The sequence below is a fragment of the Dipteris shenzhenensis genome, chromosome 9 (assembly GCF_047967505.1).
Source record: "Dipteris shenzhenensis isolate YYH24624 ecotype China chromosome 9, Dip_SZ_1.0, whole genome shotgun sequence".
In the NCBI taxonomy this organism is placed as follows: domain Eukaryota; kingdom Viridiplantae; phylum Streptophyta; class Polypodiopsida; order Gleicheniales; family Dipteridaceae; genus Dipteris; species Dipteris shenzhenensis.
In genome coordinates, this window is record NC_141604.1 from 4,304,373 (window position 1) to 4,448,551 (window position 144,179).

General features: G+C 43.5%; 2 protein-coding genes across 3 annotated transcripts; one reads left to right on the forward strand and one right to left on the reverse strand.

Annotated features, from left to right (window-relative positions):
- Positions 1–21,737: 21,737 nt before the first annotated feature.
- Positions 21,738–98,417, reverse strand: EIFISO4G1 (MIF4G domain-containing protein / MA3 domain-containing protein). 2 transcript variants are annotated; one of them, XM_087378948.1, is made up of 9 exons: positions 98,082–98,417; positions 89,947–90,024; positions 88,989–89,090; positions 88,264–88,542; positions 88,001–88,104; positions 79,814–79,901; positions 44,468–44,818; positions 23,308–23,550; positions 21,738–23,224 (listed from the first exon to the last, which is right to left on the reverse strand). In XM_087378948.1, exons 1-9 carry the CDS (start codon positions 98,250–98,252, stop codon positions 22,103–22,105), a joined length of 2,538 nt encoding a protein of 845 aa, XP_087235074.1. In that variant the 5' UTR covers positions 98,253–98,417; the 3' UTR covers positions 21,738–22,102. The 2 variants fall into 2 exon arrangements, with proteins under 2 accessions (XP_087235074.1, XP_087235073.1); XM_087378947.1 differs by having other exon boundaries at positions 88,264–88,548.
- A 30,746-nt stretch (positions 98,418–129,163) lies between these two features.
- Positions 129,164–130,605, forward strand: LOC147898105 (UDP-glycosyltransferase 86A1-like). The gene is made up of 2 exons (XM_087379811.1): positions 129,164–129,453; positions 129,661–130,605. Exons 1-2 carry the CDS (start codon positions 129,237–129,239, stop codon positions 130,581–130,583), a joined length of 1,140 nt encoding a protein of 379 aa, XP_087235937.1. The 5' UTR covers positions 129,164–129,236; the 3' UTR covers positions 130,584–130,605.
- The last annotated feature ends 13,574 nt before the right edge of the window (positions 130,606–144,179 follow it).

Consider the following 144,179-nt stretch of genomic DNA (forward strand, 5'->3'; position numbering starts at 1 on the left):
GACTCTCTGCTTGGCTTCATACTTATCTAGGTTATCTTGACAATCTTTAGACATAATGCGTTTTCCTAGGTTTGAGGCAAGTTTTAAGTGTTGTTTTGATCTAGGTCTTCAAGCGAAAATTAAGACAGCATGGCTTCAAAGTGTCTGGCTTAGTGAAAGAAAATAAGGAGTTGAATCAAGACAAGTATGAACTTTGGTCATATGTGCCACATCAACTCTTCGATTTGGGTTCCAGGAGTATCTCACTGCTGGATGACAAACCTTACAGAATAAATGCCAAGATACTCAAAAAATTTGAACAGTATGTATGTGAGGTTGATTATCACAAGCTTCAAAGTCCTAGCCTTGTGATGAGTTAATTCTATGGAATCATCTTTTCTTATGAGCTATTGTTTGTGAAGCTACCTACAAAAGGGGTGAGAAGGAGAGAGAATTTTTGACTTAAACTTATTGTGTATTAGTTGGAAACTCTTGATGATGTGCATGTATAAGATTTTACCCGTTCGCTATCTAACATTGAGAGATATAAGCATGAATATTTGATCAATTTGAAAGTTAGGTCCTTGCCGAATTCATGAAAAAGATGATGTGAGGAGTGTGGTTATGAAAAAAGCAAAAAGTAAATTTTTAGCCTGAATCCTATAATTGTTTTAAAATATCCATTGCTTTGGCATTGTTTGTAGCATGCATGATTTTAACACCTTGTTTGCTTAGATCCAATGATTGAATGGCCATAGTAACGCATATTATTTGGTATTGGCTCCTTCCAATGCTTCATAATATACAATGTTGATTGTCATGATTTGGTTTTGGCTCCTTCCAATGCTTCATAATCATAGAACTCAACCTCCTCATGGGCCACGATCACTTACATCTATAAAAGGATTGGTTCAAGCGATGAAGGATGAGGTGGCACAATTTTGGATAGTGGCAATAGTAGACACACATGATTTCGCAGTTCACATGGAGAGATTGATAGTGACATTGGTACAAAAATTATATTTTTGATTATATATCTTGCTTTGGACATTATTATTTAGTTAAGTGTGACTATGGCAGAGTAAATCCATAGGAGCGCATCGGACGTAGCAAGGGGTCCTAGTGGATGCTTTGTGTGGTTAGTTGGGGGACACCTAACTAGCTTGTGTTTTACTGATGTCGCTAGTGTTATTGGTGTTGTGCTTGATTATTGTACTTTGAGCATGGTTATGTTGGGATCGATCGATTTGTTGATTCATTTAATCAATTGTTAATAACTAATGTAATTGGCGGCTTGAGTACAGGTGATGGAACTCACTGTGAGGATTGGAGTTAGTGCGAGGGTACCGATCAAGGTGTCACACAGTGCATCTTTTATGGCCACGGGCCAATTTTTGTATTTCTTTAATATTGCAAGTTTGAGCAATATATTTTAGAGAGGACGTAAATCAATTTTGGGCCCAAAGAGGCTATGTAAAGCAAACCCCTTATTTTGGAAGAGAGGGATAATTTTGGCTCCTTGTGATTTTATGAAATATTATAAATACTCTAGATGAGGAAGAGTGAGCCACTCATTTAGGGGGGGGGGAGATTGTACCCAGTCTATTGTCACTACCGTGGTGTGATTTGTGTTCTTCTTCTCCAATTGATTAAGTGGTAATTATTGGAAAAAATACACTTTGGAGAGGAGTCTTGGGGAGGACTACTCAAGTCTCGACCCATGTGCTGTCCTTGTCTCTCTGCACATGTCACATGCCATCTTTCTCTATCCGCATGTCCAAAAGCTTTTCATCACCTCAGTAGGCCTCGTTGGCCGTGCTCCTAGTCCCATCAACATTTAGTCTTGGTGCCAGTCCTTGCAGAGCCATCGTCTACATCCACGTAGTTCACTGAGCATCAAGCTTGAGACATGAGGTATCGACCATCGTGCATGTTGTCATTTGTGCTACCACCGGCATTCTGAATGCTAGCACCTATGTATCTCTGCCTAGTTCCCATAATTCATTGTAGCTTGAAGCATCTGCGTGAACGTGAAAGTACTCCTAGGAGTCAACTCATCGAAACAGAGCAGTAGTCAACATCCCCACTACATCGCCAAAGGCCTAGAGCATCCTTGCATGCACTGCGCAGTGTACTCCGGAGCCCTTGCCCATTAAATCCCCTTGACCCATGTGCCTTTCTCCTCTGTTCGTGTGCTTTGGACAGCCTACAGTAGTCGTCGTGTGCGCAGATTCCAGAGGACTCTAGCCTCTAGGGACTTGCCCCATTGAAGCAGCCCCATCACATAGAGGCCACCTTTATTACTATGTAGACATCGATTCTCATGTGCAAAATATTGTGGCCTGCCATCATACTCCACGCTCTTTGCCTTGGGTGCCAAAATATTAAAAGTCATCTGCCTCTGAGTACGATCCGCGTGCCTCTGCACAGAGCCATGATTATCCATGCTGCCAACTCAAAGATCCCTTGGTCTACATACAAAGGAAGGGTAATGGAATCAAAGGTATATATTTAAAGAGAGAGCCCCAAGGTTCAAAAATGGCCCTTTAAAGGAAAAAATTTCTCCAAGGAAATTTAGCAAGCCATGAGGCCACTCCAAAGACAAAATTTTCCCAACAAGGCAAAGACCACAATCAAATATGAACACTCGAATCAAGGAGGGGATTTGGAACCACAAAGTGACCAAGCAATTAATTGGAGAGCATTTGAGCACAAAGATAACTTCAAGCGACCTCATTGGTTACATATCTCCCACTCTAGTCCTTTCTATGTCCAATCAAAGAGCAAGATAAGTGATTTCTTATGCTTTATATTTCATATACTTAGTATCATCTGCCATTCATTTCTTACCATATACTCAAATTACACTTTTTGTCCATTTAAATTTTCATACACTTAGTATTCTTATTTCTCTCCCCTCCACTTTATTTGTATTTATTGCATTATCATGGGGGATCAGCCACAACCACCCACACTCCAAGAGCAGTTAAAAGCACTTTAGGCACAATTGGTAGATGAGCGTGAACATAGGGAGAGATTGGAAAAGAAAGTCAATGGTAAGAAAAGGAAGAGGCATTTATCTGACGATGGATCATTCGACGATGATTCCGAAGATGATCCTATTATTAGGACAGTCAAAGCTACATTGAGAGCACAGAACTCAAAAAAGCAAAGTAAGATAAGTAGAAAAGCTTTTTCATTTCAAAATTTTGGTGGAAAGAAAGATGCATGAACTGTCTTGTCTTGGATAAGTCAGTTAGATGATTATTTTTCAAGGGAGAAATTCTTGAAAAAGATAAAATTAAATGCGCTGCAAACAATTTAGTTGAGAGTGCTGCACTTTGGTGGAACATCACTAAGCACAATAAAAGATGAGCAAAATCTTGGAAGTCTTTTCAAAGGCTTATCAAGACAGATTTCCTTGCCTCACACTTCAAAGAAAAAGCCAGACAACAGTGGGATACTTTCAGGCAATTTGACAAAGAAACGATCTCCACATACACTGATAGGTTTTGGCAAACGTTAATCCAATTACAATCCTTAGAGAAAGTGAATGAGTGAGATCAATGAAGAAAGTATGTGGCAAGTCTAAAATCTAAATTGAGAGCCGAGATTAACATGTTCCATCCTTGTTCATTGAACTCTATAGTGTGATACATGACCCTAAGTAACATGTGCATACTCTACTATGATTGCCTACCTTTAGTAGTCTTCATTTTGCATCACATTAATGGATTTCTACCTCCAACTAGTAGATATGCACTTTGCAACAAATAGCCTCTCTACGCATAACCATCATCATCCATAGATCACGACATTAGTAGTACACAATCACACACAATCACACACAACAAGAACCTATAACATTTATGCACCTGCCACATCATTTGATATCCACATTGCCACATTAACACACTCCACGCCACATCGTGCACATAGTGCCATGTCGTCACAATATGCCACATCCACTTATGTCATAGCAGTGCACATCCCAACCTGTATGCCACATCATCACTTGACACACCCTTGAATTTTATTTTATTTTTCTATGTGCTTTGAATTTTAGTGCTAGGTGTTTGATGAGTCTAGTGATCAAACCTGCAAAGTTCTATTTCACAAAAGTTCATTGAGTACCTAGTTACCAAGACCTTTTGGTTAAGGTCTCAAGGTGGTACCTATATCTATTCACTGCTAGAAAATGAAGTTCCCAATTTAGCCTCATAAGCCACAATTGATTTGAAAAGGAGTTTCCATTTTCAAACAAGCATAAGTTCTTGTCATTATACATGAAATTAGAGTTTTTAAAACTTAATTAAAGTAAAAATCGACCTACAAGGAACTCCTAAGGTACAGACACTTTGGCACTTTATGTCACATATCGGTATCTTGTAACTCTAGCATCATTAATATAGATTATCCCTCATTTGGTCATCATTAGTCCTCATAGAATGATATTTTAAGCTTCAATATCAAGCTATTGTTAAGACATGTATCATGTATGGTCTACTTCAAGAATGCTAATGACATTTCCTTTGCAATAGTGAAAGTAAAGTTCCCTTTTTAGTAATATGTTATCAATTGCAATTATGCAATTATTATCACTTGAACAATCTGTGAATGTGTAAGCCCCGTAATGAAAATCAATGTCTGGAAAAACACATGCTGATTTAAGGATTGGCATAGTTGAAGCAATACTCTTGTAGATAGCCATCATCGACAAGCTTTTGTCATATGCTTCCCATAGCCAAAATACTTACTCACAATTTATTGTAAAGTTGTCCATACTAAAGCATGGTAAAAGAATCCTCTTAGAGAATCATAATAGAAACAGTTTCTTAGCATAAGTCTTCAATTGTGAAGCACTTCTTGAATACAATGGACATATTCCTTCTAGCATAGAAGCATCCACATTTTGCATTCTTTTATGTAAGACTCCATCAACTGCATTGAACCATAATGGGAAAAGTGTCACAAAGAAGATTGGGTAAGGATTTAGCAAAGACCACCGTATGCGTTTTGAAGGTGTTCATGACTCTTGAGAAATTAGAGAATAAAAAGTGCAATAGAGGGAAAATATTGTTAAACTTCTGAGGCATATCTGAATAGGCTTTCCATTGTGTCACTATACCATATTTATCCTCCTACAATTTTTTGCCTTGATATGACATTACGAATTGATTGATATAGTCTATCATATTTGGTATAGGCAAGAGAGCTTGCAACCTCTTGAGAAAGTCTCCTAGTACCTTGGACTTCAAGAATAAGCATGCATCTTTTGAAATGTTATAAGTGGAGACACTCAGCCACACAAGATAGATTGTTTGTTATGTTATTGTGCTACTGCCTCTTGGATAAAAGGATTATCTTTATCTACATTCTAAATGGTGCATGACTCTACCTATTATTTTCCTGCCTCTAGGTTCTCTTGTGCATGAAGCATCCCTCCTTGGTCTACTTGATGCATCTCATCATCACTATCCAATATCACCATGATCTTTTTGGGGCTAATCATTTGCCTGGTGCTTCTTGACCTTGTTCTTCTTCAGATTGGTGACTCAGAGATGGATGTTGATGTTGAGGATATGGTACTTTGATGTGGAGTTGCTTTGATAGTAGAGATGTAAGCCTTTATCCCATCCTGTCAATGTATCTATAGCTTATTAAATGTATATTAATTAGTGACCTCTTTGACAATCTTCCATGCATCAATAGTGCATGTTTTTTGTGAGTGGATGATAGATTTTACTCTTTTATTTTGATGAGGATTCCATGAGTGTGGATTGAAATAATTTCTCTAGGGGCTTTTATTTGTTTGTTGTGCTCAAAATGTGGGATTGTTCTATGCACGATGAGTGAGGTGGAAATCCCTCTATGTTTATTTGTTAGGAAGTTACTAGGGGGCAAGCATAAAATCAGTTGACATACTGTCTATAATGTCTACTCATACATATGCTATACCTTCGTATCCACTTCTTCCAACCCCATGCCCACCCTTAGTGCACAGTCATCCTAATTGCATGTTTTGTAGCATGTTGAGTTGTTTCTCCCACAATTTGCATTCATCTCTTTCGATGGCCTTCCTTGCCACATAAGTATGCCATGTTAGTTTCTCCTCAACCTATACCCCTAGTATGGGTCTTCAAGTCTCCTTTTCCATGTGGTGGACATCCACCATTTGTTTTTGCTATGGTTCTTGTCTGATGGACATTGATTTGTTGTATAGCCATCCACCTTGCACTTGTGGCACCATGCTTCACCTTTTTATAGGGTGCCTATGATGCCCATCTCGTTTAGAATATTTTTCACACCTGGGTCCTTTTTTATCACCAATTCATCTTCATCATCTTCTTCGCTATACACCTCTTGAAACTACACTTTCTTCCTTTTTCAGGGTTCTACATTCCCTTTCTCAACCAGAATCTCCTTGTGGATCAATTCATTTGTGTCCTTGTTTGGTAGGTTATCTCCGTGTTATGCAACTTTGCATCACGAGGGTGAGGCCACTCATCAACCAAGATCACAATTGTGAACAAAATGAGAGCAAGAGTGAGTGAGAGAGTGAGTCGAACGTAAATTTGCAGAATAGTGGACTAAAATGAAGTGAGTACAAAAGTGAAGTGTGGGGTTTTGTCTAAGTGACAAACCCCTACTTATCCACTAACCATAGTTAAGGATTAGACTATGGTTAGGGGGAAAAACCTCATAGAGGGAAAAGTGCCCCTAACCTACTTATTACAATACATTGGCCACTGCCTAGAATATGATAAAAATTCTAACACCACTACCTTGTACACCACATTGGCACTACAAGGGGATCAATCACCAAAAGGAGATAAGTTTAGGGCAATGCGAAATGCCTCAAACTTCTCACGTGGAAGTGCTTTGGTGAAGATGTATGCAAACATTGTCATGTGTTGACACATAGATCATACTGATCTCCCCTGCATGCAACTTCTCTCTGGCATAATGATAATGTACCTCAATGTGCTTCGTGCGAGCATGAAACATAGGATTCTTTGCCACTGCTATAGCACTCTGACTATCAGTGAGAATTGGAGAAGGACCCTCCAATAAGAGATGAAGATCAGCGAACAAACATCACAGCTAAGCACACTCAATTGTCACTATGAAAGATGCTCTGTACTCAACTTCACATGAGGAAGTAGCCACTGTATTGCTTCTTGCTCAGTCAAGAAATGAAAGCTTTACCCAAAAAGAAACAATTACCACTAGTGGACTGCTTGGTATCATAGTCTCTAGCCCAATTTGAATCACTGTAAGCATGCATCTGCAAGTCACCCCCCTTGGGAAACATCAAGCCATAAGACTTTGTGCCTTGCAAATAACGGAAGATGTGTTTTATAGCCTGCCAATGTGTTGTCTTTGGACTCTGTGCATATATCTGCTCACCTGAGATATTGTATATTGAATATCGGGCCTAGTATTGCACACATAACTGAGGCATCCAATAGCCTAGTTGTAAAGTGTGACATCCACTGATTCACCTATATCATACATAGTAAACTTCAGCCCCAACTCCATGGGAGTGGCTATAGGCTTGCAATCATGCATGTTGAACGTATCCAAGAGCTTCTGCACATACTTGGATTGAGACATAACGATGCCATGCTTGTCTTGTATAAACTGAATCCCCAAATAAAAATTTAACATGCCCAAATCTGTCATGTCAAATTCAGCTTTCAACTCATCTTTGAAATCTGCACAATATTTCCTCATTTGACCCTGTGAGCAGCATGTCATCTACATAAAGAATGATGACCAAAATATCCCCCCCATCCTTCTTGATGTAGAGGGTGATTTCCATGGGACTATTATGTAACCCCTTACTTGCCAGGAATGCATCAATCTTGGCATACCATGCACCTGGGGCTTGTTTCAGCCCATATAAAGCTTTGTTAAGCTTGCAAACCTGAAGAATGCAGGAGGTTGTTTGACATAAACCTCTTCCTGCAAGTCTCCATTAAGGAAAGCTATTTTTATATCCAACTGATGGACATTCCAAACAAAATTTGCAGCCATGGCAATAACTGACCTTATGGTGGTCATCCGGGATTTAGGAGCAAAAGTCTCCTCATAATCTATGCCCTTCTTTTGTGCATAGCCTTTGGCAACCAACCTTGCCTTGTACCTGTCAATGGACCCATTTGGCTTCCTTTTCACTTTAAAAGCCCACTTGGTACCAATGGCATGCTTACCTGCAATTCATTGTGCATGGCATACATCCAATGTACATTATTCTTTGCTTCTTCAAAAGAGTCAAGTTCTTCTTCATCAAGAAAAGTACCTGCATAAGCTGTCTTAATTGAAAGAGCCCCCCCTGCATGCCTTACTACACTACGAGTCCTGCCAGGCAATGGGACCTCAAGCCTATTGTCCCTAAGAGTATGTAGCAACCAATTCGGGACTGTTTTGGATGTGTGTATCTCTTGAATCTCCTACTTGACAACTTCATCCACACCCTATGGAGGTACAAAATCAGCCAGTGGTTGAATTGAGGCATGTGGATGAGAAGGAGTTGTTGTAAATTCTAATTTTCAACATGAGCCTCAGGTGGGGAACCAAATGCTATAGGAAGCATCCCCTCAAAAACATCATCTGAAGAAGCTGGAATAGTAAATTCAGCATGTATATGTGCTAAATTCTCTAAAAATATAACATCTCTACTCACAAAAATCTTGCAAGAAGCAGGATTATAGAGACGATAGCCTTTGCTTTATGCACTATACCCAACAAAAATGCATTTAAGTGCCTTATCTGACAACTTATGTCGAAACTCCATAGGCACATGGGCATATGCAACACAACCAAAAACCTTGAAGTGATCCACTGAAGGCCTTCTCCCATGCCATGCCTCATAGGGAGTGATTGTCTTCAAAGTCTTTATGGGAGCTTGATTCAAAACATAGTTTGCACACATGAGGCCTTCAAGCCAAAACCTATGAGGCAACTTTTTACTAGTAAGCATGCATCTATCCATCTCCATAAGAGTGCGATTCTTGCACTCAGCTTTGCCATTTTGCTGAGGTGTAAGCCTCACTGTAAACTGATGTGTGATGCCTTTCTCCTTCAAAAATGCCTCAAACTCATGAGACATGCGAAGTGTCTACACCAAAGTGTTTGAAATGCATAAACACTTCCGATTTTGCCTTAAGACCATAGATCCAAGTATAATAGGTGAAGTCATCTATGACTGTAACATAATAGAGATAACCACCGAAAGCTGTTGTTCTCATGGGACCGCAAACATCATTGTGAATGAGCTGTAATTTATGTGTAGGTCTCACTGCACCATCCTTCTTAAAAGGAAATCTATGCATCTTGCCAAGGATGAAACCCTCACATGCATGAGAAGGAGGTGACTTCAAAGGAGGCAATGCATCAACCATAGCATGCTTCTGAAGTGTCATTAAGCTGCCATGGCTCATGTGCCCATACCTAGCATGCCATAACTCCGCATTTTGCATCACAATAGTGGGAGTGCTCACTGAAAGTGCAAGATCAGATATTTTTTCATATATGTCAAGCTGATAAAGAGCTCGATACAAAAAGCCAGACAACATCACAGCATAGTCATTCTCTTTGTCTCTGACTGCACACTTAGCATCATCGAATATAACCTGAAATCCTCCTCTATTGAGAGAGGACATTGAAAGAAAATTCTTCTTTATACCTTGCACATAGAGAACATCTGAAATTTGTGCCATCAGTGGATGTAAGGATGATGTCCCCCGCTCCAAACACTGAATAAGAAGAATTATTTGCACAAGTCAACTTCTTTTTAGTGGGTGGAGGATGCAAAGATGCAAAAAGGCTCTTCTTAGAAGTGATGTGCTTGGAAGCACCACTATCAAAATACCAAGTATTCAGTGTCTCATTGACATTGAGAGAGCATGCATCCTTTGAAGGATCACAACTGCAAGTCAAGAAAGCATAAGGATCATCCTCAATAGTGGCCATAGCATCTGAACTACCCACTAAAAAATCTGAAATGCAAGACAAAAAGGCATAGTGCTCTTCCACAGAGTTGGCTGTAACATCTCCCCCATCATGTGCATGAGGAGCTGATGCATCTAACACAGCCATATGTGAATCCCTTTTCTTTTCTTTAGCTATGCGCTTCTTGCAGTGGTGACAAATGTGCTTCTTTTTAGGCTTATCTGCATCACTTTGCTGCCCTTTTCCCTTAGGCTTAAACTTAAAAAGCATGGCATGCTCGCCAGCCCGTGTTGCCATATTTCTTCGTGTCTGCTCTTCCTGCAACAGAAGTCCTACCAACTCGTGAAAAGAGAGAGGATTGTTGCCCCCCCTCAATGACAAATTCAGCGAGGTGTGGAAACCAAGATAGGACTCAGGAAGAGAATTCAGAGTGGGTAATCATCTCCGAATCTCGAATAACTTCATCAATATTCAGCAACTGCTCCCTCAAATCCTGAAGCTTTGTGAGGTGAGTATTCATGGAATCTCCCTCATCCATATGCGTGTGAGAAAGCTCTCTCTTCAGAAAGGAAATTCTGGCATCATTTCTTACTGCAAACATACTCTCTAATATCTCCCAAGCTGCCTTGGAGGTCTTGCATGAACGAATGTGAGGAATAATGAACCTTTTGACAGAAAGAGAAATCACTGATAGAGCTTGTGCATTCCTAGAATCCCATCTTTTATACTCTTCTGTGGGAGCCACTGGAGCAGTAGCTCCAATTACTTATGCTGCATTTTGAACTCTATCCTTGCCTCCAACTATAGGAGTGACATGTGTAGCCACAAAATGTGGCCTTGCTTCATCTCCATTGACATAATCCCAAAGATGTCTACCAACCAAGATGTTGCGAACCATAAAACTCCACGAGGAGTAGTTGGTGCCATCCAACTTATCCTCCTGTGTGAGGACTCCAAACACCTCATTAGGGTTGTTCTGAGCCATTTTTGCCAAATAAACTCAAAAACACAGCAAATTGAACAAGTAAAATCCCTTCCTGGGATGTAAAATGCACAACCAAAATCTGCCAAAGAAAATCTGCCCACAGTGACAAATATTGTCACAGCCTATCAAAGACTCGAAATGCACCACAATGCTCTGCAAATGCCGAAAAATCTACAAAAAGTGGCAAAAGTCAGCAAATTGACTCACACTGAGTCCAAAACTACTTGCAAATCTCCAAAATGCTCATTCAACTGCCAAATTGCATCCACAATGCAAAAGCCCCAAATTTCTGCAAGAAATTGCACCTAAAAGGGGCAAATGAACTAAAAGCGCCAAATTTGTGCAATTCTCCGCAAAAAAAGCAAAAGCCCCAACTTTGCTCCCAAAATGCAGGCCAAACAATGGCTCTTTACATCAATTCTTGACAAAAAACTCCTTCCAATGTTCACCTGTAATGAAAGCTCTGCAAACAACACCTTTCTAGAGTACTCTATAAAGGCACCCTGACCTGAAGAACAGTAATAGTCCGTACAGTATGGATTGTACCACTATACGGACATTTAACGTCAGTTGTACAGTAGATGTACGGATTGAGTATGGAAAGGCGCTATGTAGAATGGTGTACGGAACCTAGTACGGACTGTACGGTGCTGATGTAACAAGAATAGAGTTTGTAAGTGCGACACCACTGTATGGATGTATGGCAATTGGTACAAACCTACAGCAGTACGTCGAGTTGACGTAGCTATACAGATGTACGAAATGTGGGTGTACGACTGCCAACGAAATCCGTACAACGGTGCAGATCTGCTGGTGATGGAGATTGTATGGACGAATGGCATGGGAGCTGTACGGACGTACAGACCTAATACACAAGTATGGAGTCCATACCGATGTACAGACACGCCAAGAGCGATACTTGAAGATGGAGCTTGCGGGCTGTAGGCAGGAGGTCGGGTAGGAAGGACCTGCTCTGATGCCAAATGTGAACAAAATGAGAGCAAGAGTGAAAGAGAGAGTGAGCTGAATGTAAATCTGCTGAATAGTGGACTAAAATGAGGTGAGTACAAAAGTGAAGTGTGGGGATTTGTCTAAGTGACAAAACCCTATCTTATCCACTAACCATAGTTAGGGATTAGACTCTGGTTAGGGGGCAAAACCTCATATAGGGAAAAGTGCCCCTAACCTACTTATTACAATACATTGGCCACTGCCTAGAATATGATAATAATTCTAACAACAATGCTATTTTATCTTGCACATTGTTTAGTTGATTGGTTAATAGCTTCATATTGCCACACAGTTATACACCAACGTGCTTGCCTAATGATTGGGTTAGTTGAGCTTCAGAAATACTCTTCCTTGCTAAATTCATTTTGGAACATCTTCAGGAATGTAGCTTTCAACTATCCAACTATGTGGTAGGAAAAGTAGATTGGGTACTCCTCCGTACTCCTCCTTTAAAGGTATTTACTTGCAAAATTGCAACCATTCACTGTAAACTCTTTAAGTGAGATTGTAGATTGTCTGTCTCTCTCATCTAATGTATTTTTTGAAATTCATTTGCATTTTTGGTCCTCTTGCTGCCTCGGCAAACCTTGGTAGACTAAGTGGTGGAGCGCCTCTAAACATGTGCATCAGAGCTTGTTCCGTTGGATTCACTCTTCGCCCTTATGATAATTGTGATGATCTACTTCCTTGTGCTACCCAAAGCTCACTCGATTCACTATAGGTTGGGATCCTTGACTCTCTTGTCATTCCCTTCTTCCTCTCTAAGACTTCGGCATTAAGAATTTCATAAGTAGAGTGTTGGAAATATCATTGATGGAATATGGATTAGTTTATTGATTATGGTCTTCATCATATCTTATCTTATGTCTTTTATCAATCACTTGAGAGTATTTGACTCTCTTGCCTATGATCATGTTCTAGATGAACTTAGGAACAAGAGATATGAAGTTAATATAATGTGTCTTTAAAAGGTGTGTAGAAGAATCCAAGGCATACAAGTTATATGACCTACTCAAGCAAAGACCAATCATATCCAAAGATGTTATCATTGATAAGTCTTTGTCATATTTTAATGACCCTACTTCAACTTTTGTATCAACATAGCCACATCGATTCCAATGATAGAAAGGATTTCTTGCCTACACCATCAAAGAATCCACAATCTATGGTGATAACTCCTGCAAAGGCAAAGAAAAGGTCCTCAATGTAGTGGACACAAACACCACCATGGTCATTACTAATATTTCAAAGAATTCCACTAAAAATATTTAAAATTTGACTCAACGTTGATGCTGAAGTGATAGAATTTCAAGAACCGGCCTCATTTCAAGAAGCAGCACAAGTTCCACAATGGCAATATGAAATGGAATGCTCTTATTGAGAACCAACTTTGATAAACCTCCCTATAGAGAAACATCCTATAGGTTGCAAATGAGTTTACAAAGTCAAGCTCAACTTAGATGTTGATGTACACATGTACACATGTACAAAGCCAGGTTTGTCATGCCCAACAATATGGAACAAATTATGAAGCAACCTTTGCAGTTGTAAAGATGACAAGTGTCAGGATGGCCATGGCTCTTGTTTTGCACTTTGATTGGCCCATACAGCAAATGGATGTAAAGAATGTCTTCCTTAATGGATTCTAGATAAGGTATTTACATGACATAGCATCCAGGGTACATTGTCGATGGTATGGAAAAGAAAGTTTACAAGCTGCAGAAATTTCTTTATGGTTTGAAACAGGCACATTGTAAGGATTCACTGTTACTTTCTTGCATCCCGTTTTCAACAACCGGATTCAAATTCAGCCCTCTACATCAAAGAAGACAATATAAGACATCCTTCTTATAGTTCGTTATGTTGATGATTTGATTATTGCTAGCTCCCAATGGACATCTCATCTCAAAAGACAAATGTCACAGCTCATCTTGGAGTTTAACATGAAGCCTTTGCGAGAAGTCCATGATTTTCTTGGGATAGAAATATGGAATGATAATATAGGCATTACACTATCTCAACGCAAGTACACAGAGAGTAATTAAGCAGCTTCATCTATAAGACTACAAGTCACTCCCAACTATGGAAAGCCGCATCAAATTGTCACCCCTTAGCAATTCTCCAAGGCAACAACTCATTGGCAGGTTGATCTATTTGACAATCACACAATCACTAGGCTACGGCTCTTACTCAATTGATATGCTCAGTCAATCCATGTAGAATCCCTAGAAGCCTCACCTCATTGCAATTAAGGGAATGCTAAGATACCTCTAGAGTACATCGGATTATGGATTGCATTATGTCAAGTCATTCGACTTACACTTCCATGGATACATCGATGCCAATTGGATAAGTAATGTGAATGATAAAACATCCAACATGGATACAACTTCATTCTAGGCTCCACAACTTTGTCATGGCAAAGCAAGAAGGAACTTCATTCTAGGCTCCACAACTTTGTCATGGCAAAGCAAGAAGGAACCAATAGTGGCCTTGTCTTCTACCAAAGTAGGATCCACCAATGTTGTAGTTTGGTTCAAAAGGCTTTCATTAGAGATTGAGATTCTTTCAGGAGAAGCTACAATGCTCTATCTTGATAATATGAGCAGTATCCAACTGACAAAGAACCCTATGTTTCATGCCAAAACAAAACACATTGAACATAGTGGGCTATTCAATGACAAAAATACCACCCCTAGAATTAAATCCAATGGCATTCAAAAAGCATATACAATGAGCCTCCCATATCAATCTATTGGAGGGAAATTATATAAAAAAGGAAGGAACAAGTTCTTTAAAGGTATATTATGCCCACCATACCACCTAGAAACTATTCAAATGTCATTGAGAATGCCATTGCATAGTTGGGAAAATACGCTTCATTAAAAATGACTCCTTGCTTAACAAAAATGACCCCACTCTATCCTCATTGGGATTCGACTGTCCTTCCCTTATCAATATCAGCACACTACACTCTAGTCTACAAAGACGATTGGGAAGTGTCCTCCCCATATCAATATCAGCACACACAATACTCTAGGCTACAAAGACAATATAACCCTTTAAAGAAATATGCTCATTCAGAAAAGCTGCATAAGGATCAATCCATTTTTCTGCTCAGGTTATACATAAGTGTATCTGGTCAACGACCTAAAAAGATACTGCTCTAGCCAAGCTGTACACATTAGCCAGTCTTATTGAAGTACAAGACATCCCATTTCATTATGTACTTGAAAGAGTTTTGTATAGCCACTTGTTGAACTAAAGTAGCCCCACTTATTAACATCAAAGGCTACACCGGATAAAAAAGAAGCTTGTTATGCACTTTTCTTGGTATAGGTCCAACAAAGACTTCCTGCATGGCTAACAGTTGTCCCATTCAGATTATAAGGACACATAGGACCAAAAAGGGGCTTGATATGCAATTGAATTTGGTTTTGATCCAAGAAAGACTTCTTGCATGACGTCAATTGCCCCATTCAGGTCTCCCCAAAAGAGCCTCAACACTCCTTAGTACTCGTTACCTACAGAACATGAATTGTTTGCATGGACAAAGGACCCATTACATAAACCAAGCCTGCTACTCTCATGTGTGCGAGTCCTAGGGATTTCATCAACTCTACTGTCAGTGAGTGTATTAGGAACCCTTTCTAAACTCTCAGCTTGTCGTTGATTCACTAGCTAATCCAAAATCACAGGCGCTGGCATCCCGAATATCCACCCAGCCTATCTCATGGATCACATGTACACAAAGATACGTAACTTTATTTCCTTCATGCCTATCCACGAGCCCTCAGTTCCCTAGATGGTTCCCTCTCCCACATGTCATCATTCTAGACCTTTAGCCTGGTACACCATTTACCCCTCTCTTGGGGCACAATTAAAACATTTGCCCCTTAGCATTATTACACATTTAGGTGCACCTAGGCCTGAGCACTCAGAACCACCTAGTCGATGCCAATACACCCTCACCTAGGACCTTGGCAATTACTTCCCTTGACCATTTTATTTATGCACATAAAATATTACAAAAGTTGGTCATCTAAGGGAAAATGCCCATCGATCTTTCCGAGGTCATGCTATCTCGGCTAGAGCATAACATTCCTTCCCTCTTCAAGCATCAACGTCCTCCATGATGAAATTTGGGAACACTTTCCATAACTGGTATACGGATTCCCAGGTAGCTTCCGATAGAGGTAGACCATGCCATGCAACCAACACCGAGGGTATCTTTCGATTGCACACTTGCATTGTCCCTCGGTCCAGGATTCTTATTGGTTTGCGTCTTGCATTATCCTCTATCTCCTGAAACAAAACCACACCGTCGATTAGTGAATCACTAGTATGCAAAAATTTCTTTAAACGAGAAACATGAAACACTGGGTGCACCTTACACCCTGGTGGTAATTCTAATTTATACGCTACCTTGCCTATTCTTTTTAGAATTAAGCATGGCCCACAATATCGAGGTGATAACTTAGCACACTCTCCTGCAGTTAAAGACTTAGAGTGTGAAGGAACTCTGAGAAAAACTCTTTCTCCTTCCTTAAATTCTCTATTGGATCGATTTTCATCTGCATATGCCTTAGCTCTATCCATAGCTTGGCAGATGTTTGCTCTCGCAAGTGCTAGCATCTCCTGCATCTGAACCACAAAGTTCGCGGCACTAGGCACTTTTTGAGGTACTCCAACTATAGTTGGATTCGCTGGTCTATAACCATAGTTCAGCTCAAACGGACTGAACCCTATAGAGGAATGTTTTCTATCATTGTAGGCAAACTCCAACAATGGCAACCACTTGTCCCATGTATGTTGCCTCAATGACACATATGCACTAAGCATATCCTCTAAAATCTGGTTGATTCTTTCTGTCTGACCATCCGTTTCTGGATGATCCCTACTACTCATTCCCAACTCAGTCCTTAGTGTCTCAAATACCGCAGTCCAAAAATGACCGGTAAATTTGACATCTCTGTCTGACACTATGGATCTGGGTAATCCATGCAGACGAAATATATGTCTAATAAACAAATCCGCCACTTGTGGGGCACTAACAGATTCTCTAGTTGGAATGAAGTGAGCCATCTTGGTAAGACAATCAACCACCACAAGAATAGAATCATATCCACCTTGTGTCGTAGGCAGACCTACAATAAAGTCCATGGAAATGCTCTCCCACTTACTTAGTGGTATCTCCAAGGGCTGTAAAAGTCCGGGTGGCTTCACCCGCTCCGCATTACTTGCTTGACACGAAAAACAACGTGTCACATATTCATGAATATGCTTTTTCATCTTTGGCCAAAAGAAATCTCGCTTCACGCGATCATATGTCTTCTCGACTCCTGGATGTCCCACACATGGGCTATCATGGCACTGTCGAATGACTCTCTACTTGAGATCATGTAGGTGGGCTATCATGGCATTACTCTCTACCTGAGATCATTCTGATTAGGTACTACTACCTTGCCATTTCTTTTCAGCATACCATCTCTTATGGCATATCTTGCATAAGTTTGGCCTTTTTTGGATGCCAGGTCATTCTTTTCGTTTTCTCTGGGTTTTAACACATGAGCCTTAGGCCATAGACTCTGGACAAACTCGTCCACCTTTTGAGTTTCTCTAATCTCGGCCATTAGAGCACTCTCTAACACCGTGAAACTCATGTTATGCATAATGCGTGACAACGCATCAGCAACTTTATTATCTTTTCCTCTTCGGTACCGAATCGTCAAATTAAACTCCTGCATGAGTTCTCCACCTAGCTTGGAGGCCTCTCAAGTGAGGTTGTTTACAAAAATGTTTCAGAGTATCATGATCAACATCCACATAAAACTCTGATCCATACAAATAATGTCGCCATGTTTTCAAAGCATGGACAACAACATACAACTCTAATTCATGAGTTGGCCAATTCCTTTGAGAGGGAGAAAGCTTCTTGCTTTCAAAGGCTACTCGCCTTTCCTCTTGGAGGAGAACTGCTCCTACCGCAATGCCACTTGCATCGGTTTCCAGGAACAACGGTTTCTGGGGATCAACTATTTTTAACACGGTCCTGTGACCACAGCTTGTTTTATGGTGTTAAAACTTTCTTTTGATTCTGTCCCCATATAAAAGGTACTTTATGTGAGGTCAGATCAGTCAATGGCGATACTATTTCGGAATATCCTTTGATATGCCTTCGATAAAATTGGACAAATCCCAAGAATGATCGCAAAAAGCGGTCAGACTCTGAGGTTTAAAGCTTAATCTATAGGGAGGTCTATTTACAGGTTCTACCCTCGGGATCAGCTCAATTTTATGTTGAACATTCCGCTCTGGAGGTAACCCATAAGGTAACTCATCCCTAAAACAATCAGAGAACTTCTCCGATATCTCTTTAGCCAACTCGGCCATTTCCCCATCTTGGGTAGCCTCAGTGCTAGTCGATGCATCATCAATCGACTCTACTGATGCTATACACAGACACAGAAACTCTTTCGGAGTCTTCCAAATTTCCATGGCTGAAATCAATGGTCCTCGAGGTAAATCCTTTTCACCTCGCAAAACATATTCTACCTCCTTCATCTTGAACTAGTAAATATGCTTTTTCCAATCAATGGCTGGATTTTTCCAAAAATGCTAAGCCATGCCTAGGGCTATATCTGCGTGAGCTAGCCTGGTCAATTCAAAGTCCAGCTTCTCAACATAGTCATGAATTCGAAGTTCCAACTGGGTAACCCTCTGGTCCCATACTTCAGTTGCACTTCCGTTCGCCATCTTGACCGTATAAGCATAGTCAGACGGACTAGTTTTCAACTTGAGCCTCTTAATAAGCTTCGAGTTAATTACATTGTGTGTTGACGCTGAGTCAAACAACACATCATGATTGGCTACTTGTCCTTTCATTTTAATTAACTCGGGCTCATCGAAAACCATATATTCCGTCGCTGCGGGCTTTGAAAGGATGTTATCAGGTGCACCGCTTACTAACTTAGTAACAGACACACTTAACAACACAGGTACTAACCTCTGAGAAGGTCCCGCCAATTGCATCTGCATATGTTCTGCATTGGGACTCTCCTGCATTTCTGCGTCGCATTCAGATATTATCATGTTGGCCGTGCGACGATCTTTGTTTAGTGGACAATCTTTCCCCTGATGTCGCTGAAGGCAACTGAAGCACAATCCTTCTTTTCTAGCTTTCTCTTTTTGCTCAGGGGTCAACGAGGACTTTGACCAAGCCCGGGCTGCCATTGGAGTTACTTTCCTTTTCACCCCAACGGTGGTACTTGTCTTTGCTGGTCCCTCAACCGGCTTCACCTGCTTGGTTTGGCCACTTGGCTGCGAGACTTGTCTTTGAAGTCCATTTTCTCTGAAATCCCCCTTTTCTCGAGTACTCATGCTGAGTCCCTGCCTGCACAAACCCACTAAGTCTGCCTCTGGCATCCTCATAGTTCAGGGCTACTGCAATAGATTCATCTAATGTAGTCACATATTTAGCCCGAACTTTCATTTTAATCTTGTCGTTCAGTCCATAGATATAGTCTTTCAACTGAATCGACATAGGGAGAGGGTCTGTTATTTTCATAACACATTCCCTGAATTTGTCAGTGTACTCTGCCACCGACAAATTCCTCTGGCGAAGGTTTCTATAAGCATCCCAAGCTCGGGACTCTTCGTCGGGTGGAAAAAAGTGTTTCTTAAATTCAGCTTTAAACCCTTTCCAAGTGGTAGGGGCAACTTGATCTTTCTGTTGCTTAATCCACCATCTATCCGCTGCCTCAATAAACAGGTGAGTGGTCTCCAGATCTTCTTAGATCAGATCTGATTTCACAAATGGCGAAGGCTTCTTCCCACTTGTGTAACCAAGCCTCGATCACATCAGAACTGCACTCGATCATCCGACCAGCGTACTTCTCCGGTCTATAGTTGGCAATATTAGACCTTCGCACATTCTGATGAGTGTATACTGGGTTCTAGCTCTGCTGGAGCTTTGCCCTTTTCATTTCTAGATGGTCTAGCCGACAAGGCTTGCACCATTTCCCTAATTTCATTTTGACCAGCATTCACTTGAAGCTACTGGTTCATGATCTGCTGTAAAGCATCTTCTAATACAGAAATCCTACCCACCAGAGTAGGTATTGTGTGATGGGACATTTCTTGCGTAGATTGCGCTCTAGATTCACCAAGATTTACCTTGGAATCTTGTCCCTTTGCCTCCATTCTTTCAAAAAGGAAAAATAGTTTATTTTTTTTTCACTTCGAATTTCCTTTTGCTGTATAGGAATAAATCGACTGCAAACTCTGTTGTACAAGAACAAATCGACTGCAAACTGGAAACTAAAATTTATGTCACAAGAAAAAATAATGCTCCCTGTAAGCTCCATGTAATTCGAGTTCCCGTCAATCTATTTCTCCCAAGCCCTGTCGCTTCAATAAAATTGTTGAATCGCTGCCCAACTGCGTACTCTGCGCGATGTACTAGTCTTGGCCAGTTCGACGACGAAATTCCCACATCGTTGAGCTATCAGAGCCTTTAAAAAAAAAAAAAAGTTAATCCCGTAAGCAACTTGCACAAGGGAACCCTGTGCTACCCTGATTTACTGTCTCGAGGAGTTGCTTTGTTCACAAACATGCCACCTGAGCTCTGATACCAAATATTAGGAACCCTTTCTAAACTCTCAGCTTGTCGTTGATTCACTAGCTAATCCAAAATCACAGGCGTTGGCATCCCGAATATCCACCCAACCTATCTCATGGATCACATGTACACAAAGATACGTAACTTTATTTCCTTCATGCCTATCCACGAGCCCTCAGTTCCCTAGATGGTTCCCTCTGCCACATGTCATCATTCTAGACCTTTAGCTTGGTACACCATTTACCCCTCTCTTGGGGCACAATTAAAACATTTGCCCCTTGGCATTATAACACATTTAGGTGCACCTAGGCCTGAGCACTCAGAACCACCTAGTCGATGCCAATACACCCTCACCTAGGACCTTGGCAGTTACTTCCCTTGACCATTTTATTTACGCACATAAAATATTACAAAAGTCGGTCATCTAAGGGAAAATGCCCACCGATCTTTCCGAGGTCACGCTATCTCGGCTAGAGCATAACAGAGTGGACCCTTAGACCTTCGATACAATTGCAGCATTCAAAAGAGCCCTCATTCATGTCAATAAACAAGCACCAAAATAATCACCTTCCTCCAGTGACAAACATAAGTTGACAACTCCATTGTAGGAGCGCAACATCAAAGACCAAGTAAGACACACCATTGGCAGAAGAGCCATGCTCTGCAAACTCTTTTGACACAGCAGATATATCAGTAGATCCTTTACCAACAGCACAGAAACGTAATGGGCAAACATGGACGTTATTGAATGCTGACAGACATTCTGCTGGAATCTACACTAGACAAGTTTGAAAGTGCTCATTACAATGCTTTTCACTTTTGTACATTAATCACAGTTGAAGCAAGGGAATATAACACTATTTTTCTAATGCTAGAAAATGTCATCGCCAAACTTTACGAGTGTGTTCATACATACAGAACACTTTCCAGACCTACATTGCGAGTGTGTTCATACATACAGAACACTTTCCAAATTCTAAAGGGCTCAAATATTTTACAAACAATTTGCATATACAACTTGTCTTCCATGTGCAAAAAATTATGCTTCAAAACTTTGTTACAATCGAGTAATTTAAACCCATGCTGACTAAAGAAGGAATTGAACACAGATAAGAATCATGCCACTCACTGAAGACTGTTTCAACCCAAACCGAAACTTCAAAGTATTACAAGAGACGACTGAGAGCTAATAAATCTTTTTCTTTAAAAATGTGCCAGTGAAATCTCACCAAACACCAAACTCCAACAGCAATCAAGTGCTGCACAGAAGGAAGTCACTTCTGAAGACTGATCAGCTAAAATTACTAAACAGATCTTCAATTTTCCCGTAAAATATACAAAAATAAACAACTCAACTTTTGTAAGCCTTTTGATTGTATACTTTTAAGGCACTGCATGCGCTCTTTACTTGCAAAAGAACTTTTAATAGTACTGTACTGTTTCTCAAAATAAATAATTCAGCACAACAAAGTAACTATGTTGTGAAATGGATGAAAATAACCACACAGGTACCAAAAGACATCACTGACTGTCTCCATAACCCAGAAGGCTCACCTTGCTGCAATTTCAACTAGCTTTTCACATTCCCATAATTCAGACTTCTGGCTTAATACTCTCTCTGAGTTTGGCCCTGCTTTGATGGCCTTAAGCGCTGCATCATATACAATTTTCTTGAGCACAGGGTCCTCTGCTTTCTGGATAATTTCAACCAGCAACCCCAATTCAACAACCCCAGAGAGTGAAAGCTTTCCAATAAGGTCCCCAATATGCATAGGTGCCATAGGTATATCAATTGCAAGGTCCTCCAGGTTCTCAGTCACTAGCAAAAAACCAGCCCTTACATCCCTTTCAGCTAAAAGCCGTTTAGAGTGTAGATGCTCCAAAAGCTTCCTAATAAGCTCTCTATCTCGCTCCTGTTTTTCTATAGCCATTGAAACTGCCAATTGAACCAGGTGGGGGTGGAAATCCGGACTCTGAAGTTCCTCGACGCAAAGCATTGCCTCATTCAGGTCAACAACAGACAGATACTCTTTCAACAAAGACTCAGACTTCTTAAGGAGAGCAGCAGGAGGTGAGGACGCAACTGTTGAGGATTGTTTTGGCGGCAATGCTGCTAATCTTTCCCGTTCAGGCATGCTCACTGGGATTCTTGGGGCTGTGCCATACTGTCCCTGACCACCTAATTCCAGGATCCCAGCATTCTGCCTTGGAATTGGTGTGGGAAGTTTTGCAGCAGAATCACTAAGAAGTGCACTTGGCCTACCCAAATATGACCCTCCACTCCCTTGAGGTAGAAGCTTTGAGCTTGCACTATTGGGTCTTGATCCTGGCGGGGGCATGCTGACCAGTCGCCCAGGCATTGTATTTGGAGGTGGTATCGACCCTTCTCTGCCTGTCTTGGTCCTACGACCACTCTCCCATACTTCGGATTCTATTCCAGGAAAGCCAGGCATGAGCGGTGCAACCCCTGGAAATTTACCACTGAGCGGCAGAAGACCAGGCATCCCTGGCATCATGCTACCTGGTCTGGCAAGCGGGAAATTGTTCCCTATTCCTGGCATACCCATAACACCAGGACCACCTCGCCCATTTCTCAGACCAGTTGTTCCAGGGCGAAGACCGAGAGTTTGCTCTGCTTCCGCATGTATTTCATTGATTGTCTTAGCCTTTACCTGCAAATGGAAAGCAAGGAATAAATTCCACATGCGACCAAGGAACAAACTTCACCTGATACAATATGTAATGGACCACGGACCTCTTCACGACGTGGTATCCACTTGTTGGCTCGCAGGTCAATTGTGTCACGAACCATAAACTTTATACGAGGGGCCAAGCGGGGATTGGTACGAAGCTCTTTAAGTTGCAAGAAATATGAATCAACTGCATTTCTCGATTTGGCACTCTCTTCAAGCTGCTTTCCAACCGTTGGGAGAAGCTGACAAAGTGCTTCAATGTTCTCTTCAGCAGGAGGATTCTTAGAATCAGATCCTAAAAGCCTCTGTTCGATAACAGTACCAAGATCAAATTTTCAAAACCACAAAACTCAGTAAATGCATGTACTCGAAAACCAAGGCATATTATAATTCAAAGTATCAGAGCATTCTGTCTATATACAAAACTCAGTAAATGCATGTACTCAAAAACCAAGGCATATTATAATTCAAAGTATCAGAGCATTCTGTCCATATAACATGAGCACCAAATAAAGACTAATAACTGGTAGTTCCTCATACTTGCGCACATATTATGTATCCATCATCACATTCACCTATGATGGAATTTTATTAGCGCTGCCTATACTAAAGAGTTGGATTCTTCATCTGTGAAGTTCCGCGTGTAAATCTTTTTTAAGAGGTTGCTTAGGAATTAGGTTTTGTCAAGCTAAATTTAACCATATACTCTAAATAGGACTATGAGGTGCTTTATATACTTATGTTATGCGTGCTTCCCAATATTCCAGGAGGCAGTGCCCTCGTGCACCTGTGCACTTGTTTTCTAGACCAGTGCAACGTTACAATGGTGTATCAGCAGGAACTTTAGGAATTTTAAATTTATCCTGTTTCTCATAATCCCTCATCTAGTCTCTCTCTCTCTCTCTCTCTCTCGTTGCCTCAACATTGCTAATGGCTGAGCGGAGCTCCATGGCTCAGCCAGGGGATGACTTCAAACAGGTTTGGAGCAGCCATTAGCCCTAGCGTCAGTCAGTTTTGCCGCCATAGCTCTCAACTCACCCTTGCCTGCCCACCCCTCAGCTCAAACTGTTCATTGCATCACACACTTCTAGTAGAAGTCGCAGGTCATTGCAGTTGCTCTTGCCCTGCCTCATTCTACCTCTTTCTGCAGCCATTAGTTTCCGTTTTCTGGATCTTCCATACCCAGCCACTGCTTCATCTCCTGCTGCCTCCTTTGTTGCCTTCATGCGAGTGTTTTAAGTGCCCATTTTCCTCTCCTTGCTTGCTGGTCGGCAGCTCCTGCAAGCTGCGCCTACACATGTGGAGGTTAAGGCAGCTTTGGCAGCCTGAAAGCTAGCTGGTCAGCACTTGCTTCAGCACGTGAGGGTTCCTAGGGTTATTTCGAGGCTATTTCAGAGTCTTTCGACGCCCAAGACAGCCTCATCTTGCTGCTGCTGTGTATTCAATCGATTACCTGTGAGCATTTTGTGCAACGCTTCGAGGCCTTTGGAGACATTTCCGATGTTTTGAGCTTGCTGCTGCATAACCGCCTTCAATAGAGGCATTTCCGAGCTGTTTTCAGGCCTTCAACACATCTCCATCAGCTGTCTTCTACTTTAGATAGCTGCTACAGCATTTCGGAGTGCTCTTGTTAGCCGTTTTGAGAGGTTTGGACCTGTTGCAGCATTCCATTCCACATTTCGAGGCATATGTTAGCTGTTCTCTGATTCGGGTTCACATTTGGAGCACCACTACACATTTATATTTGCTCTTTTGCACACGAGGAGATTGCTGTCCTGTTTTGGAGACCGAGACTAGCCCATTCCTTTTGAGGGGTCTTCATTTCTGCTTGCTGCCCGCCTTCACGAACGTCTTTGCCATCATGACTTCATTGTCTTCTACTTCCTTGCTCGTGGAGAAGTTCAAGGGGGAAGGTTTTCCCACATGGCAAACCAAAATGCAGCTGCTCCTTATGCGTGAAGGAGTTTGGAAAGTTGACCAGATTGAGTTACTTGATCAGTAACACCAAAGCATTCGGAAGCTAAGGCCATTACCCTCATTGGTCTTTGCTTAGCTGACTCTCTCATCCATCATGTGGATTTCAAGTCAACAACTAAGCGGATTTGGAGTCGCCTCGAGACCTTCTTTGGTAGTAAAAACACCAACTCTAAAGTCTTTTTGAAGCTCAAATTTTATAATCTGAAAATGGAAGAGAGCGATGAGTTGAGTGATCATCTAGCCTGGTTGCAATCTCTTGTTCAACAACTTTCAAGTTTGAAGAGTGTCCCTGATGATGAAAATAAGATGGCCGTCCTTATGAAGAGTATGCATGGCATTTCTCGCTTTGAGCACACTCTTGAGATCCTTCGTCTTGCCACTACCACATTTGATGATATGGTTGCCCTCCTCATTGAGAAGGATCGTCGCAATAACGAAGCCGCTCTTGCCTCTCCTATTGATCAAGCATTTTCTTCCACAAGCAAATGGAAGACCAAGAAGAACATTATTTGTAGGTTTTGCAAGAGGAAAGGACACATGGAAGCCCATTGCTTCAAGAAGAAAGCACAAGAACAAGAGAAGCATCATGCCAATCTTCTGGCTGAAGACGAAGCTGAATCTGAAGAGCCCCCAGAAGATATACATGCAGCTACAACAAAGGTTCATGGCCCCTCTCTTGACAACGAGGATCCATTTGACTAGGGTTGGGATTTCTAGGCTCCTATGCTATGTGTGTTTGTGTTGAGTTAGATAAAGGTTCTCAGCCTTGAGAACCTTTATCTAACTCAACAGAAGAGATACATGCAGCTACAACAAAGGTTCATGGCCCCTCTCTTGACAACGAGGATCCATTTGACTAGGGTTGGGATTTCTAGGCTCCTATGCTATGTGTGTTTGTGTTGAGTTAGATAAAGGTTCTCAGCCTTGAGTTGTCCCTATAAATTGAATGTATTTGGAGTCAATAAGAGGTACTTTGCCCTAGGTTGTCCCCCAAAAATGAATGTATTGTCTTTTACTTTGGTTGATGGTATTGACCATCCAGCTCAGAGTAAGGGGAAGTGACGAGTGATGGTTTGCCCTTCGCGGTCGTAAGCTAACTAAGAAGTCGCTATCACACGGAAGGTGTTGGATAGTTGGACTTGCTCTTTGCAGTATTGCGGTGGAGGGGGGATCGGTCTACTCTGCGTGTTGGGTCTCACACTCTTTGCTCTGAAGGGAGGTGTTCGAGATATCATAACCAAAGAGTGTATTGGTGTGAAGTGTTGGTGTGTAGTACTAGTCTGTGTGCGAGTCATGTGTGAGTGCCACGTGTCATCATGGGACTTATCCCATATGCACTAGGTGCTAGTATGTGAGTGAGTAGTCTGTACTTCACTTGTCTTGATATACTTGATGAATGAATGAAAGCCTTTCTTAATGTCTTCGTTTGAGCATTATTTCCTCACACCCTAACTCTCTCTCTCTCTCTCTCTCTCTCTCTCTCTCTCTCTCTCTCTCCACACACACACACACACAGAGAACACACAAACAGCCCCTCTTCATAAGACTAGAATGGATATATAAATTGTATTTATTTATTTATTTTAAACAAAAGTACAAAGAAGATTGTAACCGATGTTAACTAAAATTATTAGTAAATGTGAGAAATAGAGATAAAATAGCTTAGTAAGCAAAGCAACCCTTATGTTCTCATCAATACCCAGGCATAGGCTTCCATCTGGGTTTCAAAAGATTACAAAATCTCTTGGGTAAACCTCATGCTTACTAAACTTTGAAATCCCACTCAAACAACAAAAGTTCTGATGGCAAAAATGAAGATACAAAGAAAAAATGTATAAAAAAGAAAAGAGAGAGCGAGAGAGCGAGAGAGAGAGAGAGAATCGAATAAGGTTAAATATCAAAATAAAATAAAAGATAAACAATACTGGTGAGCACTGCCTTCAAATTGGTTCTGTCAAAGGAAAACAATTGTCAAGATGATTGAGTGATTAATTTGCAACACCTATGATGGAAGCCCGTGCATAAATCGCGGTGTGTGCGTGTGAGAGAGAGAGAGAGAGAGAGAGAGAGAGAGAGAGAGAGAGACAGAGAGAGAGAGAGATTAAACCAAAATGGAAGGAAGCCACTTGGCAAGAAACTGTGTGGGACACTTTTTAACAGAAGTGTAACTATAGCGTTGCCTAGACGGCAGTGCTAACAAATGAAGCATCAACACAACCACAAGAAAAACAATTATTATCATTATTTTTAATTAGCTAGTTATTTATTTATTTTACTTGAAAAAAGAGGGAGGGAAAAAACCAAAACTAAACAGGTACCTAAGAGCAACCTCCAACAATACAGCAAATCTGGGCTTCGAAGCGTCCCACTTTGGACTTTGATTCCACATTCCAACGATCCTAAACATACCCAAAGCCGTAATTCCAAAGATACAACTACAACATAGGATAGAACAAAATTTCTTCATTACTTTTCTTGTATATAGCCGTTTCTCAAAAGTAATATGATTAAATTACTAAATTGAGAGATAAAGGCACTCTAGATTATTCAATCACGGTTAGGTTTTGCTTAGTCTTATTTTGGACATAGCATCCCCCCCCTCCTCTCCCAAAAAAATTAAACATAAATCATGGTAGAAAGAACCAAACAAGACACGTAATCTTTCAACTAGATCCTTAGGTCATATCAGCAAAGTCGTAGTTGTGAAATGACCTTTGGCTTTTGAATTGAGATATCCATTTGGAGCCTATAATGATCAAATCATCAACACAATAGTCTCTCAAGCTCTCGTTTGCTCCTTCCCTACGCTTCTAATTAACTCGCCCACCCCACCCCCGGTCTTCATCCCACCCCAACTCGCCTCTCCCCAATAGTTGCTCCTTCTTCCACCCATCTCCATATCCGCATCCACCCCATCTCCTTTTCATGCCTCCCGTTCCACCTCCTCTCCAACTCACATGCTACTTCCTTCCGCACACACCCCCACCCCTATTACATGCATCAGGGTCAAGCCCAGATTGCAGTAACAATTGGCTGCCTTGTCAAAAAATCGCAGCATCCACACAGCATATTTGCAAGGGTTTGGAGCCCCCATAGGCATGCACCAAGCAAGGAAAAGGGGCTGGGGAAGGCGCATTTTACAAGCAGCCTTGGCCTCTCCCAAGTCAGCCAATAGGGCCACTATATCCAGCCCTACTAGCCAGCCAACCAGCCATTGGCTGGTCGGCCATTTTGGGTTGATAAAGTCGAGGCCCTCGTCCACACTACCTTCAGCTAGGGATAAGCAGCATGACAAAGCACTGGCGCTTATTAGTGTGAGGTTGGTCAACAAATCGCTTATCAACTTCACCTCACTACTCCAGCTAAGGAGAACCTAGACATGCTCAAGAATATTTATGCTACATCTACTGGACCTAAGCAGGAAGCTTCATCTGGTATTTTGCATGATCTATTCCTCTTCGAGGTGATAGATGATGCTTAGCTCTATGTGTTTTTGTGTTGAGTCAATAAGGTTCTCGGCCTTGAGTTGTCCCTCTAAATTGAATGTATTTGGAGTCAATAAGAGGTACTCTGCCTTGGGTTGTCCCCCGAAAAATGAATGTATCGTCTTTTACTTTGGTTTGATTGTATTGACCACCTAGTTCAAAGTAAGGGGGGGTGACGAGTAATGGTTTTCCCTTGCCAGTCGCAAGCTTACTATGAAGTCACTATCACACGGGAGGTGTTGGATAGTTGGACTTGCTCTTTGCAGTATTGCGGTGGAGGAGGGATCGGTCGACTCTTTGTGTGTTGGGTCTCACACTCTTTGCTTTGAAGGGGGGTGTTGGAGACATCATAGCTAAAGAGTGTGTTGATGTGATGTTAGTGTGTAGTACTAGGAGATCTAGTACTAGTGATTGTGTGAGTCATGTGTGAGTGCCACGTGTCCCTATGGGACTTATCCCATAGCACTTGGTGCAAGTCTATGAGTGTGTAGCCTATATAAAGGTTTGTACTTCACTTGTCATGATATACTTGATGAATGAATGAAAGCCTTCATTATGTTGTCATTTGAGTATCACTTCTTCACTCCCTAGCCTATCTCTCTCTCTTCCTCACACCATGTTTCTAACAAGGTGGGTGGGTGGGTGGGTGGGTGTGTGTGTTGGGGACGGGGGGGGGGGGGGGGGGGGGGGGGAAACCTTAGAAGGAAAACGTGTTGGGGTAAAGGCACATTGCCAACCCTTCATTTAAAGATAGGACACCTATGACTGTCTTAAGACAGTCATAGGGTAAACCTAATCCTAATAAAACACAAGTGAGTTTGTGGTGTGGCTCATCATTCTTTCACACCTGCACTTGAGTGTCTCTCTCTCACTCTCTTCCTCTTGCTCTCTTCCCCCTTTCAACTGGTATCAGAGCCATTCCCCTCCACTCCCTAGTCTACCCATTCCCTCCACTCCCAACCCCTTCCGTACGGACGTACGGACAGCGCCGTACGACCGTACGTCATCCGTACAGTCGTACGGACGGACGGATCGAGCGGCCAGATCTGTGCAGGGCGACGGCGCATAGCGAAAGCGGGCTGCAGACAGCGCGGGCGCGGGCTGTGGTGCGGGCACGGGAACAGCTCAGGCGTGGGCACGGGCGACGACGCGAGTCGCGGCTGTACATCAGCTGCTGTACGCAGCAGGGCGGAGCTGCATCTGGCAGCTGCACAGCAGTTGCTACAGTTGCATAGCAACTGCATAGCTGCTAAACGGCGTCGCGCAGCGGCGCAGCTACTCCAAGGCAGTCGTACGGACTGTCGTACAACTGTACGGACTACGCCTTCACCACACCTGCAGGGAGTTCCATCAGGGCATTCGATTTTTCGCTGAAAAGACTCGACAGTTTTTTTTGGGAAGCGTGCCTACTGCAGGTACAGAGAGTACACCAGGTACTCTGCAGGTACAGAAAAGTACAGCAGGCACACAAATTTTTTTTTGGAAGAGGAATAGTGCTGAAGCACTCTGTTTTGTGCATGTATGCGCAGTACATGAAGCATTCCTAATGCATTCCTGAAGCATTTCAGCTGTATACTGTGCATTTGTTGAGGTACAACAGGTACTCTCGTGTCCCTCACGCTTGAGGTGACTTGTGCCACAGTGGTGGTGTTTGCGCAGTTACTTGTCTTTCAGGAAGGTCAGATGCTTGTTTTGCAGAAGCTTCTATGCATTTACTGAGTGCAATTCTCAGTTTTGGGTGACCATTTCAAAGGGCTTTTACCTGGACGTGTTTGCAGTATATGCCTTGAGGCAGTGTGTAGCCAGGGAGCACACATTTGCTTTGTTTCCGCAGTGCATTTGGTGACATTTGTTGCAGGTCACATTCTTTGTACGCACTTTGAAAATCTTAGTTGAGCCACGCTTGGTCAGGGCGCATCGAGTTTACTCGGTCCCTAACTGCCCATCGTTGACAGTGCTCAAAAGATTTTCTTCTTGGTGTTTGTACGTTGTGATTTGTGTTGTTACTGAGTACACAGGGGCAGTCTATGCATTGCACATTGTCAGGTAAAAGTGTCAGAGAGATTTTCATATTGCATGCTACCTCAGTGTTGAGGTGTTCTCCACTTGATTCAGGTGTCAGATCAAGGGGCTTTTGCCCAGACTTTGTTGATAGCACTTGGGTTACCGACAGAGATCTTCAGATGCATTTTCTCCCCTTGGTATAAGGGTGATTGCTTGGGATTTATCCCATTTACTGTTGCAGGTTATGTGACAGGCTGAAGTGTCATTTTTTTTTGGGGTATTTGTCAAGTGGTTTCTGCAATTTAACTCAGTGCAATACCTCATCTGAGGTGGGAGAAGTGATCAGTACAGTCAGTACAGCAGTGTTTACAGCAGTGTTTGTGGTTTGTCAGATGATTATGCACTATTAAGCACTTGTTGAGCAGCTGCAGCAGTCTGAAATTACTGTTTTTATGCCTCTTTGAGCACAGTACAGTGTGTCAGAAGGTACAGTATTTGCAGGGTCATTTACTGTTTTGCTGCAGATTTTCCTGACAGTAAAAACAGCACCATTGAGAGTGCTTCTGGCTCTTGAATAGAGCAGGTTTTTCTGAGAAATCAGAATTTTTATTCAGTCTTTTTTTTTACTTCCAGGGAGTCAGGTACTTTCCTCATCTGATATGGCATCAGGGGGAAGTGATTCTTCGATTCTGAACATAAAGAAACTGGAAGGAGCACACAACTATGCATTATGGGCAGAACAGTGCTTGAATGTACTTCTGTTAAAGAAGATTGCTAAGCCCATAAGGTTAAGGGTGTAAAGCCATCTGACATGGCAGCTGATGACTGGGAAGAGCTTGATTTGTCCGCAAGGGCAGCTATCATGCTCACTATTTCAGACACTCTTGTGTTCAATGTACAGGCTGAAAAGACCTCTTATGGTCTATGGCACAGACTGGAAGAATTGTATGCTCAAAAGAGTTCAGCCAGTAAGGTTTATTGGCTGAAGAAGCTGGTTGATCTTCGCATGAAGGAAGGTACAGCTATGACCTCACACTTGAGTGAGTTCAATGCCATCTTTACACAGCTGATTGCACAGGGGTTGAACCTTGATGAGGAGTTCAAGGCTACTTTCTTACTGTGTACCCTCCCCAAGAGTTGGGACACTTTCAAGACCACCCTGTCAAACTCGAATGTCACTCTTATTTATACTGATGTAGAGAGCTCTCTCCTTATGGAGGAGATGAGCAGGAAGAATAATGCGGGCAGCAAGTCTTCAAATGCTTTACAGGTACAGGACAAAGGCAGGACTCAGCAGAAGGGGAGATCTGCTAGTAAGTCCAAATCCCGCAGTCAGTCCCGTGGCAAAAAGGACATTGAATGCTTTTATTGTGGCAAGAAGGGACATGTGAAGTCTAAGTGCTTCAAGTTCATACGGGATCAGAAAGCCAAGAAGGCTGAATCAAAGGATGCAGGAAATGCAAGCAAAGGCAAAGGCAAGGCCAAGGCACATGATTTGGATGCAGTGAATGTTGCAGCAGAGGACAGTGACAGTGACATACATGATGTTTTATGCTCTTCTGCTGTAATAGCACATGCTTTGGTTATTGATGGCCATGACATGCACACCTGGCTCTTGGATTCAGGTGCCTCTTTTCATGTTACTCCTCATAGGGAGTGGTTTACTTCCTACACAGGTACTCATGGAGTTGTTCATCTTGGGAACAACTATGCATGTCAGATTACAGGGATTGGCAGTATACAGATAGTACTTCCTGATGGACGCATATTCATGCTTGATGGTGTCCGCCATGTGCCGCAAATCAAGAAAAATCTGATTAGCATTGGCTTGTTGGATGACAGTGGTTACCACACCACATTTGGGGATTCCAAATGGGTGATTACTGATGGCCAGGCTGTAGTGGCTGAGGGTTTTAAGAGTGATACCTTGTACCCTCTTTATGTTTCCAGTATGGGTAATCATGTTGTTGCCATAACCGAGCTGCCAAAGGTATTGTTGTGGCATAGCCGGTTGGGACACATGTCTGTTAAAGGAATGCAAGAACTGTCACGTTTGGGTTATCTGCCGTCTCTTTCTTTTTCAGATTTGCCTACTTGTGATCATTGCATATTTGGCAAGCATTCTGTGACTCCTCATAAGAGGAGAACTCCCCAAAATAGAGCACCGCTTGATCTAGTGCACACTGATTTGTGTGAGATGCCACAGTTATCACTAGGGGGTGCAAAATATTTTATTACTTTCATTGATGATGCCACACGCAAAGTGTGGGTCTATTTCTTGAAGCATAAGGGCGATGCCTTAGATGCTTTCAAGAAGTTTGTCGCTCAGGTTGAGAATCCGACAGGTCGCAGGCTGAAATGCCTCAGATCCGATAATGGGGGTGAGTATGTGTCACATGCTTTTGTGCAGTTTTGCGAAGCTAAGGGCATCAAACAGGAACTCACAGCCCCTCATAATGCATCTCAAAATGGTGCAAGTGAGCGGATGAATCGAACTATTCAGGAGAAGGTTCGATGTATGTTGTCTTATGCTGCATTACCCCATGGCTTTTGGGCAGAAGCCGTGCAAACAGCAGTTCACATTATTAACAGGTCGCCAAACAAGGCTTTGGAGTTGAAAGTGCCAGAGGAGGTGTGGTCTAGCAAGCCACCTTCATATAAGCACTTACGTGTATTTGGCTGCGAGTGCTTTGCTCATGTACGCAAAGAACTGCGCACCAAACTGGATCCAAAGTCTATCAGATGCATCTTTATGGGTTATGGTGACGAAGGTGAAATGGGGTACAGGTTATGGGATCCCGTTAAACGGAAGATTATACGCAGCAATGATGTCATCTTTAAAGAAGATAGTGTACACAAGGAACCCGTGCAACCTGTGGAATACAGGAGGGTTATTTAAGATGATGTTGGACAGCAAAGAATGCCCATTTATATGCAGCAGCAGGCTGCTGCAGATAACCCTGTTCAAGAGGGTATACAGGCTGAAAATCAGCCAGATAATTTTGCCAATGATGTACCACTGGATATGCCAACAGATGGGGCTGTAGATCAGCCAGATATGGTGGTACAGCCACCCGTCATGCATGAAGAACAGGCTGGACAGCAGCCTAATCCGGAACATTTTGTTAGGCGGAGCACCCGTGCACAACAGCCTCCTGCCAGGTTTGTTCCAGGAGCCAATAATGTGGCTGATTTTATCATGCTGACAGATTGTGGTGAGCCTTCCAGCTTCAAGGAAGCTATGGGAAGAACAGAGAAAAAGAAGTGGGAGAAAGCCATGCAGTCAGAAATGGACTCCCTACTTCAGAATGATACATGGGACTTGGTGCAGTTACCTGCAGCCAGAAAGGTTTTGCCATGCAAGTGGGTTTACAAAGTCAAAGTGGATTCAAATGCTTTACCGAGGTATAAGGCCAGATTGGTTGCCAAGGGATTTAAGCAGGAGAAGGGCATTGACTTTGATGAGATCTTTTCCCCTGTAGTCAAGATGACTACTTTGAGAGCAGTGTTGGCTCTTGTTGCTCATGACGACATGGATTTATGTCAGATGGATGTGAAGACAGCCTTTCTTCATGGAGATCTCCATGATGAGATCTATATGAGTCAACCAGAGGGATATGCTGTTAAAGGGAAAGAGCAGCTTGTGTGTAAGCTCAAGAGGAGCTTGTATGGACTCAAGCAGGCGCCAAGAGAATGGTACAAGAAGTTTGATGCCTTCATGCAGTCCCAAGGGTATCATAGGTGTGAGACCGATCATTGCTTGTACACCAAACGGGCAAAGGATGGCAGTTTGATGCTACTCATTCTATATGTGGATGACATGCTTATTGCCAGTAAATCTCAGCATGAGATTAGTGCTTTGAAGAAACAACTGCATAAGTCTTTTGACATGAAAGACTTGGGTGATGCAAATCATATTCTTGGCATGCGTATTACTCGTGACAGGTCCAAGGGACTTTTGTTTCTGTCACAGAAAGAGTACATTGACAAAGTACTGCAGAGGTTTAAAATGGAGGGGGGGAAGTCCATTAGTACCCCGTTGCCTCCACATTTAAAACTCAGCAGTAAGGACAGCCCCAGATCAGATGATGATAAGGCTGAAATGGCCAAGGTTCCGTATGCATCTGCAGTTGGATCTTTGATGTATGCCATGGTTGCCACTCGTCCGGATATTGCTTTTGAGGTGGGAGTCATCAGCAGGTATATGGCAAATCCAGGCAACCGGCATTGGGAAGCAGTGAAAGGTGTCTTGAGGTATCTCAAGGGTACCAAAGACTTGTGCATATGCTATGGTAGGCAAGATGCATTGGTGCATGGTTTTACAGATTCAGACTATGCAGGGAATGCAGATAACCGGAAGTCTACTACCGGTTATATTTTCACATTTGCAGGAGGTGCTATATCATGGGTGTCTCGGTTGCAGAAATGCGTTGCACTGTCAACCACAGAAGCTGAATATGTTGCAGCCACTGAGGCCTGCAAGGAAGCAATATGGCTTACTCGGCTGGTGGGAGATTTGGGCATTACAGGAGATATGCCAGTTTTGCATTGTGATAGTCAGAGTGCTATCATGTTGGCAAAGAATCCGGTCTTTCATCAGAAGACCAAGCACATAGAAGTGAAATATCATTTCATCAGGGAGGTACTGGAAGACAAGCGACTTGAGCTTGTGAAAGTGCAAACTGATGATAATCCTGCAGATTTGCTCACTAAGAGCCTGCCTACAGAGCGGTTTGCACATTGCCGCCACATCATGGGATTAGGATGAGACCATTCTTACCTTATGGTCTTGTATACAGTAACTGTATATTGCTGTAATTTTTATTCTTTTTCTCCCCTTTAGGCACATTGGCCTTTAGGTGGGAGGTTGTTGGGGTAAAGGCACATTGCCAACCCTTCATTTAAAGATAGGACACCTATGACTGTCTTAAGACAGTCATAGGGTAAACCTAATCCTAATAAAACACAAGTGAGTTTGTGGTGTGGCTCATCATTCTTTCACACCCGCACTTGAGTGTCTCTCTCTCACTCTCTTCCTCTTGCTCTCTTCCCCCTTTCAAAACGTGCCCCTAACCCTCCAAACTAATTCATACATTGGCCATTGCCCTAAATATTACAATACTTCCAACAAGACCACTGTGGAAGCTAGTTTGCTTGAAGGCCAAGTCAAGCATCCGAAGCCCATTGGTCTTATGGAGGCCCTTGATACTAAGCTCTTGGCTTCTATTTAAATGCTAGTCTAGCTATCTTTAGCATCTAGCCCATTCATGCTAAAGTAGCTTTGCTTTTGACAAAGACCTATACTTTTTCCTAAAACCCAGGCTTTTTAAAAGAAAGGTTGATTTTCTTGAATTAATTTACCTTTCTTGGATCAGCTCTAAGGTTGATCTTCTTGAATTAATTTTGCCTTTCTTGGATCAGCTCTAAGGTTGATTTTCTTGAATTAATTTTACCTTTCTTGGACCAGCTCTATCCATCAGTATGATGGTAGCTTCAGTCTCAACCTTAAGTTATTTCAAACCCCCGTTAGACCTGTGTGCTGACCCTCGGCCTATATAATGGATAAGTCTACCTGGGGTAGACTACCATTAACCTTGGATCCAATCTATGTCAGGTTAGCCTGGCCTTAACCTTGGATTATTCAATCATGTTTAGTCTTGTTAAGGCTGTAACTTGTAGCAGAATATATTCTCTCAGGCATGGACAAACCAAAGGATTTCTTCCAGCTTTGTCAAGATTCGAAATGAATTCAATCTCCAAATGGACGAATCTGACATGTTTGATTACTCCTTATGTGGTTGAGCGTTACCTTTCAGCTTTCTGTGAGTAGCGTTATCCATGGGAGGAACTCCTCTCTCTCAGATAGTTGAATAATTATTTGTGTTGGGAAGAAAATAGGAAGCAAAAGAGTGCTCAGCTACAAAGAGCAAAGACGTGTTACTACAGGGAAAGAAGCCCATGCATTCCATAACAAAATAAAACAAAGAGAAGGGCCGTAGGAAGCCAATCTGAACTCTGGAAGAAAAAAGGATGAAATGGGTGCATACACATCTCCAAGCAAAGGCAGAGGCAGAGGCAGCAGCAAAGGAAGAAGGAGAGGAAGAAATTCACAGCATCATTCTTTCTCAGGTTATGAATTTTAAGATGCAAACTGTACGCCTCTGTAAACTCCCAATCACAGTGCTAAGCTGACACCATATGATGAATCAGCTAATGTGGATGCTACACTTTATATGCATCTTGAGGACAGCCTAATATATAAGTACAGGGCCTGATATTTCTGATGCAATCCATATGCTGAGTCAAGTTATGCAGTGGTGACAGCTAGTAGCCTGACATTTCTGATGCAGTGTGTATATATCTACATGAATCCAGGAACATGCCCAAACTCACCCTCTAAAAACACAACATAGTGCAATTTGAATCTCTTGATAGTCACTCATAAGGTTGAAAACAATAAACTCCATCACGCATAGCAGGGATGACACATCCCAGCACTCCTGAAACCTCTGATCTGCAAACAAACACACACAACGTAAGAAACTGAGCAGGCTGCTCACCACCCAACCATGACATCTACGGGATGTGATCCCGAATCAGGAGATGTCCCCTCCGAGCCACGAGCTGAGCTACTGGCATGAACTCCCAACCAAATCCAAACCAGCCTGGTGTCCCATACCACCAGGTGGCGCTATGAAGCCTGGGATCTGCTACTGGGCCTTGGGCTACGCTAAGATGCCGGCGCACGTCCGCGTCTCAATCCAGGATCAGACCTAGCACCTGGGAACGAAACTTGCTCCCATCGGCTCCCTGAGAACTGAACCCCTGGGCCCCTTTTTATAGACTCGGGCCCCAAGCGCCAAAAATAGCGAAGACCTCAAACTGGTTCGTACCCTTGCCACTCAACCCGAGAATCAAGCCTGCCTAGCTCTAAGCCTCCCCAGGCTACCTGAGCTAGTCTTGTGTACCCAGTACACGTCAGATACCAATCCGTGCACATGACATACTTCCCCTCCTCTAAGAACTCACTCCTGAGTTCGCTAAAAAACCCGGAAATGTTCTTTGGAGGTTTTGTAATGTCTCCCATGTTGCATCCTCCTCAACACGATCCTTCCACTTGATCTTGTATTCCGTGATAGATCGATTACGAATCTGTCTGTCACGAAATTCAAGAATACACTCAGGTTCGTGTGGAATAAAAGTCTCTATTATCTCGTGAGGAGAAACAAGTTGATCATCCGCACCCAAGACTTCTTTCACTCTACTGACATGAAAGACTAGATGTACTCTAACATCAAGAGGTAATTCTAGTCGATATGCAACTGGTTCAATTCTTTTAATGACGACCATAGTATCTGGGGGATAACTTCGGAACCAAACCAGTACTTAGGCTCTTGGATTCCTTAGGAATTCGTAAATATACCATCGTTCCTTCAGAGGACTCTCTAGGCATCTATTAGCATAAAATCTGTCCCGATCTTGGGCACTTCTAATAGACTCCTAGGCAAACTGCAACATTTCCTGCATGTCTTGCAAGAAGTTCTTAGCAGCATCATTTTGAATCCCCTTTAACCCAACCATAACTGGTGACTTAGGTTGAAACCCGTACATAAGCATAAAAGGACTGTAACCAGTACTAGAATGCTTTGCGCTAAAACCTTCTGAATACGATCCAGATCAATGCTAATACCTTCAGAAGAAATCTTGTGTCCTAAGTAAATGATCTCCTTCATAAAGAAGTCACATTTACTTATCTTGGCATAGAGCTTATGCTGTCTTAGAATAACTAAGACAATCCGGAGGTGTCCTATGTGATCCTCAAGCGTTCGGCTATATACCAAGATGTCATCTAAGAACACTACAACGAATTTGCCCAGAAAATCTCGGAACAAATCGTTCATCATCCGCTGAAAAGTAGCAGGAGCATTGGTCAAACCAAAAGGTAATACAAGAAACTCGTAATGACCATACCTAGTTCGGAATGCGGTTCTATCTATGTGTTTAGCATAGATACGGATTTGGTGATAACCCGTACGCAAATCAATCTTAGTGAAATACTTCGCTCCGGCCAAACGGTCTATCAAATCATCGGAACGAGGTAGAGGATATTGATTCTTAATTGTCACTTTATTTAATCGTTTATAATCTATACACATTCTCCATGTAGAATCTTTCTTCTTTCTTAAGAGGACAGGTGCACCCCAAGGTGATTTACTTGGGCGTATATAGCCCATATTCAGGTAATCCTGTAGCTGTGTAGCTAGCTCCTCCTCCTCTAGCTGGCTCATCCTATAAGGTGGTACACTAATAGGTTGAGCCCCTGGGACTAAGTCTATGCGATGATCTACTGCCCGTTCTAGAGGTAAACCTTCCGACAGTTGAGCAGGGAATACATCCTTAAAACTATCTAACAACATTCTCAATTCATGGTGTTCAAACACACTTAAATCATTCTTGTTAATTACAGAGACAACAAATGAAGAAAGCGGAATCAAAACACACTGATAGACATCATAATGAGAAGTGTTTAATATATTTTGAAGCTGCATCGCAAATACAATAGGTCCCTGAGAAGAGGGAATTTTATCACACTGAATACAAAATTGGGTGTCCTTATCTACAAAAGAAAGGGTATGCTCCGTCCATCCAATCTGAATATTGTGGGTTTTAAACCACTCTATTCCGATTAACAAGTCTACATGCTCCAGGTGCATAACATAACACGTAAGAGTCCCTGTGTAAGCTTGAATCCGGATAGGAAGCGTTTCAATCTTGCGATCCCAAAACTGCTTCCCAGCTGGAAGCTGCACCTCATAGGTGTGATCGCTAGGTATCGTGGACAGCCCCATCTTCTGCACAAATTTGTAATTAACAAAGTTGTGAGAGCTGCCCGGATCAAAGAGAATGTGAACCTATTGGTCCCTAACTTCTCCATAAACTCGGAAAAGATCATGGGAACCAAACAACGAAGTATTGAAAGTGCAATTACAAGAAAGTGGGCAGGTAATGACATTTACAGAAATACCTGTCATCAAAACTTGGTTTGCTCCCTTGGCTCTGGTTCCTGGACCCGCTTGGAGCTTCGGTCCGAGCGCTAACTTTTGATTCTTGCGCTTTGGACATTCATTCTTGGTGTGGCCCCGCTCCTCGCAGTAGAAGCAACGTCCTTCTTTCTTAAGCTTTAATGTGCGAAGGAAACGGACTCGACCATTCTTTGCCTGAGTCAAGTGTTTCTTGGAGGCGTTGTCTGTAGACTTCGTCTCCACGGTATCAGTCATAGGCTGAAAGAACTTTCGTTTGTTCTTTCCACTCGTGTCGGAAACTATAGTTGCCTTTGCACCGGCCATGGTATCATCATAAATACGCGCGTAATTCATGGCCTCTTGCAACGTTGTACATTTGTTGTTCTTAATTTGCAACTTGTGCGAATCTGGCAAACCATCCACAAAGAAACCTAACAAGGTCAATGGATCCATCTTTGTGGCCCTGGTCTGCAGATCTCGAAACCTTTGAAGATAAACTTCAAATGATAAGTTCTGCTTAGACATATCGAGGGCTTTAAGCTTGCCAACGATATCATAGTCGTCCTTCTTCTTCAGGACTCCTTCCTGAAGACCCCTTCGAAATCTATCCATGTAACCGGCTTAGGTTGGAGTTCCTTCCACCATAGCAAAGCCTTTCCTGACACGAAGCCGGCTCCAAGCTGTATTTTCTTTTCATCTGGGTACGGGTGGAACTGGAAGTGTACCTGCCACTTGTGTAACCAAGTGTCAACAACCTCCTTAGTTCGAGACTTTTGATCTCTGGGAAAAGGGTTTGGAGTTATGTTCGGACCTAGCACTGAAGCCATGGCATCCACATGCGTGAGTGCCTGCACAGTGCTAGTCAGAAGGGTGAGAGTCGTCTGAATCCCTTGGAGTTGTTGTGTCAACCCCGTTTGATTCGCATTAACCTGCTCGAATTTCCCATCCAGAGCAGTGGTGAATTCACTGAAGGCCTTTTTCGTAATCAGATCGTCATAAAGACCCTGGTCTTCCTCAGCAGGGTAATCCAAATCCTGATCTCCCATGGTAAACTCGGGATTTGCAGAATCATACATATCTGAAATCTGATTTGAAAAGAATATAAAACTGAGAGAAATAACTGGGGGAATCGAAGCTGGAAGGAGAGTGGAGCAGAGAAAAACCGTCCCAAGAGATGCTGACGAAAGAAGAGGAGCCGGTCGAAAGAAGATGCTGGAAACTGACGAACAGCGGGCGTAAATAATCCCGGAGTCTTCCCATGCTGGATTCGCTGCAGGCTGCAGTGTACGGAAATCTGCAGCAGACCGTACTGTACGGAATCCTCCCTGCTGGCCGTACGGTTTTTGACATAGTCAGTACGGATGCCTTATCGCGGGCTTGTACGGATGCTGATGCAGTCTGTATGGATGCTGACGCGAGCTGTACGGTAGCCTGTCGCAGGCTGTACCGAATTCTGACGGAGGCTGTATGGTAGCCTGTCGCAGGCTGTACCGAATCTTGATGGCGCAATCAAGTCGATGGGCAAGGACGGCTTCTTGCGCAAGGCTATGGCTGAGCTTGGGACCTTGCCAAGCTATATAGGGGATAGGGCAGCTAATCTAGGAAGCCATGCTTCCCAGAAAAGCTCACCCTCGCAAACTTGGAGGGTGGTGCTTTTTCGAAAAAAGCAACACCTCCCACAGAGTGGCCGTACCCTGCTCCAGCCCCTAGCGCACCTCCCTGCCCTGGCCGAAAACCCTTCCAGCCATGGCGCACCACTCAGCCTCTCGCGCGTGCGTCCTCTACCCCTACGCAGCCCTGACCAGCAACGCACTCCACGCCTGCCACTCAGCTCCTCTCTCGCCTCTCCTACCTGCATCACCACTCTCTCCTAGCTACGCCTCAATCGTCTCTCACCTAATCCCTTCAGCAATTCTGAATCACATACTCTCTTTCTCCTACCTTTTCCCTACATCCTGACCACCCCCGATAACCCATGAACTAACAAGAACTTGCAGCAGCAAATTTCGAAATTAGGGCATACCTGGAGGAAGAAATCGTCCAAAATTCCTACCTCAGGAGTTGGCTCTGATACCAACTGACACATCCCAGCACTCCTGAAACCTCTGATCTGCAAACAAACACACACAACGTAAGAAACTGAGCAGGCTGCTCACCACCCAACCATGACATCTACGGGATGTGATCCCGAATCAGGAGATGTCCCCTCCGAGCCACGAGCTGAGCTACTGGCATGAACTCCCAACCAAATCCAAACCAACCTGGTGTCCCATACCACCAGGTGGGCCTTGGGCTACGCTAAGATGCCGGCGCACGTCCGCGTCTCAATCCAGGATCAGACCTAGCACCTGGGAACGAAACTTGCTCCCATCGGCTCCCTGAGAACTGAACCCCTGGGCCCCTTTTTATAGACTCGGGCCCCAAGCGCCAAAAATAGCGAAGACCTCAAACTGGTTCGTACCCTTGCCACTCAACCCGAGAATCAAGCCTGCCTAGCTCTAAGCCTCCCCAGGCTACCTGAGCTAGTCTTGTGTACCCAGTACACGTCAGATACCAATCCGTGCACATGACAAGGGATTAGGTACTATGACATCCACACTAACGTCATCAGCGCCCAACAGTGGGTGTAGACCATAGTATAACATATGCTCTCACACATACAAATCCACACACCCACACATACTTGAGCATCCATTTATACCAAGTCTTCCTACTGAGTTTCTGTCAGCACTCTAGAGGTGAAGGGTAGACTCAGCCAAGACGAAGGCTAGCACTGAAGGAGAAGGCTAATAAAAAAGTTACAACTGCTTGTGAAGACTAAACGGCTTCACTTTAGTCTGTCACGGGGACATGGATTTCATGTGTAGTTAACCTCGTGGCTACTTCCGTGGTTACTTTGGCTGAGGGGATTGGCCTAGAGGAAGCACCCACTTCCTAGAAGTCCCTAGTCTAACTTTCCATGCACCTACTAGGCCCAAATGCTAGGGGTTGAGGGGTCTAAACGTTAGGCCCAAGAGAAACCAATGTTTCATTGGTTAAGAGGGTTAGGACTTTAATGTGGGGGGCAAACCAAATGTTCCATTGGTGAGGAGAATTAGAGCTTTAATGAGGGGGCCATGTGGCAGTCCCTCATGCACTTTCCTTTCTCCTCTTCCAACGTTACGGGATGATCTCTCTCACGGTTTTTTAAAGGTCTAAGGTTGTTTTGGCATGCCTCCCAAGGTCCAACTCCACGTGTTTTTGTCCGACATGAATCCCGAGGCAATCCGTACAGTTGTGCGGACTGCAGCAGCATTTAATGCCTCCTCTATCCGTGACTAGAAGCCACCCGTGTACTGATGGGAGCTTGGATAGGGGAAAGGTGCGAGATCAGAGCTCGTCCCTCTTCCACGGACAGCAGGTGGCCAAGACTGTTCTGCTTGCATTTTCAACAACCAGAGCCAAGACTTGGCCTCTGCCTGCATCCAATTCTAGTGCACCACTAGTACACAGTTCTCAACTAAGGCATTTCTCAACAACCGTGACACCTGACTGTGACAAGGCATCAATGCAAATCCCCAGAAGTGCTCAAATAGCCTCAAGGCATAAAACTGCAACCAATCTGTCTCTCTGACACCAACCAGGCATACCTTCTGATAGCCTGTAGGGCCTGGAAAGAGCTCCAAACAACAAAATGCAAATCAATAAGCTTCCAAAATAGCAAAAGCAAATTAAAAAGAGAGTAGTTGTGTCTTATATGTATCTTTCACAACTCACGTACACAGTACTTTATTCCATTGTGAGATCCAACCAATTAAAGACGGCTATTTTCTCTGCTCTTTTGCAATAAATATCTCCACAAACAATCCAACAGTTCATGAAAGCAAACAATGCTCCATTCTCCTCATGGAGACTAGGATCTTTCATGTAATCAAATATATTGATATGCCAATGGGCTTCCTTGCCAACCTTGAGAAGCTGGCTCCAAGAAGCATAAGTCAGTCTACCTGGCTCCACTTGTGATGCGCTGGTACCTGAAGGGACAAGTATGAATACATGGAAGAAACGTCTCTTTCTACTCTATAATCAAAAATCGGTAGAGCCTGAGCAACACAACTTCTGGCAACGGATTCTGCTCATCTTGGATGGCCATGACAACATGGTTAATTTGCTCTTACAACAGGATCGGACTAATGTGATAGGCACATAGCCCAATGCCTGACATTGCATGCATGCTGGGGTGGGTGTGGTATACGCATATGTGCATGTGTGCGCACGTGCAGGCATGTGTCAGCGCATGCGTGCATGCATGACAGATGGCATAAGTTTGTATCCCCCTGTCTCCTATGTATCTGAGAGCTTTTTTAAACGTGGGACTACATGTATTTGAAAGGAAAATCAAGATCTTGATCCTTTATTTTGTACATCTATGCATAGTGGGGGGCAAATATCACATGTCTTCCACTTTGAAAGCATGCTTCCATTACCTGCTCCCAACCCAAACATGACATTCTTCCTTTGAAGCTATCCTTTCAACACAAGTTCTGACAAAAGAATGAAATATACATAAAATGAACTTTTTAAATTGTTGCTTCTATGAAATCTATCAGTTCCAAGGTATATAGTAGAACTGTAAATCGAAAACCAAACAATCAACCGTTATTTCCTTCCTAGATTAAAGGCCCACACTAAGCTGTGAACAGTAATTAACGAAATGTATAGACCCAGACTGAATTTATAATTTAACTCCATACCTGGATGCAATAATGAACGATCTTCTCCGGTATCATCTTCTGCTTGAAGAGTTCACCAATCAATCTGATGTTGCCCAGTGTACGAAGTTTGACAAGTTTTTCCTTCTCAATGCGTTCGAGTTCCTGCTCTGGTTTTGTCAACTGCCAAATTTCTGCTCGCATATTATCAGCTCCTTCAAATGCCTCCTGGCAACTGTTCAGAAGAATTCTACGAAATACCACAGGTTTTCCATCATCCTCATCAGATGTAAACTCTGGCAGTGCTTTGCTGAGATGCACACACAACTCCGCATACATAGGACAAAACGTGGGTTCCAATACAGCCTTATCAAACACAATAGATATGACTCCCTGCAATTTAACACTTGAGAGTTAGCAGATTGCCCTAATCTCAGGAGCAGATTGGAGGTAAATCAAACTAACGAATCTGTACCAATAATTACGAATCCAAACACAGCGCAAAAGACACCACAAAAACTGAAGAAAAAAGACTTCATAACCAGAATCGTAAAAAAGGTGTATCATCTATCAAGTGTCCACTGAGAAAAAAACACATGCTAGCAGCCTTTATCGGAAGCTCCAAAGCATATTCAAACCTGTATTTTACTAATTTTCAGTCCTTAAAAAACACATCGGACCACAATGGTTTGTACTGCAATTACAAGATGAATCTTAAGGATCTGAGGAATCATGGCATCATATTTTAAGCTTTTCATTCACAATATATATGATGGTATCTTACGCAAATGGAACTCACAAAGGTTCCACATAATTCTTTGTCCAAATATGTCTCAGTTGATAAATATTTTGAACCAAAAATCAAACACTTGTTTATATAGAAATAATTGTTAAGGATGGTGTAAATTAGTCTGACCTATTTCTGACAGAATACGCTTTCTTGACATTGTGAAATATGTGCACGAAGCAAACAAGAAATCACTGAAAGGAAATACCCACAAACACAAGACTTATCATGATTCGGTTGTCGAGTGCTTCCACATTGCAGAGTACAAAGCAAAGCTCATGTCCAATAGCACTTGTAGTTTGCTTTTTCTCTCACGAAGTCATTCAAACGAATAGCAGATAGGGGGTTAGCAAAGCCACATATCTCCATACAGTTTAGAGTACAAAGCAAAGCTCATGTCCAATAGCACTTGTAGTTTGATTTTGCTCTCACGAAGTCATTCAAACGAATAGCGGATAGGGGGTTAGCAAAGCCACATATCTCCATACGGTTTCCCAATCAGGATTTTAGATGGATCCACCCCTGCCTTTTCAGCAAAACTTGGATGCCCTATCCTCTCTAGATCCCACGAGATAATATTGATTGTATAATATAGTCGATCTACTCCAACTCTATACGTTACAAACTTTGCAGGGGCAGGAGGGAGAGGAGGAAAAGGGGGGGAGCAAGCACCAAGAGTTCCCCACCAAGCTCCAATGCTATCACCATCACTTCCTGAGAGTATGAGAGTATCCGAGGATGGAGTGATTATCACACCCCAATACCAAGAGGACAGATGGTCATTTGGCAACTGCGGCTCTCATCCCAACAGTTGCAGATCGAGACAAGGAGAGCCATAAGCACAGCTAAAGAGTAGGAGCACTTCCTATATATATACCCAATCTAATGTGATTCGTGGACGATATCCTAAGCTTTCTCGATTGATCCGCTTTCATGATTAGGTTTGCATCGGTCTTCACTTCATCGAGATGCGGCAACACACTCACACAGCAAGAGGAGAGATAAGGCTAGACGACAAACAATGGCATGTCACAAAGTACTACACGTTCGAGTCAACACCAGGACATTAGTGGGGAGAGGAGTTCTATAGCTAGGGCCACAAAGACCATGCACAATGGAGGTCCAGTTTATCTCGACTCTACTCAACGGCGGGGACCAACAGAATTAAGGTATACTCTCATGAGATGGCCCGCCGGATACAGAGATCACAGAGGCCACACCCGTCACTACATTGAGAGATGACCCAAAGGTAGATGCAAGATATCTTTATATCCCATTAGAGCACTGCTGAGGTACCAAGATCACATCTCCTATTGATTGCTACCCCAAACTTGACCATGTGTACCCAACTTAAATAATACTCCAAACCAACAGGGCATAACCATCCAAGTACCCTCAAGCCTTCACGAAGAAAAAAGTCAAAAGTAGCGATGATCAAAAAAATCTAGCCTGAGAGGCAAGAGATTACACTAATTAGGGTGCAGAATACCTCATGCATGGACTCAACAAGTTATTATTGACCCTTAAAGCACCAAGTATCCAAGGATGGAGTGATTACCACACCCCAATACCTGGAGAATAGACGGCCATTTGGCAGCTGCGGCTCTCATCCCAGCAGTTGCAGATCCAGACAAGGAGAGTCATAAGCACATCTAAAGAGTAGGAGCACTTATATGCATGCCTAATAAATGCGATTCGTGGACAATATCCTAAGCTTTCTCAACTGATGTAACAGATGGTTACTTTTTACTTAGGCTAAACTTAGGCTAAAAGTTAGTAGAAAGGCCTTTATTGGCTTGTAAGTGTTCTTTTCTTTTTTTAGGAGATACCATAAGTTGCCACGTGGCATCCTAGGAGGTAATCCCATAAGCAATACTGCTTTGTGCTGCCCTGGGCCATACCTATATAAAGGCTCTAGTTGTACTTGGCAAGGAAATTCATGACTTGTACTTCATTACTCAAATAGAATACACAGCAAGAGTTCCAACACTCAGCTGAATTCTAAAAAGGAATGACTTCCTCCTGTCCTTGTGTAGCCCCTCACAAGTCTCTGTTGCAGGTCCAACCCATGACCTTCCACCCCTACCTTTTTCCTAAAACATAAGGTACTACTCTATTCTAACCTTCCTGCATATTCTACCAAATTTGGGTGTGTTTACTATCAGTTAGGAGCAGTCCTGTTGCATTGGTATCAAAGCACTTTTCGTGGGAATTGGTGGGAAATTCTTTGTCCAATCACTTTGAAATTTGGAGCATCTACTCTTGAGCCTAGAGCCTACCTCTCTGCAAAAATTTAGCGCAAGAAGTGCTCTCTGTTGTGAGCTGCCACATGGCAGGCTCATAGAAACCCTAAGTTTCGAAATGCTCAGAATTTGAGGCTTCTTACATCAGTGGAAAGCCCTTGCTTCCCTGATCATTTCTATGCGTGAGATTCCTAAAAGGAAGGAGGATTGAGTCAACATTGACGTTTTTTTGTCTCTGGCGTAAGAAAGTGAAGAAAGCAATGATCTGCTGTTTTCCTGCACCAAATTAGGACATTCTTGGCTTGTTCTGTTCGCCCTAACCTCATAAGGCTGCTCCCTAAGTCTGGTAGTGATCTGAGACTATTTGGAGGAGCTATGAGCAAATTCGACTGGCTGGAACAAAAGAAATGCTGCGAAATTTCAGATTTATAACTCCATTTTGGGTCAGCCTTAGTGCATACGGTCGCCCAACCCCATGGATGCAGCTGATAAAGTTTGATAGTGATCTGATTTTTTGTTACTGAGAAACTCGAAGTTCAATTGCAACAGCTAGCGCAAGACAGTTATTTGCCAAATGTTCTAGCAATTTCTTGCAATCCAAGGCGCAATGTTACGATTTTCTACTTCTGATTGGCTCTATGGTTCATTCTTAGCATAAGGATCGCCTCATCAAGTGGGAAATTTCAAGTTTTTTCTAAAAAATTTGACCTGCGAAATTAGGGCAAAACTAGCATTTGGGGCTTTTGGTACTGGTTTTTTATCAGGGCTTAAGACAGTGCATTTACTCTTGATTCGAGTCATTAAAGATGCCTGTAAAGAGGTCTACAGGTCAAGCTAGTAAGCAGACAATGGGTATCCTTGATTCCATCTCAGAGAAGGAAGCAATTGATGATCAGACTATAGTTTTTGAACCCAATGATCCTCATGTTGGCAATGTTCAAGGGGATTTGGCAACAACTCCTCAAGTACAAACATCCCTTAACCAAGACCAGATCATAAAGAATTGTATGGACCCAATGCTACAGATATTCAAGGAGCTAACTAATGAGATTAAGACCAATAATCAAAGGATTGACCAAAGGATGCAGAACATGTCTACCACTTTTAATAAAAGGTTGGACTAGTTCAAGAGAAGCCAAATTTATGATGGGAAGAGACCTGTGGATCCCCAAATTGATGGAGACTCAAGTTCAGATGATGATGATCATCCTATACATGTAACTGAACCGGTTGGTTTTATGGCTTCTGCTCGAAGGACCTATCACTCTAGTGGAGTTACAGCTCATATGGATAAGGATTCAGCACATGGTAAGACTCCTAATAATAACAGTTCAACAGCTGAAGAGTTGTGTCAAAAATTCCATGAATATAAGTTGCTACCAGTAGACCTTAGGGCAGCAATGACATTCCAGCAATATATACAAACTGTTAAATCTATTTAACCAAAAGGACCTGTTCATCAAGACAAAGATATGAAAGACAAGATTATACTTCCAAAGTTCAAAGGTGATTCTACCTATCCTGAGGAATTGGAGGAATGGCTGAGCAAGATGGATGACTACTTCCTTCTATATCCAAAGGGTGATCTAGGTAAAATCAGATTTGTTGTTCTTCATCTGGAAGATTATGCCCACTCTTGGTGGAGGCATCTACAGCAAGAAGGGTAAACTTTTAATGCTTGGGATGAATTCAAGGCTGAAATGCTTAAAACTTTTATATCTCCTTTTACTAGGGATCAATATATTTGTAAGTGGTATGATCTTACTCAGCAAGGATCAGTGAAAAATTATAGCAAACAATTTTGAAAATTAGCTCTGTTTGTTCATAATATTGATGAAAGAGTTAGAATGCTCAAGTTCATCCATGGTCTGCACCCTAGTATTGCTTCAGATGTTGTAGCTCAAAAGCCCAATTCTCTTAAAGAGGCCATGCAGTTGGCGGAGCTTTATGAATCCAAATACAATGGGAAGGAGAAGACTTTGGGTATTGGTCACTTTGGAACTAAGCCTATGTTCAAAGGGATTTCCAATGATGAAAGCAAACTTCATGCACATGCTACAACTTCTTCTATTTCTAGGTTCCCCACAGTGTATGGCAGTGGCATGGGACAACCTAAGGCTTACAAGGCTACAGATGTAAAGTCATCCTTTAAACCCACTCCAAAGGATGATCTGAGTGATAAAAGAAACAAGTTGGTTAAGCAATTATCTCAAGCAATTGTTGATGACAGGAAGAAGAAGAATTTGTGCTACCATTGTGGTGAGAAGTGGACCCCTGAACATAGGAACGTGTGCAAAGCAAAAACAAGAGCAAAACCATGTTAGATGGCTTGACACCCTCACCCTTATGGGCTTAGAAATCTTCTTTAACAGAAGTACATTCAAGGGATTTATCTCCTAATACATCTGCAGTAGAATCTGAATTTCATGAATTGATATCAAAACTGTGTGAATGAAGGCCTTGATGATGATGAGGATCATAGTTCCAAAAAGGGGACCACCTTTCCCTTTGATCCAAGTGGGTTATCCATGTTTGACACCATGCTTAGGGATGATAGTTTACCAAAGTGCTCAAATAGATCTAGACAATGGAACATTGAAGTTGTTGAAAATTATGGGGATGAGATCAGAAATTCTGATGGAAATGATGCTGTTGATGATGATGAAGTCTATTGGGATACACAATCAGTTGTGTACAGCATATCTCCTGATGTTTTTATGGGCGGAAGGCAAGGATGCTCTAATACCATGAACAAATATATAGAGAGGAGAGGAGAAGAGTGAAAAAAGGAACAATCAATAACAAACCAGTCCACATTTTGGTTGACAGTGGGAGCACTCATAACTTCATTAATGCAAAGACACTTCAAACAATGAGGTTATGCCCATCCACTTTGGATCATGGGATCAAAGTTGAGGTGGCTAATGGTGAGCATTCCCACAGTAAGCAATAATGTCAGGCTGCTCAAGTGCAACTTTCTCAAGACTATACTTTTCATGGAGATCTATTTGTCTTGGAAATGGGACCTATTGACATTGTCCTTGGTTGTGAATGGTTGAGAACCTTGGGAGAATTCTCTATGGACCTTGACAGGCTATATATGAAGCCACTTCCCACGCAAGTCAATACCACCTAGGTTGAGACACATGCAAAGTATTGTGCCCATCAGATATGCTTTGCATGGTCGATCACGCGTTATACCCCTTTTTTCCCTTAGTGTTATGCACCACTGTCAAAAAACGTGCATTCAGGTGTATGTGAACAAATAATTATAGGATGGATGCGCCACTTGCATGCAATTAAATGCCACCTAGCTTGATGTGTGTGCAAAGTATTGAGCTCATCGGATATGTAATACATTGTTGATTGTCCTTAATTTCTGCAAGAAGAATGGCCAGAGACCTCAAAAGTGTTTGTGGAGTCTATGCTATTCAGTTGACCAAGTCTCAAGAAGGTAATGGGTTGTTAGTGGAGGATAAAGACATGCAGTCCCTATTACAGCAATACTCTGATGTATTTGCTGATCTTCCTAACCATCTCCCACCCATGAGAGATGTGGATCATGCAATTGTGTGGGAGCCAGGATCTAAGCCAATCAACAAGGCTCCATATAGACTTTCTAGAGCTGAAAGGGAAGAGGTGGCAAGGCAAATAAAGAAACTCCTTGACAAGGAATTTATTACACATAGTCAGTCACCCTTTGCCTCTCCTGTGTTATTGGTCAAGAAGAAGGATGGCTCATTTAGTGTATTCATTATAGGGATTTGAACAAAATGACAGTTAAGAATAGGTTTCCTATCCCTAGAATTGATGATCTACTGGATGAGCTTAGAGGAACAAAGTACTTCACAAAGATTGACTTAAGGTCAGGCTATCATCAAATAAGGATGAAGGACGGAGATGAACATAAAACTGCCTTCAGGACAAAACGTGGGCTTTATCAATTCAAAGTGATGGCATTTGGTCTAACCAATGCACCTGCAACTTTCCAGGCCCTAATGAACAAGGTATTGCAGCCTTTCCTCTATAAATTTGTGTTGGTATTCTTTGATGATATATTGATCTACAGCAAAACGAAAGAAGAGCATTTATTGCATGTCCAGCAAGTATTGGAAGTATTGAGGACACACCAGTTGTATGCCAAATCAAGTAAATGCACTTTCATGGCTGAAGAAGTGGAATATTTGGGCCATATTGTCAGCAGCACTGGCACTAAGGTGGATCCCAGCAAGGTGAAGTGTGTAAAGGATTGGCCTATACCTCAGAATATCACCCAGCTGAGAGGGTTCCTTGGTCTAGCATCATTTTATAGAAGGTTTATAAGGCATTTTGCCAAATTGGCAGCTCCTCTCACTGATCTCCTGAAAAAGAATGCTTTCCCATGGTCTGACAGTGCCAATAAGAGCTTTGAAGCATTAAAGGAGGCATTAACTTCAGCGCCTATCTTGGTATGTCCTGATTTCTCTCAACCTTTTATAATTGAGGCTGATGCTAGTGGAAGGGGCATTGGAGCTGTCCTAAAGCAGAGTCATGGAGTTATTGCCTTTGAAAGTCGGAAATTGGATGACAAGGAGTCAAGTTTCCACATTTATGACCAAGAGATGTTGGCAATACTTCATGCAATCAAAAAGTGGCACCACTACATTTATGGCAGCCATTTCAAGGTCAAGACTGATCATAAGACTCTCAGATATTTTCTATCTCAGTCTTCTCTATCACCCAAGCAAAGGAGATGGCTATCCATTGTGCAAAACTATGACTTTGACATAGATTACAAGATGGGCAAAGAAAATATTGTGGCAGATTCTCTTTCCATGATATGGGCTTGTACTTTATCATCTATTACTGAGGTTTATAAAGATTGGATCCATGGCATTCAAGAAGAGTATCTCAACGATCCTCAAGCAGCTGCTATGTTCCAAGACTTGCAAGATCCTGACTGTCAGCAATATCCCAATTTCAAGTTGCACAATGGGCTCTTGTGGTATAATGATAGAATATTTCTTACTGAAAATTCCTCCTATAAGCTGCTAATCTTACAGGAATTTCACTCATCTCCTATGGCTGGGCATATAGGCCTCAACAAGACGTATGATAAGGTAAAACAGAGTTTTTACTGGAAGGGACTTTGAAAGGATGTTCTTGCTTATGTTCAAAGCTGTAAGCCTTGTCAACAAAACAGGGAGTTGAATTTGAGGCCAGCTGATCTACTACATGGACTTTAATACAGGTCTACCAGTGACCTAAGGGTTGGAACAGTATCTTTGTGGTTGTTGATAGACTTACCAAAGCTGCCCACTTCATTCCTACTAAGACCCAATTTACAGCTTCCAAGGTGGCTAAGCAATTCATGGAGAATGTGTTTAAATTACATGGGCTCCCTCAGGAAATTGTGAGTGATCGTGATGCTAAGTTCATGGGGCATTTTTGGCAAGAGCTTTTCAGTTCTATGGGAACACTTCTTACCCCAAGTACAGCAGATCACCCTCAAACTGATGGGCAAACAGAGAGGGTTAACCGCTGGTTGGAAGAGTATCTAAGGCATTTTTGCTTTGATACCCAAGCATCGTGGGATCAATGGTTGCATCTAGCTGAATTTTGTTATAATACCACCAAGCATACTTCAATTGGTATGAGCCCTTTTGAAGCCATGTTTGGCTGTAAAGCTCATGTCCCATCAACCATTATTGATCAAGAATTGACAAGCCAGCAAGCCAAGGATGATGTGGCTCACTTGACTGCTCTATTACAGCAATGTAAAGATAATATGGTAAGGGCCCAAGCAAGGATGAAGGATTATGCTGATGAGCATAGGAGAGAGCTTCATTTTGAAGAAGGGGATTATGTATTTCTCAGATTACATAAGTCTAGGCATGCTTTCTTGAAAGGTAATACCAATGTTAAACTTGCTCATAGGTATTATGGACCTTACAAGGTTTTGAGGAAAGTTGGGGAAGTGGCTTATGAGTTGGAGCTTCCACCATCCTCTAGAATACACAAAGTATTCCATGTATCACTGCTTAAGAAATATTTGGGACCCAAAATTGAGTATATTCCTGAAAAGATCCTTGGATTTAGAGATCATGTGCTGAGGAACAAGTCCTACATGGAATATCTTATCAAATGGAGAGGTCTACCTGATGAGGAGTCTTCTTGGCAGCCATCTACAATTGTGGAGCAGTACCTGATAGAGTGTGAGGGAGATAGAGTAGGGAGTAGAGAGACACACTCACAGTAGTCACACACCAGTGGGTGGGGATAAAGGAATGAGTGGTACCTCCCCAAGTACACACACTAGTATATATGGATAAGACTAAGGCCACTAAGTACCTAAGTACAATGTGTACTTAGTGTACTTAGTAGTACTAGATTAATACTGTTACAAGGGTGGCCAGTGCCTTTACCCCAACAACCTCCCACTTAAAGGCAGTGTGCCCATAAGAGAGAGTAAAAGAAAAACAGCAATATACATCATCATGTACAGGACCAGTTGGTCTGCTTATCCAATACCCATAAGCCGTCTGCAGTGTGCAAACCGCTCAGCAGCCAATCCTTTTGTCAACAGATCTGCTGGATTGTCATCAGTGTGAACTTTCACAAGCTGAAGTTGCTTGTTCTCAAGCACCTCCCTGATAAAATGATACTTCACGTCGATGTGCTTTGTCTTTGCATGAAAAACAGGATTTCGTGCCAACTGTATGGCACTCTGACTGTCACAATGCAACAATGGAGTATCACTAGAGTAGCCCAAATCTGCCACTAGCCGAGATAGCCATATAGCTTCCTTGCACGCCTCAGTGGCTGCAATATATTCAGCTTCTGTAGTAGACAAAGCAACGCATTGCTGCATTCTAGATACCCACGACACTGCACCTCCAGTGAAAGTGAAAACGTATCCGGTAGTAGACTTACGGGTATCAGGGTGACCAGCATAATCAGAGTCTGTATAACCCTGCACTTTTGCATCTTGACTGCCGAAACATATACACAAGTCCTGTGTACCCTTTAGGTATCTCATGACACCTTTCACTGCATTCCAATGCTTCTTGCCAGGTTTAGCCATGTATCTGCTAACCACTCCCACTGCAAACGCAATATCGGGCCTGGTTGCAACCATAGCATACATGAGACTGCCACAAGCTGATGCATACGGAATCTTTGACATCTCAGCTCTCTCAGCATCTGTCTGAGGGCTGTCCAGAGCGCTGATTTTCACATAAGGAGGTAATGGAGTACCAATACTCTTCCCCCCCTCCATGTGAAATCTCTGCAAGACCTTGCCAATGTATTCCTTCTGAGACAAGTATAGCAACCGCTTTTCCCTATCCCGAAGTATGCGCATACCCAATATATGGTTGGCATCACCAAGATCCTTCATATCAAAGGTCTGGTGCAATCTCTTTTTCAAGGCATTCATTTCCTTATGAGATTTTCCAGCAATTAACATGTCATCCACATACAAAATGAGGATAAGTAAACTGCCATCTGAAGCTTTCTTAGTATATAAGCAGTGATCAATGTCACTTCTCCTGTAACCCTAGGTTCGCATGAATGTATCAAACTTATGATACCATTCCCTGGGTGCCTGCTTTAGACCATAAAGACTTTTCTTCAGTCTGCATACAAGCTTCTCTTTGCCCTTCACTGTAAAACCCTCTGGCTGCTGCATAAAAATTTCCTCATGTAAATCACCATGAAGAAATGCTGTTTTGACATCCATTTGGACCAAATCCATATCTGCATGTGCAACCAATGCTAATACAGTTCTGAGTGTTGTCATTTTGACAACGGGAGAGAATATCTCCTCAAAGTCAACACCATATTCCTGCTTGAACCCTTTGGCAACCAGTCTGGCTTTATGCCTTGGCTTTTCACCAGGTGTGACTTTAAGTCTATAAACCCATTTGCATGGCAGTACCTTTTTACCAGTAGGCAAGGGTACCAATTCCCAAGTGCCATTCTTGTGAAGACTGTCCATTTCAGACTTCATAGCAAGATCCCATTGAACCTTGTCTGCCCTCTGCCTAGCCTCTTTGTAGCATGAAGGCTCTCCACAATCAGTGAGCATCAAATAATCAATGCCTGGAACAAATCTTTCGGGCTGCCGAGTCTGTCTGGTTGACCTTCTAACCCAGAGACCATCATCTTGAGCTGGCTGTCCAGCCTGTTCATCACCCAGATAAGGTGGCTGTTCCATGATTCCTGGCTGCATTTGCATGTCAGGAAGATCACCTAACTGTGCCTCATCCATTGGGATGTTTTCTGCCATAACTGGCTGTCCATTAGGATCTGCTGCAGCATCATTTAATGGCTGATTATGCTGCTGTTGTGGCTGATTTACAGCCTGTCTGTGTTGCCCATGATGCCTGTCATCATCAATAGTTACTTTTAAAGGTTCCTGCTGTACAACAGGTTCCTTGAACATGATGGTTTCATCAAACACGACATCATTGCTGCGTATAAGTTTTCTGTTCTTGGGATCCCAAATCCTGTAGCCCATCTCACCTTTGTCACCGTAACCTAGGAATATGCATTTAAGAGACTTTGGATCCAGTTTAGTTCTGTCCTCCCTGCGTACATGCACATACGCGACACAACCAAAGACCCGTAGGTGTTTGTAAGACGGAGGCTTGCCCGTCCATGCTTGTTCAGGCACACCACCACATAGTCTCTTGTTTGGTGACCTGTTAATAAGGTGCACAGCTGTCTTTACAGCTTCAGCCCAAAATGTGTGGGGCAATGCAGCATGTGACAACATGGATCTGACTTTCTCTTGAATGGTCCTGAACATTTTTTCAGCTGTACCATTCTGTGGAGGATCATATGGTGTAGACAAAACCCTTTGGATACCCTTTGCCTCACAGAATTCTTGAAATTCTTTGGACAAGTACTCTCCACCATTGTCAGATCGTAAGGCTTTCAGTTTTTTGCCTGTCTCATTTTCAACTAGTGCAACAAACTTAGTGAAAGCCTTGAACGTATCACTCTTCTTTCTGAGAGTGTAAACCCACACTTTGCGGGTGGCGTCATCTATGAATGACAGTATGTACTTTGAACCTCCTAAAGAGAGTGTAGGCATCTCACACACATCTGTATGTACTAGCTCCAAGAGCTGTAATTTCTGATTTGACCTTCTCTTATGAGGTATTTGTACTTGACGACCGTAGAGACAAAATTCACATTTCTGCAAATCTGAATATTTTAGACTCGGCAAGTAACCAAAATGAGCCAATTGCTCCATTCCCTTAATACTCATATGGCCAAGCCGGCTATGCCACAATGAAATCTTTGGCAGCTCGGTGGCATTTACATCAGAATGCGGATAATGTCCAGCATGAAGTGAGTACAAAGTATCAACCTTAGGACCCCTGGCAATAGCCATTGCCCCTTTGCTGATTTTCCATTTCTGATTACCAAAGGTGGTAAGATAACCATCATCATCCAACAACCCTGTGGAAATCAAGTTCTTCTTCACCTCAGGAACATGCCTGACCCCTTTAAGCATTAACTGCTGGCCATTTTCAAGAACAAGCCTGACATCACCTATACCAATGATAGAACATGCATGGTTATCACCAAGAAAGACAACTCCCTTCTGCCCTCCTGCATATCTGACAAACAGATCTCTGTAGGATGTCACATGAAAGGAAGCACCTGAATCTATAATCCAGGAAAACATATCTGATCCATCACCAGCATGAAGTGTATGAGCCTCCAGTGAAGAGGTGAAACATATCTCATGTCCACTGTCACTGTCACTAACATAAGTAACATTCAGCTCCTCTTTTTCTTTGCCCTTAGACTTGCCTTGAGCCTTGCCTTCTTTGGCTCTCTAGTCATTCTTCTTTTGAAAACACTTTTTCTCCATATGTCCCTTCTTGCCACAATAGTTGCATACAAGATCACTCTTAGAGCGGGACTTGCTCCTCTCTCTTTCTTTGTCTTTACCACGTGTTTTGGACCTGCTGCGTGCATTCAAAGCATTTGACTTCCCAATAGCATTGTTCTTTCTGTTCATCTCTTCCTGTAGAAGAGCACTCTCCACATCTGCAAATACCAGAATGGTTTTTGAGTTGCTGGTAGAAGTCCTGAATGTGTCCCATGACTCAGGTAGAGAACATAGGATGAGTGTAGCTTTCAGCTCATCATCGAGCTTCAACCCCTGGTTGATCACCTGGCTGAATATGCTGTTAAACTCAATAATATGAGTGGACATAGCTGTCCCCTCCTTCATTTGAAGACCAACAAGCTTTTTTAGCCAGTAAGCTTTTCCCGTGGCACTTTTCTTGGCATAAGTATCCTCAAGACGTTGCCACATCTCCCACGCAGTAGGTTCATCCCTGATGCCTACAACCAGTGAATCAACAACTAGCATAATGGTCGACCTGGCCAAGCCATCCATCTTCTCCCACTGCTCATCAGTAATGTTGGAGGGCTTAACACCCTTCTCCTTTATAGGTTTGTACTGGTCCTTCTGCATCAACACATTGTAGCATTGTGTCCTCCATATGTCGTAATTTTTAGCTCCTTCGAGCTTCTTTATCTGAAACAAGGACGACACATCGCTGCCGGAACTCATGGTAAAGAAAATAGAGTTTGACTCCCTGTAGTCGTGCAATTAAGCACTAGTTACTCCAAGAAAATTCCCCCGCAGCGGAAGTACGATCAGAAAATGAACTTGGTACTGTTTCAGTGGCATAAAACCGACTGAAAGTCTTTCTCCCACTTGCTGCAGAAACAGTACAGCAATCTGTTCCTGTCTTTTTTGCTGGCGAAAGTGCGGTACAGCTCCTTCAAAGTGCTCCAGAAAAATCCCAGAACTGTTTTCTGAAAAAGTAACAGTACTTTTTGACCTTTTTGACAGTGAAATCTGGTCAAACTTGCTGGTTGACAGTCCCGGACTGTCAAAAAACAGTGAATCTCTGATTGTGGATGAAGATCTCTGATTTTAGACCTCCATATGCTCCAGAAACTTCCCCCCCAACTGAATTCACAGTTTGGAAGTGAGATTGCTCAAAAGCCCTTTGAATGCATGAAGAAAATCAGAGATTTGACCTCCAATTAAAAAGATTGACCTTTGACCCAAAAAAAAAAAAACTGTAAGTCAAATTTGCACTTTCAAAGCATAGTAGTGCTTTACGAGATAGCCTGATGCATGTAGAGTGCTCCCACTTGACAGATTTCCGGTCAGGCTACAAAAGCCCCAAATTTGACTAAAGTCAAACTTGGTAAAATCGACCAAATCTGTACCAAAAGTGATTGTACTTTCAGCAACAAGCTAAAGCATTTGTCCTGTGAAATGTGGATCACAATCTTCCAAAGAAATCATGCAACTGCCTGCAATCACTGCATGTGCGGGTACACACTGACAAAAGCATAAACCTCTGCCCAAGTGTCAAGCATACACACTGCAAATCTGACAATGCATACACTGTGTCAACCCTCACTGGCCAAGTGAATAACCTGTCTCAACTCTGTTGAGTGATGCCCTGCCACAGTAGCACCTGCATACCTTTGCTGCGGTACCCCGCCTTTTGGCTGTACTTGGACGGAGATGAGTGCAGCCGTTGCTGCTGTTCGTCTGTAACAAAAGGAGTAGGAAGAAGGGGGGGGGGGGCTGGTACGGACGTGCACGCTGCCCGGAGACCTTGTCGAAACACACGTATGTGCAGCAGTCTCAGCCACGGGGAGACCCGCGCGGAATGCAGCCTATGCTGCTATTCGAAGAGCAGCGTAGAAGATGCAGCCGTTGGCTGCGACGTGCAGCCGCGCCCTGCAACCTGCAGCCTTTGGCTCGCAGCCACGCTTTGCGAGCTTGCAGCAGCGCCTTTGCGCTTGCCTTGCAGCCGCGTCCGCAGCAGTGGCCTGCGCCTTGCAGCCTTTGGCTGCGACGTGCAGCCGCGTCCTGGCTACGCCGCCCGCGCTCCCGCCTTGCAGCCGCGTCCTGGGTACGCCGCCCGCGCTCCCGCCTTGCAGCCCTTGGCTGTCGCGATCCGTCCGTACGGCTGTACGGACGATGTACGGCCGTACGGACTTGTCCGTACGGTAGGGGTAGGCTAGGGAGAGAGGGAGTGGAAGCGGAGGGAGAGAGCCCGTTGGCTCTGATACCAGTTGATAGAGTGTGAGGGAGATAGAGTAGGGAGTAGAGAGACACACTCACAGTAGTCACACACCAGTGGGTGGGGATAAAGGAATGAGTGGTACCTCCCCAAGTACACACACTAGTATATATGGATAAGACTAGGGCCACTAAGTACCTAAGTACAATGTGTACTTAGTGTACTTAGTAGTACTAGATTAATACTGTTACAAGGGTGGCCAGTGCCTTTACCCCAACAGTACCCTCAATTGCTTAGCTGAATTCTATGGCCAAAATTGAGTCTTTATGAGCAGATTTGATTTTCTCTTGCTATATGGCGTATATGGACATGCTGCAGCCAGCATTCACTATCCTTTCTCAGATCAGCATGTCTCTCACTGGATCATATGATCAGATCTGTTATGTTGGACAGCATAACTCTTCCGCCCAATTGCTTGATTTCTTGGGAATATTATATGATCCATTTACAGATCAGCATGCCTACAGGGAGGTATTTGACTAAGAAACTTCATTGTTCAGCTGATATGACCAGAATTGAGCTGTTCAGGTTTACAAGGAGCATTGTATGTCCAGGTTGCATCCTTTTCAAATTTGAGGACAAATTTCTATTTGAGGAGGGAGGATTGTAACAGATGGTTACTTTTTACTTAGGCTAAACTTAGGCTAAAAGTTAGTAGAAAGGCCTTTATTGGCTTGTAAGTGTTCTTTTCTTTTTTTAGGAGATACCATAAGTTGCCACGTGGCATCCTAGGAGGTAATCCCATAAGCAATACTGCTTTGTGCTGCCCTGGGCCATACCTATATAAAGGCTCTAGTTGTACTTGGCAAGGAAATTCATGACTTGTACTTCATTACTCAAATAGAATACAAAGCAAGAGTTCCAACACTCAGCTGAATTCTAAAAAGGAATGACTTCCTCCTGTCCTTGTGCAGCCCCTCACAAGTCTCTGTTGCAGGTCCAGCCCATGACCTTCCACCCCTACCTTTTTCCTAAAACATAAGGTACTACTCTATTCTAACCTTCCTGCATATTCTACCAAATTTGGGTGTGTTTACTATCAGTTAGGAGCAGTCCTGTTGCAACTGATCCACTTTCACGATCAGGTTTGCATCGGTCTTCACTTGATTGAGATGCAGCAACACACTCACACAGCAAGGGGAGAGACAAGGCTACACCACACACAATGGCATGTCACAAACTACTACACGTTTGAGCCAACACCAGGATACGATGGAGTGTAGGAGGAGATTATGAGGTGGAGTAGATTAGTGGGGAGAGGAGTTCTGGAGCTAGGGCCACAAAGACCATGCACAAGGCAGAGACAAACCATAGCATGCACGATGGAGGTCCACTCTATTCTCGACTCTACTCAAAGGGGGACCAACAGAATTAAGGTATACTCTCATGAGATGGCCCGCCGGATACAAAGATCACAGAGGCCACAACCCGAGAGATGACCCCACAAAGGCAAATGCAAGATATCTTCACATCCCTGTTAGAAATTACCCAACAGAGGGTACCCACAGCCACAGCGGAAGACTGATAGTAATGCCCAGGAGCTCACACAGTGTGTGTGGGATGTGGAATCACAAACTTCTTAACTTATGTGCATAAAATAGATGTGCAGACTCATCAATAGACAATGAACCAGACAGATAGAGAAGCCACAAAAATAATATATTTCCGTCCAAAGCTATGGACACAATACAAGAGAGATAGATCCAAAGTCCCACCAATGGTGTGCTTCTCTGATCTTACCACAAGGTACTTCTCCTATCTACTGGCTATCTCTAGACTCGAGCCCGCGTGCTCCACCTTGAGCGTCTGTAGACTTTCTGTCTAGTGTGTTCTTCTCCACCTTACTGCCTGTGAATCAGCCTAGGTGGGCAGCCCCTGCCAAGCCTTGTCTGCAGCACACAGGTCCCCTTAGTCCTCCTGAATGTAGGCCCCAAGAAAGCTGTTCCACTACTCCAACCTGCTTGTGAATGGCTGCTCCAGAAGGTATGATGATCACAACACCTTGCTGCCCTGGTAGACAGCCAAGGTCCAGCCCTTCCTGGCTAAGTCTGCAGCCCTTCAAGCACCCTCTCACCTCCTGGATATAGGCCTAGAGGGTGGCTTCCTGCTGCTCCTTTCTGCCTCCTGGATTGCTGGGTAGTTGTATGATGAAATGAGGCAAGTGCCTCTCCTTTTATAGGCCCTAAGGGGCCGGCAAAAACCCGACCAGTCAGGCTGCCTATGGCCGACCCAAACAGGCCGACCAGGCCCTGACCTGGTCTGCCTATAAATGCCCCTTTGGGGCCCTCTTTTCTAGGGCCTTTGGCCCACACTTCCAGCCCTAGATAGGGCCTGGTTGGCTTTGCCCAGCCCAACCAGCCCTCCATATGGGCTGCCATGTGCTGCTCCATCCCCCGCCATGTCAGCGCCTGTTCACCCTGCTTCTGCTGCGCCAACCTATGCGCCATCATCAGGGTCTGTTGCAGGCCCTTCGCCTGCCCACTACCTGCTGATGCTATCTGCTGGTGTCTGTTGCAGGTCGCAATCCTGCCCACAGTCCAGCCATGACTCCACGCCTTGTGTCATCCTGAAGCTGTCCTTTGAGTGCCTCATGCCAGGCCTGATCCAAGACAATGTGTCCCCGCCATCTTCCTGCACATGAGCTGCTCCTGATGCAGCCTTTCATCCTTGGGACACCCCACCAACCATGAATGCTCCCAGATCCACACATCCAGGTAATCTCTCTTTGGGCACATCCTGCCCTAGGTCTCCCTCCCCCACGCTCTCCTCATTTGGGGGCTTACAGATGGGGAGGTGACCTTTCCAACAATCCCATCAGAGCACTACCAACCTGCCCACAGTCCAGCCATGACTCCACGCCTTGTGTCATCCTGAAGCTGTCCTCTAAGTGCCTCATGCCAGGCCTGATCCAAGACAATGTGTCCCCGCCATCTTCCTGCACATGAGCTGCTCCTGATGCAGCCTTTCATCCTTGGGATACCCCACCAACCATGAATGCTCCCAGATCCACACATCCTAGTAATCTCTCTTTGGGCACATCCTGCCCTAGGTCTCCCTCCCCCACGCTCTCCTCATTTGGGGGCTTACAGATGGGGAGGTGACCTTTCCAACAATCCCATCAGAGCACTACCAACCACCAGGATCACATCTCATATTGATTGCTGCCCCAAACTTGACCATGTGCACCCAATTTAAATAATGCTCCAAACCAACAAGGCATAACCTTTCAAGTAGCCTCAAGCCTTCATGAAAAGTGGCGATGATAAAAATACTCTAGCCTGAGAGGTGACAGATTACATTAATGCTCCAAAACAATTAGGCATAACCTTTAAAGTAGCCTCAAGCCTTCACTAAGAATATAGTCAAAGTAGCGATCAAAGACTCTAGCCTAAGAGGGCAAGAGATTACACTAATTAGGATGTGGAATAGCTGATGCAAGAACATAATGCACTCGGCAAGTTATTGATAGCCTCTTTGTTAGAAATGACCCAACAAAGGGTACGCACAGCGGCAAACTTATAGTAATGCCCAAGAGCTCACACAGTGTGCGTGTGGGGTGTGGAATCACAAACTTCTTTACTTAATGTGCGTCACATAGATTAGATGTGCAGACTCATCAATAGACAATGAACCAACCAGATAGAGAAACCACCAAAATATATTTCCGTCCAAAACTATGGACACAATACAAAAGATATAGATCCAGAGTCCCACCAATGGTGTGGTCCTTTGATCTTACCACAAGGTCCTTCTCCTATCAGCCAGTTATCTCTAGACTCGAGTCCACGTGCTCCACCTCGAGCGTAAGTAGACTTTCGGTCCAAAGATCTCAGCACCTTGCTGCCCTAGTAGGCAGCCTAGGCTTCAGCCCCAAGTGAGCTCAGTCTGCAGCAACTCTGGCCCTGCTTTGCCTCATGGATGTAGGCCCAAAGATCAGACTTCTGCTGCTCCTATGTTTGCTGACTTGCTGGATGAATTGTGAGGCATCAAGCCTCTCCTTTTATAGGCCTAGGGGCCTGTCAAAAAACCGACCAGCCTGCCCTAATCTGGCCAACCAGACTGTGGCTGGTCCAGCCCTTTAAGGGCTCACAGCCCGCGGCTTTTGGCCCCCCACTTCTAGGGCCTTTGGCCCTCCAATCTAGGCAAGGGCCCAGCCCTATATAAGCCTGCCTGGCCAACCTGTGTGGGCTATAAATATGCCCCCCCCAAGGGTCAGTCCCTTGCAGCCCTCCTTGCTGCTGCCTCTGGACACCTGGGTGCCCACTCTCCAGCCCTAAACCAGGGCCTCCAAACAGTCCCAAAACCACATCTGCGCTTATCCATCCTGCACATCCTGCCATCATTGCGCCTCTGCCAAGCTCTTCTCCAGTAGTGTACAGAGCCGTACACCCTGCAGATGTCAGTGCCATGTGATCGCCTCCTTTTCTGGGTCCCTTGTGCTGGCTACTGCTTCGCCTTTTGCTGCTGCAGATCCATCCTAGCTCTGGGTACTTTCCATGGTCTTTGATGTGAGGTGCTGCCCATGTGGCAGCCCCCTCTCTTTCTTCTCTCTTGGGCACATTCTGCCCCAGGTCTCCCTCCCCCCGCTCTCCTCATTTGGGGGCTTACAGATGGGGAGGTGACCTTCCTTTCCAACACCCCCTCTCACCGACACATCTCGGCCCAATGCCAACACGTCGATGACGATGCTCCAGTAACTCCCTGGTCGTAGTCCTCTGGAATACTTCGATGTCGAAATCTTTTCCTAACTTTTCATCCAATGGCTCTTGCTCCCGTCCAAAACTATGGACACAATACAAAAGATATAGATCCAGAGTCCCACCAATGGCGTGGTCCTCTAATCTTACCACAAGGTCCTTCTGCTATCAGCCAATTATCTCTAGACTCGAGTCCGCGTGCTCCACCTCGAGCGTAAGTAGACTTCCCTTCCAAAGATCTCAGCACCTTGCTGCCCTAGTAGGCAGCCTAGGCTTCAGCCCCAAGTGAGCTCAGTCTGCAGCAACTCTGGCCCTGCTTTGCCTCCTGGATGTAGGCCCAAAGATCAGACTTCTGCTGCTCCTGCTGCTCCTATGTTTGCTGACTTGCTGGATGAATTGTGAGGCATCAAGCCTCTCCTTTTATAGGCCTAGGGGCCTGTCAAAAAACCGACCAGCCTGCCCTAATCTGGCCGACCAGACTGTGGCTGGTCCAGCCCTTTAAGGGCTCACAACCCGCGGCTTTTGGCCCCACACTTCTAGAGCCTTTGGCCCTCCAATCTAGGCAAGGGCCCAGCCGTATATAAGCCTGCCTGGCCAACCTGTGTGGGCTATAAATATACCCCCCCCAGGGTCAGTCCCTTGCAGCCCTCCTTGCTGCTGCCTCTGGACACCTGGGTGCCTACTCTCCAGCCCTAAACCAGGGCCTCCAAACAGTCCCAAAACCTGCTCCACATCTGCGCTTATCCATCCTACACATCCTGCCATCATTGCTCCTCTGCCAGGCTCTTCTCCAGTAGTGTACAGAGCCGTACACCCTGCAAATGTCAGCACCATGCGATCGCCTCCTTTTCTGGGTCCCTTGTGCTGGCTACTGCTTCGCCTTTTGCTGCTGCAGATCCATCCTAGCTCGGGGTACTTTCCATGGTCTTTGAAAGTTTGATGTGAGGTGCTGCCCATGTGGCAGCCCCCTCTCTTTCTTCTCTCTTGGGCACATCCTGCCCCAGGTCTCCCTCCCCCACGCTCTCCTCATTTGGGGGCTTACAGATAGGGAGGTGACCTTTCCAACACTCTTAAAGGAGGCGATTTGGGTTTTCCACTACACAAATTTGTCTCTTCTCTTCACAAAAGACCTATCCACTTGCTTGGTAATTCATTTATTGCATATCTTTACTTGCTTAAAAATTCAAGTTCTTTAAATTATGGTGCTTGCCAAACGAACACATACGCTTTCCTACTGATCAATTAGGTACTAGTTGGCTAGGGTCCGGCATTTGAGAGTGGACCTCCATTGAGGGAGTTACAAGCATTAGTGTTCCAGAAGTTCAGGCGTATCTCTTTAAGAGAACTGTAAAGACCACACCCCACTAGAGTACCCAAATATGGAACCAATCAAATGCATAGAATGCAAGCCATATTAAATAGAATGTTCGCAATAGCCTTGGGTGTGTGTTATGCTCTAGCCGAGATAGCATGACCTCGGAAAGATCGGTGGGCATTTTCTCTTAGATGACCGACTTCTGTAATATTTCATGTGCGTAAATTAAATGGTCAAGGGAAGTAACTGCCAAGGTCCTAGGTGAGTTACGTATGAAGGAGACGCAGGGCGTATTGGGTGTTGGTGAAGCTGTCGTTTTGAGGTCTGGTTGCAGGGATGTGAGCGCAGAGAGCTACAGACAAGCAAAAGATCTCCGCCTACTATTCCAAAGTTTGACGACCCGATAGCTTCAACGCCTATTGTGAATGAGAAAGCGTAGAAACTGGCCAAGAACGAAGAAATGCACCGTGACTTCGATAGGAACTCTCGTGTCAACGCGGTGCTGGTAGTACAGATCGATATAATCTACATCGAGGCTTTTCAAGCTTTGACGATCGAGCAGACAGAGCGTTGAGGAGTACTCTGGGGACAACTCTGCCACGTGTGACGCCAAAACGGAGAAAAAGAGTCAAGATGTATGCTTGGTGCAGGAACGTTGAGGTTGTGTGGCAGTTTGTCTCCTACGCATCAAAGGACTCATAAGTAGGACGTGATGGCGACTCCAGGGGCTCGTGGCCTCCATGCGACGGGCGACGCACGGGCATGGTCATCAATGCGTGGCTGATTAGCTCAACGAAGGGTCACCTTTGGAACTCCAAACTTCAGAATCATAGCTCTGCCCGCATGGAAGCGAGCAGAGCGTTCTAGGCCAGCGTTGATCAGACCTTTGAAGCAGAGTCTTCTGAAGAGGATCGCTACATAGCTGTTCCGAAGGTCACCCGGTTCTTCATCAAAGGAAGTCGGACTATATCTACGTTACATGGAGCTTCCAAGGAGCATTTTTTTCCCCCTTCTATACAAATTTCCAGTTTGCAGTCTATTTATTCCTGTACAGCAGAAGGAAATTTGAAGTGAAAAAAATAAATCTATTTTCCCTTTTGAAAGAATTGAGGTAAAGGGACAAGATTCCAAGGTAAATCCTGGTAAATCTAGAGCACGATCTACGCAAGAAGTGTCCCATCACACAACACCTACTCTGGTGGGTAGGATTTCTGTACTAGAAGATGCCTTACAACAGATCATGAATCAGCAGCTTCAAGTGAACGCCGGTCAACATGAAATCAGAGAGATGGTGCAAGCCTTGTCGGCTAGACCATCTTGGAATGAAAGGGGCAAAGCTCTAGTAGAGCCAGAGCCCAGTATACACTCATCAGAACGTGCGAAGGTCAAGGTACCTAATATTGCAAACTATAGACCGGAAAAGTACGCTGGTCGGGTGACCGAGCGCAGTTCTGATGTGATCGAGGTTTGGTTACACAAGTGGAAAAAAGCCTTCGCCATTTGTGAAATCAGATCTGATCTAAAGAAAATCCGCGAGACCACTCGCCTGTTTATTGAGGCAGCGGATAGGTGGTGGATAAAACAACAGAAAGATCAGGTTGCCCCTACCACCTGGGAAGGGTTTAAGGTTGAATTTAAGAAACACTTTCTTCCACCTGACGAAGAGTCTGGAGCTTGGGATGCTTACAGAAGCCTTCGCCAGAGGAATTTGTCGGTGGCAGAGTACACTGACAAGTTAAGGGATTGTGTTATGAAAATAACAGACCCTCTCCCTATGTCGGTTCAGTTGAAAGACTATATCTATGGACTGAGCGACAAGATTAAAATGGAAGTTCGGGCTAAATATATGACTACATTAGATGAATCTATTGCAGTAGCCCTGAACTATGAGGATGCCAGAGGCAGATCTAGTGGATTTGTGCAGGCAGGGACTCAGCATTAATACCCGAGAAAAGGGGGATTTCATAGGAAATGGACTTCAAAGACAAGTGTCTCGCAGCCAAGTGGCCGAACCAAGCAAGTGAAGCCGGTTGAGGGACAAGCAAAGACAAGTACCACCGTCGAAGTGAAAAAAAAAGTAACTCCAATGGCAGCCCGAGCTTGGTCAAAGTCCTCGTTGACCCCTGAGCAAAAAGAAAAAGCTAGATAAGAAGGATTGTGCTTCGGCTGCCTTCAGCAACATCAGTGGAAAGATTGTGCACTAAACAAAGACCGTCGCACGGCCAATATGATAACATCTAAATGCGACGCAGAAATGCAGGAGAGTCCCAATGAGGAACAAATGCAGATGCAATTGGCGGGACCTTCTCAGAGGTTAGTACCTGTGTTGTTAAGTGTGTCTGTTACTAAGTTAGTAAGCGGTGCACCCGATAACATCCTTTCAAAGCCCGCAGCAACGGCGTATACGATTTTCGATGAGCCCGAGTTGATTAAAATGAAAGTGCAAGTAGCCAATCATGATGTGATTGTATTGTTTGACTCAGCGTCAACGCACAATGTAATTAACTCGAAGCTTATTAAGAGTCTCAAGTTGAAAACTAGTCCGTCTGACTATGCTTATACGGTCAGGATGGCGGACGGAAGTTCAAATGAAGTATGGGACCAGAGGGTTACCCAATTGGAACTTCGAATACAAGACTGTTGAGAAGCTGGACTTTGAGTTGACTAGGCTTGCTCACGCAGATATAGCCCTAGACATGGCTTGGCATTTTTGAAAAAATCCAGCCATTGATTGGGAAAAGCATATTTACCAGTTCAAGATGAACGGGGTAGAATATGTTTTGCGAGGTGAAAAGGATTTACCTCGAGGACCATTGATTTCAGCCATGGAAATTCGGAAGACTAAGAAAGAGTTTCTGTGTCTGTGTATAGCATCACTAGAGTCGATTGATAATGCATCGGCTAGCACTGAGGCTACCCAAGATGGAAAAATGGCCGAGTTAGCTAAAGAGATATCGGCGGAGTTCTCTGATTGTTTTAGGGATGAGTTGAAGGGCCAGAAGAGGGAAGAAGAGCAAGAGGGAGAGAGTGTGAGAGAGAGAGAAGACTCAAGTGTGCGGGTGTGAAGTGATGAGCCACACCACAAACTCATTAGTTTTATTAGGATTAGGTTTTACCCTATGACTATCTTAAGACAGTCATAGGTGTCCTATCTTTAATAAAGGGGTGGCAATGTGCCTTTACCCCAACAACCTCCCACCTAAAGGCCAATGTGCCTAAAGGGGAGAAAAGAATAAAAATTACAGCAATATACAGTTACTGTATACAAGACCATAAAATAAGAGTGGTCTCATCCTAATCCCATGATGTGGCGGCAATGTGCAAACCGCTCTGTAGGCAAGCTCTTAGTGAGCAAATCTGCAGGATTATCATCAGTGTGCACTTTCACAAGCTCGAGTCGCTTGTCTTCCAGTACCTCCCTGATGAAATGATATTTCACTTCTATGTGCTTGGTCTTCTGATGAAAAACCGGATTCTTTGCCAACATGATAGCACTCTGACTATCACAATGCAAAACTGGCATATCTCCTGTAATGCCCAAATCTCCCACCAGCCGAGTAAGCCATATTGCTTCCTTGCAAGCCTCAGTGGCTGCAACATATTCAGCTTCAGTAGTTGACAGTGCAACGCATTTCTGCAACCGAGACACCCATGATATAGCACCTCCTGCAAATGTGAAAATATAACCGGTAGTAGACTTCCGGTTATCTGCATTCCCTGCATAGTCTGAATCTGTAAAACCATGCACCAATGCATCTTGCCTACCATAGCATATGCACAAGTCTTTGGTACCCTTGAGATACCTCAAGACACCTTTCACTGCTTCCCAGTGCCGCTTGCCTGGATTTGCCATATACCTGCTGATGACTCCCACCGCAAAAGCAATATCCGGACGAGTGGCAACCATGGCATACATCAAAGAACCAACTGCAGATGCATACGGAACTTTGGCCATTTCAGCCTTATCATCATCTGATCTGGGGCTGTCCTTACTGCTGAGTTTTAAATGTGGAGGCATCGGGGTACTAATAGACTTCCCCCCCTCCATTTTAAACCTCTGCAGTACTTTGTCAATGTACTCCTTCTGTGACAGAAACAAAAGTCCCTTGGACCTGTCACGAGTAATCCGCATGCCAAGAATATGATTTGCATCACCCAAGTCTTTCATGTCAAAAGACTTATGCAGTTGTTTCTTCAAAGCACTAATCTCCTCCTGAGATTTACTGGCAATCAGCATGTCATCCACATATAGAATGAGTAGCATCAAACTGCCATCCTTTGCCCGTTTGGTGTACAAGCAATGATCGGTCTCACACCTATGATACCCTTGGGACTGCATGAAGGCATCAAACTTCTTGTACCATTCTCTTGGTGCCTGTTTGAGTCCATACAAGCTCCTCTTGAGCTTACACACCAGCTGCTCTTTCCCTTTAACAGCATATCCCTCTGGCTGACTCATATAGATCTCATCATGGAGATCTCCGTGAAGAAAGGCTGTCTTCACATCCATCTGACATAAATCCATGTCCTCATGAGCAACAAGAGCTAACACTGCTCTCAAAGTAGTCATCTTGACTACAGGGGAAAAGATCTCATCAAAGTCAATGCCCTTCTCCTGCTTAAATCCCTTGGCAACCAATCTGGCCTTATACCTCGGTAAAGCATTTGAATCCACTTTGACTTTGTAAACCCACTTGCATGGCAAAACCTTTCTGCCTGCAGGTAGCTGCACCAAGTCCCATGTATCATTTTGAAGTAGGGAGTCCATTTCTGACTGCATGGCTTTCTCCCACTTCTTTTTCTCTGTTATTCCCATAGCTTCCTTGAAGCTGGAAGGCTCACCACAATCTGTCAACATGATAAAATCAGCCACATTATTGGCTCCTGGAACAAACCTGGCAGGAGGCCGTTGTACACGGGTGCTCCTCCTAACAAAATGTTCCGGATTAGGCTGCTGTCCAGCCTGTTCGTCATGCATGACGGGTGGCTGTACCACCATATCTGGCTGTTCTACAGCCCCATCTGCTGGCATATCCAGTGGTGCATCATTGGCAAAATTATCTGGCTGATTTTCAGCCTGTATACCCTCTTGAACAGGGTGATCTGCAGCAGCCTGCTGCTGCATATAAGTGGGCATTCTTTGCTGTCCAACATCATCATAAATAACCCTCCTGTATTCCACAGGTTGCACGGGTTCCTTGTGTACACTATCCTCTTTAAAGATGACATCATTGCTGCGTATAATCTTCCGTTTAGCGGGATCCCATAACCTGTACCCCATTTCACCTTCGTCACCATAACCCATAAAGATGCATCTGATAGACTTTGGATCCAGTTTGGTGCGCAGTTCTTTGCGTACATGAGCAAAGCACTCGCAGCCAAATACACGTAAGTGCTTATATGAAGGTGGCTTGCCAGACCACACCTCCTCTGGCACTTTCAACTCCAAAGCCTTGTTTGGCGACCTGTTAATAATGTGAACTGCTGTTTGCACGGCTTCTGCCCAAAAGCCATGGGGTAATGCAGCATAAGACAACATACATCGAACCTTCTCCTGAATAGTTCGATTCATCTGCTCACTTGCACCATTTTGAGATGCATTATGAGGGGCTGTGAGTTCCCGTTTGATGCCCTTAGCTTCGCAAAACTGCACAAAAGCATGTGACACATACTCACCCCCATTATCAGATCTGAGGCATTTCAGCCTGCGACCTGTCGGATTCTCAACCTGAGCGACAAACTTCTTGAAAGCATCTAAGGCATCGCCCTTATGCTTCAAGAAATAGACCCACACTTTGCGTGTGGCATCATCAATGAAAGTAATAAAATATTTTGCACCCCCTAGTGATAACTGTGGCATCTCACACAAATCAGTGTGCACTAGATCAAGCGGTGCTCTATTTTGGGGAGTTCTCCTCTTATGAGGAGTCACAGAATGCTTGCCAAATATGCAATGATCACAAGTAGGCAAATCTGAAAAAGAAAGAGACGGCAGATAACCCAAACGTGACAGTTCTTGCATTCCTTTAACAGACATGTGTCCCAACCGGCTATGCCACAACAATACCTTTGGCAGCTCGGTTATGGCAACAACATGATTACCCATACTGGAAACATAAAGAGGGTACAAGGTATCACTCTTAAAACCCTCAGCCACTACAGCCTGGCCATCAGTAATCACCCATTTGGAATCCCCAAATGTGGTGTGGTAACCACTGTCATCCAACAAGCCAGTGCTAATCAGATTTTTCTTGATTTGCGGCACATGGCGGACACCATCAAGCATGAATATGCGCCCATCAGGAAATACTATCTGTATACTGCCAATCCCTGCAATCTGACATGCATAGTTGTTCCCAAGATGAACAACTCCATAAGTACCTGTGTAGGAAGTAAACCACTCCCTATGAGGAGTAACATGAAAAGAAGCACCTGAGTCCAAGAGCCAAGTGTGCATGTCATGGCCATCAATAACCAAAGCATGTGCTATTACAGCAGAAGAGCATAAAACATCATGTATGTCACTGTCACTGTCCTCTGCTGCAACATTCACTGCATCCAAGTCATCTGCCTTGGCCTTGCCTTTGCCTTTGCTTCCATTGCCTGCATCCTTTGTTTCAGCCTTCTTGGCTTTCTGATCCCGTATGAACTTGAAGCACTTAGACTTCACATGTCCCTTCTTGCCACAATAAAAGCATTCAATATCCTTTTTGCCACGGGATCGACTGCGAGATTTGGACTTACTAGCAGATCTCCCCTTCTGCTAAGTCCTGCCTCTATCCTGTATCTGCAAGGCATTTGAAGACTTGCTGCTCGCATTATTCTTCCTGCTCATCTCCTCCATAAGGAGAGAGCTCTCTACATCAGCATACATAAGAGTGACATTCGAATTTGACAGGGTGGTCTTGAAAGTGTCCCAACTCTCAGGGAGGGTACACAACAAGAAAGTAGCCTTGAACTCCTCATCAAGGTTCAATCCCTGTGCAATAAGCTGTGTAAAGATAGCATTGAACTCACTCAAGTGTGAGGTCATAAGTGTACCTTCCTTCATGCGAAGATCAACCAACTTCTTCAACCAATAAACCTTACTGGCTGAACTCTTTTGAGCATACAATTCTTCCAGTCTGTGCCATAGACCATAAGAGGTCTTTTCAGCCTGAACATTGAACACAAGGGTATCAGAAATAGTAAGCATGATAGCTGCCCTTGCGGACAAATCAAGCTCTTCCCAGTCATCAGCTGCCATGTCAGATGGCTTGACACCCTTCAGCCTTATGGGCTTAGAAATCTTCTTTAACAGAAGTACATTCAAGCACTGTTCTGCCCATAATGCATAATTGTGTGCTCCTTCCAGTTTCTTTATGTTCAGAATTGAAGATTCACTTCCCCCTGATGCCATATCAGATAAGGAAAGTATCTGACTCCCTGGAAGTAAAAAAGACTGAATAAAAAATTCTGATTTCTCAGAAAAAACCTGCTCTATCAAGAGCCAGGAGCACTCACAATAGTGCTGTTTTTTACTGTCAGGAAAATCTGCAGCAAAACAGTAAATGTCCCTGCAATCACTGTACCTTCTGACACACTGCACCGTGCTCAAATAGGCATAAACAGTAAATCCAGAATGCTGCAGCTGTTCCACAAGTGCTTTAACAGTGCATCATCAGCTGACAAAACACAAAACACTGCTGTAAACACTGCTGTACTGGCTGTACTGATCACTTCTCCCACCTCAGATGAGGTATTGCACTGAGTTAATATGCATAAACCACTTGGCATACACCAAAAAAAAATGACACTTCAGCCTGTCACAAAACCTGCAACAGAAAATGGGATAAATCCCAAGCAATCACCCTTCTGCCAAGGGGATAAACTGCATCTGAAGATCTCTGTCGGTAACCCAAGTGCTATCAAACAAAATCTGGGCAAAAGCCCCTTGATCTGACACCTGAACCAAGTGAAGAACACCTCAACACTGAGGTAGCATGCAATGTGAAAATCTCTCTGACAAAATCAACCAACAGTGTAATGCTTATACTGCCCTGTGTAGAAATGACATACACAGATCCCAACGTACAAACACTCAATGAGGAACCTTTTGAGCACTGTCAACGATGGACAGTTAGGGACCGAGTAAACTCGATGCGCCCTGGCCAAGCGTGGCTCAACTGAGGTTCTCTGAGTGTTGCACAAGAAATGTGACCTGCAAGAAAATGTCACCTCGACACTGCGGAAATCGAGACAAATGTGTGCTCTCTGGCACCACACTGTCTCAAGGCATACAAAACATCAACTGCCGGGCAAAAGCCCTATGATCTGCTCACCCAGAAACTGAGATTCAAGCCCAGTAAAAGCATAAAAATCCTCTGCAAAATCAAGGCATTTCCTTCATGAAAACAGATACCTGTGCAATCAACCACACACTGTGGTTCTCTTCACCTCAAGCACGAGGTAAATGAAGGTACTTGCTGTACTTTCAAGAAAACACAGTTTTGTGAACTGAAAGATGATCCTGAATCAAGAGCAGAGAGCTCTTTCTCCTTCTTTTTCTTCCCAAAGAAAAAAATCTGCGCCTGCTGTACTTCCTGTACCTGCGCACGTGTGCAGAATCCCAGAAGAAGAAAAAAAATCGACGGTCTCCCTGATGCAGCTCCCTATAGGTACGACGACGTCCGTACTATACGGACGCCCGTACGGAGTCCGTACGACGGTACGGACGGCCGTACGGTCGTTAACTGCTCGAACCTGTGCGACGCCCGGATAAAGCTCGAGGGCTCTAACAGCTAGCAGCTGCTATGCAGCTGCTGGCGTGACGCGGCGCCGCCCTGTTGCAGCTAGCAGCTGCGCTACTGCCCACGCCCTACTCTAGGCCCGCGCCCGCGCCCGCGCCCGTGCCCTACTCGATGCCCGCGCCCGCGCCCACTGTGATGCCGTTGCTGCTTGCAGACCTGCGACGCCTGTCCGTACAGATGTACGGACGACGTACGTCCGTACCTGCGCTACCGCCTGCTGGCCTGTTGGCCCGTGAAGAGGCTAGGTAGAGGTCGAGGGGTGTGGGTAGGCAAGGGTAGAGGGAGAAGAGGCTCTGATACCAGTTGAAGGGCCAGAAGGGGGAAGAAGAGCAAGAGGGAGAGAGTGTGAGAGAGAGAGAAGACTCAAGTGTGCGGGTGTGAAGTGATGAGCCACACCACAAACTCATTAGTTTTATTAGGATTAGGTTTTACCCCATGACTGTCTTAAGACAGTCATAGGTGTCCTATCTTTAATAAAGGGGTGGCAATGTGCCTTTACCCCAACATGAGTTACCTCATGGGTTACCTCCAGAGCGCAATGTTCAGCATAAAATTGAGCTTATCCCGGGGGCAGAACCTGTAAATAGACCTCCCTATAGATTAAGCTTTACAGAAGAAGCTGATATGCGAAGACAACTTGAAGAATACCTCAAGCTGGGGCAGATTCAACCAGTTTTTCACCTTTTGCTTCCCCAGTGATATTAAAGAGGAAGAAAGATGATACTTTCGCCTCTGTATAGATTACAGAGCATTGAATAATATCACTATTAAGCACATGTATCCGATGGCTCGGATCGATGATTTGCTAGATGCATTGCATGGGGCCGTAATTTTCAGTTAGATAGATCTTAAGTGTGACTACCATCAGATCCGTATTAGAGCCGAGGATGTGCATAAAACCGCTTTTAGAAGCAAGTTTGGTCATTATGAGTTTTTGGTAATGCCCTTTGGACTTACCAATGCTCCAGCCACATTCGTCATGCTTATGAACGATTTACTACGTCCGTATATCGGAAAGTTTGTAGTACATTTTATTGACGATATTCTGGTATTCAGTAAAAGTATTGCTGAGCATTATGAACACTTAAGAATAGTGTTCAGTACTTTGAGGAAAGCCAGTCTTTATGTAAATAAGAAGAAAACTATACTGTGTATGGTTAGACTTGAATATTTAGGATTCATAATTACTCCAGAGGGAGTAGAAATGGATCCAAAGAAAGTGGCTGCGATACTGACTTCAATCCCTCAAAGTTTGACCGCTTTGCGATCATTCTTGGGATTTGCCCAATTTTATCGAAGGCATATCAAAGGATATTCCGAAATAGTATCGCCATTGACTGATCTGACCTCGGATAAAGTACCTTTTATATGGAGACAGAATCAACACGAAAGTTTTAACACCATAAAACAAGCTGTGGTCACAGTAACCGGTGTTAAAAATAGTTCATCCACAGAAACCGTTGTTCCTGGAAACTGATGCAAATGCATTACAGTAGGACCAGTTCTCCTCCAAGAGGGAAGGCCAGTAGCCTTTGAAAGCAAGAAGCTTTCTCCCTCTCAACGAAATTGGCCAACTCATGAATTAGAGTTGTATGCTGTTGTCCATGCTTTGAAAACATGGAGACATTATTTGTATGGATCAGAGTTTTATGTGGATGTTGATCATGATACTCTGAAACATTTTTTGTAAACAGCCTGACTTGAGAGGCCGCCAAGCTAGGTGGGCAGAATTCATGCAGGAGTTTAATTTGACAATTCGGTACCGAAGAGGAAAAGACAATAAAGTTGCTGATGTGTTGTCACACATTATGCATAACATGAGTTTCACGGTGTTAGAAAGTGCTCTAATGGCCGAGATTAGAGAAACTCAAAAGGTGGACGAGTTCGTCCAGAGCCTTTGGCCTAAGGCTCATGTGTTCAAACCCGGGGAAAAGGATGACCTGGCATCCAGAAAAGACCAAACTTATGCAAGATATGCCATAAGGGATGGTATGCTAAAAAGAAATGGCAAGGTAGTAGTACCTAGTCAGAATGATCTCAAGCAGAGAGTCATTCGACAATGCCATGATAGCCCATGTGCGGGACATCCAGGAGTCGAGAAGACATAAAATCTCGTGAAGCGAGATTTCTTTAATCTTCTCGACTCCTGGATGTCCCGCACATGGGCTATCATGGCATTGTCGAATGACTCTCTGCTTGAGATCATTCTGACTAGGTGCTACTACCTTGCCATTTCTTTTTAGCATACCATCCCTTATGGCATATCTTGCATAAGTTTGGTCTTTTCTGGATGCCAGGTCATCCTTTTCCCCGGGTTTGAACACATGAGCCATAGACCAAAGGCTCTGGACGAACTCGTCCACCTTTTGAGTTTCTCTAATCTCGGCCATTAGAGCACTCTCTAATGGCATCCAGAAAAAGCCAAACTTATGCAAGATAAGGATGACCTGGCATCCAGAAAAGGCTAAACTTATGCAAGATATGCCATAAGGGATGGTATGCTAAAAAGAAATGGCAAGGTGGTAGTACCTAATCAAAATGATCTCAGACAGAGAGTCATTCGACAATGCCATGATAGCCCATGTGCGGGACATCCAGGAGTCGAGAAGACATAAAATCTCGTGAAGCGAGATTTCTTTTGGCCAAAGATGAAAAAACATATTCATGAATATATGACACGCTGTTTTTCGTGTCAGGTAAGTAAGGCAGAGCGGGTGAAGCCACCCGGACTTTTACAACCCTTGGAGATACCACTAAGTAAGTGGGAGAGCATTTCCATGGACTTTATTGTAGGGCTGCCTACGACACAAGGTGGATAAGATTCTATCCTTGTGGTGGTTGATCGTCTTACCAAGATGGCTCACTTCACTCTAACTAGAGAATCTGTTAGTGTCCCGCAACTGGCGGATTTGTTTATTAGACATATATTTCGTCTGCATGGATTACCCAAATCCATAGTGTCAGACAGAGATGTCAAATTTACCGGTCATTTTTGGACTGCGGTATTTGAGACACTAAGAACTGAGTTGGGAATGAGTAGTGGGGATCATCCAAAAACGGATGGTCAGACGAAAAGAATCAACCAAAGTTTAGAGGACATGCTTAGAGGATATGTGTCATTGAGGCAACATACATGGGACAAGTGGTTGCCATTGTTAGAGTTTGCCTACAATGATAGGAAACATTCCTCTACAGGGTTCAGTCCGTTTGAACTGAACTACGGTTATAGGCCAACGAATCCAACTATAGTTGGAGTACCTCAGAAAGTGCCTAGTGCCGCGAACTTTGTGGTTCAGATGCGGGAGATGCTAGCACTTGCAAGAGCAAACATCCGCCAAGCTATGGATAGAGCTAAGGCGTATGTGGATGTAAACCAATCCACTAGAGAATTTAAGTAAGGAGAAAAAGTTTTTCTCAGAGTTCCTTCGCACTCTAAGTCTTTGATTGCAGGAGAGTGTGCTAAGTTATCACCTCGATATTGTGGGCCATGGTTAATTCTAAAAAGAATAGGCAAGGTAGCCTATAAATTAGAATTGCCACCGGGGTGTAAGATGCACCCAGTGTTTCATGTTTCTCGTTTAAAGAAATTTTTGCATACTGGTGACTCACTAATCGAAGGTGTTGTTTTGTTTCAGGAGATAGAGAATAATGCAAGACGCAAACCAACAAGAATCCTGGACCAAGGAACAATGCAAGTACGCAATTGGAAGATACCCACGGTGTTGGTTGCATGGCATGGTCTACCTCTATCAGAAGCTACCTGAGAATCCGTATACCAGTTACGGAGAGTATTTTCAGATTTCATCATTGAGGACGCTGATGCTTGAAGAGGGAAGGAATGTTATGCTCTAGCCGAGATAGCATGACCTCGGAAAGATCAGTGGGCATTTTCTCTTAGATGACCGACTTCTGCAATATTTCATGTGCGTAAATTAAATGGTCAAGGGAAGTAACTGCCAAGGTCCTAGGTGAGGGTGTATTGGCATCGACTAGGTGGTTCTGAGTGCTCAAGCCTAGGTGCACCTAAATGTGTAAAAATGCCAAGGGGCAAATGTTTTAATTATGCCCCAAGAGAGGGGTAAATGGTGTACCAAGCTAAAGGTCTAAAATGTTGACATGTGGCAGGAGGGAACCATCTAGGGAATTGTGGGCTTGTGGATAAGCATGAAGCAATGAAATTACGTATCTTTTGTATCGACCCATGATAGAGGCTGGGAGGAAAAAGACGATGCCAGCGCTTGTGATTTGTCTTACTTGTGATTGACGAAACGAAAGAGAGATTTGTGAATTTGCCTTGCCTGTGATTCGACGCTAAGTAATTAGAGAATAGAATCTAGAGCCTATCAGTGTGGGCCTGTTAACATGAAAGAGTCCAAGAGACAACAAACTAATAGGCCTAATAGGTTATGTGAGAAGGCCAACCAAACTCAAACTAACCCTAGACTAGCCCTTTGAATAGAACTACCCGCCAGAAACCTAAGGGTTCAAACAGAAGTCAATAGTAGTATTGGTCACCTAAACTGAATTTTTAGTCAGAGAAATAAAGAGTGGTTAAAATAAATATAGTCCAAATTTCAACATGACACATGGCTTGCTGACATGTGGCATGGACACATGGCAGCCCCTGTGGGCACATGTCAAGGACCATGCATGAAGCATGGCACCACTTGGAACTCCAGCCCCAATGCAGCCCACCGCTTGTCAGCCCCCATGCAATCCACCAAATTTCAAGGGAGCCAGCCTCCAAAGCCTAATCGGGCACACTCTCCCACGTGTTTGAAGCTGTCCCCTCCTTAATCTATAAAAGAAACACTCCCCCATCCACAGTTTTCTTCCCCTCTTGCTCCCTTGCAGCCTCTCTTCTAGATAAACGAATCGTCTTGTGTGGAGTACAACTTTCCCATCTCTGCAGTTCGACTCTTTCTCTTTCTATCTTTCTCTATGTGATGGCTATCTATAATCTGCCATAGCTTGTTCATGCATCTTGGTTTCTTACAGAAGCAAAGTCTTCCACAGTCTGATTAATGCTTTGCTTTCAATGACAATTACCCACCAAGGATAGCCTTCAGCATCCCTTAAGGGATCATAGTCCGTAAAAACGACTGCACAGACTCCCGCCGCAGAACACGAGACAGACAATGTCTCAAATAAATAGACTAAATGCTTGCTTAGAATTTCAGAAGGCTTATAGAATATAATCTGGCATCAGAGTTGTAGACTAGCAAACTTAGATCCACAAAAAAGGAAAAGAAGGGAAGAAAACAGACAGTCCAATACGTCAAACCTGAATAAAAGAAGGGGAAGAGAATAGACAGTCCAATATGTCAAACCTCAATAAAAGAAGGGGAGTAGAATAGACAGTCCAATACGTCAAACCTGAATATGTTTTCTAAATTACCATTTGCATATCAGATCAATTCTAAAGAAAGAAAATTTGCCTTCAATATGTCAGCTGAATCTATGCCTGCATTGATGAGTTGCTCCAAAAGAACATCGAATTTTTCTGGTGTCAGCTTGTTCAGAATTCTGTTCACAATAATAACAATCATCCAATTAGCAAGTACAGAGTACACACTCATTATACAGCAGATGCCCCCTTCAAAGGCAAGACTATTTCAACATCTAACAAGATGAATTTCATTCATGTGGCCTGCTGAGAGAGAGAGAGAGAAGAAGAAGAAAGAGAGAGAGAGAGAAAGAAAGAAAGAAATTTTATTGAGAAATTATTTTAGAGTCTTCGGAAGACCGATGGGTCTATGAAACTGAAATAAGGGTAGAGCTACTGAAACGAGCATCATCACCCATGCTGAATCTTAAGTCTGATCATACATAGTCAAATACATCTGGATGTAACAATGAAAAGAAAAAGACTGGAGCGGCGCAGAATCCTCCATATGTCATGTCGCCCTAGCTGGTGCATAGCCCGTGATGGGATGCTGGCGCCCGTCAAGGGGTGCCGTGCGTCTCGGTCTCCTAGACGAGGCTCGACGCAAGACCAGAGCCACCGTGACTCCCGTGGGGCGTATCCCGGGTCTAAACAATGACGGGAGGTCCCCCAGAGTGATCTGTGTGTCCCCTCGATGTCTCGTGTGTCGTGCTACGGTCGTTGAGTTGAGGTCTCTGTCACGTCTGCGGCTAGAGACTAAACGATCAATGTCACTCGATGGAAAGAACTCCGTGATCCTGCTCTGAGAGGTGCCTGATGATGTGGCCAAGCCCTGTCACCTGAGTAAGTACTCTCTGTGTCGGACCTCCTTGTGAATGAAGGCCGTGAGGCATCTCTGATCTGGGTAGACGAGGAATCTGGAAAGGAGCCCGGAGCCGTCTCTAAAGAGGCAGTGGTAGCGACCTCAGATCTCGTAGTACACTGGGCACCTGAAAATAAAATGCTCCTCCTACTCAACCTCCTGACAGTCGCACAATATGCATAAGTGATGCTCCCTTACAATCCCCTATGCTCTGCCGCTCTCTATGCGGAGGCGGTGTGATGATACCCGAAACTGTCCAATGGAGATCCATAGTGAGTGAGGCATATGAGGCTCAATGTACCCCAGTGGTGTGATGAATCCCTCCTCCGAAATACGAAGACAGTAATCTTTGTAGAAACTCAGCTTCATTGGAAGCTCCCTCGGCTCCAACCAGGTCCTAAAGGTGTGTAGCTGCAGGAGATCCTCTCGAATGACCTGGTTGGTGTGTGGCCCGATCAGGATGGTGGGTGGGAGTACCGGAGGGGCATCTAAACTGTACTGAAAAGGAGGTATCCTATCGATGTGAAACCCTAGTCTCACAAACCATCTGTGAGTCCGTGCATACCAGCATCGCTCGTCTCCCTCTGTTGCCAACCTCATGGAGAAATCGAGAGCCAACCATGACAACCTTTGTCTCCCTGATGTGCAGTCCCCATATGATCTAACCCGGTGTAGATATGTGATGGTCTGAAAGGCTGCATCTAGCTGGAGTGGAGAAGCACCAAACTCGACCTGAATGATGTGATGTGGTACATACGGTTTCCCCCGAATCATCCGTGAGAGCATGAGGATCTGCAGGCACTCCACCCGTGTCCACTCTATCTCTGAGCATGAGGAGTGGAGAAGCACCAAACTCGACCTGAATAATGTGATGTGGTACAAACCTCCCGGATCATCCGTGAGAGCATGAGGATCTGCAGGCGCTCCACCCATGTCCACTCTATCTCTGACATGTCAGGCCCCCAACAAGGGCTGCCATACATACTGACTGGTCGAACCAAGGAGTCGAAGAGATGAGCCTTGATCCGAGGGTCCTGGAAGCATTGTCTCTCTAGCCAAGCCAGTGAGGCGTATCCCCTACTCACTCTCGCCTGCATCACTGGTCTCATCGTGAAGATCGGGTCGGAGAAGATGACCCCCAAGTAAGTGTATGAGGATACGATCTCAACTAGTGACCCACCGAAAGTGAACTGCTTCCGTTGCATGTTTGCTCGAGAGGTGTTAAAGTTCATGACCTTGGTCTTGCCAAGGTTGACCTCCAAATCATGGGATAAACAAAAAGCCTGCAGTGCATCCAAGTGTCGCTGGAGCCCCTCGGGTGTGGACAACAAGAGTGCCACATCATCTGCATAAAGAAGAATCCTGATGATGATCCCAGCAAGTGAGCAACCGGTCCCTCCGAACGCCCCCATGAAAGTCTCAAGCTCATCGGGTTGGTAATAAGGGACAACCCTGTTTGACCCCTATGGTACTCAAGAGCTCATCTGTCCAACCTGCGCCTGTCCGAACTCGGACTAAGACTCTCTCATAAAGTGCCATGACTGCCCACATGATCTCATGATCAAATCCCACTGTCTGTAGACTCTCTCATAAAGTGCCATGACTGCCCACATGATCTCATGATCAAATCCCAGTGTCTGTAGGCGTGTGATGAGAAGAGCTCGAGGTATTGTGTCAAAGGCTTTGCGAAAATCCACAAAGCAACAATATACCCTCTCCTTCCGTGATCTGGCCTCCTCAATGACACTGCTGAGTGTGAGTATGTGATCCATAGTCCCATGGTCTCGCTTGAAACCAGTCTGACCCTCTGCTCTAAGCCCTCTCATCTCTGCAAACAAGCTGACCGACGCATCCAATACAGTTGCATAGATCTTGGACATCACATGTTCAATCATGATAGTCATGTAGTTACTCGGGTCCATGGGATCCCTTGCCTTGTGGATGGGGGTGATGGTGTTGAGTGTCCAAGTGCGGGGGAAGCCAAGGCAAACAGCGTCATTGAATAGCTTTGCTAGGATCGAGGCTAACGTGTCAATCCCATATGCGATAAACTCAGTGCATAGCCCTTCGTGATCCTTAGCTCCACCATTGTGCAGTTTCAATGTCGCGTCCTTGACTCCCCCTCTCGTGAATAACATGCAAGTGGTGGGATGAGGTGTTTGTATGAGATCTAGAGTGGGCTGGTGTGGGACATCATAAAGATGGTGTGCATACGTGTGCCAGACTCTCATGCCGGTGAGGGATGATGGAGAATCTCTGTCAAAAATCCTTAGAGTTATTATTGTACAAGATGTTCAACAGCTGCTCCTCATTTCAAAGAAGAAATGCCTGCTTCTTTCGACGTATGAGACATCGGTACTCGCGTACCGTGTCTGGTGTATTCGAGAGGTGACATCTGATTTCAAGTCAAAGCTGTCGACAATAAGCCTTACACTCCGCATCGTACCAGTTATTATAGACTCTCGTGTCGGTGAGGGATGATGGAGACCTACGCTCAAGGAATCTCTGCCAAAAATCCTTAGAGTTTTTGTTGTACAAGATGTTCAACAGCTCCTCATATCGACGAAGAAATGCCTGCTTCTTTCGACGTACGAGACTTCAGTACTTGCGTACCGTGTCTGGTGTGTTAGAGAGGTGACATCTAATTTCAAGTCAAAGCTGTCAGCAATAAGCCTTACACTCACATCGTACCAGTTATTGTAGGGTACAGAACCAAGAGGTGGTGGTCTAGTGGACCGTGTGGTGTGGGAAAAGATTTGGAGGACAGCCTCGTAAAGTGTGCGACTAATCAAGGCAGCACGGTCCTCTATGAGTGGTATGTGATCGATGTAGGTTAGAAGTCTATTTAGGCGTCCAGAGTAGGCCGGTGAGAGACTGTGATCAAAGTGTATGTCATGGTAGGTGTAATGCTTCCTATGTGGTGTGTGTGGTGTGGCTAAGCGTGGGGTGGCGATAGTAAAGAATAGGCATGTGTGATCAGCTCTTGGAGGGAGTGGTGCTACGGTAAAGTCGGTGATACATGAAGTGAAGGTAGGGAATCCCATAATGTAATCTACTACACTAGTGCCTGCCCCGTGTGGGAAGCAAGTAAAACCACCTGAGGAGGACCATAGGTCACGCGGTTGTAGATGATGAGGTCATGTATCCTGCCTAGATTAAGGAGCGCGTGTCCATATGGTGTAACAGACCCGTGTCGGTCCGATGAGGTCCTGGTCATACCTACTCCGATTAGGTCCATGTCTGGTAGCATGATAGAGTCGTCTCGGAAGTCCAGGAGTGGTGCCTGGCGCGTGCTCGTCTTGGCGTTGAATCCCCAACAAGGAGAACTTCCTCGCGGGTTGAAAGGACTGGGATATCCTTATGTAAGGGTGCATATGGCAATGTCTCACCCTCCTTTCGTGCCACTCTGGAAAAGTGGGATGTGTTTGGCGAGAAGTAGCATATTGCTATGAAAAGGTCACGGGTGTCTGTGCGTCGAATCCAGATCCACATGAATCGGGAGTGTGCGTCCTTCCTCAATGGAGATGGCTCCAGCGAGGGAAGACCTGTACAATACTGCGACCCCGCCTAATCCTCGGACTCCTCCTGTATCCCTCGTCTCATCCTTGAAGGCTGACTCCCATGTGTAGCCACTGACTATCAGTAGTGGACGCTCTGGGCTCTGGTGTGTCTCCGTGTAAAAGACTATGTCTCGTCCTATACAAGACTCCAAGAAGTTCCCTGGGTCTGATCATAAGATACCATTACAGTTCCAAATGGTGCAGGCTAGGGTCTCGGAAACCTGAGTCTCATAGGCCCAGTTCCCCTAGGGGGTACAGGTGGGAGCCCGACGGGTGCGAGTCAACAACCTACCATCTCGGACCACGGTCCATTTTTCCACCTTACGAGCAACATCCCACTGTTGCAAAAGAACTCGTCACTCCTCAATCTGTAGTGGTGTCAAATCCTCGTTCATGGACAGGGTGGGATGCTCTCATAAAGCGGCTCGACGTCGGAGTGTCGCTAGTCGAGCATGTGAATCTCTTAAGCGAATGACCAGGGGCTGCTCTCGGTTGGGGTCTCTCCTAACACGCAATGCTCCCTCTATGCCATGGTCAAGGAACCCCATGGTGGTGGTCACAAAGGTGATCGCCTCCTCCATGGGCGTCGTAGTGGTGCTGGTGCTGTCTCCCGTGACCCCTCGTATCTGGATGTTGAGGGCCTTTGAAGCCCTTTGCTACTACTTCTGTATGGCGACTGAAACGGTTGCCTTTGCGGGCTCCCGTTTCACCACGTCCACCCATCTAGTCGTCTCTGCTATAGCCGACTATATCGTGGCTATCCGTGCCTCCATCTCTGTGACTGGGGTCCCTCCAGGTGCTGCTCTGAGGATCCCGAGCTCCTCTCGAAGCTGTGTCTGAGCCCCTGGATAAGAGTGCCCTGCTCGTGTATAAGGCGGGCTTGCTCCTGCATGTATCGAGCCTGCTCTTGAGTATAATGTATCAGCTTTGCCTGACGGGCCCGGATGCTATGTATCTCAGCCAATAGGGAGTTCCAAGCATCTGGTGGGAGCCTAAGATGTCTTGGTCCAAGTGGGAACTGGATCTCGAGAGGGGTTGGAAAGAAGGTGGGCTGCTGGGGTTGCACTGAGGGTGGGGACATCATGATATGGGCCGGGGGGTGGGTATGTAAGAGTAGCGAGGCCGGACGAGGTGATGAAGGGTAGCTGACTGAGAGATAGAGGTGATATGAGGGAAAAGTACTGTGGAGCCGTGGCCGGTGGGACCAATGGTGAGGCTACCGGAGAGAAGACCTGTGATGATGCAACAGGAGAGGGGGAGGAGAGAGGTGGCGTAAATGATGAGGCGGATGATGGTGGTGAAATAGTGGTGGTAACCATAGAGGTCGAGGATGTAGTGAGCGACATGGACTTTGGATGGGCCCCTTTCTTCTGGGCCGCGATGATGTCCACTGTCAAACCGCTCTAATTGCTGCGTTTGTTGAAGTCCTCCAGACTGAGTTGCTTTTGTGTTTTCCCCTTGTCACCGTTCTCCTTCCCCATCTCCACACATATGTAAATTTGAACCGAAGGGTCTCCCACCTAGTCTCATGTCCTCATCCCCCTGTTCCCTTCATTATGGGGGAGGCAGCAGCGAGCAAAGAAGGGACTGCAGGAGAAAGGGTCGGAGCTGCAAGCGGGGGGCAAATTTTAAAAAAAAAAGAGCGAGGGGGAGGGGAGCTGAGCGAGGAACCTGGGCTGGGCTGGGCTGAGCTGAGCGGGAGCTGAACGAGGGGGATTGAGCGAGCGGGAGAGCTGAGCGAGGGCTGAGCGAGCGGGGGTTGAGCGAGGGGGGGGCTGAGCGAGCGGGGGCTAAGCGAGAGAGGAGTTGGTTGGGGCAAAGGAAGAGAGGGAGAGGTAGCAAAGGGGTGGCAGAGGAGTAACAAAGGGGTGGCGAGGTAGCAGCGAGGGTAGCAGAAGGTGGCGAGGGAGCAGCGAGGGTGGCGGAGGGATAGCGGGGGCATTGGCGGAGGGGTAGCAAAGGGGTCGCAAGGGAGCAGCGAGGGTGGAGGAGGGGTAGCGGGGGTAGCGAGGGGGGCTGAGCGAGGGTGGCGGAGGGTAGCAGAGGGTAGCAGAGAGAGCGGAGGGTAGCAAAGGGTAGCAGAGCAAGGGGGGCTGAGCGAGGGTGGCGGAGGGTAGCAAAGGCTTGGGGTTCTATTTGGCAGCAAAATACCATGGAAGATCAACGGGTTCTATTTGGCAGCAAAATACCATCTAGTACATATGCTGAGAGAGAGAGAGAGAGAGAGAGAGAGAAAGGAGGGGAAGGGGCTTGCTGAGAGAGAGAGAGAGAGAGAGAGAGAGAAGAAGAAGAAGAAGAAGAATATATTATCATCCTCTGAAGACCAAAAATCGGCCTATGGGACCTGAGCAATACAAAATCCTCGTACACAAAGACTCCTCCCTTGGAGGGGAGGGTATTAAGAGAAACTACCTTTATGTCTTAGGTGAGTTCCTATGCTTGAAAAGCTTATAGACAAATGTTCCTAAAGCTGGGGGTGACCCGCTATGTAGCATATCAGCCAGTCTGTTATGTCCCTCGAGAAGAGAGCTAAATGCTTTCCGGATGTGAGTATAGTAAGGGCATATCATTACCATGTGTTCTTCAGTTTCTGCCATTCCCTGGTCACATAATTGGCATATTCTGCTCTCTTTTGGCATATCTTTCCATCCTCCTATTTCAATCTGCAGCTGGTGTGATCGGGTGCGAAGTGAGGCCAAAGCTCTTCGCTTATGTATTGCCATAGGTGTGCAAATGTACTTCTGCGTGGCTGTTTCTCTTCCTGTATAAGTAGCCCAATATTCGGGGTTGATAAATGTACGGTAGTTCTCAAACTTATCTCTGTTTGAAGAAGAAGTAGAAGAGAAAGGGGAGAGGGAGGAGGAGGAGAAGAGAAAGGGGAGAGGGAAGTTGAAGAGAGAGAGAGAGAGAGAGAGAGAGAGAGAGAGAGAGAGAGAAGAGGGGGGGGGGGGGGGGTGTAAGATGAAATCACTAAATGCATGCATTGAAAGCCCCTTACAAGGAGGATACTTGGACCAATCACCTTCAGCCATGCAAATGAAACCTTGGCATCTCACTGATTGTCAAGGGGGGGGGGGGGGTAAAGACGAAATCACTAAATGCATGCATTGAAAGCCCCTTACAACGAGGATACTTGGACCAATCACCTTCAGCCATGCAAATGAAACCTTGGCATCTCACTGATTGTCAAGCACAAACAATGAAATGCTCTCCAGTCATGCTCCATAATGTGTCAGATTAAGAACAATGGATATCCCGTACACAATTAATCTATGTACAAAATTTTCAGATATCTTATACCAACCAGGTCCTTACATATACCTAGATGAATCCAGGAACATTCCCAAACTCATTCTCTAAAAAAACAACATAGTGCAGTTTCAATCTCACGATAGTCACTCATAAGATTGAAAACCATAAACTCCATCACGCATAGTAGGGACTAGCTACTATGACATCCCCACTGACATCATCAGCGCCCAACCTTACACACTGACAACAGCCTCTTGAACTCTTCTTTCTAACAGTGTGCCAAAAAAGTCCAAAAGCCTGAAAGCCAAAGCTGCCGTCTTCCTGGGCTTTTTTAGTGTCTAGTTCGTAAGTTCAACCAAATGTTGCATTCAATAGCTAAGACTAATCAAAACAGACGATAGGGATACAACATTTCTGGGCATATCATGGGCCGGCATGTCCTCTCGAGCCATGCCCCCATTTTCAGTAATGATGTCTTTCTCACATCAAACCCATCTTCACTTACACATCGGCGAACGTGAAAAAAAAAAGTCTCACTTTTTGGATTTATGGAGTAGGGAACTACCCTTTAACAGTCCTCAGAACCTTGTCCTTTTCAGACACAGCACCCTTCTTTGCTGTCCAAGGATTAGATGCCCGTACAATAGCAGGCACAGGTCGTGTGTCAACCTGCAAGCATAAGCAGATCACTCAACTCGACATAACAAGTATTTCAACTGCATTTATCAAAGCCACATAGAAGCTAATGCATGCAACTGATTGGAAAGAGCTAAGATGGGCCATCAGGAACCTTCGAGAACATATGGTATGACATTCACATAGGCATACCCCTGAAGCAGCAGGTTGTGGTTCTTGTTGCCTGGAATACTGAGTAGCCTGGAAATCTTGCTGCCTAGAAGAATACAAATCTTGATGACGAGAGGATGTTTGCATATTTGGTGTATCATGATCCTGTTCTCTGTCACGCCAATCGCTGTCAGACCTCTTCCCTACTTCTTTGGATATGTGTTCCTTACCTTTCTCCTCAAGGACAGGAGAAGGTAAAGGCGTCCTGCTTTTCCAATCGCGATTATCTGGCTCTGCATAGCGTACACCTGAAGGCAGAACCTGTACCTAGACACAAGTTCACCCACCAAAAACTAAGAGGATGGGGAATAGTAACAGCTTCTAATATTACTACACATAGGAACCTTATCCATCTGAAAAATGAATAAAAGAGTATATATGGAACAGTACACATAGCCAGGAGTATTGAGATCACTGCCAACATTGACCAGATGCTTTCAACTTCTATGAAAGTATCTTATAGCACCTCCTCTGCTTTGACAATTCAATGGCAAGCACACCGAATTTACACCTTCCGACAATGGCAAAGCAAACCAATCTTCGCACTAACAAGTTCAGATGCACTCTAATATAATGTAGGAACTACACATTCACTCCTTATTTAAATGTGCAGCACCGTAATAACTGTACCAGCTCAGCAACATTCACACTAATTCACACATACTCGCTCAATCAGGCAAAAGAGCATTCACAAATAAACGCATTACATTGGTCACTGGTCGTGCCCACTCCTGTTCTTCAACTGCCAAGAGCTCAGATTCCATCTCAGATCTGGCATTTTTAATCTCTTCCGGAGTGTCAATGATGATCTGCATCCAAAGAACATGGAAAACAATTAGGTTTACAGCCTTCAACATTGAAGAAGCCACCAAAACAACATTTCAAGGGGCCAAAGAAACAAAACCAACAAAGGGCAACAACAGCAAAAATAGGAGAGTTATATTGTCCTTTAAGTAGAATTCTCTTAATTGATTACAGCCCTAATCTTCGGAAGGGAGTCAGGTCATGTACTGCCTATAATTACCCAGCCTTTAGCCTGCCTCAAGAACTAGTTTAGTTTTCTACAGTTCCTCTAATCCGAAAAAGTCTATGGCAGTAAGATAAGTAACAACAAGTATATACCTAGATGATAACAAGTATAACTCAGTGGCTTCTCAGAAAGTATTTCACACTTGTTGTTGAAACTTGGCTGTCTATATTTCCAAATTGATGCATGAATCCAGTTTTGCTTGTGTGCACATGTGTGATCTAAATCAAGTCTCATCTGTGGAGTTTGTTGAAGTCATCAGCTACTGATATGGCTTGGCAAAGGAGCAACTCTCATATCAGTTATATAACTAAATTTCCTTGAATTATGGCCCCTATGAAGAAGTAATAGGACTACATTGATTTCACTTGCACAAAGGCAAGAAAATCTCTAATCATTGAGAAATAAAAAAACTTGTACTTGCACAGAGGCAAGAGACTCTGTAATGAATGGAACTACAGGAAAGAAAAGAAGTAATGGGAGTACATTAATTTATGAAGTAATACAAGTATCATTCCTTGTAGACAGGCAAGAAAATATATGAATAAGGATACTAAAACTCCACATCCGAAATGTTTCACACAAATATTTTACTGATTCCGAATTATCTTACAATGTTTAGAGGGGGGGAAACGAACCTCTTTGAGTTTGTAAAGCTCATCTCTGGTGTATTGTAGCCGTTCAGAATGCTGCTTCTGTGCCTTGACATCAATGCCCTAAAGCCATAGAATCAATCAGAGACATCATCAGTGAGATCACTAATCCGGAATCCCGCTTGTGGCATACAGCCATGATTACATAACTAACTTTTTTTGACAGATGTGAGGCTGGAAATCAATTAGAATGTGTAGTTGTTTCTAATACACAACCAGTAAGGGGGGGGAACATAATCTTCCAAAAGAATCCTTAGCCTTCTCAGCTTTAAATGACAAATCCACAACACTCAGAGAAGGGCTGAAGACTACATGCAGATCATAAAAAATACTTTTAGTACAAAAGACACTGACTATCCTGCTGCTGTAAACAACTCTGTACCTTCAAAAGAAAGCTATTGTATTATTAAATCTTAGAATAGAAAACAGGCACACACAACCACAATGACTCAATTCTCAATTCTTCTCTAAAGCACAACACAAAGACCTATCAACAAGAAAAACACTTGACACTATTAAACAAATGTGCCTGTGCGCCTATAAAGACAGCATCATATATGGAAAAAAATGAGATATCATAATATCACCAAGGCCATGATATTTAACACCTCCTGGCCAGCCCTGCATAGACACAGTTTCAAATACCGAGGGGGGTAATTGGAAATTGTTCAAGAATACACTTACTTAGGGACAATGTTTACCAGGCCAATATTCACAAGGCTTCATGCAGTCACAGCACGGCTCACGACATCAAGGAGCTCTTGTCCAATTTTCTCTTGTGCCGTGTATTGTTTCATATCCTTCTTCCTTTCTTTGTCCATTCTTTTCAATGCACTATGATTATTGGCCCCTCTGCCACGAACAGCGGGTATTTGGCTTTTGTCTTCCCTTTGATTGTTATTTCTCGTTTTGAAGTTAGCGGCAGTGTATTTCTTGTGTTTGGAATCCTTTCTGGTCCCCACAGGCTTAAGCAAGCACTCAGAAGCAAAGGGTGTGCCTAGGGAAATATATACCTAGATGAATCCAGCCCTCTGCCACGGACAGCGGGTATTTGGCTTTTGTCTTCCCTTTGATTGTTATTTCTCATTTTGAAGTTAGCGGCAGTGTATTTCTTGTGTTTGGAGTCCTTTCTGGTCCCCACAGGCTTAAGCAAGCACTCAGAAGCAAAGGGTGTGCCTAGGGAAAATATATACCTAGATGAATCCAGGAACATTCCCAAACTCATCCTCTAAAAACACAACATAGTGCAGTTTCAATCTCATGAGAGTCACTCACAAGGTTGAAAACCATAAACTCCATCATGCATAGCAGGGACTAGTTACTATGACATCCCCACTGACGTCATCAGCGCCCAACAGTGGGTGTAGACCATAGTATAAAAATATGCTCTCACACATACAAATCCACACACCCACACATACTTGAGCATCCATTTATACAAAGTCTTCGTACTGAGTTTCTGTCGGCACTCCGGAGGTGAAGGGCAGACTCAGCCATGATGAAGGCTAGCACTAAAGGAGAAGGCTAATCAAAAGGTAGTCCAAAATCTCTTCATTCAAGCTACAACTGCTTGTGAAGTCTAAACATTTTCATTTTAGTCTCTCCCCAACGAGCATCTAAATCTAAATCTAGCTGATAGGGCAACGCACCATTTAAGATAGAAAGAATTATCACAATACCAGCAGGCCGCAACTTGGACGAAAACTTGCTTAAACCCACAGGCTTAAGCAAGCACTCAGAAGCAAAGGGTGTGCCTAGGGGAAGGCCAGAGTCTGTTGCATGTGAAAGCCTTGAGGCTGCTCGAGTACAGTTTGCTAGTGGTTCGGATGCTTGGATTCTTTTCAGTTGGGTCAGGTCAAAAGTGGGTGCCTAAGATTGCCTTGCCAGTTGGATTCTAGTGGTGCACTTGGTTTAGATACCCAGAAGACAGACAAAGAATTTGCAGAGAGGAACAGTACAGGGGTGAGCCCCTAGTGTAAAGCATTTCCATTCAGAAGCATTAAATAAATACCGAAAGGGGTGCCAAGGCATTTGAGGCCAGTGGGTGTACTGTGTACTCTTTTCTCTGAGCAGGGGCATTCTAGCCCGGTTTCATGAAGTATCAAACAATCACCCTTCATTAGAGAGTCCCGAAAATGTGTCAAAGTGTTGTCTTTCCAGTTGCGCCCGAGCTCAGTCCTCGCACTATCCCCTGACCAGGCTCCCAGCAGGATGTACGTGTCTTCCGGAAGAGAAAAAGAACAGAAAGAAGGCGGAAGGGAGGCAAGCAAAGAGCTCAAAAGGAACACAGGCTTGCAGATCTGCCCCAAAGCCTCGACCTTGGGATCCGGGCTGTGAACCTCGCTTCTAACCAGCCTCAAATCACTTTGGGATCCGTGCTACCTCGAAATGCATGCCAAGAGTTCCGTACAACAGCCTCGAAAGCTGCACCTCGGGTCCGTACGGCTGTACGAATTGCACTAAATGCGGCGTACAATGCCTCGGTTTGTGTGCCAACAGCTGGGGTTCCTCAATTTGCGTGCAAGAGTTGGAGGAAGAGCTAGAGCAGCAACAAAAACCAGGAAGGGAGAGTTGAAATCAGCCAAGAGAGCTTCTACCAAGCCTAGAATGCTCCAGGAGGGAGAGGGGAGAGAGATGGTAGGTTGGGGGAAGCACATGCATTTGCATGCATGCCACTTGGCCCTTCATTAAAGTCCTAACCACCATACCCAAGGATAATGTTGGTTGTTCTTGGGCCCAAACTTTTAGACCCCTCTCTAGTGCCTTTGCCTTGCCCCTAGGACCTAGTGGTACACCTAGAAATTGCCCCCAAGGACATCTAGAAAGCCTGCACTTCCTCTAGCCAGTCCCTCACAGCCAAACCATTACTAAACTTAACCACGATTAACCCCGAGTTAAGCGTGGGTTGAGTTACAAAATACTTTGCATCACTTTTCACGTCCTCGTGACAGAGTTGTGTATACAGCACCTTTCTAGGTGAGTCGATCACTAGGCAAGAGGAGATTCGAGAGGCTAGAGGTGATTATGGGATTTGGGATGATTCGGAGTAAGCCCTCAGACCCTCATCAAATAGTACAAGTGAAGTTTGCTATGATGCCACTTCGGACAAAGGTCATCTTTCAAGCCATACGTATGTGCACCGGGTATGGGCTATGCCTAGCTAGAGAGTACCAAGACTAGATTTGGAGTCATCTATGAGGCTAGCGGACAAAGGAGTCGATATGACTTGGTATGCACGTGTAGTTTTCTAGCTAAGGTATCAGGATAGACCAACTCCCACCTTTTCTATACAGTCGAGAGGCTCCCTCTCCTTGAAAACCACAAGGTGAGATTAATCGTGTCATACAGTTAAATATACTCCAGCTCCATACAACATACTTTTTTTCCTTTGTCTTTTTTCTTTTTTTTTAAAGGGGGGCTCCCAATTGAGTGCTTCGTACCTCTATTCTCTGACATAAGGCAATGGCCAATGTAATGATTACTTAGAAGAGTTAGGGACACTTTGTCCTTTGAAGTTTTTTCCTCTAACCACAATTAGTGGTTGAGTTTAGGATTGTGTGGGGTTTAACCCTTATCTGAACTCGGGTTACACGGTTTTGTCATATTGACAACCCTTTGTACTTTCATTCTTGCAACTTGTTTTCCGCCTAAACCTTACCCCCCTCACACACACACCCCCGCAAAAAAAGGGGGCATTTCTCTATCCATTTAGCAAGCGTTTATAGCCATCTTTAAACCTGTCATAGGCCATTTTGACCTCTATTGCAAAGCCTCTCCATCAGGGGCTGAATTAAAGAAGACATGCAATGCCAATGCATTTCCCCATGGATCAAGGGGAGTATGGGTATGGAAAACTCTCCTTATTTTCACTTATGTAGTCCAAGTTTACATGGGCAACTTAGGAAGCAAGTTGAACATCATGCAAAGCTCAATCAAGTTCTTTTTATGACTGTCCACAATCTGATATATACCATTACTTTGGATGTGCTGTACCACGTATTTTGCCCTCATGATGCTGTTAGCATTTATGCTATGCCACGAAGCTTAGATGACTTCAAGCTGTGATTATTTCTCCTCCCATTCTTATGCATCGCATGCATCTGCGCAGGAGAAATATCTATGATCCTTCTTGCACCCTAGATGTTCAGTTTGCAGATGTTCATTTTATGAAGAAACAAATGGCTAAGACGCTATCTCAGGTAGGTTGTCATCATGCATATGAGCCCCATGAGATGGGGCATGTATTACAGCCAAATCACTTGCATTTCCAGCCTATGCATGAGAGTTGCCTTAAAGCTTTGATGAAATCCACTAGAAAGCACAAAGTGCCTAACATAAAGACATGCTCATTGAAAGGCAAACACAGGGACAGATAAAAGGGCACATGCCGACTTTTCATGTAGTCAACAAGACAATAATCATAATGACACTTTGCACATTCTAAGCCATAACCCCAATGATGCTTTGATACGTCCCATGCTAATACACGTGATGCAGTATTGCTAGAGCAGTAACATGTGGATTACAAGCATAGCAATGATGCATAACAGCTTGGTGCTGCAGACCAACATGGTGGTTTGGTAGCACAAGATAACACCATAGCATGCAGTATGGATGCAAACTTTTGAGGACACAGTTTTTAGGAATGGGGGTGAATTGAGAATGGCTAGACATACTCAGGCTTATAAGGAGGATGAACAGTCTTCAAAGGTTGTAAAGCAAATGTACTCCAGTAATAAGATCTCAAATTGGGAAATGTATGGTCAATGCATTGGGCAATGTATGGTCCCACATAGGGTCTCACATAAGGAAGAAAATCAATACGACCAGATAGGTGGAAGCGAGGGATCCATGCAAACATCCATACCAATGGATAGATTTTATGCATGCAATACGTTTAGACACGTCGAGCTAATGAAAAACACAGTATGCAGTTCTACTCACCCAAGTGGAAAGCATCACCAAATCGATTATTGCACGAAATGCAGAGAGACCAGAGAATAGCTGAAACTGTGAAGACCAAAAAGCCGACCTCGTATTATCATGTACTGACAGCCGTACCCCTACCCAATTTGTAGGCTTTCAAGAAACACGACCCAACAACTCAGCTATGGACCCTATAGACTGGCAAGTACAGCTCTCATTACAATAGAAGATGAGCAAGAGAGGCGACTCTCATTGAAACCAACACCAAGCACAAGCCAGTCCCCCCTGCTTTTGAGGACATGGAGTGGTATATCGGTGAAGAGCAACATGATAGCTTTGCTTTTGAAACAGGATCACAAGATCATGATGTTCTTGGGAATAATCTAGATAATGCCATGATATAGAGATCACCAAGCCTCCAAATCCAAGATATATACCTAGATGAATCCAGGAACATTCCCAAACTCATCCTCTAAAAACTCAGCCTCCAAATCCAAGATAGCCCGGCAGCATGATGCCTACACGAAGCATGCACTTTCAGTCCAGCATGTGAAGTGGGGTTTCTACATTTCACAATCTTACATACGGAGGACATCATGCTCCTAATGCAACTCACACACTTAACATGCAAACCAACCTGCTGCTGCTGTCCCCAGTCTGTTGCAGACCTGCTCTGCACCTGCAGTCTTCCACTGGCTGAGCTCGGCAGCCCATCCATGCTATTTGCACAATGTCCTTTTCCAGACACAGCATCTGTCCAGTCCATGGCCTGCACCAGCCTCTACACCTTATGGCTGCCCCAAATCAACATCAAGGAGGATCCCCTTCTGCTGCCCATGTGGGGGCCATCTTGCTGCCCACGTAGCAGCCTTAGTCCATCCTCTTCCTAATGCATCTACACTCATAAATGCTGAGGTATCTCCTCATTTTGGGGCTTACTGCTCGGTCTCTGAGTCTGGCACAATAAGAGATTCATGAATCATTAGAGTCAACCTATGGCAGGGGTACATTCAACTTGAGTATTTCCAAATCTTGCCAATGGCCACATGCCACAAAATGCCATTCTATAGAGCCCATTTTCTTTTCCTAACTGAGGATGGCTTTATGCAGAACCGGACTACCTAAGATCCCCATATCACAATCTATACGAACAGCTATGAATCAACTCCAAACATCATCCCATCTAAGACAAGGCAAGAGGTTGAAGCCACATGATGCCACATGAGATATTGCACCTTGTGTGACACGCAATACGTGGAGACTACTCAAGTGGAGATAGAGGAGCACATATTGCTAAGATGCCCTAGATACTACGAGATCCATGGCAAATACCACTATCTTTTTAGGCATGGGTTTCATGATATGAATCGAGTCATTGATTAACTGCATCATTGATTTGCTTCACTTTTAGTCCACCAAATCTCACCACAATCCAGTGGATCATGTCCACTTCCACTGACAACAGGGCTGCAAAAATTGCAAAGGGCACACATTGCACAAAGAATGTAAGCTTCATGGCACCCTAGACATTATTGGCAACAACCTCAGATTACACATTACATTTTGCTAATCTTTGTATGTTGTTTCAAGCCCCTAGGCTGTACAAGGCCTTCAATAGAAATTAACAGTCCTTGGGAGCTGCCTTGTGCCCTTCTTGAACAGATGTATTAGCTGGTTTTTTGCTGTCACATAGACCCCCCCCCCCCCCCTCTCTCTCTCTCTCTCTCTCTCTCTCTCTCTCTCATCTGGATTTTGCATCAATAAGAGCCAAGGAGTTGGATGTCCTAAGACAAGAGAATTGGCAACAATTCAAATAAACATATGTATAAATGTCAAATGTCCATGACACAAGGGACAAAAATACATGCTATAGTGCTACCGCAAGCTAGTCATATATATTGACGTAAATCAAGAGGAATTTGGAATATGTCCAAACTCAACGTTCCTTGGATTAGTGCCTAGCAGCTATACATGATCAACTTGATTATACGTGACACAAAAGAGCACTTCCAATATCCCCTATGTCTTCAATAGTGCCCAAGTGAAGAATATACATCGGCAGTGAAGTATGTAGATCATCGTAATAGCATGTGCAATTAGACATGCACGCAAACAAGCTCTCTATGCACATAGCATGATTCATAAAAAACATATTACAACCACTTTCCAGCCACCAGCACATGGATCCATACAATTCCTAGGCAAATACCAAACATTCATGCCCTTTCTTATAGCCCTGACTTCCCTTCCCTCCAGCTCCCCATTCATGCAAAAAGCAAATTTGTGCTTTCAGCTCTGCTCCATACAGTAAAAAAAGCTTTTGCGTACAAACGGAGGTTGGAAGAGCCTGCTTAATGCCTTCATAGGATTTACGCTTCTTCGGTGGTAAAAACCTATATCCCAAGTCCTCGAGGCACATACCTCCTAACAGGCGTGTAACAAGAGCATCTGGTAAGAATAACGGTGCTTAAATCAAGAATGTAAAATCAGTCGTCGGATATGATGATCATTACAGAACGACCATTTCATGAAGACTGTAAGTAGCTCCCCTTTGATCTACAATCAAAGGAGAGCTAGAGCAATACCTACCCCCTTCGATATGCTTTGTAATATGCATCCAACAATCAAACGAGGAGGCAGCTAGAAGGTCTAGTGAGATGTTTTCTTAATACCCGTTTAGAATTGAGAAGGCAGAGAACAGCTAGACTTTAAAGTCTTGCCTAAACTTCACAGCCATAGTCTGAAGAATCCATTTTGCAGGTTAATATTTACAAGAGGAGGAAAAGGGAGACAGCCACGTCCGAATAGCCAATTCTCTTAACTTTCAAACATCTGGCAGTTGGCTGAGTGAGCAAAGGGCACTCGATCCCGTAGTAAATGGATCGTTTTAAAGGGATTGACGTCCAAACTAGTTAACCATGAGTCCAGCGCTCTTCCCATTCGTTGATTGCAGATAGGATGAACCAGCAGATCGACAGCGATAAGATAAGAGCCAACCCATACCGTCTGGCATATACATCAAGGACCCCATTTCAAGGATCCAAAAGGGGGATGTAAATAATCGTGAGAGCAAAGGCACAATCCGGCTATCATTCCGCCCGCCGCGCGAGAAAATCGGCGGAAAGAGGCGTTCAGGCAGCAAATGCGAGTGGAGAAAAGCCGCGAAGCGCGACATTGGGACTCGGGAGGCATACCTTGCCATCCTGGTTGAAGCGAGAGCCGAACGATCCCGGGGCAGTGGAAGGGAACAGGGGATCGGGGAAGCCGATGGCGGAGCTGGCGGTGCTACTGCTGGTACTGCGGGGACCGAAGAGGCGCCCCTTACCACCACCGGGCCGCAAGCTGACAGCCTGATCTGAATGCATCAGGGGGGGGGGGGGGGGGGGGGAGGATGATCGGGAGAGCTGGGAAAAGCTGGGAGGCAGGAAGGAGGTAGAGCAAGCTATGGAGCTTGTGGCGATGGAGATGGAGGGGAGGGTTTCAAAGCAGGGGCTGAGAAGCCATAGCCTGCAGGCTTCAAAAGCTTTTGCTGCTTCAATTTATACTTATATATATATCCATTCCCATGAGCTAGCCTAGGTTGAAGACGACGCCCTTGTAATCGGTCCGTCGGTTTATTCAATAGATTTTAGTTTTACCCATTGGTTTCATTCCCGACCACCAGTTCTGCTGGTTGTCTGCCGGTCCCCGACCGGCTCCATTCAGGGCTTAAAGCATACCTTACTTTTGACGCATTACTAATCACAACTTACGACTCTTAGAGCCCCTGCCAAGGCTGGCAAATATGCCACGAGCCCTCAGCCGTCGCCTTCGAAGGCATAGACAAGCAGTCGTCCCCACTAGTCCACAGCCAATTGCCATCGCTAATGATGTTTGGTTAGACGGAGCCTAGGTGGAGAGGCAAAAATTCTGTCTCCACCATCGAAGCAGCAAAAAAAAATTAGGCTCTTCATGGGAATACAACAAACCTTCCGATATTTTTGCCGTCATGGGAACAACCTCTTAATACTAGAGACTCTTAATACAACCGACTCTATTCAAGGCTAGGCTTTTTCAAGCATAATCACAACGTACAACTCGTAATGTGCGATTAAGAGTAGTAATCACAACTTGTGACTCTTAATACGATCACTAAGCTTTTCAAAGCATAATCACAGTGTTGGACTCTTAATATTGCTAGACATGTTCTGCAAGGCCCTGAAACACACTACTCTTGAAAAACACAATGGCAAAACCATCATCTATCAAGGAGCCTAAAATGGTGGCATATAAGGTCCCATCGACAAGTTTGCAAAAAAGAAATTGTATCAATTCAAAGTATTTGCTTCATTCAACACTTTCAAAAAGCATGTTTTGCAATGAATTTTCAAAGCAAGCTTTTGTGTCCAAAATAGCATTCATGTACAATACTAAGTTGTTGCCAGCTCTACGAGAAGTTTACACAAATCCAAGCATTCTTGCTCCTATAAACATAGATTTTCAATTAGACCTACTCATGTATAAGTGTTATGCTTGATATCATGCTCACTTCTAAATACTACGATACATCTTATTAAGCATTGTGGCACCTATCTTGCGGAAATATCTATAGACTATCCAATGCCTATTATAACATCAACGTCCACTCAAATTCCATGTCTATTGTGTGCACATTAAGGGAACGATAGGTAAGGTAAAATGTCATTCTTCTCTCCAACATTGATGGAAAAATCAATTAGGCCACTCACCTCATCTTGGTCAATTGGTTGGCTAAACATTGAGTTGGTGATGCATAAATATTGGGCTAATGCTCAATGATATTTGGAACAATAACAATGTCTCTTCTTTTTAAGCAAAAATAAATTTTTATATTATGTCTCAAAAGATAAGATAAAAACTTGAAGCTCTTTATCAACTAGTTCAACTAGTAAAGCTAAAAACAAAAGAAAACAAATGGGGGTCATACATCTGTTATAGAGTGAGAGTCTGTTGATTTAGCTTTGAAGTTTGATCAATGCAATGCCATCTCGATAGGACAGCGTCACAGCCCATTTGCCTTCTTTTCTGGCCACCTTTACCTTTGTAAGTTCTAAGGCTTTGTTCCTTAACTGAGCTTTTGTGAGTTCCTCTGAAATCCACACTTGCAAACCTTTCAAGTTATTGGAATGTCTAATAATCTGTGTTCTTTCAGTTGTTGTCTTGAAAATAAGAATCGCATGCACTCCTTCTTGACCAATCCCATAGTTTGAATCTACCCATTCAATGTCTGGTAAAGCTTTACTAATTTTTAAGTGAGTCTCTTCCTAAGAGTCTTATGCTAAATTCTAGTTGTCAAGTAGCCCTCCAATCCTGAGCTTCTTTGAGTTGAGTTGCCTTTCAACTTCTTGCAAGCTCTTTACTTCTCTTTTGAGATTCTCTTGAATCTCTCTCTTACTCTTCTTATGTAGCTCTTCTAGCTGGTTAGAGATTAACTCATCATTAAAAACTAGCTGGGGAGTTGGCTTCCTCGTTTCAAGCTCATAAGCGTTTACCCTTTCTTCTAATTCCTTAAATCTATGTTTCAGCTCATTGTTCTCCTTTGTAAGAAAAATAATTTGCTCTTGGAGAATAAGGAGGGCTTCATTTTTCCTAGTGCTAGGCAAAGGTGATGCTAATCTAGTAGCATAGGAGGGTTGCTTCTCTTTTTTATTGACATTCATTGCAAAGCCAAAATATGACAGTCTATAGGGACCCCCCCCTCTTCTTGGGATGCAGATGGCACTCAACCATAGATAATCTAACTTTAACTTAGAAGAACAAAAGGCATATTATCATCTAAGGAACAACTTTGCTTTTTACTTTGAAGTGATTCGAGGAAACCTTGAACAGTTATGCTTCTTTCTTTGCCTGTGAAAAAACCAATCTAAAGCAATAGCTTGGTAAGACTTTGGATGGAGGTGAACGGTGGCCAGATAGGGACTTATAGGGTTTGCCTTGAATGGATTCGGCTTGTTGAAGACTCCAAACTTATATCTAACCCCCTAATCTGGGCCATGGATTTCAACCCAGCTAGGAGTGGGAGCACGGGAGAAGAGGAGGAGGAGGAGGAGGAGGAGGGAGGGAGGAGCACGGGAGGAGAAAAACATCTTCTAATCCAACTCACATAATGGAGGGATTCTTATTTTGATTGATAAACTTTACCATGGCTAAGGCCTTCTCCTATGGGCTTGGCCTCATCGATCGTGAACATCTATGGAGACCATTTATAGTGCCTCATCCAATACCTATTCAATGGTTGGGCCTTTCTTATGGTTAAGGGGCGATGGTAGTATTTTGGGCATATCGTCATTAAGCGAGCCAATCGAATCCACCCTTAATGGATTCAATTTTATTAATTAGAGGTCCCCAAAGGAGGCCTTTGAGTTTTTATAGCATGCATGAAGAACAAAATTTTGGACCAAGTGATGCACTTGACTAACTATCTTAAAGGCTACATGGGAATATTTAAATTCTAATGGATTATGAAGATTTTTTTATCAAATCTAGTCACTGATACCCACTCTTGAGATGATTGAGCACATTACTAAGTTCATCAAGCCTTATCACACTAACCATCTTAAAGGCTACACAGAAAGATTTAAATTCTAAGCGACTACAAAGACTTCTAGATCAAATGTAGTCAACTAATACCCACTCTTGAGATGATTAAGCACATTAGTGAGTATGTAAAGCCTTATCACAGTAGCAAGGGTCAAGAAAAGTATTGATCATTCATGTACAAAGACCCTTCACATATTTCTCAACTATATAGCAGTGCAAGATACATTCACATTTCCCATTTCAAAAGAAATGTATCCCTCAAGGCTTCTAGATACAGGACTCTAAACAATGAACATGATCCAAAATCCCAACATAAAGACGTAGCTCAATTCTTGGCAAAAGACTCCACATAAGGGAACTAAGAGACACTTCATATTGGTCAAGGATCTTGCTCTTATGAATCACCAAGTCATGCAAGACTAGACAAGGCACATGGTAGTGTTGTTGACTACGTATGCATCAACCACCTATAATGACAAAAGCTATTTTCCCCATCCGTTTTGGAAGCAATCATTAACATAGAGCTATGCCAAGAATAAGCCTCTATAGCAACCTCACCATGAGAAATATAAGGTTTGGATCTTATACTTGTATGCGAACTAGAAATCCCATCCACTCTCAATGGGATCTAGCAAGATAGGTGCAACCTATTTTAGATGACAATGCGGAACTCAAAAGGAAAAATTTCACAACTTAGTTTAGAAGTGCTACCACACAAGCCTGGTCCACTTACATAGAGAGAAAATCCTTACCACATGTTCAACATAAAGAGACAAATTCAAGAACATGTATAAATGTCATGAATCCCAAATTATTTGGGGCCCAATGTTTAGAAATGCTACCACAAAAGCCACCACGTGCATAGAGAGAAAATTCGTATCACATGTTTAGCGTAATGAATTCAAGAACATGTATAAATATCATGAATCCGAAATTATTTGGGCCTCAATGTTGCAGGCCATGTGAATTCTTGAGGAATAATGCTTACTATTGCGGAGATTCATGTGAGGCATCTTGCGGAACCATCGAGTGTTGTGCCTTGCTTTCGCATTACGACAATTACAAACTAGGCAAGAATGTATGGAGCATCATGCGGAGAGGTGTAGGAGCGATGTCTTGCATAGTCAGGAATCAGACGCGGGTAGCCGGATTAGAAGAGTTTTCTAGATCTTTGATCCAAAGGAAATCTACTTCTTTCTTTGTGGCGGATCTAAAAGGGCATGTACTTCACTTCTCACGTGCGTCGCTATTATCATGAGGGCCGTATTCAATGCCCATTTACGGAGCAGGATGAGGTGATTCAAGACAAGCTTGCATTGGGTGTAGCGCTTGCCACCATGAAGATTCTTTGTACTGGAAGGAAGTGTGCATGCCTCTTTGTGGGTAACTTGGGTCTACTCAGTTCATTTCGCAGTCATCTCTTTCTCGCACCATCTTGCTATCTTGTGCATCTACTCTACAACTCACCCACATGGTGATGGCAATGGTCTAGTTTGTTGCTCTCACTTTGCTACTTGACTTGACGGATGGTGAAGTGGACCTATGGCTTCATCGCCTGAGTATTCGAAGCTACAACAACATCGATTGGGGGAACAATGTGATCCATCCAAATGCTCTTTCGCTATGTGCGCAGCTTGCCGAGGGCGACTTAGTAAACTTTGGTGATTTACGGCCGCCTATTTCTTTCAATCGATGGACCTATCCAAGCACCATTTGCCTTCACCCACGTAACGATGGAGGAGGAGTTCGAGCAGGGGCTTCAGGGTGAGTATCGATTGAGAAACTATGCACATGTAAACATTTGAGAGTGTCTCCACTAAGCAGCAATGGAGGCTATTGTTCTTGCAAGCAAAGACTTACACCATGGCTATTTGAACATGCACTCTCCTACAACTGGTAGAGACCCAATCCGTGGGTTACAAAGGAGCAGATTCATGCAAAGGCTGCTAGAGTGACCGAGACGAGCTCAAGGGGGTGGCAAATCCACATGAAGATAGATCAAATCCTATCTATCCTATTCCCTTTGTCGATAGACATAGAGACTCACTGAGCAATGCCTAGATTCAAGTGCTAGTTGTCAGATGGTTGTCGCCCAAGCGGTGGTGGAGGTGAAGGGTTGATAACTATGTGGCAACGTACACCTGTTGAGCTTTGGGTCAGTCGAAAGAGGAGAGCATGGAGGAAGCCCAGAGTCTAGCACCTTCAATTTATGTTGCTTCTACCCCGTCGGCATCCTCATATCTTGACTTGGTGATTATCGACTCACTAGGACGACTCCTGTATCCGTGACAGTACCAATGATCAAGGAATTATCGACGCCAGTGTCAACGATGGTTACTGCAGAGGCCATTCTGTCGGTGGCAACCAGTGCAGTGGAGCAGGTTTTGATGGTGGAAAGAGAGGTTGAGTTTGACAGCTTTGTGTAGAGGTGGAGGAGAGTGCCACAAGCTGCTACTTTTTTTATGCAATGTCAGTAGCTACGGAGAGCATGGTAGCCACTAGTGTTGCAATCTTGGCACTAATTGTCTCATGGGCCCCAGAGAAGATGGATTCACTGTCTACTTAGTTGGTGGCTTGTGCCAGTCATTTATCACCGCAAATGGCCACTCAGTGGGCAGAAGAACAACGGCAGCTCATGAACCTACAAAGAGAGATGGCAGTGTTGCATATGGAAAATGTCGCATTAGGCTAGCCGGGTGTGGCAGTTAGAACCTCGAGGTGTGAGAGGCTAAGGCTGAGGCAAAATATGTCTAACAACTCCATGAGGGGTATGCAAGATCTATAGGGGCAGAGTTGGTGCGACGTTGGACGACGGATGGATTGTCACATGACCTTGCCACAGTGCCCAATGATATGTCGATCAATGTGACATAGCTAAATGACCTTTTGGGCAGCATGTAACTAGATGTGCCGGAAGAATGGAACACTTAGGTCATGTGCTAGTGCACTACTGTGGTTCCAGAGATGTGTGAAAGCATTCTTTCATATGTCAAGAACCAGATGCGGTTGTAGGTGGCAAGACTGGAGGAGTTTTCAAAGTGGTTGTGGAGAGCGCTCTCACTATCCGCACTCCAGGCGCATAGGGTGTGGCAGGGATGTGGCCAAAGGGAAAGCCGCAGACTGGCGGAACCCACACGTCTAGACTGGGAGGCCAAGTATAAGGATATGGCCAATGACTTGATGGAGATGGTCAAGCATCAATTGCAGATGAGGCAGCATTGTTGAGACCTGTGTGCTTGGCCCAAACTCACTTCACACTCCTGGGCATTGCATTTGCCACCTCGGCCACCTTGATGGCATGAGGCAGACTGATTTCGGGCCGTGGTAAGTACCATACTCCCTTTGCACCTCTGCCAGACCCGCCAACTTTATTTCCTCAAACCTTTGAATGGAGGGCTACAACGCTGGAGCGTATCGACCTCAATTTGCCTTTTGGGGCAATGGTGGTGGAGAAGATGGAGAGGGAAAGGTGACCAAAGCCAATTGCTACCGACTATTTGCAGCCACATCTATTGCAGTGCTTGATAGACATTGAGCAAGCACGTCATCAAAGCCAGATCACTTGATGACAACAACGAATTGTTGCTATGCTATAGCGATGCAGGTTACGAATCGGTAGCAAGGAAGATCCCGTGGCACTGTAGGTAGTGCAAGTGCAAAAGGTGGATCTCCTAATCCAGAGGAGGGAATTCCTCAGATGTAACAGTGTCTCAGGAGGTAGAAGCTTCATTGAGGATGGTGTTTAAGGATTGGAGGGTGGATTATCTACAAGTTGTAAGCTCTAAAGTTGAGGAAAATATGTCTCCCTTGTAACTATCTCTATTGAGATTTAGTTTCTTTGATAAATAATATAGAATATAGATAGTGCATTTTTGGCCCAAAAAAAAACATCAGATTACTAAAGTCTTTATGCATAGCAGTAATAAACTCCTAGTTTATAACATGAATTTATGCCATTCCAATTGTATAAACACTTTTTTTTTTTTTTTTTTTGTGGTAATTAACATAGTTTAACATGAAAAAGTGTAAGTGAGCAGTCCTCCATGTTGGATGGGTTAGAATGTTGCATTTCTCTAGCCACTTGCTAAGTTTGGCCCCCAGCCCACCACGAACTAGGGCACATTCCCAGAAACAATAATTATGCTTGCCTTCCACACCAAAATAGCCACACTAAATCATAACAATTAAAACCTTAACAATTTAAGTAATTTAAACTCAAAAAACATTGCTTCTCATAATCCATGTAGTCAACCAATATCCAAATCCGTAGTTTCAAAGTTGTTTCTTGTTTTGGGAAAAAAGAAAGACAATTTTGTATTAACCAAAAAAGAATACAGAAGGTAGAATAGCCTCCTTGATAAAGGTAGGCTCAAGTTAGGAAGGTTCTAGTACTAATCTCAACTAATTACTAAGCATCTAAAAAATCTCCAAAGATAGGATGCAAGCCAATGCCATCATCTTTGCCTAGATAATGGCATGACATGCATTTAGTTTGCCGTCCAAGTCCGCATGTGCCAACAAATACATCAATAATTTCATCTCTAGGCTTTGTGAACGTATGTAATAGCCACTTGAGTAGATTAAGAACATTCAGATAGTATCTCGAGGAAATGAAAACCATGTATTGCACCAATAATAGTAGGTATTCAACTTACTTGTAAAGATGACGACCGTTTTGCACCCCTGGGAACATATGAGTTGTCCAACATGTGCTCATAAGGCAATCTGGCATTTACCTCCAACATCCAATTCCTGTCTACTTCAAACAATTGAGAATTCACCACCAGTCTCGATCCTTGTCCATGTTGTGTGTCTCTCCTACCGCTACCTTCTACCAAAACACACTCACTAATAATGCCCTTTCCTATAAATATCTGCATCGAAACATTTAAGGCCAATGTCATTGCAATGTACTTATGCAACATATGTAGAGGAAGATCATTTTAAATTGCGTACCTTCTCAGTAACATCATAGAGGTAGCCAACATTTATAAGTAGAGGGTATGTCCTATGTAGAACAAAACTCATCTTCTTTGCATGTCCTTGAATAATGTGGGAGTGATTTGCATCCCGAGAGTGATGTACCATCCCTCATGTCAGTAAACTTCGTAGCAAGGTTTGTCACTTCCACAACTAACAAATCTCTCAAGAACACGTTCCAAGGGGGAATGTCACTCTACTCAATTAATTCAACTGCTAGGCTAGTGGGAAAGTCTGCCCATACAAGTCGTGTGATGTCCACACTAGCCAAATTTTCATGTGTGAGGTCTTGGGCATCTACTTTCCTCAAAAAATCTATTATCCTATAAACAAGCAAGCACAAATTTCGACCTAAGAATATTCACATAGAAAACTAGTTCTGAGTGTTACCCACAATAGAGAGAATGTTCAAGTGCTACCCACCTACCTTATATGTTTACGTGTCAGGTTGGTCAACAAGTACTCCCACATCTGCTATGACAACTTCTATGTATGTACAAATACTTGAGCCTATGATAAACCAATATAGTATGAGATCTTGCACACTTGTGTCATAATCACACCATTCACACATAGTAGTGACATCCAAAAGAGAAGGAAAAATGCCAAAAATTTAGGTCCTACCTGATATGATCAGTGGAGTGGAGTGTGGGATATCGAGCACTTTTACATTTGTACCTGCAATAATAATTTGTTCTACATAATGAAGACTTTAACTTAGTATCACATCCTTTAGATGTAAAAAGAGAACCAATAATTCAGGGTGTATTTGGTACAGTCGATAGAGTGGGGTGTTGGAAATCCTGCCCCCTTGCTCCTAATTTCACGAGAATCCATGGAGGATTCTTGCTTATGCTTCATAGTTGAGCGTGCTTCTCTTGTTAACACCACCTCCTCTACATCGCGAGTGATAGAGTGAGATCTCACTTGAAGCCTCTTTCGCTTGGAATTTCTTAGCCTCTTAAATCATACGTCATAATCATTAGTGAGCATGCATGCTCATGTAGTCAAGCAACATTCAACATTCAATATTAGTACCAGATGCAAGAGAGAGGCACCAACAACAAATATTTCAAAATTTTGAATGGAGGAACTTCAAAGCATACCCAATTGTAACACACGATCACTCTCTAGTACGCATCCCAAAGGATAGTCCAACCACCAATGGCACTCCACGATTTCCCATTGAGAGATTTATTTTTCCATCCAAGAAGGTGGATGCATATTGTCCTCATGCTCCATGGATGTCCATGTCATAAAGATGGATGGAGTGGATAGCAACAAATTTGTTTGGCACAAGGATCGTATCCATCTAATATATCCAATGTTATTGTTAGCTCATATATCTATGAGACAAATGGAGCCTAAATATATACAAAGAAGTGAAATAAATACTACATATATACTAGTCTCCTAGAGGATTGCTCCATCTCTGGGTTCTTCTATGGGTCCACTGTGTTCTTCATGTCATTCCATAGCTCATTGAATGCCTTACCGAATGATGATGTACCCTTTGCTCCTTCCACAAGTCCTCAAACCCATTTGGTAGTGGTTATCCACGAGTTTGTAACTCCTCATTGCTTGCCCTCAAAGGAAGACTTATTCTCATTATGTCTCCTTCTTCACAAATAAATGGACGTTCATATTGTCACCGAAGTTTTCAGTAGAGGACATGTCTTTTAATCTTGCATTTAACATCCTGTGCAAAACTTCCTTTTTCCTTCAAAAGACAAGAGATACATACATTACATAAGTGCACAATGACAAGATGCCATTCCTTAAATTGAAGTCCTCTACTAACTTGATGATGCAACATACCGCTCTAGGCAAATTCGGGATTGACACAAAGTATATAAATTCTTCCTTGACATGGGAATCATGCCCTTTTGAGACCAATCATGACCAAATAGTAATTGAAAGAACCCATCTCCATTAGATGGGTTCGCAATACACAATCTTTTGTAGGCCTTGTCTTGAAAGTTGCTTTCCACACTCTTCAGAACTTTATTCTATTTCACAGAGCCTTGTTGGATAGATTCTCTGTGGCCTTGTTTACAGCATTTCCAAAGTCTTCCTATAAGTTTCTACATTTGCATATTAATGAATTGAATTTATATTTTCACATAAAAACATGCAAATAGTTAGTTTCACATGGAAAAGATATACCTTCCATACAAGTTGTGAAAGCACTCTGGTTGGTGTAGTATACCAAGGCAATGAACCTCCTTTTCTTCTCCCCAGAGCCATCTCAACTCCACCCATATTTTATCCTCCTTAGAAAAGAGATACACAAGGGAGGACTTATCCGTTGTCGTGAATTTTTGAAACAAAAATATTTCATGTGACAAAGTATGTGTCACATGAGCCCTAGCAACCCATCACAATGATGTCAATAAGTATAGTTCTCTAAATTCATAATAGCAATGGAAATTTTGCAAGACAAAAAATGCACTCATACGTGGACTTCAATGGAAGGAGCAGTTCTCCCTCTTTGCTCTTGTCCACTTTCAGAAATTGACATCTCACATGAACATGTCAAAATGGGTAATGCTCATATGCTGCAAGAAATGCACAAAGTGTAGGAGTAAATAATTTGCATTCCAATGCAATATATGACTAGTGCACAACAAATCCATGAATGCAACTAACCTTCTTAAATCCAAGCTAACCAGGCCTTCAGCCTATGATTGCCATCCCACACTAAAAAGTTCCTCCCATTCTCTTGCAAGCTCATTCTCAAATTGTTCATTGATAGACGCCCATGTGGGCCCCCAATCTTGCAAATAATGGTAGGTAACGTCCAAGGGTGCCTCACTTCCTGGCTTGTGAAGGGGCATAAGAAAAAATGCACTAGACGCAACATCAATCTTTGTAGTAAAACTATCCCTGATGGAAGAAATCACAGATGAGGCTATATGGATAGCCTCATTTGGCAACTATCTAAACAAAGGTATTAGTGGGGGAGCTGAATGTGATGAGATTTATCAACCTTTTCTTCACTGCCCCTTGCTTTGAAAGTTTCATCTTGGGCTTCTACTTCCTCCTCTCCATCCCCATCATCGCCAACCCTTGCAGTAGTTTTGATTGTCACTTTGCCTTGTTGCTATGAACCATTCACTTCCTGCTCTCACAGATTAGAAGCCCATCCATGATTCTTACACAGCCTAACATTTAGCAGTTACATTGGTAATAAGTGCAAGAATCCTTGCATTCATAAGAATCTCATTATTGCTTCGACTCATGTACCTGCAAAGGTAGATCCAGCTTCAAGAGCTCCGAATCGGTCAAACTAATTGATAAATCTCCAAGGGTCTAATAGGCATTGGCGTCAAAAAGAATTGTCAATTCTCTCGCTTGTCAAAGGCTTTGAAATAGAAGCTGATCCATCTTTTCTCAAACATGCTGGGTCATTAAAAAACCGATGACAGTTACATGAAACCAATTCATAGATCTTTTGAACAAAACTATTAGACTCACCTCTAGAAGATTCTAATTTCTTTCCACTTCTTCCCATCTCTTTTGGTTATAAACGAAACACCTACATATTGCACATGAAGCGGGAGATTGTTGGCTCTTTCCCACAGCTTCCATAGGAAGAGTAGGGTATTCTTAATATGCAGGGTTTTGAGGCTTTTTGTCACCTACAGATATATCATTGTTGTTGTTTGTAGTATAAGTGTAGCTTAGGACCTCGAGTCGTATTTCGGTGAGAGACATAGGCTTAAGTGTGGTAAGCAAACATAGTGCATGCATGTGTGAAAGGAACGTGCATCATCATGGTTGGGGTAATGAAGGCTTTCGTCTTCATTGGGGGTTGAAGGGTTTAGGAGGAGTTTAAGGGTTAGGGGGAGGTTCAGGGTTTAGAAGGAGGTTCCAAGGTTTTAGAGAGAGGTTCCAGAGTTTAGAAGAGGTTTAAGGGTTAGAAGGAGGATCCAAGGTTCACGGTAGAGTACATGGTAGAGAACTCATCTCCGTTGCAGATCATGGAGGTCAAGGGTTGAGGAACTAAGGGTTTAGGGGGAAGCATAGGAGTGGGTGAGGAAGAATGTGTAAGAGCATAGGAGGAGGAGAAGAGAGAGGATAAGTTAGGAGGAAGGAGGAGGAGGAGGAGGAGGGACGAGGAGGAGGAGGAGGGAGGAGGAGGAGGAGAAGGGAGGAGGAAGGAGAGGAGAAGAGAGAGGAGAAGGGAGGAGGAAGGAGGAGGAGGAGAAGGGAGGAGGACGAGGAGGACGAGGAGGAGAGGGAAAAGATGGGTTGCAAGGTTAGGACATGCTTTTGGATGTGGAATGCAAGGAAGCATGGACACTTGGAGACAATTGCTTGGAATACCAAAGTTGCCCCAAAGAGTGCGGGCTTCATTCCATTATGGGGTATTTATACAAGTTGGAGAGCTTCTCTCTCTGCATGTAGGAATTGTAAGACATTCTCTCTCTACATGTAGAACTTGCATATAGAAGTTGCATGTAGGAGGAATTGCATGTTGCATGTAGGAGGAATTGCATGTTGCATGTAGAACTCACATGTAGGACTTGCATGTAGAACATATATATAGGAGTTGCAAGTAGAACTTGCATGTTGAGGATTCCTAAGAGAGATTATTCCTACTTGAGGCACGATGGTCAAAAGATGGTTTGAGGTGCAAGGGTCCAAACGGCATAGAGGATGGCAGCTGCACTCAGTTAAGAGTGGACTATCACACCTAGAGAAAAGAAGCTTCAATGGGGAGGAGGAAAAAAGTTTTTGTGGGCAGACACATATCTTCTTTAGTGGTTTCTATGGGAAGAAGGAAAAAGGGGGACATCTAAAGCACTATTTAAATGGGCTCGATAAGTTAGTATGCTTTACTTTTGAAGCTAGTGTGATTTAATTCTGAAGTGAGACAAATTGTGGCTGTTGCCTACCCTCATGATGTTCACTAAGCTCCTCCATAGTGTAATTGATGGAGCCTCACTATCACATCGTCTCACTACCATGTTGTCTTTGATGTTAGATCTTTGAAATTTTTGCGAGATTCATATTTCATCAGTTCTAAGTGTCGTTTAATGCCACATGAGCGGGACTACTTTCCTTGTAGATTTGCTACTACTACCTCTCTTTTTTGTAGCATGGGCATGGAAGAAGCATCGATATGGTTGATGAAATAAGAATTTCTTGTTCAATTCCCCTTAGAGATGGAAGGGTCATTGTGAGCTTGTTTTTTCTTCAAAGCCTTGTTCACCTATCTTCACAATGTGACTTGGATGGCAATGAGTATTATCTACAAGAGTCATATTTGTCTAAGAGGTATTTCATTATTCATAAAGCATCTACGACGGCAGCTGATAGTGCAGATGGTTCTAAGGAGTTGTTCGCAACGTCACTGCCTGAGAATAAACTGTAAGGAAACAATACAACATCTGTGCTTAACAGATAACATGATCTCATATGCAAGAGAGAAAAGCAGATAGTATGGAGAATAAAAACTTTGATTACTGTAAAACTGATACAATAGATGGCGCTACCTCCCAGTTGTGTGCTCTTGTGTGTGAAGCTTCGATGGTGTGCTAAAACAGTAGAGGACAGAGGCTGAATGCTAAGGAATCAGGGTTGCTGTAGCCAGTGATGATTATGGGCTTCACGGGCTCGCTCTTATATAGCCACCAGTCATAGTTGGTTAGACTCAATTGGGCAACCGACCCAGTTTGCCCAAACCGGAGGTCGGTCCCAAAATAGGCCATCGACCACATAATAGAACCATGGCACAGAATAGAGCAACTGATCTACGGTTCTCCGTTCGGCCCACAGCCATCCGGGATCAATCTGGGGCTCCAAACGGGCCCCGCAACCCAAGAGCGGACTGCCTCAGGAAATGCTCTGTCTACCCTCAGTGCGGTTAGTCATGGGATGCCTTCCCGCACTTGCATGTAGCCTAGTTGGCAGTGTACCAACTCTATCTGAAGCTGTCCAGCCATCAGGCCACACATGGCCCCCATTTGGTGTCCAAACCAAGACCTACCAGATAATCAAGCTACTCAAATGCCTTCTCCTCGTATGGGGGGCTTACAAGTAGAGTTAGCTGGTTCCCGCGTAGTTACACGAGAGTGAAGCATTGATATCTAACACCCCCCCTCAATGTCCACCCGCAAGTGAACTTACTTTTTCGGCCCAATGCCAAGGCGATGAAGATGCCTCTCCAGCAAATCTCTTCCAAGAGCCTTCTGAAGATGTTCGCAGCATTCTCTATAGTCAGACAGTACACTAAGTCGACCTCTCCATCCATGATGAGCTCGCGTACAAAGTGATATTGAATCTCAATGTGTTTTGTGTGAGCGTGGAACACAGGGTTCTTTGCAATCGCCATGCAACTCTGATTGTCACATGATAATTGCGTAGGCTTGTTCTACACTACACCCATGTCCCCTAAAATCCTCCTCAACCACACTGCCTCACAAGAAGCAAAACATGCTAATATGTACTCAGCCTTGGTAGAACAAAGAGCAACTGTGGGTTGCTTCTTGCTGACCCATGACACAGCTCCAGATCCAAGTGAGAAATAGTAACCTCACTGATCTCCTACTATCCACGTCTCTTGCCCAATCCGAGTCACAGAATCCGGTCAAGATGTTGCCCTTGGTATAGATGATGCCATAATCAAGTGTGCCTTTGATGTATTTCAGCACCTGCATCCCTACCCTCCAATAGTTCTCCCGAGGCTTATTGGAAAACCTGCTTAGTACACCAGTTGCAAAGCTGATGTCGGGCTGCGTGTTGCACAAGTAAATCAAGCTGCCCACAAGCCTTCTGTACTTTGCTTCATCCACCAGTGGTGATGAATCCTCGTTTGAGAGCTTCACATCAACTTCCATAGGGGTGCCAACTATCTTGCACTCAGCCATGCCAAATGCCTTCAATATCTCTCCAACATACTTCAATTGTGAGATGAAGATCTGTTTTGGCTCTTGCCAAACTTCAATCCCTAAACAAAAATGCATCAGTCCGAGGTCTGTCATTTCAAACTCTCTTCCTAGCAAATGCTTTGTCTGCAAGATCTTCACTTCATGGTTCCTTGTTATGACAAGGTCGTCCACATAAAGGACCATGATCATACACTTGCCTCCTTCTCTGTAGTTATACAAATTTGCATCAGATGGGCTCCTCCTAAATACATTTGCAGAAAGTAGGCATCAATCCGCTGGTACCATGCTCGTGGGACCTGTTTTAGCCCGTAAAGTGCCTTCTTCAGTTTACAGACTTTACCTTTTGCACCGGGGATCACAAAACCTGGTGGTTGTTCCACATATACCTCCTCCTTGAGATCTCCATTCAAAAAGGCAGATTTTACATCCATCTCAAACACAGGCCAACTTTCTTGTGTTGCTAAAGTCAAAACACTACGAATTGTGGTTAGTCGAGCTATGGGAGCAAAAGTATCATGATAATCAAAACCATGTACCTGTGTGAATCCTTTTGCCATGAGCCGAGCCTTGTACTTATCCAATGTGTCATCGAACTTGTATTTGGTCTTGTACGCCCACTTGGTGCCGATGACCTTGCGTTTTCGTGGTTGATTCACAAGGTCCCAAGTGTTGTTCTTCATTATGGAGCCATACTCCGACTACATAGCCTCCATCCACCTATCATCACCCTGTGCCTCTTCAAAGACACTTGGGTTCTTCAGCACGGATCACCCCTGTCATCAAAGCATAGTTGACCAAGTATTTTTGTGCCCTTCTTTGCTCCTCTAATCTCTTGGACCGGTGGTGTTTGGATGGTTCCTCCTCAATGGCTGGAGGTTCTCTGCCATCCAAAAGCTGCTTTACCCACTTCGAGAATGGCTGTTGCGGTTGTGGTTCTGCAAGCTCTTCTTCCTCTTCTTTATCTTGAATCCTCCCAAGCACCATTGGGGGAGTTCGGTCTGCTATTGGTGGTTGTACTGGATGGATATCTTGGTCCCGGTTGTCTGGGAAGGAAGCATCCTCCTCCAATTGATGCGGCTGTTCTGAGAAGACCACATTGTGACTTACTATTACCTTCTTGGTAACATGATTATAGAGACAGTAACCCTTCGCCTCTTCACTATAGCCCAAGAAAATACACTTTCGGCTCTTTGGTTCCCATTTGGTCCTGTTAGCATTAGGGACATGCACAAAACAGTCACATCCAAAAACTTTGAAATGTGCAACTGAAGGTTTCTTACCAAAAAAGGCATGCAGTGGAGTCATTCCGTTCACAGCCTTTCTGTAGCTACGATTCAGAATGTAAACTGCCGTGTTACATGCTTCAGCCCAGAAAGTCTTTGGCAAATCTTTCCCTTTCATCATACTCCTGCCCATTTCGCAGATGACGTGCATCTTGCGCTCTACTACTCCATTTTGCTGTGGTGTATGTGGTGGGGGTTTTTGTCCTCTTGATCCCATGACTTTTGTAGTAACTTTTGTATTCACTTGATGTGAACTCTCCACCTCTGTCTGATCTCAACTTCTTCACCTTCCTCCCCGTTTCTTTCTTGACCATTACATGCCATTCTTTGAACTTACTAAAAGACCATTACATGCCATTCTTTGAACTTACTAAAAGCCTCATCTTTAGTCTTTAAAAAGTATATCCATATCCTTCTATAGTAGTCGTCGATCAACGTCATGAAGTAGTAGGAACCACCCAAAGCTTCCGTCTCCATCTTTCTGTAGAGGTCCGTGTGAATGAGCTCTAGAGGAGCCTTTGCCCTGCTGGCCTCTTTAGGAAAGGGCTGCCGATGCTACTTGCCCATCATGCAAGCTTCACATACATCGGGTAGATCTATAATTTCTGGTAGGTCTGCAATCATTCCACTTTTATGCATCTCCTTTAAAGAACTAAGGTTTAGATGACCAAACTTTTCATGCCACAGCTTAGTGTTGCTCACATCGGCTCAAGCACTAAAAGCTGAGAGTTTGTAGATGTTGTTGCGCCATGTACCTTTACCAACGACCTTCCCTTGAAGATCCAAAATCTGTGTGCCATTCTTATTGAAGTGAACTTTGAGGTCCTGATCTGTGATCGCAGAAATGGACAAAACTTTCCTCTTGATATTTGGCACATAAAGCACATCGGACAACTGTTTTACAACTCCATCTGACTTGAGAGCAATCGTGTCATTGCTGACTTATACCAGGATGTCATTCCCTATCAGATGTAGAGAGGTATACCAATCCTTCCGACTGGTCATGTGGCGCGATGCACCACTATCAATAATCCAAGGTTCTTCCATAGGTACATGAACTGCCTCTGTGCAAATCTCCTCAATTGCTACGAACAGCTCTATTGGTACTGCTTGCGCACTGTTGCTTGACTCTTTCTTTACTCTGTTCTTCTCATCTGCAATCTTCTTTTGGCACTCATTCTGCTTGTGCCCTGCCTTGTTGCAATAGAAGCACTTGATCTTCTTCTTTCTCTTTTTATCATCAGAAGAAGATGGGTTACCAGAGTCCTTTACCTTTCTTTGATTCAGCATAGAAAGCCGAATCTTCTCCAATCCTCGTCTTTTGATGCATCTCCTCCTCCAAAAGCATTGCGCTGAAATCCTCAAAGTTGGGCGGATTATTGTTCTGTGTATTTAGCACTGTAACAAGGCTGTCGTACTTTGGTAGGAGAATCCGTATGTACATTCATGCTAGATTCTCATTGGTGATAGTGATGCTAATCGCAGTCATCTGATCGCGCAGATTCTTCACCCTGGTGATGGACTTCTCTGCCGTTTCAGACTCAGATAGTTTCTCGTTCGTGAGTTGAGTCTCCAGATTCTGAATCCGCATCTGATTCGTGGTCTCGTACTGATTTTTCAAGACCGTCCATGCCTCCTTCGCTGTGGTGACATGTTGAATTAATGCCATGATAGAATCACTTACATTGTGGACAATAGAACACAGCGCATCTGCATTTCTTCTTGTCCACGTGAGAATCTCATTTGTAGTTGGTACTATCTGTTGTGCTGCATTGGCTGGATTCGCTCTCGCAACCAACTTCAGGTCCACCCCAGTAGTAGTATCCCAAAGCTCGTATGCGCTTAGGATGGTCTTCATCTTGAACTTCCAGAGTGGATAGTTAATGCCGTCCAACTTTCCACTTTCGCCAAACGGTGGGATTCACAGTCTTGCGGGCTTGGCCATCTCTCACAATCTGCTTGCAAACAGAAACACACTGCCAAATCTTCTTGCTAGAGCCCAAGCTCTGATACCATGTAAGAAAACAATACAACGTCTATGCTCAACAGATAATAGGATCTCATATGCAAGAGAGAAAAACACATAGTATGGAGAATAAAAAATTTGATTACTGTAAAACTGATACAATAGATGGTGCTGCCTCCCAGCCATGTGCTCCTGTGTGAGAAGCTTCGATGGCATGTTGGAAACAGTAGAGGACGGAGGCTGGATGCTAAGGAATCATGGTTGCTGTAGCCAGTGATGATTATGGGCTTCATGGGCTTGCTCTTATATAGCCACCAGTCATAGTCGATTAGACTCAATTGGGAGACCGACCCAATCCCCCCAAACCAGCCGACTGGAGGTCGGTCTCGAAATAGGCCATCGACCACATGATAGAACTGTGGCATAGAATAGAGCAACTGACCTACATTTCTCCATTCGGCCCACAGCCATCCGGGATCATCTGGGGCTCCAAACGGGCCCTGCAACCCGAGAGTGGGCTGCCCTAAGAAATGCTCCATCTACCCTCAGTGTGGTCAGTCATGGGATGCCTTCCCACACTTGCATGTAGCCTAGTTGGCAGTGTACCAACTCTATCTGAAGTCGTCCAACCATCAGGCCACACATGGCCCCCATCTGGTGTCCAAACCAGGACCTATCGGATAATTGAGCTACTCAAATGCCTTCTCCTCATATGGGGGGCTTATAAGTAGAGTTAGCTGGTTCCCGCATAGTTACACCAGAGTGGAGCATTGATACCTAACATAAACATGCTAGTGAGGTTGTTGTGATGAGAGGATAACACAAAAGAGGCTGATATTGAAGAAGGAAAACTTTCTTTTAGTGAAAGTGTTATAGCATGTCCTTGGATGGAAATGGAAGATTTGGTAATGTGCAGGGAGAGGTTTCAAAAGTTGCACAAGAAAGTGTTTCAACTAATAGGAAAGGGGTTATTGACCATGTTGAAATCCCAGATGCTAGTAGCAAAGCTGGTGATGACAATAGTGTTGATGTGGGTTGCATGCAACATAAGAGTGGCAAGGACATTGAGGACGATGATTGTCAAATTGGCCAAAGTATTCTGACGTGGATTATGAAAAACACGAATAGCAATCTGGTTAAAACTAGGATCTTAAACATCAAGAATAGGTTTTGAGTCGTAGAGCTATCATGGCACTACAATGGAAATGTTGTTATGTAATTTCCACCCACCTTTGGAAAATGTGAAAGAATGGATGGGATGGAACAAAAGTTTGATGTTCATATTTGGACTAAACCTTTGACCACTAGTATGTCTATCCAATGTATTGTGAGAATAAGCTATTGTGTTTGGGGCTTTGGAATGCCATAGGGTGACTTGCCCTTACTACATAAATCAAAAGAAATACAACAAAACTTTCTTCAAAGGGTGTTTACCAAAGAGAGTGGCATTAGGATTGATAATTATAGATGGACATAATAAAATTGTCTACCACTATTGCAAAAACTCGACATCTTGTGTTGACACTTGTCAATGTATGGTCTACTATGTACTGCCACATGATGAAACATTAACATGGATATGGTGCATATCGATGAGCATCATCATCGAGTCCAGCCTTGAACCTCAAAATCAATCATCAAGAAAACCAATGAGTTGGTGTCCAATGTTTTAAAGGTGGACAAAAATGCAGGGCCATGAAAGATACAAATGAGTATGGCCAAGGAAATGCTAATGAATTCCAGAATGTGTGGTAGCAAAGGGCCTCACAATGAAGGCCTTATTGGGGATACGAAATTGCACCTCCTCTTGGAAGAGCTAATTCCTCTTGTGGAGGTTTTGCTGCATTGTTTCTCAAGAGAAGAAGATGAGCATGCCACTTGGAGAGGGATATGGCAATAAGAAAAGATCAATGTACTCCTTCTTTCATGGTAGTAGATTTCCAAGGCAAGGACTACTAGATGATAAGTGCTTCTTGTTTAACATGTCAACTAGGGGGCCATCTTCTGGAGTGGAACTTGTGAATTGCATGAGGCATAGTGGGAATGTTGATCTTTGTCTATCATGGGTGCTATATGATCACACCCATAGAGTGATTGGGTGGAGCACAATGGCATGCCACACATATGATCCGAGGTGATGAAAGGTTCAGATAATTATCCAATCATTAAAAATCTTGTGGCGGTGGTATTTCATTCATTTTAAATTTTTCCACATATCAGTGTCTAGGACTCTGATGACCATAACCACTTGTGAGATGAAAGAGGAAGATACAGAAGCCAAGTTATTTTTTGGGAGTTGCTTAATGCAACAATGAATCAGTCAAGGTACCCCAATGGAGAAGTCAAGGTACCCCACTATTGATTTCCATGGCTCCATGATGGCAAACAAGGCTGGTGTCAATTGGAATGTAGTAAGGATGGTGTTCAATGGTGGCCCCAAAAGTGTGATGTTGGAATGAGAATGCACTTGCCTTTTCTATTGGGAACAAAGTTTGCAGAAGCATACGTGAAAGTCTGTGAAGGAGGCTCTATATGTATAGAGCATGTATTGATGTGTGAAACATGGAGATCAAAGTGGAGCAAAGCAAGAGGCAGCTATACAAAGCATGGATATATGAAGATGGTGGCACAATGGATCTATCCAAGAGGAGGGTATTCCATCCATGGGCATTTGGCTTAGTTGGTGGGAAGTATGCATTACACACTGGGGAAATTTAATGGCTATGGTGAGATTGTTGACCTCAATAAATCATAGCAACTTGGTTGTTTTTAAGTGTTTTGTAAAACAAATCTCACTTGTTTCCTTAGGTGATGAAGAGCCCTTTAGAGGAAACACACACACCAAGAACAAACCTTGCAGAGAGTATGCATGGTAGTAGCTGATTATTTGTGGAAGGATACAAGTCAAAGATAACGCTATTCAATGCTTGTGCATCTGACATGGCAAACACATTGCTTCAAAGTGCAAAGCAACATGCGTACATGCTTGGTAGGGGGCCAAGCCCAAAAAATTTGGTGGAGAGGGTGGCCAATAGACAACTTCTTCACTGCCATAGGTTGCATGGATTGTACATGATTTAGTAGGTACACTAATGTTTGAAGATGTAGGGGTATTGCATGGAAACAAGGAGACTGTCCAAAGGAAGAGAAGTAAGCCTTCAACCCATGGAACTAACTCTCATAAACTAGCGTATGTAATGGAGACCAGGGACCATAAGAAAAGAGGGAGAGCATGTAAAATATGATTTGGAGAAGAGGCTACAATAAATGAAGTGCATTTGGCATCAAATAATCAGGGCAAGAGGTCTTAGACACACCATTATGAAGAAAGAATAGAGAGGAGTTTCATACAACATTTGTGCCACACAATAGAGAGGAGGTGATGAATTGTTCTATGTGGGCAATAGGGAGAAATTCAATCCATTCAAAGATAAAGTTCTTTGGCCTCATTGATAAAAAGAAGTGTGATTGATATATTGAACAAAGCACAAAGGGACTAGTGGCTCCTTGTTTCTTCTCTGAAAGGCATCATCTTGGCCCAGGTGGAGTGAAGCCCCAGTGAATGTGGTTTTGGGCTGATGATTGGGAGCACACATGGCATATGGATCATGATATCCTGTAGCAACCAACTCTTCCAGAGTTTTGGAAGGTTGATGTAGGAACAAATATCATATCTTCAAAGGTATGTCATCTACAAAGAGCTGGGTTCAAGCTTGAAAATGTGAAATCATCATGGGTTGAAGTGGTATCTTCAAGTGCACCAACCAATGTAGCATCCACCCCTACCAACTCTAGGACCCCAAGAGAACAAATTCAAAGCACTATTGCCAAAAAATCTACAAGATCATCTAAATGGAGACATGGAGTTTCAAAGGAGGAATCGAAGAGAATTGCAAGTGCAGAGGAAATAAATGTAATTGTATTAGCAAAGATGACAATCGAGCCTCTTTGACATTGTGTGTTTTGCATTTTAAGTGATAGTGGAAGCACCTATGATATGCACATAAAGACAGAGCCCTTGTGTAACTATCTTGATTTCTAGAAAAAAGAGGTGACTAAAAAACCATACTTAGCTTACAAGAACCTATATTACATGTTTCTTTGTGTTCTAGGGTTATGTAAGGTTGAAGATATGCTCATTCACCATCCAACCATTTTGACCATACAAATAGCATCATTGCTTAGTGGGTCTAGACCCAACAAGGTATGAGGCAACAACCATTTTTCATAGAGGGTTTTTGGCCTTTTGAATAGCTAAACTAAGCTGAAATCACCTTTCATCTCTACTAAGGTATTATCTTTTGGACTCTATAGATGAAGAGATTTTTGGATCATGTGAAGACAACATTTTATAACGCCTTTTTGCAAAGCTCATTTTTTCAATACAATATGTGACCTGTCACTCTATAGTTGTGTCCACACTGCTTATACTTGGAGTTTAACATTGGCATGCTATAATTCACGAACAATCTTTTTTTCCTTCAAGAAAAGAGGCCAAAATTGTATTAACAAAGTAAAAAAAGATTACAAAGAGAAATTACTAGCCCATTTTGAGGCCAACACTTGGTATTATGCATGACTTCTACCAAAAATTGGACATTCCTCCTAATGTCAGCTAATCTCTCTTAGATAGCTAAAACATCCAGCCAAAGCCTAAAGTACATATTGCTTGAGAGACTTTGTGAGATTTTGTTTGAGTGAGCTTGAGGGAGGGCTCTCATTTGAAGATATATTAAAGACATGAATGAACACATACTTTGTGGAAAGGAGCATGCCAATGTAGAATTCTCTCTCTCTCTCTCTCTCTCTCTCTCTCTCTCTCGTTGCCCTTAACTATCTCCCTCTCTCTCATAGACCCGGAAGGTCTTCCGAGGATGTTAATATATCTTTCTTTCTTTCCATCCCTTTGTGTCGCTCATTGCTCTCTCTCTCTCTCTCTCTCTTGCTCCCCCTCTCTCCCTTGCTCTCTCTCTCTCTATCTCTTTCCCTCCCTTTGTGTCAATTTGCCACCAATCCACAAGGAAGATGCCCCTCTATCATTTCATGAATAAGCAATAGGTCAAATTTGTGAAGTTTGAAGGAAACCCTAAGAGCCTCCTCAAATTTCCACCTCTAAAGGCTCCTATCCTAAAGGTTTCTAAGCAACAAAGAAAGGTATTCCTGCAAGAAAGCAAGAATAGAGCAAACGCTCCTCTAGAGTTGGTGCATGTTGACTTGTGCAGTAAGATGCCTACACAGGCCTTGGGGGGATCTTCCTATTTTTTATTGATTGTCGACAACTATAGTAGGAAGATGTGGGTGTACTTTCTTCACGAAAAGGCTCAAGCTTTTGGTAAATTTAAAGAATGGCTACAGCTTGTTGAAAATGAAACAAGGAGAAAAGTGAAGGAAATCAGATCAGATGGTGGTGGTGAGTTTGTTTCTACAGAGTTTGGAGATTTTTGCAAGAGCAAAGGGATCAAGTGACAAACGACGACACCACATATTCCTTAGAAAAATTCGGTTGTTGAATGCTGAAATGCGGACCATGATGGAGATGGGGAGGTGTATTTTGAAAGGTGCTGGACTGCCAAAGCTTTTTTGGGCTGAGGCTATCAATATTACGATTTACATCCTTAATTGCAGCTATACAAAGGCACTCAAAGGTAAAACACCACATAAGGCTTACAGCGGTAAGAAGCCATCTGTCTCTCACTTCAAAACGTTTGGGTGTGAATGCTATGCGCATGTACTAGACAAAGAGAGAAACAAGCTACAACCAAAAAGCACCAAATGTATCTTCTTAGGCTATTGTGATGAGAAGAAAGCCTATAAGTTGTATGACCAAGAGGAAAAGAAGATCATAGCGAGCCGTGATGTGGTGTTCAGGGAGCAGCCACATGCAGTGGAGGCAGAGAAGAGCTTTACCACTTTATCATCAAGCGAAGAGGTAATTCACTATGGACCTGTCCGAAGAGCTATAAATGAGGAGGAAATATCAGATGATGAAGGTATAAGTCACCAACGTGTTGTTACACCACCGGAAAAGCCATTGCCGCGATGGGTAAGGTAGCTCTACCACCATGATAACCAGATGCCTATGTTTGTTGAGCAGCATGCAGATGGACCAAGGCGGTCTCAGAGAATCGAGGAGCAAAGGAGGGCTTCTACTCACATAGTCAATATGGCCTTGATGGCTGAGATTATTGTAGAAGTAAAGGAGCCTGCGAGTTTGGAGGAAGCACTTGCAGACCGAGATTGGAAAAATGCTATGCAAGTAGAATATGATAGCATCATGAAGAATGAAACTTGGGAGCTGGTAGATCAACCACCTAACAGAAAGGTTATTGGCACCAAGTGGGTTTGGAAGGTAAAGTACAAGGCCGATGGGAGTTCGGAAAAGTACAAAGCCAGATTGGTTGCATAAGGATTTTCGTAGGTTGAAGGGTTTGATTTTCAAGAATCTTTCGCTCTGACTGCTAGAATGACCACTATTCACATAGTACTATCAGTGGCTGCTCATAAAAAGTGGCCAGTTTATTAAATGGATGTTAAATCAGCATTCTTGAATGGTGACCTCAAGGAGGAGGTGTACATGGCTCAGCCACCTGGGTTTGAGGCCCCCCATTCTGAGAACAAGGTATGTAAGTTGAAGAAGGCTCTGTACAGGCTGAGAAACAGGCCCCAAGAGCATGGTACCAATGGATAGACAAATTCTTTCATAAATTAAACTTCAAAAGATGTGCCTCAGATGCTAACTTGTATGTGTACAAGAAAGGTGGAAAAACTACTATTATTGTTCTATATGTGGATGATCTCCTTATTACAGGTGACTATGAAGACATGATCCAGTAGACTAGAAAGGCATTGAGCACAGAGTTTGAGATGACATTTGATGCACTATTGTTTGGGGATTGAAGTCTAGCAAGAGCTAGGCAAGATCTTCATCTCTCAGCAAAAATATGCAAGGGAGATCTTGAAGGCATTTGGTATGTTCGAGTGCAAGGAGATAGCTACACCTATGGAGGTAAATGCAAGGTTGTCTATGGAGGATGCCTCACCACCAGCAGACATTGGCAGGTATAGGAAGTTGGTCGGCAGTCTCATCTATCTATGCAACACCAGACCGGACATTAGTTTTGCTATTGGCATTTTGAGCAGGTTCTCCAGTAAGCCTCGAGAGAATCATTGGAATCTAGGGATGCGGGTGCTCACTTATGTGAAGGGCACTCTTGATTATGGCATCACCTATGGTACGGGCACTTCCTTGGCTGGTCATTGTGACTCAGATTGGGTTGGGGATGTTGATTCGAGGAAATCAGTTTTTGGATATTGTTTCTCTTTAGGTTCAGGTATCTTCTGTTGGATCAGTAAGAAACAACGAATAGTGGCATTGTCTTCTACTAAGTTGAGTACAAGGCAGCATGTTTTGCTGCATGTGAAGCAGTGTGGCTGAGGAGGATCTTATGGCACATGGGAGTGCAAGAGGATGAGGCAATGGTGCTGAGGTGCGACAATCAAAGTTGCATGGCCATTTCTAAAAATCTAGTGTTTCATGCACGCACAAAACATATAGAGATTCAGTATCACTATGTGCGTGATTTGATCGAGGATGGGATAGTGGAATTGGTCTACTATCCAACAAAGCAAAATGGAGCAGATATCTTTACCAAGGCACTAGAGAAGGATCAGCTTCAGGGTCATCTTCAGAGACTTGGCATTGGGCCGAGAAGGTAGTTCACCTACGGGTGGACATTGAGGGGGGGTGTTAGATATGCTCAATGCCCCACCCTCCTGGTAACCACCAGTGGTCCAAGGTGCTCAAGTTGTAAGGCCCCCATATGAGGAGAAGCCATGTATGAGCCCAGGACATTGGATGGATCCTGACTTGCATGTCAGATGATGTCTATCAATGAGACCATTGATGGTAGAAAGGTGATTGTGTGGGAGCCCCTTATTCTTGTTGGGGCCTGGGGGCCAATTGGCCCCTTGGTGGAGGTTCGGGGCCAAAAGCCCCTGAGGCGATGGTATAGGAAATATTCCTTGAATATTCCATGGACAACTAGTCGGTTCCACCGACTAGGTTGACTGGTCAGCTCCACCGACTAGGTCGACTGGTCGGCTCCACCGACTACGTTGATCCGACTATCGCCCTCATAGTTATAAAGAGGCGACCTCCCCAGTCCATTGTATCAGATCAGATCAAATCTTTCGGCTAGTAGCTCTTCACCTAGTATCTGTCTAGATCACCATCTAAGCTCCACTGTGGGAGCGCACGGGTGGATGGAGCCATCATCTGTACTACATCAGTATTGAAGAAAAATTTGTTCCTCTCCAGTTTGCTGTGTACTCTCTATTCTTTGTTCAGTTTTTGTTCCACTGCGCCGTGTAATTTAACACTATCCTCTTCAAATTCATAGTAGCACTACCAGATCATCCCTCAAACCACATTTATGTCAAGGTTTTCAATGTTTTGAGCTTGAAAATAACACTTTCCATGTCATTTTCAATGCACCTCTAGAAAATTTCCATCACACCCAAGGAAAACAAGACTTGAAATGCTTGACTAGAACCACATCTATATTGTCAATTTCTAAAATCACTAGGGGCCTTTCCTTCTGACAATTGTGGATATTTGAGTGTAAACTAGTCATGTACCTCATGAAATGCAAGAATTCCCAATAAATGGAGAGCCTAGTAGTATGGAATGGCACTTGCCAAAATCACAAAGTGCTATATGCCAAATGCAAAGTGCTTACCAAATATCTACATATTTGCATATACTATGAATGTAAAAGACTATGCTGCCAAGGAAGGGCGCATTCTATGCTGTCATAATTTTTAGACAGAAAGAGTGCAAAACTCTCCCCCCATACAAACGTGTGGCTATATACTAAATACAAAATCCTGTGTAAAATGTGGAATGCTTTCCAATTATCAAACACAGCAAATACTCTCATTTGTCAATATTCAACTTTAGGCTCACTTTCACAAAGTGCTATGTGCAGAATGCAAAATTGTTTCCACTATCTAACACAATGATGTCTCCTCTCATTTTCAATATTCAGTTCAAGCTCACTTAAAAAAAAAAAACTCGTTGAGTAATATTAAAAGAGGGGCAGATCCCCTAAAAAGCCCCTTACAAAAGGTGGCCAACTACGTGGTTAGAGCCCTAGGACTACACTCAAAGAGTACTAAGGCCACTACAATGGTGTTAGTTCAAGCACGAGGCTAAGTCAGCCAAACACTAGGTTTCAGGGATTTGCACTACCATATTATCTTTGCACTACTCACTAAGACCCAGGCTAGAAGCCTTCCAAAATAGTACTTGGTTTCTGGTAGTCCAAATGGACCAGCAAACTCCACCTCTAAGAGTTAATGGAAGCCTCGCTACATCATGCAATAGAATCAACTTCCAATTACTTCCAATAGAGAATTTGGTCATCAATCCAGTAGCCGTGACTACTCTCTCAACTTTGTTCCAAATGCCCCTAGTAACCGAGCATTGCCATATCAAATGTATCACGGATTCCTAGGCATTCCCACATAGGGCACACACAGGGGAAACTTGAAACTTTTTGGCTAATTTGTATCTGATTGGTAGCCATTGATTTATAATCTTCTACGGGATAAAACTATACCTACCTACATAGTAGGTGTGCCACATCTCCTTAAATTTGTTGCGCCACCATCCGTGCGAGCAATAGAGTCCCCACTTCTTATTCAGCTGCCCGACTGGCAAGTGATTTTCTAGCGGGCATCTATAGACCGGTTTAGCAATAATCTTCCTTTAAGTTAACGGACCACTGCATCAATTGCATTCTTGGAAGGTTGTAATAAGCTCACTTTTGCAATAATATCTACTCTCACTTTCAATAATATCTAACACAAAAATATCTACTCTCATTTTCAATATCCACTTCAAGCTCACTTTTACAAACTGCTATGTGTTGAATGCAAATTGTTGTGTGCCCAAGGAAGGGCGCAATCCCTAGCCTTATAATTTTGGGAGAGGAAGTGTGCCAACTTTCCCTCACACAAATGTGTGATTATCATTGAGTGCGAAATTCCATGTGAAGAATGCAAAATGCTTTCCAATTATCTAGCACAATCATTTTCAGTCTCAAGATCGCTTTCTTTCCGTTAAAAGTTGAATCGTATAATTGTACAAATCCTACAATAAAAAGAACATAGTGCTAACTTCTTTCTCAATATCGTTGCTTGCTTGGATCTAGTTGTTTTCACTTGGTCATCCACCCATCAGCCAAGATACAAGGTGGTGAGGTGACCCATTTGATGTGCTAGTGTCAACCCTTTCTAGTTTGGTTTTTACCTTGCTTGTGATTTCATTGGCATCAATGGATACGTAAACAATTAATTGGGTGTTCATGAATATATTTATGTACAATATTTTCTTCTTTGATTTCTACTATCCATTCCTTTATCTAGAAGTTCTTCTAGCATACCTTCACTCCACATACAACCTTTCTAGTTAACAGTTATTTAGTACAATTTTCTTACAAAGATACCATCTTCATCATTTGTAGATTTACAAGGAGCGCATGTCATTATTGCTTGCCTTTAAGTGACATTTTTGCCTTACATTAATGTTGAAGTCCAAGACTTCATTTATTTCTTCAAGGTAAGTCTAGAAGTTGGTTGCCGCACATTAATGGCCATATATTAAAGAAAAGGAAGATTACACTAGGGTTACATTCGAAGAGGTTTTATCTCATCAAAAGCAAGGGAGAAAACACTTCGCAAACTACTATATGTTAAATGCAAATTGTTGTGTGCCCAAGGAAGGGTGCCATCCCTAGCCTTATAATTTTGGGAGAGGAAGTGTAACAACTTGCCCTCATACAAATGTGTGATTATGAATGAATGCAAAATTCCACATGAAGAATGCAAAATGCTTTCCAATTGTCTAGCAAAATATCATTTATCACCATTTTCAATCTCGAGATCTCTTTCTTTTTGTTAAAAGTTGAATTGAATAATTGTACAAGTCCTGCAATAAAAGGAACGTAGTGCTAACTTCTCTCTCCATATTGCTGCTTGCTTGGATCTAGTTGTTCTCACTTGGACATCCACGCATCAACCAAGGTACAAGGTGGTGACCCATTTATTGTGCTAGTGTCAACCTTTCTAGTTTACTTTTAACCTTGCTTGTAATTTTTTTGGCATGAGTGGATAAGTAAACGATGAATAGGGTGTTCATGTATGTATTTATGTGTGATATTTTCTTCTTTGATTTATGCTAGCTACTCCTTTAGTTAGAAGTTTTTCTAGCATACCTTCACTCCACATACAACCTTTCTGATTATCTGTTATTTAATATATATTTTACCATCTTCATTTGTGAATTTACAAGAAGTGCATGTCATTATTGCTTGCCTTTAATCTATGTTTTTCTCTTACATTGATGTTAAAGTCCAAGCACTTCCTTTCTTTCTTCAAAGCAAGTCTAGAAATTGGTCACCACACATTAATGGCCATTTATAAAAGAAAAGGAAAATTACACTGGATTATCATATGCAATCGAAGAAGAAGGAGAATCCATGGAGTAGTAGGCATAGAGGAGGAGGAGGGACTGAGGGAGGGGGAAGGAGAGATACAAGGAATTCAAAATTTTAATTTTCAAAATTTGACTTTTAAATTCATACATTAATGGCCATTTAGTAAAAGAAAAGAAACATTACGCTAGGTTACCATGTGTAATCCAAGGGTTACATAAAGAGGAGGTTCCTTCACATCAAATGATATCCTAAGATTACCATATATAATCCAAGGGTTACATAAAGAGGAGGTTCCTTCACATCAAATAATATCATGATGTAAGGTTACAATGGTAGAGCCTTTTTCACATCTACTTATTAATTTAAACCCCTAGAGCAATTGCCATTTCATTGCCATTTCTGATCTAAGACAACTATAAGAGTGCTTAGTAAACCTTCTACCATAAATGTTCGTTAGAAACCAAGTTTCAAAGTAGTGTGATATGTAGTATTTCATGTTGTACTCCATCTTTTTAAAAGAGAAGTTAAAGTTATGTTATATAGACCTTGTACATTTGTCCTAGGGATCTTCTTAATGGGGTTTGCTTGTCATGAAAAGCTTGAAGGAGTACTACATAAAAGATGCATGAGGCTCTTGCCACTTTCCACGAATTGAAATTCCCCAAGTAATGGGTCACGTGTCTACAATCAATATATATATATATATATAAAATAACTAGTGCTGGCCAAGTAATGATGCTATGTGCATTGTGAAAGGTGATACAAAGCGAGTTCATGGTAGAGACTTGCAAGTTGCCACGTCCGTAGTGAAGTAAATCATTCACGTCGCAACGACAACAAGTGGCATGTGAAGGATGGATGCCCTATTTAAAGAGTATTTGGAAGTCATGGTTCCAAAGAATTTGCAATAATGGAAGACAAGCCTCACGCTCTCATCTTCCCTTACCCCGCCCTCGGCCATATTACCCCTTTGTTCAACCTATCCCTAAACCTTGCCTCCCTCGGCCTCTCCTGCACCTTCCTCACCCCTGCCCGCTTCCACCCCCGCCTCGTCCCCCTCCTCCCCCCCTCTTCCTCCTCCCTCCGCCTCCTTGCTGCCCAAGATGGCCTCCCTCCTTCCCCCTCCTTCGACCCCCCCATCCCCCTCCTCGCTCGCTCCATCCAATCCATGGAAACCCATGTCGACCTCCTCTTCAAATCCTTCCTCGCCCAACAGTGCCCTGTCACTTGCTTCATCTCCGACAATGTCATTCCTTGGGTCCAGGCTGTCGCTGACCGCAATGGCGTCCCTAGAATCGACTTCTGGCCCTTCTCTGCCACCGCTGTATCCATGCTCTACCACATGCCTTTGCTTGCATCACATGGTTACATTCCCTATTGCCCAGGTAAGCTCCAGAGGCTGTACATCTTGCTCTGGGCGATTTGCCTGCACGAAAGAGCAGCTGGTGATTATCCAGTATTTTCACGAGGACCTTGACCTCATAATGTCGGTAGCTCACTTCTATGTGCAAGTGTAGCGTTAGAATCAAGTTGTGTTTCCTGGCTAATTTGTAAGTGCTAAAGATCTCGAGTCTACTCCTGTTTTTTCGCAGAAGACGTAAAAAAGGCGGATGAAATCATCACGTGCATCCCAGGCCTTCCCAAGATTAGGCCATCAGAATTTGTAGAGCACGTTCTGGTCGAAGATACCTCTCATCCTGTTCATCAGCTTTACTCTCGTGTTCACAAGCAAGTTGACGGAGCCGAGAAGGTTTTCATTCACACCGCGCTCGAGCTGGAGAAGGAGACTCTGATGGCTCTTGGAACAAAGCTTCAAGTGTATCCTGTAGGTCCCTTGCTTCCCTGCGATCTGATCACGCCAAGCAAAGATGGCGAACAGATATCGAGTGCAGAGGACGACGCCTGTTTGGAGTGGCTAGACAGCCAATCTTCGTCAACTGTGGTTTATGTAGCCTTTGGCAGCAGTGGATCTTGGTCTGACGCTGAAATCAAGGAACTGGCTCTTGGGCTCGAAGCAAGCGAGCAACCTTTTCTTTGGGTAGTTCGTCCAACCTTGGCAACTGGTCAGGCCATAGCCGTGTCGGATCTCTTCTCAGCCGAGACAAAACGGCGCAGTCTCATAGTTCCCTGGGCACCTCAACTTGCCGTCCTCCAACATGCTGCGGTTGGAGGTTTTCTAACTCATTGTGGATGGAACTCCGTGATAGAGAGCATGTACATGGGGGTCCCCTTGATCGGGTGGCCAAAAGTATCAGATCAGACGACTAACATGTGCCTAGTTTCCGAAGAATGGAAAGTCGGAATAGCTCTGGGGAAGAGCAAGAACAGCATAGTGACAAGGGAGCTAGTGGAGACGGCAGTGAAGACTTTGTTGACGAGCGAAGAGGGGAAAGAAACGAGGAAGAGAGCGGAAGAGGTAAGAGAGAAACTGAGAAAAGCTGCAAGCGGAAACTCGAGGAAAATTTTGGAGAAATTTGTGCAAGAAATGAAGGAACGAATAAAAGGTAACGAGTAATGACTTTTTGAAATACATCTTGTTACTTGGCCAGCACTAGGACGTTTTTTGTATAGGTTGAGGGAGACACTCTTTTCTTTTCTCCTTCAAGTTCCTTCAACGTTCTAGTTTTTGATGCAATGCATGCCTTGCCTCTATAACAGCCTGTGCACACAAGCAAAACATGTGCAATTGGTGCCATAGCCATTACTTTGCTGACATGGACTAATTGCCCAATCAACTTCAAGCATTTAATAAATGGCTAAGTACTTGCAGTGTGAGAGGTGGCCATTTTTCACTAGTTTTCCCATTGAGGTCTCTACCGCTAGGCAGCATTGAACCCAACAAGTACCTTGACCCGTCTATGACGAGTTAGCGACCTACCTTCATCAGATCTCATGTTGGGAATTGGGACCATACAAATAAGATTTTAAGTTCTATTTAGAATGCTTTTAAGAAAATTTTCAAATTGGATTCGGTAGCATTACATGCATCTCTCTCTCTCTCTCTCTCTCTATACATACATACATGCATGCATGCATGCATGCATGCATGTATGTATGTATGTATATGTATGAGTGGCACGTGGATTCATAAAAATAAGTAAGAATTCCTTACTTATTTTTATGAATCCACGTGCCACTCATACATATACATACATACATGCATACATGCATGCATGGCACTCATTCGTAAAGCTCTATCTCTCCATGTATGCATGTATGTATGTATGTATATGTATGAGTGGCACATGGATTCATAAAAATAAGTAAGTATAGATGGAGAGATAGAGCTTTACGAATGCGTGCCTTTTCAACCATTTTCTGACATCACAACCAATGGTAATGAGAGGAAAGTAATGCCCCTTCTCCATTCTTACCTCGATAAAAAAAAGTAATGTAATAAAGGAAGCATGTACCTTCTAGATAAGGAATTAGTTTATAATCAATTTCTTGCCCTGACAACTATGTAATGGGGACATAGGTAGTCTATTAAAATTAGGGATCATATTGAAAGGTGGAAGAATTGGTTAGGTACATTTGATACGGCCAACGATGTGGGTGCCAAAAGGTTGAGGGGTACAAAAGCTCAAACAGATTTTATGATGGTTTAAAGAAGGGCTAGTTGAATGAATCTAGTGGCGGAGGGATAGCTCTTTACGAATAGGTGCCTTTTCAAGCATTTTTGGCATCACACCAATGGTATCGGGGGGAGGAGGAGGAGGGGGACGAGGGGGGGTGGAAGCGGGCAGGGGTGAGGAAGGTGCAGGACAAGCCGAGGGAGGCAAGGTTTAGGGAGAGGTTGAACAAAGGGGTAATATGGCCGAGGGCGGGGTAAGGGAAGATGAGAGCGTGAGGCTTGTCTTCCATTATTGCAAACTCTTTGGAACCATGACTTCCAAATACTCTTTAAATAGGGCATCCATCCTTCACATGCCACTTGTTGTCATTGCGACGTGAATGATTTACTTCACTATGGACGTGGCAACTTGCAAGTCTCTACCATGAACTCGCTTTGTATCACCTTTCACAATGCACATAGCATCATTGTATAGGTTGAGGGAGACACTCTTTTCTTTTCTCCTTCAAGGTTCCTTCAACGTTCTAGTTTTTGATGCAATGCATGCCTTGCCTCTATAACAGCCTGTGCACACAAGCAAAACATGTGCAATTGGTGCCATAGCCATTACTTTACTGACATGGACTAATTGCCCAATCAACTTCAAGCATTTAATAAATGGCTGAGTACTTGCAGTGTGAGAGGTGGCCATTTTTCACTAGTTTTCCCATTGAGGTCTCTACTGCTAGGCAGCATTGAACCCAACAAGTACCTTGACCCGTCTATGACGAGTTAGCGACCTACCTTCATCAGATCTCATGTTGGGAATTGGGACCATACAAATAAGATTTTAAGTTCTATTTACAAATCGCAATATTAGAATGCTTTTAAGAAAATTTTCAAATTGGATTCGGTAGCATTACATGCATCTCTCTCTCTATACATACATACATACATGCATGCATGCATGTATGTGCATGTATGTATGTATGTATGTATATGTATGAGTGGCACGTGGATTCATAAAAATAATCCACGTGCCACTCATACATATACATACATACATACATACATACATACATACATACATACATACATACATGCATGCATGCATGCATGGCACTCATTCGTAAAGCTCTATCTCTCCATGCATGCATGCATGTATGTATGTATATGTATGAGTGGCACATGGATTCATAAAAATAAGTAAGTATAGATGGAGAGATAGAGCTTTACGAATGCGTGCCTTTTCAACCATTTTCTGACATCACAACTAATGGTAATGAGAGGAAAGTAATGCCCCTTCTCCATTCTTACCTCGATAAAAAAAAGTAATGTAATAAAGGAAGCATGTACCTTCTAGATAAGGAATTAGTTTATAGTCAATTTCTTGCCCTGACAACTATGTAATGGGGACATAGGTAGTCTATTAAAATTAGGGATCATATTGAAAGGTGGAAGAATTGGTTAGGTACATTTGATACGGCCAACGATGTAGGTGCCAAAAGGTTGAGGGGTACAAAAGCTCAAACAGATTTTATGATGGTTTAAAGAAGGGCTAGTTGAATGAATCTAGTGGCGGAGGGATAGCTCTTTACGAATAGGTGCCTTTTCAAGCATTTTTGGCATCACACCAATGGTATCCGGGGGGGGGGATTCTCTTTTCGCCTTACTCTCCCTTTTGGTGCTAAAGACTTGAACTCAATTTGTCAGAAATCTTATGTGCTGACAACATGATTGCTAGTAGCATGATTATTGTGGCTCTTTGCAGTTGTAGACTGGCTTATATTATCTTGTTCACACATGTGCTCTTCTAGTTGCACCTATTAAGAAGCAGCTTCAAGTTGTACTACACATTACAAACTTGAACATGAGACCCAAAAATTATGGAATAACGATTTGGAATAAGACTGTTAAAGCATTACAAGGCTATGTTGCATGTGAAGCATGCATCCTAAAGAGTATAAGATATAGCAATTTATTCAAAAATATCAAAATTTTGTTATGTACATACATGCAACCAAGTAATCATTCAAAAGTACACTACCTAAGCTTCTTCTCCTTAATCCAAGGACACACCTAAATGAGAACATTAATTATGGGTTAACGGGCCTCCAATGTTATGCTAAAGTGATGCACACCCATTTGAGGGCACGCTCCATAACTTTTTTTTGATTTTTTAAAAACCAAAACGGATTAAAAATTTGGAATCCAAACTAGTGGGACTACTACACGGCAGTCTTAAAACATTGATAGTTGTTGATATTGGTATCTAGATTCACCCTAAAATGGAAGAAGTTGAAAACGTGCAATTTGTGCATGTGCAAAGATCTTTTAATAAATCCAACACTATATACAATTTTTAATTGTTTATTTTTCCATGCACTTGCTTGCTATATGGCTCATAAGCATGCCAAAGGTCATTGCATTTCATAATACACAGCATCAAACCTGATAGATCATAGCATGCCCTTTGGCCTATTTGTGTTTTGAAGCATTTTAGGCCACATTGCACTTGTTTGGATATCCAGTTCTGTTGAGGTGTATCACCGGAGGGGGGAAACCCACAGGTCGAAAATTTCGCTACTCTCATGGATTTTGAATTTTTACACCTCCCGCCCATTGAATCTTGGAATATTAAGTACTTACAACCTGCCCCCGCCTTGTAATCTGCACGTACCTCGATGTGACCTTGCTTAGACTTTGGTTTGGCATTGTTGTCTTTAAAGTAAGTTGTCTTCTATTCTTTGCTCGCCTCACAAGCTAGCTTAATTCTATTCTAGAGGGTCTATTTTGGACTGATTGTCACCATGGCATTAATGGCAACATGTAGCTGACCATGGCTTGCAAGGCTACGAGACAAGAAAGTTGAAAAGCTTGGTTAAGGCACAAGGAACAAATTGGGGGTCAAGTAAAGCAATAGCATGGTATCGAAACGGCAATGGAAGACACTTTTGCAATGTTTATGAAGTTTCAAATCCCTGATTGGTTTAGACATGATGTGGAATTTCTTTGGGTCTAGCCATGGCAAGGGTGAACATGATGGATGTGGTGCTGTTATTAAGCAAGCTTTGTTTAAACACCAATTAACATGCCCTCAAGAAAAGGTCAATGATGCCATGATGCTATAACATGGCTTACACCAACCTCTCCATAGGCGCACATTCAACATACAGTAAACAAAGCCTTAAGAATAGCGTAGTGCGCAGAGTCTTTAATGAAGTGAAAGTGGATGAAGTGCAAAGGAGAAGCCAGCACGATTGCGAGAAAATTAAAGGAGTTCATGGTCTGCATAGCATATGGGGCTTTTCAAACAACCACCTGATCAAAACAAGAAAACTTTCTTGTTTCCGTAGTGCATGCATCATAGTGGATCATGACATGGGAGCGAGTTCAAGTTTTCCCTCTACATTCAGATGGAGTGACAAACAAAGGAGAGACAAACAACGACACCACATTTTGGGGAGAGTTTTGATGACCTCACTGACTATCTAGAAGAGCGGGATAGCTTTGCAGTTGTCATTGCCTCTAGGGAGAACGAGAAAGATGACCCATACTTTGTGTTGTAGTGCACAAAACCTAAGCACAAGGTTGGGGGAGGATAACTTTGTGGCACTGTCTAGAAGAGGGGGATAACTTTGTAGTTGTCACTGCCCCTGGGGAGAACGAGGAAGATGACCCATATTTTGTGTTGCAGTGCACAAAACCTAAGCACAAGGTTGAGGAAGCATTTAAGGATAATTGGGGAACAACCTATGAGAAGTGGGATGTAGTAGTTGGAGCTTTTTGGAAAAAATAATCCAAGAGAGGCCACAATTACGAACTGCTACATAAGAGTCCATAAACATTTGTGTACTCTCATCTAGTATGAGCTATGAAGTTCCAGATGCAACCTATGCCACAATGAAAGAAGAGCAAGAGTGTCTTCAAATCGGATTTAGACATGCATGTGCACATCTTGGGGTGTCTTGGAGTGGCGTACGAGAATGACTAAGATAGTACTAAGAAAATGTAGTCTCATTGCAAGGAAGCAATATTCCACTTATCCTAGAAAATGGAAAATGTATTTGAGACTATGCTTCTTTTAGTAAATTTCAAACTAGCCACCGTGCTTGTTTTTGTAAATACCAAACATAAATCCCAAGCTTGTTTTTAGTATATCCCAAACAACCACCATGCTTGTTTTAGCAAATCTCATAACTAATCCACAAATCCACACATCCTAAATGAATGAATTGTATGCGATTCATTCATCTTGTAATAATAGAAGCAAACCACTGCGCTGGTGTGTGGCAGTTAATATCCTAGTGTGCAATCAACCACCACACTGGCGACCACTTATCCTGTAGCTACCACCATGCTATCCTAAATTTTTTGCAAAGTGCTATACTACAATAATCCCCTTTAGGCTGATTCTTTTTATCTATTGTTAGACTTTGGCCGCCAGGCTGGTGACCACAAATCCTAAATGAATGAATTTTATGCCATTCATATTGTAATAATAGAAGCAAACCACCATGCTAGTGGTAGTTAATATCATAATGTGCAACCAACCAACACTAATCCTGTAGTATCACGGTGCTACAACAACTACTTTCTCGTTTTTGATAGCTGTAGCAGGCAGGAACATTATGGTAAATGCAAAGACAATTTGCTACTTAAAACTCAAGTTCTATTGAAAAGTCGATTGTATTAGAGGGGTGGTTAGACCCTAAGAAAGACTTGGGTAATATATATCCAAGATTTACTATTATACAAAAAAATAGAGTAGCCAAAATTCCAAGAGATCAAGTCCGAGTTCTCTGAAGAACCGGGGATGGGGAAGAAGCGAGTTTTTTGAGTGACTTTTGAAGCGAGTTTTTTTGGGCAACCACCACATTTTGTTCCACCTATTCCACTTGTGACACCTCTGTGTGTGTGTGTGTGTGTGTGTGTGCATAACCCCTCTCTCTCTCTCTCTGTGCATAACCCCTCTATGTGTGTGTGTGTGTGTGTGTGTGTGTGCATAACCCCTCTCTCTATGACTTCTCTCTCTCTCTCTCTCTCTCATGAATGCAGATGAAGAAATCAGGTGCAAGCACTAGACATAAGTCCATGCTACTTGCTTTTGAACCAAAAATTTAGTACTTTGAGTCTCAAACAATAATAATTTTACTGACATTTCAAAGCAGCATTACAATTTTGTTTACTCTTCCATGGGCGGCACATGGAAGGGGTTTTTGGACACAAAGTCCTCAACTGTCCCGGCATGGTTTTCCAATCGGTGTAGATAGGACAAGAGACTTGAGTGGAGAACTGTATCCATGCAATCCCCCATAAAAGTGGGTGTGACAATGTATGTGTTTGCGGGATTTTGATCCATCTTCCTCCCATCTTCTCCGCATTACCATCCACAAACAACATTGCCAAAGGGTCAAAGTGTTGCCAATCGATGTCGGCCAAGTGCTTCCCAAACTTCCTGTCCTCTTCCTACATCTGTGGCCTGTGTGGTACATTTATCCTAGCTATACTGAAACACAAAGGAGGGTGTGTAGCCAGTGGCTTGGTGACATTCTCCCTTTAGTAGGCCCAACAATCTCTGCAGATTGTCCTGTTGTATCGAGCTCCAAATAGCAACATCAAATTGCCTCCCCACCTCATGTAGGAACTCGGCCACACTCGGTCTTAATAGGACCCAGTGGCTTCGTAGCTCTAATGCCTTGGCTAGCAAGGCACCCTGAGTCTTCAGCCTCATATGCAGCAACACCTCATTCAAATAAAAAATCACGAGCTTCCTTGAAGCTAGTGGCAACTGTTCATAGCCACAAGCTTGATGAGATTACAAAAGTGCAATATTGTATAAAGGAAAAGCCAAATTGTAAGTAGTTGAATTTCAACAAACATTCATGCAGATGTCAAACTCGAATCCATACTCTGCCTCTTAGAAATCATGCTTCCCTTTCCTTTGTGGTGAGGCACAAGAATCTCCACCCCTCTTGCACTGCGGGTTCTACCAAATCTCCAGACCTTGCATTGCAATCGAGGAGCGTGTCTCCATGTTTTGAGAAGGCCTGCAACAACCTCATCCAAAATAATCATCCGTGTTGCATGCCACCTACCATAACACTAAAAGTCAATGAAAGCCCAACTTGTGTTTTGAACTTTGCCAAAGCTATTACACAATTGCTAAGCAGTACCTCGCACGGGGATATCATTTGCATCGCACACCCATTCCACGGTACTGATATCCTCCTCCACGAAGTCATCCAATGGGGTGGCCCTATGCTCCTTACCTTGGCGCACATACACCATTACATGCATCATGTGGATCTACATATAAACATACATGAATAAATTAGAATATGTGTAACATATGCATGATGTGATCTCTTGAAAAAGCCTTTCATGATTACAGCACGTACCTCTCTCTTTCCCTGCACACATATTGTGGTTTCTGAGTGCACCACTTGTGAGTAAAAAAACATCCACTTTTGGCATCCTGTTTCTTCACACAGACGCCTATCCTCCCTGATCGTTATGAGAAGGACCTCCAATCCTTTCATGTCCCTATGAATATAACGACACCATTGTCTGCAAGCACTCGATCTACAAGATTGAATGCATTGCAAGCATTTTGTCCAAAACTGTTCCACCACTGAATGACATCCCCTAGTCCAAATATCGGTGATGCATCAGGGAGGCGAACCACCATGATTTTGCATGAGCTATCTGTGCTCTAACCTTCTACCTCTAAACACTTCCTATGGTTCACTCCTCCAGAGACTCCAATAACCAGTTGAAGTTCTCATAATTCAGCTTGTTCCGTAGCGAAATTCCTACCTGAAATTGATTGCATATAATAACCTGCCATTTCGGTGGAATGTGATTGATGGATGTCTCCATGCGTGTAGACATCTCACATGCAACATCAAGATGCCTCTCTCGGACCTCCTCGCCCCTAGCTGTGTTCAAGAAACTCACATTTACAAGTGCCTCAACAATGGATTATTTATTTGCATGGATCTTGTTGCTTCTAGACCCTACTTACAAGTGGACTGTTCGTGCTCTCTTGGTAGGTCCTCCTTGTTCTCTTTGCATCCACCTGATGCTTGTATGTTTGCAATTGTGGCCACATCAACTGTGGCTGCAGTAACTGATGAAAATTATGTTTTAGAATGCTGTTTAGGTCAATAATTAAAAAACAAAGGAGCATGCTACTTGAGTGTTTGGGTTGGATGTCTGGATGTAGTTGTACGCCCACCTACACTGGTGGATTGAGGGCCAACTGGCAGTGGTCCCACTTGACTACTTTGTGTCAGTAATTCATCAATTGCCTACCTTGTTGCATCTAGGAATTTTGCCACATGAGGCTCCTCCTCACCTTGATCTCTGCATTGAGCTTTTCCCCCTGCAGCACCTGTTCGGGTGCTTCCAACTTGTGCAGCCAGTGGCTCCATTTCTGTAAAAGCTAATACATTGCTAATTATTTGAGGCCCTCTAAGAAAATAAAAAACAACGTCCATGCGACTCTTAATCCAACTCAATTTTTGTCACAATCTTGTCTCGTACCTTTAGGTGCGGGATTGTCCAAGTCTATCGGGTTTATCTGGCCTCCCATTTTTTTCCTGCCCCCTTGTTCTTTTAGCTGCTTTCTTGCCCGCTCTAGTAGATCTAGGCACCCCCGCCTTGATTGCTTCACTTTCCTGTAGTGTAGAGTCCTTTATAAGTACATAAAATAACCTGGAAGAGAAATCTTTTGGGGGACACTTGAGTTTGTACATACCGTCATTGCAGGCTTCTGTGGTTCTTTGGGCCCCCTTAGTTTGTTGTATGCCATGTATATTTCTTTCTCGTCTCATGGGCGCTCCCCTTCAGGGTAATCCAAGAATAGCAAGCACTTCTTGTACACTTCCTCTGGCCGCTTTTGATCCAACTGGAACTCCTCATATATTGATGCATCCGAATCATGTATCGTGGCCCAATCCTCGCACTCGTCGGACAAATGGCTCACGGCTCGGTTCGCCACTTCCGCAGACATGAAACTGACACATCCAAAAGGACGAGTCTGCCAAGTTAGTCTCTCTACTATTAAACACAAATACATCTCACAAAAAAACGTGTGTCATGAATGCATACCTATACACATGCCTCCAACTTGCGAGCTTTGCAACTTCCTGGGCTGTCAAGGCAGTACCGGGCTTGAAATTTTTGTGGACGTGCATGAAGAGGCGCTCCCTGTGTTTGCGCTTGGTTTACTGTGTGTGTCTGAAGAACTTATTCTCGTTGCACTCAATTGAGTAGAAATTTCTCTAGTGTCGTAAAATGTGGAGTCCAACTTCATTGGACCACAATGTCTCTTGTCTCAGCCAGGTCCTGAAAACCACATTTCCATCTGCAAAAAAGTGCCCAAAACAAGTGTTCATCAATTGAGCAATGAGAACACGATTCAAAAGCAAAGCAACCTATTCATTGTGGGTTTAGGGTGTGCTAAAGCATACGTTGAGGAATGTCCATCATGACACGCATCTCCTTGTCGTCGCTTGCTAGAGCTTCCATAGATCTTACTTTATCGTCCTTAATCAACCTCGATGTTGTGAGGCTATACAGCCTCTCCTCGTTGATCGCCCCCAAGGGCTTCATCCCCCAGTCTAGAGTAGTGACAGTCCTGCAAACCGAAAGTGGTTTCAATAAACAATCACTTCGTACACAAGATTGTCATCTAATCGTTACTTACTTGTACCATCTTGCCCCTAGTGTAGGGTCAGCCAACTTTAAGAGTCGACACGTACATTTCAAGAGCTTGTTGTTCACATTGTAGTATGCTTCGCTCCATTTCTTTCAAAAGTCAACATCCGACAACTCGTTGCAGCTATACATGATTGGATGCAAGTGTTTGTCATACGTGTCCTGCACATGCATTCGTTGCCTTGTCATAAAACATATCACGAAAACTAGAGAAGGAAAGGGAAAAGTGTCACATTATTGATGCTTACCTTCCACATCACCTCTGCAATGATTGGAAGAGGGTTTTTGTACCTCGGGGGGGGGTCATTACGTATAAACCCTCTATATCACGTGTGTTCAAGGCATATTTGTAAAATCCCTTATCAGTAAATTTTTTCTTAATAAAATGTACATGAAGAGGCGCTCCCTGTGTTTGCGCTTGGTTTACTGTGTGTGTCTGAAGAACTTATTCTCGTTGCACTCAATTGAGTAGAAATTTCTCTAGTGTCGTAAAATGTGGAGTCCAACTTCATTGGACCACAATGTCTCTTGTCTCAGCCAGGTCCTGAAAACCACATTTCCATCTGCAAAAAAGTGCCCAAAACAAGTGTTCATCAATTGAGCAATGAGAACACGATTCAAAAGCAAAGCAACCTATTCATTGTGGGTTTAGGGTGTGCTAAAGCATACGTTGAGGAATGTCCATCATGACACGCATCTCCTTGTCGTCGCTTGCTAGAGCTTCCATAGATCTTACTTTATCGTCCTTAATCAACCTCGATGTTGTGAGGCTATACAGCCTCTCCTCGTTGATCGCCCCCAGGGGCTTCATCCCCCAGTCTAGAGTAGTGACAGTCCTGCAAACCGAAAGTGGTTTCAATAAACAATCACTTCGTACACAAGATTGTCATCTAATCGTTACTTACTTGTACCATCTTGCCCCTAGTGTAGGGTCAGCCAACTTTAAGAGTCGACACGTACATTTCAAGAGCTTGTTGTTCACATTGTAGTATGCTTTGCTCCATTTCTTTCAAAAGTCAGCATCCGACAACTCGTTGCGGCTATACATGATTGGATGCAAGTGTTTGTCATACGTGTCCTGCACATGCATTCGTTGCCTTGTCATAAAACATATCACGAAAACTAGAGAAGGAAAGGGAAAAGTGTCACATTATTGATGCTTACCTTCCACATCACCTCTGCAATGATTGGAAGAGGGTTTTTGTACCTCGGGGGGGGGGGTCATTACGTATAAACCCTCTATATCACGTGTGTTCAAGGCATATTTGTAAAATCCCTTATCAGTAAATTTTTTCTTAATAAAATGTACCCTTTTTCTATACAAATTTGTATTTTTTTCCAAAACTAAATTAAATATTCCCTTATGTAAATTAATTTTTTGTAAAATTTAGGAATTAAAAATGACCTTATGTTGAACTCACGTGATAGGGTTACATATGATGAGTGACCCCCCCAAGTTTTGTACCAATGCACTTTCGTAACTGCCTTCTTCTTGTGGGCGTCTAGCCACTGTTTCTGCTTAGTTGACAATCTTCGGTGGATTGCCACATCTGATACAATACCCAACACTCTGGCCTTGCAAATGAGGTTCAGAAAAGTGGTGGTGACAACCCCCTTCTGTGCTAGCCTAGAGTTAAAAGCAACATATTAAACGATCCTTCAGGGAGGGCGAGGCAGCTAAAGACATAGTGTGTTTATTAGGAATCATCGAACTCACTTGTTCGTCCTTGATAATGCAGACAACAACTCTCCTTCATCTTCCGAGGGCACCTCCACTAAATGGCATTGGACACGTATATGCCAGCGCTCGTCATTAGGAAAGGCTGGCACTCAAAAGAAAAAAAAGAATTCATGAGTTGAAAACAAATGAAACGTGGCTACTAATGTTGAATCGCCCAAATCAATGGACTACAATACTTACATGTCCTTATCTTCCTCAAATTCTTCGTGCTTTCGGAGCCAGTGCGCATTCCACTCCCTTTTCACGTCCTTGTCCACGTCTCTCTTTTGCATCTTTGGTGTGCAATGGACACGATGAAGACACCCAAACCCGGCAAATACCCACTTGAGAAGAATGTTTCCTACATCTCTTGGGGATGGGATGTGATCTAGCGGATAGTGGGCATTGGGAGCAATCGACACAAGGGGATCGGGGGAGGATCGGGGGCAAAGGGATATTTTTTTCCACCTACAAAGGGATTTTTTTTATTTAGCCCAAACATTCATTCTCACTCTGTGACTTGAGATTATAGACATTCAAAAGACTGAACTACTCACAGTGAATGATTGTAGCTAGTTGTCGATGCACTCCTACACGATTGTCTTATCGTAGGAGGCGCTCAGTGCCATCTCTCCAAGGACACCCTCCTCGTCATCATCCTCGGACTCCCCTTTGGCCAGTCGCTTTGGTGCATGTCGACCTCTGCCTTTGTTGTGTCAACCCCGAGAAGAGGGTGTGCTCACACTTTTGCTATGCTTGCTGGACAAATTATCCTAATGTCATCTCGCTTGAATATGGGTGATGCCATTCTTGCTAGGATGTGAATTGAGGATAGGGTAAAAAGTTAGGGTTTGCAAGACCTACATTCATGGCACAAAAACCCTCATTACAAGACAAAAAAGAGAAAGATAGGGGGGGAAAGATAGAGGCCTTTCTAAGGGGGGGAGAGAGAGAGAGAGAGAGAGAGAGAGAGAGAGAGAGAGAGAGGGAGGGAGAGAGGGAGGGAGGGAGAGGGAGGGAGGGAGGGAGGGAGGGAGGGAGGGAGAGAGAGAGAGAGAGAGAGAGAGGAGAGAGAGAGAGAGAGAGAGAGAGAGAGAGAGAGAGAGAGAGAGAGAGAGAGAGAGAGAGAGAGGGGTACCTTGATATGCTCACTCACAAAGTGAGTATCATGGGGGGGGTAGCTTTTCCCAAAAGTATGTTTTTTTGGTTTTTGAAAAGCTTGTTTAAAAAAAATAAATATTTTTTTAAGGAAAATTTTTGAAAAAGGAGCCATGTTTGGTGCCCAAAGGAGGGCGCTGGTAAGGAAAAATTAAAAAAAGGGGCCATATTTTGTGCCCCGGCGCTCTTCTACTTTTTCTTCACCCAGTTTGCAAATCAATGTGTTCTATAATCTGAATGTCCTTGTATAGTGAAGTTCCCAATTGTCGTCGGCCAAACATGGCCCCTTGAAAAAAAAATTTCCTTAAAAAAATAAAAAAATAAATAAAAAAAAATAAAAATAAATAAATATATATATTAAAAATACCTTTTAAAAAAACCTTTTAAAATAATTTAAAAAAAATCTCCAAAAAAAGGGTGAAGTTGGTGCCCAAAGGAGGGCACCGGTGTCGTCCTCTGGGTGCCAACTTCACCCTTTTTTTGGAGATTTTTTTTGTTTTAAAAAAAAAGTAATTTTTTATTTTTTTAATTTTTAAAATAAACAAAAAAGGTTAAAAAATGAAAAAATTTGCACAATTTTTTACCCCCTAGCAAAGACGGGGCCCTTTTTGAGGGCCTTCCACTCCGAATTTGGCAGACATCACTTTCCAAAACGTATTCTTTTTGAAATTTGTGCGTAGATTTAGTTATGCCATTGATTTTCCTTGAAAAAGTTTGGAATTTGGAGTTGGTACGCAAAAGTTATGGTTGTTTTACTATTTGGCAAAAATTCTATATAATTTTTACTAGTTTTCATGTTTTTCTACAGGGTTGCTTGCGTTTCACACAAATCACCTACACTTTCTACATAATTGGGATTACTATGCCAACAACCAAGATGCTCATTGTGTGTGGGTTGCTATTGTGATGCTTCAAGCATTTCCTAGTTCATTTCTAGGTAATTGGTCACATTTATA

What these genes read in the sequence shown, in the direction of transcription:
- EIFISO4G1 (XM_087378947.1), bottom strand. Translation starts at nt 98,252, where the DNA reads ATGCATTCAGATCAGGCTGTCAGCTTGCGGCCCGGTGGTGGTAAGGGG. An exon ending in GCTTCAACCAGGATGGCAAG is followed by an intron (nt 90,025 to 98,081) that starts GTATGCCTCCCG and finishes CTATGGCTTTAG; the next exon opens with GGCATTGATGTCAAGGCACA. An exon ending in CACAACCTGCTGCTTCAGGG is followed by an intron (nt 88,105 to 88,263) that starts GTATGCCTATGT and finishes TTATGCTTGCAG; the next exon opens with GTTGACACACGACCTGTGCC.
- LOC147898105 (XM_087379811.1), top strand. Translation starts at nt 129,237, where the DNA reads ATGGAAACCCATGTCGACCTCCTCTTCAAATCCTTCCTCGCCCAACAG. An exon ending in TTACATTCCCTATTGCCCAG is followed by an intron (nt 129,454 to 129,660) that starts GTAAGCTCCAGA and finishes GTTTTTTCGCAG; the next exon opens with AAGACGTAAAAAAGGCGGAT.